General features: G+C 35.9%; 1 protein-coding gene across 5 annotated transcripts; it reads left to right on the forward strand.

The window, feature by feature from the left end:
- Positions 1-2423: 2423 nt before the first annotated feature.
- Positions 2424-120183, forward strand: ATG4C (autophagy related 4C cysteine peptidase). 5 transcript variants are annotated; one of them, XM_036911282.2, is made up of 12 exons: positions 2424-2555; positions 2821-2876; positions 39957-40096; positions 47603-47686; positions 59223-59456; positions 61351-61681; positions 63590-63669; positions 77690-77826; positions 88014-88092; positions 88745-88821; positions 94560-94679; positions 119797-120183. In XM_036911282.2, exons 3-12 carry the CDS (start codon positions 40021-40023, stop codon positions 119962-119964), a joined length of 1386 nt encoding a protein of 461 aa, XP_036767177.2. In that variant the 5' UTR covers positions 2424-2555; positions 2821-2876; positions 39957-40020; the 3' UTR covers positions 119965-120183. The 5 variants fall into 5 exon arrangements, with proteins under 5 accessions (XP_036767177.2, XP_057356255.1, XP_036767175.2 ...); XM_057500272.1 differs by lacking the exon at positions 2821-2876 and having other exon boundaries at positions 2532-2555; XM_036911280.2 differs by lacking the exons at positions 2424-2555; positions 2821-2876 and adding an exon at positions 2644-2781.
- The last annotated feature ends 23996 nt before the right edge of the window (positions 120184-144179 follow it).

Genomic DNA, 144179 nt, shown 5'->3' on the forward strand with positions numbered 1-144179 from the left:
ATTACACAGAACCTTCATCGTTCCCTGAATCTGGGAGAGAAATGGACCAGAAATATACTTGGCACAAATTAAGGACTAAAAGTTTACTAACAAAAATCTGGAGCTGTATCACAGTCAGTGCTATTAAAATGGCAGGTATACTTTCAAAGCCTGGTATATGCTACATTTTAGAAATGGCTTGATACTTAAGATGTTATTTTATTTTTCTCTTTATCTCTCTAACTATATACATACACTAAGCAGTAAATTGCTGTCTTGCATGATTTTTGAATGTAGCATTCTGATTAATCATATATTCTGGTTTATTAGCTATTTTATTATAAAATCTGAATTACTAATTTAAAAAATAAAGTACAGGTATTAAAAACAGCTTATGTTAAAACTACATAGTATGAATAAGAAAGGAGTTTCAAGGTGTCAGTAATCACTGTGAACTTCCACAAACACTCATGGAGAGGCAGTTACTCTGTACAAAGTACTGTGCTTACAGCAGAGAGGAACATCTGTTTGAGACACATCACCTGCCTTTTAGACAGTATATTAGTTATTAAAGAGTTACAAAACCCAAATGCATAAGTGATTATTAAAAGTTAATGTTATACTACTTAACTTTGTTTTCCATTCTTATACTTTCTTATCTTCTTTCCATTTCCCTTTAAATCTTCCCTAATTATCAAAACTGTGTTTCAGAAATAGACTATAGTGCCTAGGCCGAGTGCTTTGTTCCTAGCAGCATTTATCATATATTTGTTGAACTGAAACGAACATCTTATCCAATTTTAACTTTTGTGTGATTGGCAACTGGGTGAATTGGAAAGTCAAAGACTTAGAGGAGAAAACACTGCTGAGTATGCAGCTGTAAGAATCTCTTAAAAACTTTGTCACGTAAATTATGTACTCAAACTCTTTTACACACATTCATTTACACAATTGATCATTGAAAGTGCTTTAGAAATATGTGTGTCAAATATTTAGCATATTTTTAAAGCTTCCTTAATAAATCCCTAATAAGTGGATGCAATTACGTATTTACTACAGACACCTATGAATAGCAGATGAACTAATTATAAGTTTATCATTACCTCTAATCACTCCAATGGAAATGTTTCACTGCATTCATATTGTTTTGATGCATGAATATGGAAAGTAGCATATTGTTTTCCATGATCACAGATTTTAAATATTTACTTGCTAGTGCTACATAATTTAGCATACTGGAGTTGGAAAGCAGTTTGTATGGTGGCTGATGCCATGTCAGTGTTACAAAATATAATTTCCCTCTGTGATTTCTAAGTGAAGTGGCAAAAATGGAAAGAATTCTAGTATATTTTTTAACCAATTAACAATTTTTTCCTGTAAATCCACAGCAATATCAGTGTTTGTGGTATAAACACAATTTTATTTTGTATAATTATCATGTAGCTTAAAGAATAAAAGCCTTGTTTTTCATTGGTTCTTTATGCCCAATATCAAAAATAAAATAAATTCATTCTTGTAAACCAAGTCTTTATGAAAGTAAAAAAAGGGCATCCAGAGAGTTTGTTAGATGCATATTATCTGTCCTAAGAAATCAAAACAAAGTTTTGTATTTTAAAATATGGAACCACAGGCCATCTAATCAGAAAATAACTTATTTTGTTTGCTTACTCTTGTTACAATTGTGAACTTGCTATATCTTTGATTACTTGGTTGCCCTACCACAAAATAGAAACCATAATAATAGAAAAAGAAAAAAAGTTACCTGTTTTTGTGAGAATAAAAATAAAAACAGGATAAATCAAACAAACATATTAAAAATTGGAAAAATATTTTTAAATTTAATTTTTAACTTTTCAACTCTGCATTCTGAAAGGTTTTTTCCCACATGGTTCATAGGCCGGTAACACAGACTGTTAATTTTTTACTTCTAGCTCTTAATTTCGTATGCAATTCAGGAGCATGTCTGGTAGACCCTGTTCCAACACAATTTTGCAATACTGCAAAACGACATAGGATTACACTTCGCAATAATTTAATATTTCTCTCATTATGAATGATAAAAATTTCCATTTCATAAGAACCTTTGCAGACTGTCTTGTTATTATCCTTTAAAATAAAGGCATAAATGTGCTGAGTGTACACGTTCCTTGATATTTTTAAATATTTACCACAGTCCCAACTATAAGCTTAGCTTACAGTACCTCCACAACAGGACAGGAGGGAATACTGGCATTATTTTTAGCAAAATGGAGCTTGGTAGGAAGGTTTATTTTCCTCTAAGGGATTTAATGAATCCTCCAAAATCACATTTCAGGTCTGCGCGTGTCAGTGGCAGAGTGGAGAATGAAGGTGCAGTGCAAGCTGGGTCTTGTAGTTCCTGCACCAGAGGAGAGAGCGTGGTGTTGCATAGCATGCTGGGAGCTGAAGTCCGACTGTTCATCAGGGACTCAAGGCTGGTGTAGTGTCTGCCTATCAGAGACACCGCTTACAGATGGATACTTTCCCTTGGCTCTGCGCTTGCCTTACGGTGACTTGGGAGCTGGAGTGGCAAACGCGGGAAAGAAGACATGGATGAAGTAAGCAGAGCAGGGGCCTGTAAGGCTGCAGTTATTGCTACCACCGATGGAAAGAATTTAGTGCCCCGGAAGTGGTTTACCTACTAGGTCTGAAGGGGAGGCCGTTCCTCTTACTACGGTGGCCGGGAAACTCGCCGTGTCGGTCTGTGCAGAGCTAGGTCCGAGTGTCTGCGTGTGTGCGGGTTGTCTTTGTGGAGGCTGCTGCTGGAGCTGGAGCGTTTTCCCGGTTGGTGGCTCCTGTACATTTTTTTTTTTTTTTTTACAGTTCTCCAGTTCTGTTTCGATGAGGAGTCGACTTGAGACTAGTGGAGTCAGGAGAAGGTTGGGACTTACTGTTTCTTGTCCCCAAAGGACGGGGTTTCTTCGGGGGCCCTGCCCTCCGTGGAGACCTTGTGGCCAACCGGTTGGGCTGTCGAAGGGTTTGGCGCCTCCCTCCTCTCTCCTTCCTAGTGTAATTTGTCTTACTCCATGCCCTTTCTGAGCTCCAGAGCTAACAAACCTAAAACTCTCTGGGGGCAGCTGTTTCTCCTCTCCCCCTGGCTTTTCTTGGGTGTTCCAGGCACAACCTCTTGTCCCCTAAGCTGTCGCATTGATTTCCCTCCCTATTTCTCCCCATCTAAAAAAAAAAGAAAGAAAGAAGTAAAGAAGAAAGTCGGATTCTACGAATCTGAATCTTCTCATTTCTAACTCCTTTCCCGGCACTTTTATTTAGCTTTTGTTAATGCTTCAGACCTTAAAACCCTTGCCTGAGTGTATTAGTGCTTTTCTTCCAGACATTAACGTTCAATCACTTTATTTGATTCTCACCCTCAACTCTTCCACATCCAAGAGCTTTTTAGATTGGACTTTCGAAGACATTCTTATGACGACTGATGTATAGGAGAGACGTCAGTGGTCGGTTCAGCATGATTATGCTTACTGAGTTTACATTTCTTAAAATATCTTTGGCTTATATTTTCTTTCTGTATTGGCTATTAAAGGGGAATATCTTGTCCCACAACTCTGTATATCGAATTAAATGGAGTTCCCCTCACCTTTTCAGACTTGGAACCTATGTCCCAGTTAAATTTTTGCAATGATTTTGTGTCAGTTAATAGCAGATAGACACAAGGAAATGCTCTCTCCTTGGTTGCTTGTAATTTGTAATTAGGTTATGAGTCACTGAAAGTACCCAGAGGGATTAGAAAAGCTTTGAAAGGTAAACTTTGTCTATATAACAATTTACAAATTAGTAAGCTTCTTTGAACAAGGAAGAGTTTCTGATTAGTCCAATAATCTGATGTTATATTGAATTAATTATCAACCTGCTGTAAAAGTTTGGTAACTGTTTAAAGTTAAAATGTAGCCAATATAAGGAACGCTGCAGTTTAGTAAAAAAGAGCTTAAAAACCATTTAGCTGATGTTCTGTTTCTGCAAAATGGAATGCAAATATAAATGGAAAAATGTATTTGTTGTAATTGTTGATGAGGTATTTCTATATATTTTGGTAGATCTGGTAAAACAGTATTACATACTATTCACTAATGTTTTGTAGACAGAAATTTTTGTACTTCCTTGCTTTCTGGGGACATAGTAACTCAAGTTGGCACCTTAAAAAAATCATTGAAAGTTTGTATCTCTTTATCCCTTTTATTTGTTTCGCCCCCTTCCCACCCTCTCCCATGGCAACCATCAATTTGTTCTCTGTATTTCCGTTTTGTATCTATTTCTGTTTTGTTCACTTGTTTTGTTTTCTGGATCCCACAAATAAGTGAAATCATATGGTATTTGTTTATCCCTACCTGGCTTATTTCATTAAGTATAATACCCTCTAGGTCCAACCATGTTGCCACATTGTTGCAAGTGGCAGGATTTCTTTTTTTAATGGCTGAGTAATATTCCATTGTGTATATGTACTATTACTTCTTTAACCATTCATCTACTAGTAGACACTTTGGTTGCTTCCATATCTTGGCTGTTGTAAATAATGTGGTGGTAACATAGGGGTGCATGTATATTTTTGAGTTAGGGATTTTGTTTTCTTTGTGTAAATTCCTAGAAGTGGAATTACTGGGTCAAATGGTATTTCTGTTTTTAGTTTTTTGAGGAACCTTCATATTGCTTTCCACCAGTGGCAGCACCAATATACATTCTCACCAACAGTATAGGCTTCCCATTTCTCCACATCCTTGCCAACACTTATTGATTTCTTGTCTTTTGGATAGTGGTGATTTTAACTGGTGAGAGGTGATATCTCATGGTAGTTTTGATTTACATTTCCCTGATGATTAGTGATGTAGAGCATCTTTTCATGTGCCTGTTGGCCATCTGTATCTCTTTGGAGAAGTGTCTGTTTAGGTCCTCCATCCATTTTTTTAGTTGGATTATTTGTTTTTTTTTGGTGTTGAGGCATATGACTTCTTTATACATTTTGAATGTTAACCACTTATTGGGTAAATTGTTTATGAATATATTCTCCCTTACTGAGGTTGCCTTTTTGTTCTGCTAATGGTGTCCTTTGCTGTACAGAAGCTTTTTAGTTTGATGTAGTTCCTCTTGTTCATTATTTTATTTTGTTTCCCTTGCCTGAGATATATCCAGGAAAAAAATTGCTCATGTTTATGTTCAAGAGAGTTTTGCCTATGTTTTCTTCTAAGAGTTTAATGATTTCATGTCTTACATTTAGGACTTTAATCCATTTTGGGTTTACTTTTGTGTATGGAGTTAGACAGTAATCCAGTTTCCTTCTCTTACATGTAGTTGTCCAGTTTTCCCAACACCAGTTATTCAAGAGGCTGTCTTTTCCCCATTGTATATTCTTGGCTCCTTTATCATGTATTAGTTGACTATGTATGCATGGGTTTATATCTGGGCTCTCTATTCTGTTTCATTGATCTATCCAGTTTCAATCTTTTGCATGTGCCTGTCCAGTTTTCCCAACTCCATTTATTGAATAGAATGTCTTTTCCTCATTGTATATTCTTGCCTACTTTGTCATAGATTAATTGGTCATAAAGCATGGATTTACTTCTGGACTCTCTATTCTGTTCCATTTATCTGTGTATATGTTCTTGTGCCAGTACCGTGTTGTTTTGATTACTATAGCTTTGTAGTATAGTATAGTTAGTATAGTATAGTGTAGTGTAGTATAGGTTATAGTTTTTCTTCTGATTATTGAACTATAGAACTTCTAATAGTAAAATGATTCTTTAAATACATATAATCTATATGTGTCAGTAAAATGCAAATATAGTACCGTCAAATTGTTATTATTCCTAATTTATCGGAAATGTTTTCATCCATACTTAAGGTTTGGCACTAAATGTAAAATAGTTCAAAATAATATAGTCATAGAATTTTTTATTGGGTAAATGATAAGAGGCTAGCTAGATACTACTCAAACTTTATATTTTCCCTGAGATTTTATTAATTTGGTAAGCATTTATTGAATACTTTTTACTATTAACTATTGTCACAAAATCTTCAAAACATTTATTGAACACGTCCTCTTGTCCTCACCTGTGCACTAGATGCTATTAAAGCATTGTTGCATTTAATCATTAAACAACTCAGTGAGCTATTGAATATTATTTACCTTTAGTAGATGAAGAAACTGAAGATCAGAGACTTTAAATCACTGAGTCCAGTTCTTTTTGACTCTCCCCACTGTAGCACAATTGCAGATTTGTTCTTTACCCTGGAATAGATAAAAAACATTAATTCAATAAATGTTTGCTAAGCAGCTATTATGTACGAGCTACTCTTCGAGGTGCTGGGCATATAACAGTAAATAAAAGCAAAAATAGCCCTTGATCTTAAGGAGCTTACACTCTGATGGAATGTATGAGATATAAGCCTTGCTTTCAAAGAAGCAGATAATATAGACAATATGCATTAGATTTTGTGTGTTTTAGAACGTTAAGTTTGAAGAGAGACTAACTAGAGGTGACTTAATGAAGATGAGATTTGATACAGACCTTAAGTAGTGAGTGAGGATTTGGTAGGTAGAAACTGGAAGGAAAGTAATTTCAGCTTGAAACATAAATGAACAAAATTCTGAATTGTAGAGAGATTAGAGGTAGGGACAAGTAACTGGAGTGCTTCTTATCATCAGTTTTGTGCACATAGTAGGTGCACAGTGTTGGTTGAATTTGAAACAAATGTTTGAATGAAGCTATGAGAGCTCAGGTATGAGGCAATGATGAATTAGATAAATCTAGGGTTATAGTGGGAAATGGAAGAAAGGAATGGATTTGGTAACTGTTGATGGAAGAGCCAGTAGGCTCTGTTAACTAGTGAATGTTGAGAGTAAGGTGGTGGCCAAGGAAGGGAGGCTGGATTACTAAGTTTGAACTGAGTGGACCAGGTGTATTGTAGATTTACCTGTTTCAACAAATCATGAATTTATTTGTTTATTACTCCAAGATGCATGATTATTTTATGAACCACTATGAGAACAAAAAATACTGCCACTCTAACAAAGATTGTCAATTGTAAGATGTATTCAGTTTCAAAGTTAAAAATATAAAAATATGCAGTCTGGAAATGATAAAATTAGGTACTCCTTATGATGGCGAGTCTTCTAACCACTTTTTTTGGACTATTTATACATAATTTTGTGATTTTGACAGTAATTCAATCATTTAGCATTAATTTAATAACTGGGCACTCTTCTAGTCCATAGTGAAATAGTGGTGAGTCTCTATCCTCATAGAACTTACTGTGTAATGGAAGGCAGACATAAATCAGCTATTCCATGAAAGAAATGTAAAGTTGCAGCTATTTTAAGTGCTGTGGAAAAGTACTTGATGTTATACAGAGGAAAAACTGATTATAGAAAAACTGATAAGAGTGTGGATGGGGAGAGATCAAATGAGAAATAATATCTTAGAAAAGGTGGTGGTGAAGATAGAGGTGGTTGGATTTAGTGGCATTTAACAAGTGGAACTGGATGATGGATTAGGTATGGGGTATGAGAGAAGGGAAGATGCCATCAGCCAGCAGTAGCTTTTTAAGGCTTATGTAACTGATAGATTGTGGTACAGTTCAGTAAGATAGAGAATGTTTGTAAGATGACTAGGTTTGGGGGGGATGCTTTGTTTGTTAATTTCTTATCCTTTTATTCCTTTTATGTCATTGTTTCATTTAACTATTTTTGAGGAATGGTGTGCCTGAAATAAGTTTTTTCAGTAGTTTTTTTTTTCTTGAGTGATCAGGGATAAATTTCTAGCTGAAAACATTTGAGAATACATCGGTATGTTTTGAATTTATAACATATTAAACCATATATTTGAAAAGGCAGCTGAGTAATACAGTTGAATTATGTATCATCTTTAGCTTCAGTTGGGATTTGGCAGTAAATTGGACATCTGGTTAAATTCTAATTTCATTCAGTTGGTGTATGTATGTCTATTAGGGAAAAAACATACTTTTGATTTTTCTTTGAAATGTCTTTGTAATTTTTTATTTTGAATCAGTATAATAAGTTTATTTAAAATTTTACATTTTATAATATAGTAGTAAATAGAGCAGTGAGCATGGGCTTTGGAAGGTGTGTTTTGCTATATACTACCAGTATGACCATGCAGAAAGTATTTAGTCTAAGACTTTGTTGTTGTTTTTTTAATCTCTAAAATGAGGATAATAATATTATCTGCTTTATAGAGTTGTTCTGAGGATTAAATGCGATAATGAAAAGTTCCTGGTACAGAGTTTGTGTTTATTATTGTAACAGTGATATGTAGTCTGAGATCATCTGGACTTCTGTGACCACATTTAAAATTTTATAGTTCCTTATAACTAATAGATCTTAATTGGAGAAAAATTTGAAGTCATATTTGGATTTGGAGACAATATTAGATAAGATAGCCTTGTTAATTTGTCCTAGATGAGTCAACACATGTCATCTTTTACACAATTTTCATCAAAGATTTTGTTTAGTCTACAGCTATAATAGGAAATTAATGGTGGATTAGACTGTAATTATTATTTGTTAGGATTATTTTATTTTTATGAAATCTTGCTGAACTTTATACTTGCTTTTAACTCTATGGATAAGCTGAATAAGTAGGTAGACTTTATGAAGTCTGACCAGCTGTTCTAAAGTCTTAATTTCCATCCTACTATTTTTTCCCCCAACATTTTTTCTTTTGAAAGTTTCAAACCTATAAAATAGTTGAAAGGGAAGTACAATAAGTACCTGTATATTCTTCACCTAGATTCACTAGTTACTAACATTATGCCTCATTTGATTTCTTTCTCTCTGAATACGCACACATGTACATATGCATGCACACTTTTTCTTTTGCTGAACCATTTGAAACTAATGTGGAGATATGGCATTTCACCCCTAAATATGTCATCATATATCTCCTAAGAACTGAGACACTCTCCTATATAACTATTCTGCCATTAGCATACCAAAATAATTTAACCTTGCTATGATAATATTATCTAATGTGTAGGCCACATTCAAAATTCAGATTTCCCCAAATGTTCCGGTTATGTCCCTTATAGTATTTTTTTTTCAATACTGAATCCAGTTAGAGGCTATGAGTTGTATTTAGTTGTAATGTCTCTGTTTTCTTTTACGTAGAACAGTCCTCACCTTTTCTTTTCCTTCCATCCTTTTTCTTTTTCGATCTTTCAAGATAAATGACATTTTTGAAGAGACCAGGCCAATTGTTTTGTAGGATGAATTTATCTGATTTTTTTTATCTCACGGAAATGAATTTATCTGATTGTTTTCTCACAGTTTCAGGTTAAGTAGTTTTTTCAAGACAGTTGCATAGAAGATATTGTAGACTTTCCACTTCTTCACATCAGGAGTAATGTGATAGTTTGTCTTATTATTGGTGATGTTAAGATTGATCAGTTAGGTTAGCCAGCTTTCTGCATTCTAAAAGTAGCCTTTCCTTTTTGTACTTAATAATGAATCTGCGAGTGATACTCTGAGATCACTAGTCTGTTTTCCCACAATTTTTCTTTCTCTATCCAGTGGTTTTAGTAGGCATTGATGAGCTTTACCTGAATCAATGATTGCATTGGTGGTTGCCAAATAGTGGTTTTCCAGTTTTCAGTTCTTTTACATATGTTTACTGACTGGCTTCTCTAAAAAAGGACTATTCCTCCTCTCTTTATTTCATTATCTCTGTGTGCCCAAGGATTCCTTTTAAAAAATGTATCCATGTGTTATAACCTGCCACTATTTTTCTTTTTGATGATTAAATTATATTAGATTTGGTTAGTTCTTTAGGCTGGTTCCTGTGGCCTTTGTGTATGTCCACATTGGTATTTGGGCACAGTCTTACTTTTATGGTACAATAAGATGTTCCACTCTCACCTAGTATATCCTTGCTCAAGACATGGAATCAGCCATTTGCCATGGAATCCTGGTTCATTTTAGTGGGAAATGCTACTTAGAAACCAAGATTTGGGCATTGAATATGCTCATTGCTATTGGAGTATCATTGCTTCAAGGCCCTTTAAAAGGATAGACACACATTTTTTTAAAGGAAATCATGAGTTTATAGGATACTTCCAATTCAAATTGAAAACCACGGAGTTCATTTTCACCTTCCCTCAGTTCATACTAGTGTCTCCTTTTTTCTTAAGGGAGAATTCTGATTCTCAACTATATCACTATATTTACTCAACTAATTTGTCCTACAACATGTTTAAGATAGTTTTGGAATTACTATACTGATACTCCCTCCAATAATATATTTACCAAGTAAAGATTTCTGTGCCATTTTATATCCTTAGACTATATCCCACTAGAGATGTGTAGTCAAAATATGTGTTCAAAGTCGTTTAAATTATTTTTTCTGTGTGGTTATGTTTTCAATTTAAAATATAGTTAAGTTCCTACTAAACTACTTTTTAATAGACTGTTAAATCAGTTATCTGTAAAACTACTAAAGTAGACAATAATTTCAACTTTATCATAATATTTAGTTACAGGGAACTCTAGAACAGTTATATCAGAAAATATGCAGTTTTTATCTTCATAAGGATTTAAACTTGTAGCTCTATTTTCAAAATGATATAATATTATTTAAAATTAGAAACAAAGAGAAAAATGATATCAGACAATTCGATTTGTAAGCCAAAACAATTGTGTTTGTGAACATTTTAAACAGTACTTTTGACTGATGATACAATTAAAACATTAATGTTTAACAATAGACAATTGTTGAGTGTATGTTGACTCATTCCTAAGAAATATGGCTAGTGTTTTCCTGTATTTATACCCAGAATAGAAAGATTTATATTAATTGTATGTCCGTGTTCTTTGTATTTGAAGAATCCCAGTTGTGACTGTGTGTTACCCTGTAATATTTCTCAAATGTGAATATTCTCAATGGAAAGGGGAAAAATGTATTTTTTAATAATTATAGTACTTTATAGTCTGTTATGAGACCTAACCACATTGAGTTTTGAGTTCTGGGTAGTTATTAACATCTGGCTTATTAGAACATTGGGGACAAGACCTGGGTTTCATGGCTCAGTGTATCTCCCATAGTGCTTTACAGAAGTAACCACCCACATACTTGAATGATGAATAAATGTGATATTTTATGTTTAAATGACATAATTACCAGGCTCCATAATATGGATGCAGTTTTTTCTTGACAAAAGTAACAAATGGAATGGGACGTGGAAAGATCTTAGCCATATTTGCTAGTTGCAGACCTCACAATCACTGTGCCACAAATGGAATTCTGCCTCTTCCCCTTAGCCTTTTCCTTTTGGGTTCCCTGTTTCAGTGGCATTATCCTTCTAGACATCAGATCTGAAATCTCAGGTACTTTAGCCTCTCTCCTGTATGTGGGCATATAAACGTTTATGTATTTGTATGATGTTACTGGTTCTGTCTCTCTTGTTGCTTGTATCTCCTTATTTCTTATCCCCTCACCAGTCTCCCGATTGAGGCCCTCATTATCACTCATATAAGAGTCTTCTGACTAATTAAAGAAATGAGGATATTTAATGTGGAAAAGAGATGATGGAGGGTGGGGAAGAGTAGGAGATCTTTAAATATCCGATGGGCTATCAAACGGAAGAAAGATTAGTTTCAGAGGGCACAACCAGGACCAGTTAGTGGAAATTATAAGAGCACAGACTTTTGGTTCCATATGTCTTTCAAGCAAGTGTAGTTGTTTAAAATTAGCTCATATCATGTAGTTGTGTGGATACTCTAGAACAGTTATATTAACAGAGAAAAAATATTTTAAAACATTTTCTGCTTTTAAACTTACAGCTGTTATTTTCAGCACAGCACAAAGCTCATTAAGTCCTGAGCTCCCTGTTCAGAGCTTGAACACACTGGACCTGAATGTCAAGGAGATGCATGGATGGTTGTCCTGATTGGTGGCCAGTGAGTCTGAACCAGAGAGAGCACACTCATCAGATGATGGGAGTGATATTTTTTTCAGTCCTGTAAATTGTACATTTTCTTCCATCGCTCCTCCCCACCCCAAGCACTGTAGGTTAGGAGAGATTACTGATAGATGGGAATGTATTGTGAGGGAAAATGGTCAAGAACTATTTTTAATATTACTACTTACTAGTTACTGAATGCTTTTCAATCCTGCAATTCTGACATCCTTCAATTCTTGTAGAGGTTGTTTATTTTGTTGGTTATATAATTTGACCCCGTATTTTACTTATATGTAGACTGCATATTTAACAGTTTGCAAAGTTTCATTTTAAAGTGTGGAAGCTCATAGTTGCCATGGACTCATTAGAGGTTACCTGACATAATTAAAATTTGTCAAAGTATAGCAAATATTATGTTCTTCTTAGAGGTAAGATCAAAGAATGCTTAAGACACCCCAGACATCATTAATAATTCTTATGGGAGTCTCCAAGTAAATGATTGAGGTCATTTAAACTCCTTATATCCCATTTAGGTTGGTTATGATGATAACTTTTACAGTCTGAACATGTAATATGCATGATACACAAGTAGAGATTTTTGCCTGTAGGGATTTGATACAGTCATGTATAAGGGTAAATGAATGCCTCTGCTAAGTAGTTTCTTTCATATATGTTTTACTTTATAGATTTCAGTTCAAGAATGCACAAGTAGTACATTTTATTTACTTCATTATTATAAAGTAGCTGTGTATTGATTTAGTGTTTTTAACTGGAAGATGTGATCTTGAGGAGTCCTAAGAATGTTTATAAGATGTATCCTAGAGGCAGAACTACCTTATTAGTCTTTTTGCTATCAGCTCTTTATTACTCTTCTAAAAGCCAATTTCTGAATATGCATGTTCTGCCCTTATTATGTTGCTCTTCCTCTTCTCAATCTTCTTGGCTTTCTTAGGGCCATCTACTTTGCCTATCCGTTAGCTCTGAAAGAAAATAATCCTAATAAATATTACTAGTAGTCTCCTTTTCTTTATTTTTGCCACTTCTTTAAAAAAAGTAAGCATGCCAGGTCTACAAACAACATTTTTATGCTACCAGTTCAGTGCATGAAGATAGAAGATTGGCAAGTACAGGAAAATAGAGGGAACAGAAATGGATACAATAATTGGTGTTTCTATAAACAACTGAGATTGAGAGAAGAAATGAGAGCAGAGATGTCAGACTAACATATTGAGAGACATTCAGGGTCAGAAAAGGGATTGATATTTGTTACTAAGAATGCGAGCAGTTAGAAAAGGTTACAGTAAATGAAAAACTTAGAGAGGACCTCACAGTTCATTTTATTTGATGATATTGCCAAAAGCACATTAAAAATTCTAAATCAATATCTGTATTTCATCTTACTGAAGAACACCATTTGGGGAAGATGCCCAAGCATACGCAAATCCTGGAAATCTGCAGTGTTTTTTTCATCGGTTGTACTATGTGACTGAGATACTTTCTGTAGAATCAGTCCCTAAAGTTCTTTCTGTCAGGAGCATTTACTTGGCTTTAAATCTCAGTGGATAAAATATTCTATCTATTGCCATATGGGGGAGGCTGATTACCTTCATCTGCCCTTCAAGGACACTGATTTGAGTATCCTTTAGATTTGTCAGTTTATAATTTATTGACTGTCTTAATGCGTGGTTATGGTTAGAAAAGTGGCTCTCTAAAAATGACATCTGGATCTCAGTCGATGATTTTCATATCAAATGGTGTAACTGCCTTTCAAAAGAACCCTGCTTAGTCTTCACCTGCTTTTCACATCATTAACAAAGTTTAGGAATAAACCTCATCTGATAGTTATATCTTTGTTTACTGAGATAAAGTAGAGTTTTCTCTAATGCTGTGTGCTTTTGATTAAAAGCAGATTTTTCAGAATGTAAACAGCAAACAAATATGGGTATGCTGGATGATAAGATTAGTGTTCATATGCATTAGTAAAGAAAGCCTACTTGAAAAAAGTTATTTCTCTAAAGTTTTAAGGAAGAAACCATAAATCCCTTCTAAAAAGTATTGTGGAAATTATGAACAGTGTCATTTTGATGATTTTTCCAGATGCTCAGGTAGCATTACATAAAGTAAATAAGAATTTTGGCCTATTAGTTTGATAACTGAGGCAGTGAAACCTGATTAGGTATCCTAGAAGATGGAAATATACTACATAATAGGTAAGTCGTCACTTTACTTTATACTTGATAGACAATTAATTTTAATTCATTTTTTTATTAAATCAGGAAAGCTTTTGAAAAGAGAATTTGTGGGTGAGAATAGTTTAGAATTTTGTAATGTGACTACTACTCTTAAAGTTCATTGTGGTTTCTTCGTTTGTGCTTTTTGCTTACTTATAGTCAAAGTAAAAGTACTGTTTTTACCTTTCCTTATCTCACACAAATATAAGAAAATGTTTTAATAGATTGAATGTACTCAAGTACTAATTAATTTTTTTTCCTTTTTCCAAATCTCACTGCACTTACTTTAAAGAGAAACAAAAATTATGAATTCACAACAGATATCCTCCAAGTCATTTTTTTCAGCCAAAGCTGCCATGGGGAATTACATTGAGGAAGTTAAATTTTTCACATAACTAAATAGCTGAATCTGATATCTTTAAGAACCACAAGAATAAAGTTGTTTATCTTAAAAAAGGAAAACACTTTGTCTCAGCATTTTCATCCTTCTTATGGGCTTTTTAAGAATTTTTAATAGACTGTTTTCTCTATAGATTTTTTTAGTCAAGCAGCTTCTGTTGTTTTGTTAGAATTTAATATAATGTGGGCACATTTAAAATTTTGTGTCTTAAATTTTCATTTGAGCAATTTATTTATTTTTTATTAAGGTATTATTGATATACACTCTTATGAAGGTTTCACATGAAAAAACAATGTGATTACTACATTTACCCATGTTATCAAGTCCCCACCATACCCCAGTGCACTCACTGTCCATCAGTGTAGTAAGATGCCACAGATTAACTATTTACCTTCTTTGTACTACACTGTTTTCCCCATGATCCCCCACACCATGTGTTCTAAACATAATACCCCTCAATCCCCTTCTCCCTTCCTCCCCACCCGCCCTCCCACACCCCTCCCCCTTTGGTAACCACTAGTTCCTTCTTGGAGTCTCTGAGTCTGCTGCTATTTTGTTCCTTCAGTTTTGCTTTGTTGTTATACTCCACAAATGAGGGAAATCATTTGGCACTTGTCTTTCTCCACCTGGCTTATTTCACTGAGCATAATGTCCTCCAGCTCCATCCATGTTGTTGCAAATGGTAGGATTTGTTTTTCTTATGGCTGAATAGTATTCCATTGGGTATATGTACCACATCTTTATCCATTCATCTACTGATAGACACTTAGGTTGCTTCCATATCTTGGCTATTGTAAAAAGTGCTGCAAAAAACATAGGGGTGCATATGAGCAATTTATTTTTGAATAACATTATTTTAAAAAGCTCAATGTAAATAATTTAAATAATAAAGAGAAGTACAAAAAATAAAGTAAAAAATGTTATTTCATCTCTTAGAGATTTCCACTTTTAACATGGACTTCTAGGCATAGTTTTATACATATGTATGTATATGTGTGTGGGGGGGCATCATATACATACATGATATATGTGCCTGTAGATACATAAATCTCATTCTGTTCTTTTTTTAAAAATTTTTTTATTTTGATATCATTAATGTACAATTACTTGAACAACATTATGGTTGCGAGACTCCCCCCATTATCAAGTCCCCCCCACATACCCCATTACAGTCACTGTCCATCAGCATAGTAAGATGCCACAGAATCATTACTTGTCTTCTCTGTATATACTGCCTTTTCCATGTCCCCCCCCTACATTATGTGTGCTAATTGTAATGCCCCATTTTCCCCCTTATCCCTCCCTTTCCCCCCACCCTCTGCAGCCCCTTTCCCCTTGGTAACTGTTGGTCCATTCTTGGGTTCTGTGGGTCTGCTGCTGTTTTGTTCCTTCAGTTTTTTCTTTGTTCTTATACTCCACAGATGAGTGAAATCATTTGATACTTGTCTTTCTCTGCTTGGCTTAGTTCACTGAGCATAATACCCTCTAGCTCCATCCATGTTGCAAATGGTAGGATTTGTTTTCTTCTTATGGCTGAATAATATTCTATTGTGTATATGTACCACATCTTCTTTACTGGATAGGTCTCTTTTTAAAACATACTTAATAAACTTCATTTTTAAAGCAGATTTATGTTCACAGCAAAAATTGAGCAGAAATTATACAGAGTTTCCATATTTTCCCTGCCCCCCAACACACAACTTCCTCAGCTGCACAAGAGTGGTAGATTTGTTACCATCAGTGAACCTACAGTGAAACATCATTGTCACTCAAAATACAGAGTTTACATTAGTATTCGCTTTTGGTGTTGTACCATTTTATGGGTTTGGATAAATATATAATGACAGTATTCACAATTATAGTACCATATAGATTAATTTCACTGTCCTAAAAATCCTGTGTTCTGCCTACTCATCCTTTTCCCGTATCTCCCCAGTCCCTCACAACTGCCAATCTTTTTATGTCTTCATAGTTTTTTGCCTTTTCCACATGTCATACAGGTAGAATCATATATTATGTAGCCTCTCAGATTGGCTTCTCTAGTAATAATATATTTAGTTTTCCTTAGTATCTTTTCATGTCTTGATAGCTCATTTCTTTTTATTGCTAAGAAATACTCCATTGTTGATGTACCACAGCTTATCCATTCACCTACTGACATCTGGATATCTTGGTTGCTTCCAAGATCTGGCATTTGTGAATAAACTGCTGTAAATACCTGAGTGCAGGTTTTGTGTAGATGTAAGTTTTCCTTTCATTTGGGTAAATAACGAGGAGCACAATTGCCAGGTCATATGGTAGGAGTATATTTAGTTTGGTAAGAAACTGCCAAACTCTTCTAAAGTAGCTATGCCATTTTGCATTCCCACCAGCAGTAAATAAGAATACCTGTTGCTTGATATCCTTGTCAGCATTTGCTGTGTCAGTGTTTTGGATTTGGCTGTCCTTATAGGTATGTGATGGTATCTCATTGTTTTAATTTGATTTCCCTGACGACATATGTGGAGCATATATTTATATGCTTACTTGCCATCTGTATATTTTCTCTGGTGAGGTGTCTGTTAAGGTCTTTGGCCCATTTTAAAATTGGGTTGTTTGTTTTCTTATTGTTGAATTTTAAAAATTCCTTGTGTATTTTAGATAACAGCCCTTATCAGATGTTTTTTTGCATATATTTTCTCCTTGTCTTTTCATTCTCTTGATGTAGAGAGTGGGATTCCTGGGTCAAATGGTATTTCTATTTTTAGTTTTTTGAGGAACCTCCATACTGCTTCCCACAATGGTTGGACTAATTTACATTCCCACCAGCAGTGTAGGAGGGTTCCCCTTTTGCCACAACCTCACCAACCTTTGTTGTTGTTTGCCTTTTGGATGGGGGCCATCCAAACTGGTGTGAGGTGATATCTCATTGTGGTTTCAATTTGCATTTCTCTGATGATTAGCGATGTGGAGCATCTTTTCATGTGTCTGTTGGCCATCTGAATTTCTTCTTTGGAGAAGTGTCTGTTCAGCTCCTCTCCCCATTTTTTAATTGGATTATTTGCTTTTTGTTTGTTGAGGTACGTGAGCTCTTTATATATTTTGGATGTCAACCCTTATTGAATATGTCATTTATGAATTTATTCTCCCATATTGTAGGATGCCTTTTTGTTCTACTGATGGTGTCCTTTGCTGTACAGAAGCTTTTTAGTTTGATATAGTCCCACTTGTTCATTTTTGCTTTTGTTTCCCTTGCCCAGGGAGTTATGTTCATGAAGAAGTTGCTCATGTTTATGCCCAAGAGATTTTTGCCTATATTTTTTCCTAAGAGTTTTATGGTTTCATGACTTAATTCAGGTCTTTGATCCATTTTGAGTTTACTTTTGTATACAGGGTTAGACAATAATCCAGTTTCATTTTCTTACATGTATCTGTCCAGTTTTGCCAACACCAGTTGTTGAAGAGGCTGTCATTTCCCCACTGTATATCCATGGCTTCTTTATCATATATTAATTGACCATATATGCTTGGATTAATATCTGGACTCTCTATTCTGTTCCGCTGGTCTATGGGTCTGTTCTTGTGCCAGTACCAAATTGTCTTGATTACTGTGACTTTGTAGTAGAGCTTGAAGTTAGGAAGCGAGATCCCCCCCACTTTATTCTTCCTTCACAGGATTGCTTTCACTATTCGGGGTCTTTTGTGGTTCCATATGAATTTTAGAACTGTTTGTTCCAGTTTGTTGAAGAATGCTGTTGGTATTTTGATACGGATTGCATTGAATCTGTAGATTGCTTTAGGCAGGATGGCCATTTTGACAATATTAATTCTTCCTACCCAGGAAGATGGGATGAATTTCCATTTGTTAGTGTCCTCTTTAATTTCTCTTAAGAGTGTCTTGTAGTTTTCAGGGTATAGGTCTTTCACTTCCTTGGTTAGGTTTATTCCTAGGTTTTTTATTCTTTTTGATGCAATTGTGAATGGAATTGTTTTTTTGATTACTCTTTCTGCTAGTTCATCATTAGTGTATAGGAATGCAGCAGATTTCTGTGTATTAATTTTGTATCCTGCAACTTTGCTGAATTCAGATATTAGTTCTAGTAGGTTTGGAGTGGATTCTTTAGGGTTTTTTATATACAATATCATGTCATCTGCAAACAGTGACAGTTTGACTTCTTCCTTACCAATCTGGATGCCTTTTATTTTTTTGTTTTATCTGCCATGGTTAGGACCTCCAGAACTATGTTGAATAAAAGTGGGGGGAGTGGGCATCCTTGTCTTGTTCCTGATCTTAAAATAAAATCTTTCAGCTTCTCATGGTGAACTATGATGTTGCCTGTGGGTTTGTCATATATGGCCATTATTATGTTGAGGTACTTGCCTTCTATACACATTTTGTGAGAGTTTTTATCATGAATGGATGTTGAATTTTGTCGAATGCTTTTTTGGCATCTATGGAGATGATCGTGTGGTTTTTGTCCTCTTTTTGATGATGTGGTGGATGATGTTGATGGATTTTCGAATGTTGTACGATCCTTGCATCCCTGAGATGATCCCACTTGATCATGGTGCATGATCCTCTTGAAGTATTTTTGAATTCGGTTTGCTAATATTTTGCTGAGTATTTTTGCGTCTATGTTTATCAGGGATATTTGTCTGTAGTTTTCTTTTTTTGTGGCATATTTGCCTGGTTTTGGTATTAGAGTGATGCTGACTTCATAGAATGAGTTTGGAAGTATTCCCTCCTCTTCTATTTTTTGGAAACCTTAAGGAGAATGGGTATAATGTCTTCTCTAATAAATTCAGCAATGAATCCATCTGGTCCAGAGATTTTGTTCTTGGGTAGTTTTTTTGATTACGTATTCAATTTTGTTGCTCGTAATTGGTCTGTTTAGATTTTCTGTTTCTTCCTTGGTCAGTCTTGGAAGGTTATATTTTTCTAGAAAGCTGTCCATTTCTTCTAGGTTATCCAGTTTGTGAGCATATAGATTTTCATAGTATTCTCTTATAATTCTTTGTATTTCTGTTGTGTCTGTTGTGATTTTTCCTTTCTCATTTCTGATTCTGTTTATGTGTGTAGATTCTCTTTTTTCTCTTAATTAGTCTGGCTAGGGTTTATTTATTTTGTTTATTTTCTTAATGAGCCAGCTCTTGGTTTCATTGATTTTTTTCTATTTTTTTATTCTTCTCAATTTTATTTATTTCTTCTCTGATCTTTATTATGTCCCTCCTTCTGCTAACTTTGGGCCTCATTTGTTCTCTTTATCCAGTTTCAATAGTTGTGACTGTAGACTATTCGTTTGGGATTGTTCTTCCTTCTTTAAATAGGCCTGGATTGCTATATACTTTCCTCTTAGAACTGCTTTGGCTGTATCCCACAGAAGTTGGGGCTTTGTGTTGTTGTTTTCATTTGTTTCCATATATTGCTTGATCTCTATTTTAATTTGGTCATTTTTCCATTGAATAATTAGGAGCATGTTGTTAAGCCTCCATGTGTTCATAAGCCTTTTTGTTTTCTTTGTACAATTTTTAGTTTTATACCTTTGTTATCTGATCTGAGAAGTTGTTTGGTAGAATTTCAATCTTTTTTAATTTACTGAGGCTCTTCTGTGCCCTAGTATGTGGTCTGTTCTGGCAGATGTTCCATTTGCACTTGAGAAGAATGTGTGTCTTGCTGCTCTTGGGTGTAGAGTTCTGTAGATGTCTGTTAGGTCCACCTGTTCTAGTGTGTTGTTCAGTGCCTCTGTGTCCTTACTTATTTTATGTCTGGTTGATCTGTCCTTTGGAGTGAGTGGAGTGTTGAGGTCTCCTAAAATGAATGCACTGCATTCTGTTTTCTCCTTTAATTCTGTTAGTATTTGTTTCACATATGGAGGTGCTTCTGTGTTGGGTGCATAGATATTTAAAATGGTTATATCCTCTTGTTGGACTACCCCCTTTATGATTATGTAATATCCTTCTTCGTCTTGTTACTTTCTTTGTTTTGAAGTCTTTTGTCTGATACAAGTACTGCAACACTTGCTTTTTTCTCACGGTTGTTTGCATGAATTATCTTTTTCCATCCCTTCACTTTTAGTCTGTGTATGTCTTTGGGTTTGAAGTGAGTCTCTTGTAGGCTGCATATAAATGAGTCTTGCTTTTTTATCCATTCTATTACTCTGTGTCTTTTGATTGGTGCATTCAGTTCATTTTCATTTAGGGTGATTTTTGATAGATATGTACTTATTGCCATTGCAGGCTTTGGATTCTTGGGTACCAAAGGTTCAAGAGTAGCTTCTTTACTATCTAACCGTCTAACTTAACTCACTTATTACACTATTATAAACACAGTCTGATGAGTCTTTATTTCTCTCCCTCCTTATTCGTCCTCCTCCACTCTTATACATTCGGTATTTTATTCTGTACTCTTTTGTGTTTCTCTTGACTGATTTCGTGGGTAGCTGGTTTTATTTTGCATTTAGTTAATGTTTGTTTGTTCTACTTCTTTGCTGTGGTTTTATTTTTTCTGGTGACATCTACTTTGCCTTAGGAGCACTTCCATCTAGAGGAGCCCCTTTAAAATCCCCTGTAGAGATGGCTTGTGGCAGGTAAATTCTCTCAACTTTTGCTTATCTTAAAATTGTTTAATCCCTCCTTCAAATTTAAATGATAATCTTGCTGGATATAGTATTGTTGGCTCAAGGCCCTTCTGTTTCATTGCATTGAATGTATCTTGCATTCTCTTCAGGCATGTAAGGTTTCTGCTGAGAAATCTGATGATAGCCTGATGGGTTTTCCTTTGGAGGTGATCTTTTTTCTCTCTCTGGCTGCTTTTAATGCTCTGTCCTTGTCTTTGATCTTTACCATTTTAATTATTATATGTCTTCATGTTGTCCTCCTTGGGTCCCTTGTGTTGGGAGATATGTGGGCTTCCATGGTCTGAGAGACTATTTCCTTCCCCAGCTTGGGGAAGTTTTCAGGACACTTTCTATCCCTTTTTCTGTCTCTTTTTCCTCTGGTACCCCTATAATGCGAATATTATTCCACTTGGATTGGTCACACAGCTCTCTTAATATTCTTTCATTCCTAGAGATCGTTTTATCTCTCTCTACCTCAGCTTCTCTGTATTCCTGTTCTCTGATTTCTATTCCATTAAGTCTCCTGCACCTCATCCAGTCTGCTCTTAAATCCTACCATTGTTTGTTTCATTTCTGTTATCTCCCTCCAGAATTCATCCCTTATCTCTTGTGTATTTCTGTGTAGCTCCATCAACATGCTTTTTTTTTTTTTTTTTTTTTATTTTTATTTTTTATTGAAGGGTAGTTGACAACAGCATTGCATTACATTAGTTTCAGGTGTACAACACAGCGACTCAACATTTATATACATGATATTTCTAGGTACCAGGTATCACCATACCAAGTTGTTACAATATTTTGACTATATTCCTTATGCTATACATTACATCCCGGTTACTTATTTATTTTACAATTGGAAGTGTGTTTATATATATATATATATATTGTGAGGGCATCTCTCATATTTATTGATCAAATAGTTGTTAACCACAACAAATCTCTGTATAGGGGGGTCAATACTCAATGCACAATCATTAATCCACCCCAAGCCCATTTTTCGTCAGTCTCCAATCTTCTGATGCATAACGAACAAATTCTTACATGGAGTACAAATTCTTACATAGTGAATAAGTTACATGGTGAACAGTGCAAGGGCAGTCATCACAGAAGCTTTCGGTTTTGTTAATGCATTATGAACTATACACAGTCAGTTCAAATATGAAGACTCATTTGATTTTTAAACCTGATTTATATGTGGATACCACATTTCTCTATTATTATTATTTTTAATAAAATGCTGAAGTGGTAGGTAGATACAAGATAAAGGTAGAAAACAGAGTTTAGTGTTGTAAGAGAGCAAATGTAGATGATCAGGTGTGTGCCTGTAGACTATGTGTTAATCCGCGCTAGACGAGGGCAATAAACATCCATGTATGCAGAAGATTTCTCTCAGAACATGAGGGGGGAGGTTCTAAGCCTCACCTCTGCTGCTCCCCATTTTCTCACCAGATGGCCCCCATCAACATGCTTATGACTTTTATTTTGAATTCTTCTTCAAGAAGATTGGTGATTTCGGTCTCACTAGGCCCTCTCTCTGGTGTTTGAGGGATTTTGGATTGAACAGGGTACTTCTGCCTTCTCATGGTGATAGAACTGATCGCCAGTGAGCGGTGCGTGTGTCAGCTGGGCAAACAAAGTCCTTTCTTTTTTTTTTTTTTTTTTTTTTTTTTTTTTTTTTTAATAATTATTTTTTATTGAAGGGTAGTTGACACACAGTATTACATTACATGAGTTTCAAGTGTACAACACAGTGGTAGAACATTTATATACATAATTCTAGGTTCCAGCTATCACCCTACCAGGCTGTTACAATATCTTGACTATATTCCTTATGCTATACATTACATCCTGGTTACTAATTTATTTTACCATTGGAAGTCTGTCCTTTTTTTTTTTTTTTTTTTTTTTTGTGAGGGCATCTCTCATATTTATTGATCAAATGGTTGTTAACGACAATAAAATTCTGTATAGGGGAGTCAATGCTCAATGCACAATCATTATTCCACCCCAAGCCTAATTTTTGTCAGTCTCCAATCTTCTGAGGCATAACAAACAAGTTCTTACATGGAGAACAAATTCTTACATAATGAATAAGTTACATAGTGAACAGTACAAGGGCAGTCATCACAGAAACTTTCGGTTTTGCTCATGCATTATGAACTCTAAACAGTCAGTTCAAATATGAATACTCATTTGGTTTTTATACTTGATTTATATGTGGATACCACATTTCTCTCTTTATTATTATTATTTTTAATAAAATGCTGAAGTGGTAGGTAGATACAAGATAAAGGTAGAAAACATAGTTTAGTGTTGTAAGGAAGCACATGTAGATGATCAGGTGTGTGCCTGTAGACTATGTGTTAATCCAAGCTAGACCAGGGCAATAAAACATCCACGTATGCAGAAGATTTCTCTCAGAACAGGGGGGGTGAGGTTCTAAGCCTCACCTCTGTTGATCCCCAATTTCTCACCTGATGGCCCCCCTGCGACTGTGCCTGTCTTAGGTTGTTCCTCCCTTGAGGAATCTTACCCGTCTCTGGCTAACCAGTCATCTTCCGGGGCCATACAGGGAAATGTGAAGTTGGTAAGTGAGAGAGAAGCCTTATTGTTTGAAAAGGTTAGCTTTTTACTTCTTTGCATATTTATGCCCTGTGGCTTCTATGCCCAGCATTTGTCTTGAGGTATCTTTACCACTTGGAAGAATTATGATACTCGGTAAATTTGATATGAGGCACGAATTCTATTTAAGGGTTGTAATTAGGAAGGAAGAAGAAAAGCTATAGAAGTAGCAGGCGGAAGAAAACATGGGAAGATTGATTATTTCTTTGATATATCTTCTTGTAGAGTAACTTCAGCATGTATAGGTTTTAAGCTACTACTTAAATTGCACACACACATTAACATAATAGGAGTATAGTTACATAACCAAAGCATATCTGTAATTACCAGCCATCTGCAGTGAAACCAAGAAAACCAGTTAGGCACCTTAGGCATTTGTGAAAACTTATCTATGATATGGTGGATATTGTCCAAATGAACTTGAACAGTCTGAGAGAAATCAGACAAATTAAAACAACCCATTCCTGGGGACTGTTCACATGGCATATGTTCTTTTAACAATAAATAGTTTGTAGTTGTAAGACTTTGGAGCGCTACAATTTGCACTTCTCCAAATTCTTGGTTGAGTTCCAACAGTATAGATCCAGTCCAATTTTGTTGTTTTACTGCATGCACAGGCCAGCTTAGATATCTCCTTCCTCATTCCCATGGCAAGTCCAGGAACTGGTGGGATGAGTGCATCTACACCTGTAGCAGTGCGTGGATCTTTGTTGGGGTTTTTTGATGATCATCTTCTGGCATGAGTCTTCCAGAGAGTGCAGATGTTGGAAGTTCTTTTTCATATCGTATCTTAGTTCATTTTCGGGGTAGCCCAATTAGGCTTTGATCCTCTGTATAAACACAAACAGACCCTTTGCCTACACTTTTATATGCCCTTTATACCCTTGTGTAGAACTCATTGGAGGTTACCACACAGGAACTGTCCTTTTTTTTTTTTTTTTTTTTTTTGCTATCACTAATCTACACTTACATGACGAATATTATGTTTACTAGGCTCTCCCCTATACCAGGTCTCCCCTATAAACCCCTTTACAGTCACTGTCCATCAGCATAGCAAAATGTTGTAGAATCACTACTTGCCTTCTCTGTGTTGTACAGCCCTCCCTTTTCTCCAACCTCCCCATGCATGTTAATCTTAATACCCCCCTACTTCTCCCCCCCTTATCCCTCCCTACCCACCCATCCTCCCCAGTCCCTTTCCCTTTGGTACCTGTTAGTCCATTGTTGAGTTCTGTGATTCTGCTGCTGTTTTGTTCCTTCCGTTTTTCCTTTGTTCTTATATTCCACAGATAAGTGAAATCATTTGGTATTTCTCTTTCTCCGCTTGGCTTGTTTCACTGAGCATAATACCCTCCAGCTCCATCCATGTTGCTGCAAATGATTGGATTTGCCCTTTTCTTATAGCTGAGTAGTATTCCATTGTGTATATGTACCACATCTTCTTTATCCATTCATCTATTGATGGACATTTAGGTTGCTTCCAATTCTTGGCTATTGTAAATAGTGCTGCAATAAACATAGGGGTGCATCTGTCTTTCTCAAACTTGATTGCTGCATTCTTAGGGTAAATTCCTAGGAGTGGAATTCCTGGGTCAAATGGTAAGTCTGTTTTGAGCATTTTGATGTACCTCCATACTGCTTTCCACAATGGTTGAACTAACTTACATTCCCACCAGCAGTGTAGGAGGGTTCCCCTTTCTCCACAGCCTCGCCAACATTTGTTGTTGTTTGTCTTTTGGATGGCAGCCATCCTTACTGGTGTGAGGTGATACCTCATTGTAGTTTTAATTTGCATTTCTCTGATAATTAGCGATGTGGAGCATCTTTTCATGTGTCTGTTGGCCATCTGTATTTCTTTTTTGGAGAACTGTCTGTTCAGTTCCTCTGCCCATTTTTTAATTGGGTTATTTATTTTTTGTTTGTTGAGGTGTGAGAGCTCCTTATATATTCTGGATGTCAAGCCTTTATCGGATGTGTCATTTTCAAATATATTCTCCCATACTGTAGGGATCCTTCTTGTTCTATTGATGGTGTCTTTTGCTGTACAGAAGCTTTTCAGCTTAATATAGTCCCACTTACTCATTTTTGCTGTTGTTTTCCTTGCCCGGGGAGATATGTTCAAGAAGAGGTCACTCATGTTTATGTCTAAGAGGTTTTCGCCTATGTTTTCTTCCAAGAGTTTAATGGTTTCATGGCTTACATTCAGGTCTTTGATCCATTTTGAGTTTACTTTTGTATATGGGGTTAGACAATGGTCCAGTTTCATTCTCCTACATGTAGCTGTCCAGTTTTGCCAGCACCACCTGTTGAAGAGACTGTCATTTCGCCATTGTATGTCCATGGCTCCTTTATCAAATATTAATTGACCATATATGTCTGGGTTAATGTCTGGATTCTCTAGTCTGTTCCATTGGTCTGTGGCTCTGCTCTTGTGCCAGTACCAAATTGTCTTGATTACTATGGCTTTATAGTAGAGCTTGAAGTTGGGGAGTGAGATCCCCCCTACTTTATTCTTCTTTCTCAGGATTGCTTTGGCTATTCGGGGTCTTTGGTGTTTCCATATGAATTTTTGAATTGTTTGTTCCAGTTCATTGAAGAATGTTGCTGGTAGTTTCATAGGGATTGCATCAAATCTGTATATTGCTTTGGGCAGGATGGCCATTTTAACGATATTAATTCTTCCTAGCCACGAGCATGGGATGAGTTTCCATCTGTTAGTGTCCCCTTTAATTTCTCTTAAGAGTGACTTGTAGTTTTCAGAGTATAAGTCTTTCACTTCTTTGGTTAGGTTTATTCCTAGGTATTTTATTTTTTTTGATGCAATTGTGAATGGAGTTGTTTTCCTGATTTCTCTTTCTGTTGGTTCATTGTTAGTATATAGGAAAGCCACAGATTTCTGTGTGTTGATTTTGTATCCTGCAACTTTGCTGTATTCCGATATCAGTTCTAGTAGTTTTGGGGTGGAGTCTTTAGGGTTTTTTATGTACAGTATCATGTCATCTGCAAATAGTGACAGTTTAACTTCTTCTTTACCAATCTGGATTCCTTGTATTTCTTTATTTTGTCTGATTGCCGTGGCTAGGACCTCCAGTACTATGTTAAATAACAGTGGGGAGAGTGGGCATCCCTGTCTAGTTCCCGATCTCAGCGGAAATGCTTTCAGCTTCTCGCTGTTCAATATAATGTTGGCTGTGGGTTTATCATAGATGGCCTTTATTATGTTGAGGTACTTGCGCTCTATTCCCATTTTGCTGAGAGTTTTTAACATGAATGGATGTTGAACTTTGTCAAATGCTTTTTCAGCATCTATGGAGATGATCATGTGGTTTTTGTCTTTCTTTTTGTTGATGTGGTGTATGATGTTGATGGACTTTCGAATGTTGTACCATCCTTGCATCCCTGGGATGAATCCCACTTGGTCATGGTGTATGATCCTTTTGATGTATTTTTGAATTCGGTTTGCTAATATTTTGTTGAGTATTTTTGCATCTACGTTCATCAGGGATATTGGTCTGTAGTTTTCTTTTTTGGTGGGGTCTTTGCCTGGTTTTGGTATTAGGGTGATGTTAGCTTCATAGAATGAGTTTGGGAGTATCCCCTCCTCCTCTACTTTTTGGAAAACTTTAAGGAGAATGGGTATTATGTCTTCCCTGTATGTCTGATAAAATTCCGAGGTAAATCCATCTGGCCCGGGGGTTTTGTTCTTTGGTAGTTTTTTGATTACCTCTTCAATTTCGTTGCTGGTAATTGGTCTGTTTAGATTTTCTGTTTCTTCCTGGGTCAATCTTGGAAGGTTATATTTTTCTAGGAAGTTGTCCATTTCTCCTAGGTTTCCCAGCTTGTTAGCATATAGGTTTTCATAGTATTCTCCAATAATTCTTTGGATTTCCGTGGGGTCCGTCGTGATTTTTCCTTTCTCGTTTCTGATACTGTTGATTTGTGTTGATTCTCTTTTCTTCTTAATAAGTCTGGCTAGAGACTTATCTATTTTGTTTATTTTCTCGAAGAACCAGCTCTTGGTTTCATTGATTTTTGCTATTGTTTTATTCTTCTCAATTTTATTTATTTCTTCTCTGATCTTTATTATGTCCCTCCTTCTGCTGACCTTAGGCCTCATCTGTTCTTCTTTTTCCAATTTCGATAATTGTGACATTAGACCATTCATTTGGGATTGCTCTTCCTTTTTTAAATATGCTTGGATTGCTATATACTTTCCTCTTAAGACTGCTTTTGCTGTGTCCCACAGAAGTTGGGGCTTAGTGTTGTTGTTGTCATTTGTTTCCATATATTGCTGGATCTCCATTTTGATTTGGTCATTGATCCATTGATTATTTACGAGCGTGTTGTTAAGCCTCCATGTGTTTGTGAGCCTCTTTGCTTTCTTTGTACAGTTTATTTCTAGTTTTATGCCTTTGTGGTCTGAAAAGTTGGTTGGTAGGATTTCAATCTTTTGGAATTTTCTGAGGCTCTTTTTGTGGCCTAGTATGTGGTCTATTCTGGAGAATGTTCCATGTGCACTTGAGAAGAATGTATATCCCGCTGCTTTTGGATGTAGAGTTCTATAGATGTCTATTAGGTCCATCTGCTCTACTGTGTTGTTCAGTGCTTCCGTGTCCTTACTTATTTTCTGCCCAGTGGATCTATCCTTTGGGGTGAGTGGTGTGTTGAAGTCTCCTAGAATGAATGTATTGCAGTCTATATCCCCCTTTAGTTCTGTTAGTATTTGTTTCACATATGCTGCTGCTCCTGTGTTGGGTGCATATATATTTAGAATGGTTATATCCTCTTGTTTGACTGAGCCCTTTATCATTATGTAGTGTCCTTCTTTATCTCTTGTTACTTTCTTTGTTTTGAAGTCTATTTTGTCTGATATTAGTACTGCAACCCCTGCTTTCTTCTCACTGTTGTTTGCTTGAAATATGTTTTTCCATCCCTTGACTTTTAGTCTGTACATGTCTTTGGGTTTGAGGTGAGTTTCTTGTAAGCAGCATATAGATGGGTCTTTCTTTTTTATCCATTCTGTTACTCTGTGTCTTTTGATTGGTGCATTCAACCCATTAACATTTAGGGTGACTATTGAAAGATATGTACTTATTGCCATTGCAGGCTTTAAATTCGTGGTTACCAAAGGTTCAAGGTTAGCCTCTTTAGTATCTTACTGCCTAACTTAGCTCGCTTATTGAGCTGTTATATACACTGTCTGGAGATTCTTTTCTTCTCTCCCTTCTTGTTCCTCCTCCTCGATTCTTCATATGTTGGGTGTTTTGTGCTGTGCTCTTTCTAGGAGTGCTCCCATCTAGAGCAGTCCCTGTAAGATGTTCTGTAGAGGTGGTTTGTGGGAAGCAAATTCCCTCAGCTTTTGTTTGTCTGGGAATTGTTTAATCCCACCGTCATATTTGAATGATAGTCGTGCTGGATACAGTATCCTTGGTTCAAGGCCCTTCTGTTTCATTGTATTAAATATATCATGCCATTCTCTTCTGGCCTGTAGGGTTTCTGTTGAGAAATCTGACGTTAGCCTGATGGGTTTCCCTTTATAGGTGACCTTTTTCTCTCTAGCTGCCTTTAACACTCTTTCCTTGTCCTTGATCTTTGCCATTTTAATTATTATGTGTCTTGGTGTTGCCCTTCTTGGATCCTTTCTGTTGGGGGTTCTGTGTATTTCCGTGGTCTGTTTGATTACTTCCTCCCCCAGTGTGGGGAAGTTTTCAGCAATTATTTCTTCTAAGATACTTTCCATCTCTTTGCCTCTCTCTTCTTCTTCTGGGACCCCTATAATACGGATATTGCTCCTTTTAGATTGGTCACACAGTTCTCTTAATATTGTTTCATTCCTGGAGATCCTTTTGTCTCTCTCTATGTCAGCTTCTATGCGTTCCTGTTCTCTGATTTCAATTCCATCAATGGCCTCTTGCATTCTATCCATTCTGCTTATAAACCCTTCCAGAGTTTGTTTCATTTCTGCGATCTCCTTTCTGGCATCTGTGATCTCCTTCCGGACTTCATCCCATTTTTCTTGCGTATTTCTCTGCATCTCTGTCAGCATGTTTATGATTCTTATTTTGAATTCTTTGTCAGGAAGACTGGTTAGGTCTGTCTCCTTCTCTGGTGTTGTCTCTGTGATCTTTGTCTGCCTGTAGCTTTGCCTTTTCATGGTGATAGGAATAGTCTGCAGAACTGGGACGAGTGACGGCTGGAAGGACTTCCTTTCTTGTTGGTTTGTGGCCCTCCTCTCCTGGGAGAACAGCGGCCTCTAGTGGCTTGTGCTGCGCAGCTGTGCGCAGACAGGGTTTCTGCTTCCTGCCTGGCTGCTATGGAGTTAATCTCCGCTGTTGCTGTGGGCGTGGCCTGGCTCGGGCAGCTACTCCAAAATGGTGGAGTCGCGTTGGAGCAGGAGCTGCTGGGAGGCTATTTATCTCCGTAAGGGGCCTCCCTGCTCCCTGCAGCCCAGGGGTTAGGGTGCCCAGAGATCCCGGATTCCCTACCTCTGGATTAAGTGACCCGCCCTGCCCCTTTAAGACTTCCAAAAAGCACCCGCCAAAACAAAACAACGACCACAAAAAAAAACAAGAAAAAAAATTTTTTTAATTAAAAAAAAAAAAAAATAATTTTTAATTAAAAAAAAAAAAAAGGTGGTCGTTCGTTTTCCTTTATTCTCCGGTGCCAGCCTCAGGCCTCTGCTCACCAGTCTTTCTGCCCGTTTCCCTAATATTGGGGTCCCTATCCCTTTAAGACTTCCAAAAAGCGCTCGCCAAAACAAAGCAGCAAAAAAGCAAAAAAACCAAAAATGGTCGCGCGCTTTTCTTATGTCCTCTGTCGCCCAGCCTTCAGTGCCTGCTCACTGTTCTTGCTGCCCTGTTTTCCCAGTATCGAGGGCCCTGCACTCTGGCCTGGATGGCGGGGGCTGGGTGCTCGGCAGTCCTGGGCTCCGTCTTCCTCCCGCTCTGCCTGCTCTTCTCCCGCCGGGAGCTGGGGGGAGGGGCGCTCGGCTCCCGCGGGGCCGGGGCTTGTATCTTACCCCCTTCGCGAGGCGCTGGGTTCTCTCAGGTGTGGATGTGGTCTGGATATTGTCCTGTGTCCTCTGGTCTTTATTCTAGGAAGGGTTGTCTTTGTTATATTTTCATAGATATATGTTGTTTTGGGAGGAGATTTCCGCTGCTCTACTCACGCCGCCATCTTCCGCCCCCCACAAAGTCCTTTCATGCTTGCTGGTCACCTTGCCCTTCTCTTCTGCCTGTGGTGGTCAACTGCACACCAGGAGCAGCCTCTGGGTTAATCCCCTGAGCTGCTGTGGGCGAGGCGGCCCTTGGGATGGCCTAGGGCACTGGTGGGGGGTGAAGGCTGGCAGCACTTGTTCGCCTTGAGAATAAGCCCCTTTTTGCTTTTTGGACTCTGCTGTAGTCTCCACTGTCTGTGCCAGTGAACTGTGGGCAGGGGGGCACCCTGTGGTTCTGGCCTGGTTAGCCATGCTCTGGGAGAAGCCTCTGTGTGGTTGCTGTGGGTGGGTCTGTTCCCCAGCTCCTCCACAGCAATGGCAGGTCAGCCAGTTTGCTTACAGTGCTGGCAGGGGGGAATGAATGGTAACCTTTTTATTGCCATGAGGGGCTTCGGAGCTGAGTTACCACCCGGGGGATTAGGGTGTCTGAAGCTTCTTAAAGTTCCCAGCCTGCTTGGCTCAGTGTGCCAGGACGATTTTGTCCACCTGTTAAACCCATGTCCCTTTAAGGCTTTTAAAGCGCCTGCTTTTCTTTTGTTCCAGGGCAGCTGGCTGTGGGAACCTGTTTGCAGTCTTATTCTCAGATTTTGCTTTTCTGTTCCTCTAATATCCAGTACACCATGCAGTGTGTGTCTGTGTTCCCACTGCAGATTACTAGGTCTGGTTATTTAGCAGTCCTGTACTTCCACTCCCTCACCACTCTGATTCTTTTCCTCCCACCGGTGAGCTGGGGTTGGGGGAGTGCTCGGATCCCTCTGGGTCATGGCTTTGTATCTTACCCTTTTCATGAGATGTTGAGTTCTTGCAGAAGTAGATGTCGCCTGGCTGGTGTACTGTATCTTCTGGTCACTCTTTTAGGAATAGTTGTATTTGCTGTATTTTCAAAATATATATGGTTTTGGGAGAAGATTTCCATCTCCCTACTCATGCTGCCATCTTGAGAGTCCTCCTCTATTTGCTTTTTCTGTTGTGGGTACTGAACATGCATCCCTATCATAATAATGACTGAAGAGCAGGGTCCAAATACTGAACTCCCATCTTGTGCATCTCAACATTTTCATATTAACAGAAACTAGACAATAGGTCAGACAAACTAATGCACATTCATCTATGCAGCCTGTACAGATGCTGCTGCATACTTAAGGACAGTATCACCCTGAATCCCAGGCAACCCCAGTATGTGTTCATGGGGCAAGGCAGGAGAAGCATCTTACTGAAATGGTCTAAATCCCTCTATGGTACCTGGCAGCCGTGCTGAACATCCTGAGCCAAGACAGTGTTGGCCTGCATACCTTTTCTCGCGTTCAGGACACTTTCCAATCAGACATCCCCCTTCCCCGCCCTGTGTGGGGTCCGGATGGCCGGAGGAGTTCTGGGACCATCCCTTCTGGGTCACACATGGACCCAGTGACCTGACCAGATCCCAGGAGGGACTCGTGGATCGGGGATGTCTCCTGTTGGCCAGCGTGGTGTTTTTTTCAAGCCATTGCTTGAGGTCGAGCCAGCAGAGTGGTGCTGGTAAGCTAAGCAGATTTGGGGCTACTCAAATAGTTTATATAGACAGTCTTGCTGTCACCCTGCAAACACGTACAGAAACCACACACACATGTACAGACACATATTAACACGAACCCCCCCCCCCCCACACACACACTCATAGAGGCCCAGGTGAGGTCGGGGAATTCTCAGCATTGACTCAGGTGACCAGAGGCACTTGGAGCACAGCCTCCTGCTTGCCGCCAAATGGAGCTACATTGGTGGGCTCCAGAAAGATGAGAGTCACATGACCCCGAGCTCACCAATCAGGAGCAACAGGGCCCGCCCACCATCCATGCTTCTCCAGTCCCGGCTTCACTTACGCAGCATCTGCCGTGGTGTTCCCCAGTCTTGGAGTGAGATCCTGTCTGATGGCCTTGGAGTCCCCCTGGAAGAAGGGGCCGAAGAACAAGGTGAACAAGGTTGCCCCTGTCCTGTTGCCTGCGGGACCCTCATCCTTGATCCGGGGTCCTCGGCCCCCACCGTCTTGAGTGACGCATCTCTGCAGGTGGTGGTGCCACAGCAGGTCCACCGGCGCCATTTCAGCTGTGGGGCTGCCGTCCACGGGCTGGGTGCTGTCCAAGGGGTGTCCCAAGCTCTGGGGTGGCGGATGTGCCTGTGTAGAGCCATACTGCCTGGTGCCCATGCCGGGCCGAGGGATCCAGATGGCGCATGCGGGCAGCGTGGCCGCCATGGGCAGCCCTCGAGGGACATGGGCTGGGCCAGCGGGCATCCGAGCCAGACCACGAGGCCAGGAAACAGCCATGGGAGGAAGCAGCCCCGCTGCAAGCATCCTGCCCAGCCTCAGAAGCCTGCGGAGCGCTGCCCGTTTCCTGGGCCTCCCAGGCCACTGGGCTGCGTGCCTTTGCCACCATCTTCTCCAATGTCTCAGCCCAGCGGCAGCGACTGTTCTCGGACTTCTCCGTGGAGTCATGTCATCCGAAGCCAGGACAAAGCAACGGGCCCAGCTCTCCGTGGTCAGTCAGCCTGGCCACACCCTGCCCTGAGAAGCCAGCCCAAGGCACCAGGCCCTGCTCTCCGTGGTCAAGCAGCTTGGCCACACCCTCCTCTGAGAAGCCAGCGCAAGGCACCAGGCCCTGCTCTCCATGATCAAGCAACCCAGCTAGACCCTGCCCTGAGAAGCCAGGACAAAGCAACCGGCCGTGATTTCCATGGTAAATCAGCCAGGCCGAGGCATCAGGCCCTGCCTCCGTGGCCAAGCAGCCTGGCCATGCCCTGCCCCCACCGTGGCTGCCCCACCACACCTGGCCCTGTGTCCTGGTGCTACACCACCCTGCCAGGCCCTGTGCTCCGCAGCTATGCATCCGGTTCGGGTGCTGCCCTTCAGAGCAGTGTGTCGGAAGCAGGCTCTTTTAACCTCCACAACTGTGCATCCACTTCAGTACCTGCCCTCCGCTGCGGTGCGCCTGCACCAGGCTCTGCTCTCCCATCACCGGGATACCGCACCAGGCCCTGCTTTTCACCATCGTCGTGGATACGAGCCAGGTCTTGCTCACTGCAACTATGCATCTGCAGAAGTTCCTGCCCTCCTTGGTTGTGCCATGCCACCAGGTTCCATTTTCCGCACTCAAACTTCCAGGCCAAGCCCTCCTGCCATCCTAAGCTGCACTTCTCTGCCAGGTGCTGCTCTCCATAGCCACGCATCCCTGTGGAGGTCTGCTATCCGCTGCGGTGCCCCGCACCAGGGCCGTTCATCCTCCTCCGTGGTGCACTGGTGCCAGACCTGTGCCCTGGTCTCAGTCACCACGTGCTACCACCTGTTTAATGTAAATTTTTATTAAGTATAATATACATACAGAAAAGTGCACAAATAATAAGCGGACAGCTCTCTTATCACAAAGTGATCACACCCATATAATTACCACCCAGATGGTAATAGAACATTAGCAGCACCCCATAGCCCACCCTTGTGTCTCTTCTCAGTCACTACTCTGCATCTTTCCTTGAATGTAATCTCTAACCTGTCCTCTAATATCATAGATCAGTTTTGCCTATTTTTGAACTTTTAGAAGGGACTCATATATATGTTTTGGTGCAATTGGCTTCTTTAGTTCAACATTGTGTTTGTAGGAGTTACTCACATTTGATATTGTTCTAATTCATTTATTCTCATTGCTGTGTAACATTCCATTAAAAAAATATACCGTGATACATCTTTTTTGGTATTTTGGGGCTATTAAGAGCAGTAGCGCTATGAACACGTTTGTATATGTGCTTTGTTGAACATATATATGCATTTCTCCTGGGTATATTCTGAGCAGTGCAATTTCTGGGTCAGAGGCAATGCATATGTTTAGCTTTAATTAGATATTGCCAAACGTTTTTGCAAATTGGTTATGTTTTTAGTCACACTAGCAGTGTCTGAGAATACCTGTTGTTTACCATCTCTCTAATACTTTTTTTCTTTATTGACTTTTTGAGATTTAGCCAGCCTGGTGCATTTGTAACACAATCTCCTCATTGTGGTTTCACTATTTATTGCCCCTCTTGAGGACCTTTCCTTAGGCATATTGGCCATTTATTTGTTCATCTACTTTTGTAAAATTCCTGTTCAAGACTTTCGTGTATTGTTCTTTTGTTTTTTCTGATATTTTCTTATTGACTTGTAGGAGGTCTTTGAATATTCTGTTTCTTTTATTGAAGTATTATTGACATTTGACATTATATTAGTTTAAGGTATACAACATTTTGATTTGATATTTGTAATGCACTGTGAAATAACAGTAAGTCTAGTTACCATCTGTCACCACACAAAGTTACAATTTTTTTCTTGTGATAAGAACTTTTAAGATTTACTTTCTTAGCATCTTTCAAATATGCAGTACAATATTGTTGACTTAGTCACCATGGTATACATTAAATCCCCATGATTTATTTATTTTATAATTTAAAGTGTGTACTTTTTTATCCCTTTTACCCATTTCATTTCCCCCCAACTACCTTTCCCTCTAACCACCAGTCTGTTTTCTGTACCTATGATTTTTTTGTTTTGTTCTTTTTCTCAGATTCCACATATAAGTGAAATTATATGGTATTTCTCTTTTCCTGACTTATTTCACTTAGCATGATACCTTCAAGGTCCATCTATATTGTTGCAAATAGCAAGATTTCATTATTTTTTTATGGCTGAGTAGTATTCTTTTGTGTATACACACACACACACACACACACACACACACACACACCCACACCCATGTCTTTATCCATTCATCCATCCATGGACATTTAGGTTGCTTCCATATCTTGGCTATTACAAATAATTCTGCAATGAACATAGGGGTGCACATATATTGTCAAGTTAGTGTTTTCATTTTCTTTGGATATAGACACATAAGTGGAATTGTTGGATTGTATGGCATTTCTGTTTTTAATTTCTTGAGGAACCTGAATACTGTTGTCCTGCATCAATTTACATTCCCACAAACAATTCATGAAGGTTCCCTTTTCTCGATATCCTGACTGACACTTGTTATTTTGCCTTTTTGATAATACCCATTCTGATAGGTCTGGAGTGATATCTTACTGTGTTTTTGATTTGCATTTCCCTGATGATTAGTGATGTTGAACATCTTTTCATCATCTAATGGCCATCTCTATGTCTTCTTTGGAAAAATGTCTATTCAGATTCTTTGTCCATTTTTTAATCAAATTGTTTGCTTTTTTGTTATTGAGTTGCATGAGTTCTTTATGTATTTTGGATATTGGCCCCTTATTGGATAATATGATTTATGAATTCTGTAGGTTGCTTTTTATTTTGTTGATGGTTTCCTTCATTCTGAAGAAGCTTTTTATTTTGATGTAGTTCCATTTTTTTACTTTTGCTTTTATTACCCTTGCCTTTGGAGTCAGATCTGGTTATTCCTTTTTAAAGTGTTTTGCTTTATAATACTTTCCAATATGGTTCAAGGGATCACCTTCAAAGTTGTTGATTCCCTAAATAAAGTGGGGATTTTTAGAAACAACATTTAAGTTTTTGTTGTGTAAGTGGGTTTCTGTCTCTTATAGAAGATTGGAATACAATTTTAGTTATAACTCCTAAAATTCAGAAAAGTAACTACACTAATTTATTAAACTAGCAACAGCTTAACTGGTTGGACCTTTTGGTAATTACTTTATTGTTCTCATCTACTCAATATAACAATGAGAGTAAAAGTATTCTTACTCGAATAGTCAACAATATGTTCCGAAAACATTTCAAATGCTTCAAATTTAGGGGTTAAGTTATTCTGACTAAGTAGTCTATAAGTAGCAGGAATTTTGAGTAAAAATAACAATAAAAGAACAACTTACCAATTTATTTCACTCTAAGTTCCTTGAGGTTAGAATATTTCTCTCTTCAATTTCTTTATCTGTCAGAACATCTTACCTTGGTTATTTATTTATTTAGGAGTCATTATCTAAGATATAGTCTTCCCCTATTAAATAATTTCTCACTTTCTCTTCATTTCCCCTGCATCCACTTTAAGGCATCTTGACTTTCACACTGTTGTTAAAGACGGTCCAGAGTGTTCCTGGTAGCTGGTGTTGGAAACTGTTTGAACCAAAGTCTTTCTTGTGGCTTTCTTTATTTCTAACTTGGGAAGAAAATACACGCATGTATATTCTCTTAAAACATTTTGAATTTAGAATTTTCATGGTTGGTGGCTTTTAAAAAATAAACATAAATTCTAAAAATTGCACATGGTCTTTGTATAAGGTTTGGAAAAGGTAGACAACAGAGATATAAAAATAAATACATACTCTTTTATATCCAGGGAAACTACTGTCAGTTTTTGGTGTACTTCTTTCTAACCCTCACCCCTTCTGCCCTCCCCAGCCAATATCATATGATACGTAAAGTTTTAGAGTATGCAGAGTGCTTCCCATTTTCACAAAGTCTTTGGAGACGTCTTTAGTGGATATATAACCCATTATGTGGAGGCACTATGTAATTCACACATTTTTTTAAACTTCTCCTTGCTTTTCCAAATTTTATTAAATTGTGCAGCTTTTGGGTGGAAAACTTTTTCCTTTATTTTAGTTGTCAGTTATAACAACTCTACCGCTGGTGAAAGTGCTATGAGTGATACCAATATTCCATTAATTTTATTAGTTCACTGATTCATTTAATACACATATTTTGAAAACCAGTTGTGTGTCAGGCAGAATTGAAGGATACTCAGAAAGTTTACCATCTAGTGTAAGAGACACATAGGAAACGTAATTAAAACACAGTGTCATGAGTGCTGTGATAGAGGAAGACATAGGAACCTATGAGAGCTAAGAGGAAGGACATCTGCCCAGTTTGAGGTTTGGAGAAGGGTAGAAATCTTACCAATCTTACCAGAGTAGTTGAGACGTAAGTTGGGGCTTAGGAACTCCTGATAATAAGGTAGTCAAAAAGGGTGAGCAGGAAAGCATTCTAGTCAGAGAATTCCCATCACATGCAAAGTCATGGAGGTGTTAGATAATGAAAGGAAAGGAGCAACACACAGCAGCAATTCACTGGAGAATTCCGCTTTATTAGGGAAAGGTGCTGGGTTATATAGGAAGGGGCATGAGCTGATTGAGGTGTCACTTCTACGGGGCTGGTGGCATTTGGCTAGGTGCTGGGATTGGGAGGGGGGCGAGGGGTGATTGAGCTTCAGGTTGCGCCGGCGGGAACCAAGGACCCAGAAGAGAAGCAGGAAGTTCACCATCTTATGGGTGGGGGCCCTTCAGATAACATGTCAAGTTTAGGAAGCTTTAATATTAATATTAAAAATGGCTTCAGTATATGGTGTGTGTGAGGGAGTGGCATGAGAGGAAATAGGAAGTGGGCAGACAGAATTTCATGCAGGGCCTTGAATATCATTCGCAAGGCTGGGGGCACAAACATGAACAAGGCAAAGTCCTTGGGGAACATATTTGTAGCTATAATGTTATATCAGCAATTCTCAAACTAGTACCTCTAGCCCAGACCTCTGAGCTTCAGATTTATATATCTAACTGTGTAGTTGGCCTCCCTAGAATATATCTAGAATGTAAGCTCCATTATAACAAGTATTTCACTATTCTAAACTGTATCTTCATTGCCTAGAACAGTCTGGCAGTAATTTATCAAATGGCTAAATAAATTCATGATTCTGTCTTTCAGAGGCATCTCAAATGCCATATAAATCAAATTCGTGGTCCTCTAATTTGCCTCTTTCCTAATGTTCCCTATTTTAGTGATTGACACCATCTATTTAGTTTCAGAAGCCAGGAATCCGGGTGTATCTTTGATATATCCCTCTTTCTCACCTTCCACATCCATTTTGTCACCAAGACTTAATTGAATTTTCAACACATTTCCTCATAAGTCCTTCTCTCCCCATCTCCAGTGCTCTAGTCCAAGCAAGCTGTTACCATTTCTTTCTTAGTCCTGTATAATAGTAGTAAACTCACCATCTATTCTTGTCCCTTTTCAACCTATTCTCTGTGCTGCTCTTGGAATCAGACCCACAGAATCTGATTTTGATATTCTGTTTAAAACCAGTTGTTCTTAGGATAAAGAACAAAATTCTTAACATGGTCTACAAGGCCCTATGTGCTCTGTCCCTGTCTAACCGTATACCCACATCTTGTGCCACTTCTTTGGACTTTGTATGCTCTAGTCACATGGTTTTTAAAATTCTTTCAGTGGACCATGCTCTCTCTCGCACCAGCTATGCTCTGTAGCTTTTAATATATATTATAAAATGAAATGTTTATTTTTAGAGAATTGAATATATACTTATATTGATTAGATACTTACAACCCTAAAAGGGTAAGGTTCTATGCAGCATTCTTTTCTTGAAAAGTAAGCTATGAATTATTGCAAATAAGCTTAAGCATTTTCAATTAATTTGTTCCTCTTCCAGATCATATCACACACCTCAATTTTCCCTCATCAGTTATAATACAAACACGAGCTACACTTATTTTAAAGTAAGAAAATATTTTCTGTTGTAAATTTAAGCCATTCTATTTTTTAAAAACTGCTGCATTTTTGAGATAGGAAATAAATGTAGGATATGAGTTAATTAAAAAAATTTAACAGTTAGGCTATATGAAAGTAGTGACTTTATTTAAACCTGCACTCTGAAGACAGTCATTTTTAAAAACATATCTTGGATAGTCTCATGAGCACCAAAGCTAAAGTGTGTTACTGAGATAATTTATTCTTAATTATGAGTACCTGGGGGAGATTATTGTTTGGTTCTGTGTGATAATTCTTACTGTTGTATATCTGATATTAAATGTTTTTTGTAATTAAAATATTTATAGAATATGTTGTATTCTGTTCTGTAAAATGAGAAATTGGTTTCCTCATTTCCAGTTCAAATTGTATTCAATCACTTGAGTAACTTTGATAGATACTGCACTGTATAATATGTACTCATTACTTATTTTTCTTTATTTTTTTTTCTTTAAATAAGTACAAAAGATTAAACTCTACAGAAGAATGCAATCAAGTGATGGCTTTTTCTTTAGAATTTGAATATGGAGGCCACAGGAACAGATGAAGTTGATAAGCTAAAAACTAAATTTGCATCTGCTTGGAACAACATGAAATACAGTAAGTATCATGATTTAAAGATTGTATAAATTCAAAGAAATATTTGAGGATATGTTTCATCTCCCTTATTAAATTACTGACAATTTGCTTGAGGTTCTCTTGAAATGAAGTGTTTCTGTAAGGAATGTAAGTAAGAGTATCTCCTGAAGAAAGAGCCAAATATTATCACAAACATTGCTTAGAAACTCAAGCATACTATTGGTCCTTTTTAAAAAAACATTCCAAAGCAGATAGAATTTATTCAGGTGATGATAATATCTCAGTTTTTTAGACTCAGTTTCAGGTGACCTATGTACAAACCAGGAAACAAGCAAAATAGACCTCTGAATACACAAAGTAGAAATAGTTCACATACCAATACCTATGACTATCCTGCAAGTACCCTCAGACCCTTATTTTTTTTTGACTATTTTTTTAATTGAAGTATCTTTGATATGCAATTTTATATTGGTTTCATATATACAACACAGTGGTTCAAGTTATCCATGTTATTAAATCCTTACTCCCGCTAGTGCAGTTATGGAAAATGTTACAGAATCATGGCTGTATTCTCCATGCTGTACTACCATCCCTGTGACACTTATATTGACTGAGAATTTTTGTGCCCCTTTATTTCCCTCACCCTCCCTACCCGCCCACTCTTCCCCCATGATAACTACCAGTCACTTCTCAGTGTCTATGAGTCTACTGCTATTTTGCTCATTTTGTTTTGCTTTGTTTTTGTATTACAGAAATAAGTGAAATCATCTGGTAAAATTTGTCTTTCTCCACCCGTAGGCTTTATTTTTAACCTAATTACTCTTGATTTGAAAATAGATCCAATAAGGTGGTTTTGAAGCCCACCTCAGACTAGAAACAAATTAGAAATGAAGAAGCCTTCAAAGATGGAGAAATCCTCAGCAGAATGAGTTTCAACAGGAAAACATTCATATCCATAAAATAGAAATGATACAATTAGTAAAACTCTTTGGTAATGCAGATTTATGTGAAACACAATTGGCAGTTGGCTCCTGGTTCACTGGAAGTCAGTGCCAGCTGGTTAGACAGTTATAACTTGATAATAACACGGCATTGCCTTTTCAAAACATTAGTTTTGTAAAAAACAGATATAATCCACATATTATAAAATTCATCCTTTTAAAGTGTATGGGTCAGTGGTTTTTAGTATATTCATAAGATTGTTCAACAACCGTCATCACTATCTAATTCCAGAATATTTTCATCCTCCCAAAGAGCAACCTCATACCAATTAGCAGCTATTCCCTATTCCTTCCCATGTCCCTCCAGCCCCTGGCAACCACTATTTTACTTTCTGTCTCTATGGATTTGCCTGTTTGGGACACTTCATATAAATGGGATCATTCGACTTGTGACCTTTTGTGTCTGACTCCCTTCATTTAGCAAAGTTCATCCATGTTGTAATGTCTGTATTCTTCATTTCCCTTATATGGTTGAATAATATTTAATTATGTGACTATACCACATTTTTTTACCATATATCAGTTGACAGACATTTGGGTTGTTTCCACTTTTTGGCTAATATAGGTAGTGCTGCTGCAAATATTGTTACAAGTTTTTGTGTGAACACGCTTTCAATTCTCTTGGGTATATACCTTTGAGTGGAATTGCTGGATCATCTGTTAACTCTAACTTTTTAAGGAACTGCCAAACTATTTCCCAAAGTGGTTACACAATTTTACATTCCCACCAGCACTGTTTGAGAGTTTGAATTTCTCTACATCCTCACAAACCCTTGTTATTGTCCATTTTTTTATTAAAGCCATTCCAGTGGCTTTAAAGTATCTCACTGTGAGTTGATTTGCATTTCCCTGATAAATAATGATGTTAAACATCCTTTCATATACTTTTAGCCATTTGTATATATTCTTTGGAGAAATGTCTATTCAAATCCTTTGTACATTTTTAAATTGGGTTGTATTTTATTATTGAATTGTAAGGGTTCTTTATGTATTCTAGATACAAATCCCTTAGCAAATAGATGATTTGCAGATATTGTTTCCCATTCTTGGGTTGTCTTTTCACTTTCTTGATAGTGTTCATTGAAGCACATAACTTTTTAAAAAAAATTTTATCAAATGTGCATCACAGTAATGCAACAGTCCCCCTCCCCCTTCCCTCCCTCCCCCCACTACCCTCCCCCTTGGTAACCACTAGTGATTTCTCAGTGTCTATGAGTCTAATGCTCTTTTGTTCCATCTGTTTTGCTTTGTATTTATATTCCACAAATAAGCGAAATCATATGGTTTCTGTCTTTCTCCACTTGGCTTAGTTCACTAAACATAATACCCTCTAGATCCATCCCTGTTGTTGCAAATAGCAGGATTTCTTTTCTTCTTATGGCTGAATAATATTCCATTGTGTATATGTACCACATCTTCTTTATCCATTCATCTATTGATGGACGCTTTGGTTGCTTCCATATCTTGGCTATTGTAAACTAGAAGTACATAACTTTTTAATTTTGATGAAGTCCAACCTACCTATTTTTTCATTGGTTGCTTGTGCTTTTGATGTGATATTTAAGAAACTTGCCTAAATCAAGATCATGAAGACTTATACCTGCTTCTTTTATTTAAGAATTTTATTGTTTTAGCTTTTATATTTAAATCTTTGATCCATTTTCAGTTAATTTTTGCATATGATATGAGGTAGAGTTACAACTTCATTCTTTGTATGTGGCTATCTATTTGTCCCACACGATTTTTTGAAGACTGTTATTTCTCCATTGAATGGTCTTGACACCCATCTCTAAAATCAGTTGACCACAGATGTAAGGGTTTATTTCTGGACTCTGAATTCTATTCCACTTTTCTATATGTCTGTCCTTAGGCTATTACCACACTCTCTTGATTACTTCAGTATTTTGTAAAATTTGAAATTGAAAAGTGTGATTCCTCCAACTTAATCTTCTTTTCAAGGTTGTCTTGGCTATTCTGGATCCCTTGCATTTCCATATGAATTTTTAATCATCTTACCAATTTCTGCAAGCAATCCAGCTGGGATTTTGAAACAGATTTCACTGAATCTGCAGATCAATTTACAAAGTATTGCCATCTTAAGTCTTCCAATCCATTGACATGGGATACTGTTCTATTTACTTAGGTCTTTACTTTTTTTCAGTAATGTTTTGTTGTTTTCTGCGTGTAAGTCTTGTACTTTTGTTAAGGTTACTCCCAAGTATTTTCTTTTCAGTGCTATTTTAAAATAAATTGTCCTTTTAAATTTCATTTTAGATTTTCATTGCTAGTATATAGAAATACAATTGATTTTTGCAATTTGATCTTGTATCTTTAAACTTGATGTTTTCCTTTTAACTCTAATAGTTTTTAAACCATTTAATCTGGTGAATAGGTTATGTAATAAATACTTCATTTGTAAGGTCTGAAAATCCTCCTACAGGTACTCAATAACACATTTCAGCAGTACCTTAGGAATTGTGTTTAACCTTATTTATATATGTGTAACTTCCCTTATCTAGATATTTCAGTGGGCATAGATCTCTGATCTCTGAAGAACAGATTGTTCAGGGTAACTAAGTGCTCTAGATAGCTTCAAGTTACGGAGTAGTATTTTAGTTTGATTTTTATTGGTGAAAATTGTTCTAAAATGTTTTATGTATTTCTGTTGCTTAGAAATTGTAGTATGGGTGGTGTAGGAAGGACTAAGATTGATTGAGCATATTGTAGATAATTTACTTACATTCTCTTAAATCTTGTATCTTCTTGAAATAGATATCTGAAATTTAAATCTAGGTTTCTGAAATATGCTTTTTTGTATAGTAGAAAGCTGAGATTAAGTGACATAATCAAGGTTACATCTAAGTAAGACTTGAAACTGGTATCCAAATTCAGCCTTGCTTGCTCCCCAGTCTTGCTGTTCTCTGAATACAGTGAACATAATTTAGGATTATCTTTTACCAATGTCAATATTATGATATGATGAAGGTGGTACTTAAAATGGCATATCACAGATTTAAAAGACACTGAAGCTTACTTTCTTGAGAGTGTTTCATTTTTGCTCCCCCCCCTTTGTTTACATGACTTTATGAGGTATATAAACTTGACTTTGTTTTAAAAATGTTAATAGGTAAATCATCTTTCTTCTGGTGTTTCTAATCCTCCAGAAAGTCATCATTGTCTGTATTATTTCTTTACTCTTTGGCTTGTTTGCATCTTTCAAAGCCTTATTTATGATTCTCAAGTTTCTGACTTAATGCACTAGGTTTTTTGTAACATTCTGTTTATGGTAGATAGTCTCTAAAGATGGTCCTCAGTAAATCACATCTTGTGTTGTCTCTTTTCTCATTGAACCTGGGCTGGCCTGTGCTTCATGTTAACCAATAGAATTAAGAAATGAGGCTGTGTCAATTCAAGGCCTAGCCTTTAAAAGGCAACATCTGCTTGCTCTGTTTTGGAGCTCTGAAGTATTATGCAACCAAATTAGATACTCTACAGGAGAAATAACATGGAGAGGCCATATAAAGAAGGCCCTGAGACTCTATAAGAGAAGAAACGAGCCAACTCAGTGTCTCAATTGAACCTCTCCATTCACTTTCCACTGCATTAATGACTCCGGCAGGACCAGCAGGAGAACTGCTCAAGGGAGCCCAGTCAACTCATAGAGCTGTGTGATATAAGACCCAAAAATTGTTTTTTCAAAGTACTAAGTTTGGGAGTGGTTTGCTAAACAGGAATAAATAACTGAAATACTGCCCTAGTTTATCTCTTAAAATTATTTTTTTGTAATTGAGGGAAAACTAACAAAGTGAAATGAACATAAAGCAAAAATTTACAGAATATGACTTGTGTACATCTGTGAAACTAACAATCTAATCAATATATAGAAAATTTCCTGTACCCCAGAGTGTTTTTTCATGCTTCCTTCTGGTTAATTCTCAGCCCTCGTAGACAGTCAACTTATTGACTGGTTAAGTCACTGTGTCAACTTATTGAATGGTTGGTTTGCCAAATGTACTTGCTTTTCTTAACTTGCTCAGTTTTATTTAATTAGTTTTCATTTAGAAATCAAATAACCTAGTTTGTCTCTGTTCCACCTCCCTGCTGTTACAGATTGAAGTTTAGAGGGCAAATAGGGAGAGACTGAGGAACAGAAAAATATTCTTGAATATGAAGAATTCTGATGAATATATTCTTTTCAATGTGTATAAGAACAACTTACTCATAATAATAGTTCTTATTCATGGCTCTTTCCTATGCTCCAGGCTCTATTATTCCATGCCTGTATTGATTTTGCAACTTCTATTTTTCTCTTTTTCTGCACCATAGTGTCCTGTTTCAGCATCAGCAAGCTGGGGCAGAGATAGTAAACTTATTATAATGTTTTTATAGAATGAAATGAAAACTGGTCAACTAAAATGAAATAATTAAAAAAAGAATATTCTGTAAATTAGTATTTGGCATATTTATCTGATTTAGCTTTAATGTAACTGTGGAAAAAGAGAGAAAAATGGGTGGACCTTATGAGAAGTCTTGAATCCTCTTATGCACCTAGTTTCCTGGAGGATTAAAGGAAGTCAGTCTGAGAGGTTAGTCTCTGCCAGGATCTGCACAGGAAATAGAGAGAGAGAGCATATGTGCCACATGAATGATGGTTGAACTAAAAAGCACTATAAATCTGGGCTCATGTAAAATGTGGGCTGTTGCAGTTTCTCAGGCTCTGACCAATAAGATTCACAACTTTTCTAGAGAAAAGACTGGTGAATGGTAAGAGGGGGTAGGCAGAGGGTAACGTGTAGGGAGAAAGAGTGAATTTCCTACTTAAAGGTTGTTTCTTTTTATTTGAGATTGTTTTTATGTAGTTCTTAGGATTAACTTTGGAAGTACTACCTTTTTTAGCAGGGAGGGGTTATTGTTTTGGGGATTAGAATCATTCTAGTATGGTACTAATAATATTTCTAAGAGGTAATGTCTGTAAAGTGCCTAGCTCAGTTCCTTGTATATAATAGGTGATCAGTAAATATTAACTTCCCATTCGAGTTCAGAGAAGAGAATCAGAGCCAGATGGGAAAAGGAAAAAAATGTCTTAGAGGTGCATGTTTAAGCCAGAAGAGGTAGGATTTAGATGGGTTGATACTGGGAAGTTTTTGTCATGGGAGAGTATGAGCCAAATACCAAAGCCCACTTTGAAAATAGGTGAAAAGTAGTGGAAAAGAAGACTGTAAAGGTAACTTGACTCATATTGTGGAAATTACTCAGTATTACTGAGAAGTTCATAATAGATCTGTTAAGTAATGAATCATCGAGGATGATTTTGAGGCTAAGAGTTACGTAATCGAAGCTGGGCCCCAGGGAGGTGAGTTTGGCAGCGAGATGGGCATATGCTACCGTGGGGAAAGACTGATGGCTCAGAAACCATTTCAGAGAGTATGGCACCCATCCAAGTAAAGTTTAATGAAAGTCTGAGTTAGTGTATTTATTTGACTCTCCATTCTTTCTTTCACCACCAAATTCAGATCCTTGAATCTTTACTACAAATATGTATTTTTATGTATTTGTTCTTTATATTTATTTGTATAGTGCTTTAGGAAGTATATTAATAAAAAATCACTCATTTAAAATTTTGTAACAACTCTGTTAAGTGTAAGTGGCAGATAGTCTACTTAAGACTAGACATAAGTCTGTTGATGCCCAGTTTCAGATTCTTTCTATTTATGTGCTTTTGCATTTTACGAGCTGCTTTTAAACTTACCATTAGCAATCAGGAATTTCATATACTTGGAAATATTCAGGAATGTAATGGGCAAGTACTTTTCTCAGGAAATTGACAACTATTAATGGCCTCATAAAAAACCAAAAAGATACTACTACCTGTTAGATACAGACAGTTTAGTAGGAAATAAATTGGAAGGATTAGAGTTTGCAACTTCAGTTGGAGATTGGGGATTCGCAGCTTGAAAACAGATGAGGATGTCTGAAAGATTTATATAGTAATTTCAGAGGTCTTCATCTGGCTGAAATGATGGGGTTATAACAGATTTCCCTAGGAAACTTCAGGTGTCCACTTTTACCGTAAGCACTAGTGTACTGTGTGATCCTTTCTCTAAATTACTTCTTTGGAATATTCAAATACTTTAAATCTTTTAATTATTTAAGATGGGAGGCAGTACAGGAAATTAGTAACATTTGTTGCCTTTGGGAAAGAGGTCCATGTCAGGGAAATTGGAGTAGAATTTTTATCTTTAAAATGTTATTCTGTAAGAACATTGGAACCTCTTTGAAAATAAATTCAAATTAGAATTTTTTCTTAGTCATATCCTTTAAGTTAGAATGTGTTTAAAATACTTAAGTTTATTTGAAAGTTGTGTAAAGTGGCCTGTATTTTCAGTTTGTTTTCCACATATTTTGCTGCTCTTGCAAACAAATGCACATCCTGAGTTGTGAATTGATTATTTGAAATTAAAGAAAATGCTGCTAGACTTTTAGTCTGAAATAATTGAAAAACTGTCTTTTCTCTCTTCTCATTTAGGTTGGGTGTTGAAAACAAAGACATATTTTAGTAGAAATTCCCCTGTATTATTGCTTGGAAAGTGTTACCATTTTAAATATGAAGGTAAGTGCTAAATTTGTAACCCATTTACAAATCTTTGTAAAAGTTCAATGTATAACTGTTTTCATTATTTCCAGATTAATCTGCTTTAGACATATCTTTTTTTTTGTCTGATTTTTTTTGTCATGGTACAGTACACATAACATACCTATGATGTAATTTTCATTATTTCCAGATTAATCTACACTGGACATCTTGTTTTTACTTTCAATTTTTTTATTTTGGTGAAGTACACATAACATATACATAACATAAAATTACCATCTTAATCATTTTTAAGTGTATAATTCAGTGGTGTCGAATACATTCATAATTATGGTAACATTACCACCACTCATCTCCAGTACTCTTCATCTTATAAAACTAAAACTCAGTACCCATTAAACAATAACTCTTTTTCCTCCATTCCCCTCAGCCCCTGGCAACCACTATTCTTTTTATGCCTATGTTTTGGCATATTTCTTTTAAGAACCTGTATTTTATATAACATATACAGCCATATGGTTTGGGTTTCTTGTGAACTCCTTGAAGATAAGGATCATGACATCTTTTGTTATATTCCTCATAGTTTTGGACTTAAAGTATGAATGCTAAGTAAATATTACTTGAATTGATATCTTAATATCTTTATTGAGTTCTCTGATGATAAGTTAAAATATATGATATAATAAAAGTATCACTTTAGGTAACCTAAAAATGATAAATTTCTCAGTTCTTAAGCATGTTCATTTCTGAAATTACTGACTTTATTTGATGTTTATGAATTTCCCAATATGCTCATCCTTTTAGTAATGATCATACATTTTTTTTTGTAATAATTTATGCTACTTATTCAGTGCCTACTATGTGTCAGGCATCATTCTAAGTTCTTTAGGATATGTGTTTAATTCTCAGAATGAGCTTGCAAGGTAGAAGATTTAAGTATTCCTGTCTAATGAGTATGAAAGCAGGAGCTTATAGAAGTTAAATATTTATCCAAAGTCACACAGGTATTAAATGGCAGAGCTGAACCGAAAACCAAGACTATGTTTCACTTTAATACTGGCATTCTTTCTACTATATGTCTTTGCTTTTGTGTGTATTAGTGTGTGGTGTGTGTATGTGAAAGCGATGACAGAGAGATTGAAAGGGAGAGGATGTGTGGGAGGGTATCTGATTATCAAGACTTTTATTCATTTTTGGTTTACCTAATTTGATGTATCATTTATCAGCAATTTTCTAAAATCTTGTGAATGGCTTGTAATAATAACCTCTAGCATTGATTATTTATAATGTGACAGGAAGTATTTTAAGTAATGTATATGATACTCCTTTAGAATGAGTATTAACTCATTGAGTCCTCATGACATTCTTTAAGGGTGAGTCGGACATTGATGGATAAAGAAGGGATGCATTATAGGTAAACAGAATGGCACAAGATACTAGTATATTTAGAAACTGATGTCTAGTGTAGCTATGGTGGGAGGATCACATTATGGAGGGGCATCTTGAGTGCTTTGTTGAAGAGAACATTTGTTTACAGGCAAAAGAGAATATGAGCTTTGGGATCAGACATATACAGATTTGAAGTTTGGGTCTTTTTGCTTTTTAGTTGTTACTTTAGGCAGGTTATTTAATCTCCTTATGTATTAGTGACCCCTGGTACATATAAGCATTCTAAAGGCTATTATTACTCATCATATAGGGAGTTTGAGAAAAAGTGATTAGAACTCCTTTTAAGGATAGCATCATTCATAAACACATGTACACGCACACACACACTTTTTGTTTTGAAAGAAACACTTTGAACAGATCCTTGTAATAGGCTCTTGGGAATCCTCAACTCAAGATATGAAAAGTAAATGATACAGGAGATAGGAATGAGACAAATAGAAGATTGTTTTGGACTAGGAGTGAGGACACAGGGAAGGAGAAGAATGGTGGGGGTTGGGAGGGAGAAAGGAGAGAGCCAGAGAGGTAGTGGGGAGGCTGCATGTCCAATAGAGGTTTCCTTGTTGCTGTCCCCTGATCTTCAGTATAGTCAGTTAACTCATGGAATGCTTGATGTAAGAGGAGTTCTTTTGGAAAGGGGATGAACTTGGAATCTGGAATGAAGAAGGCAACTCCTATCATTGCAGAAGCTAAAGACAGGGAGGACCATGAACACTTAAGCTGAAGAATTAGCAGAAACCTTGGGGCTAGCTTTGGACTTCCGCATGGGGGCTAGAATTTTTGGTTATCGTAGATTTTTGTGTAATGAAATGCCAAATTTCATTTAATTATTTTCATTGATCATATATTGAGAACATGCTGGCTAGGACAATGATCTTGCCCGGAAGGAGCACATGCTAATCATAACTAAATACATGCTTTAGAAAAACAACTGATGGCAATGTAGAAGAACAATAGGAAGTCATTTAGCAGGTAAGATATGATGACTCTGGTATAGGACATTGGAAATGGAAAGGAGTGGATGGAATTGAGATGTTTTAAGGTACAATCAACAGCATCTGACAAGTGATTTGGGGTTATGAGAGACAGAGAGGAGACAAAGAATACTTAAAGATTACTGTCTTGGATGATAGGTATGTTCATAACCAAATATGGTATACTAGAGGAAGCATGAGTTTTGAGAGGTTATGTAGTGTTTGAAGTAGGCTGTTCAGCCTGAGTGAAGTAGGCTATTTAGAAGTGATTTGTTATTTTCAGACAAGTGGCATTTGAGGCCAATGGATAAGGGTACATTGATTGAAAGTATAGGTGGAGAATGTCCATCTTTAAGGATATATTGACAAAGAAGAATCAGTGAATGAAACTGAGAAGGAATAGGCAATATTTGGACAAAATCCACAATTAGTATATTATCATACAGACCAGAGGAAAGAGGTTTTCAGGAAGAAAGGGTTGGACAAAGTGCCTAATGTCCAAAAGAGGTTGAACAGGGAATAACCTGAGTAGAGGCTGTAGGATTTGTCAAAGTTGCCAATGACTCGAGAGAGCAGTTTCTCTAAAGCGCTAAGGATAGAAAAGTAAAAGCAGTAAAATGAATAGCAGCTAACTTATATTTACTGAGTGTGGGTCTGTGTTATGTATGCAGGCCATATTGTATTGTTTTAAATAGTTAGTAGTTATGATATTGGGGTAGAGAAGAACTTATATAAAACATAAAAATACAGCCTCTACAGCAAAATATTGATCATTTGACCAAATGAAAACTAAAAGTATCTACATGACAAATGACACCATAAACAAAGTTTAAAAGCAAGCCAGAGAGAGAAGATATTTACACACACTCTCATTGTATGTGTAGATATATATAGCTGTGTGTATGTGTGTACATGTACATATGTGAAGATCTATCTGTCCATCTATCATCTGTATCTTAGGCAAAATATTAATCTCCAAAAATAATAAAGAACTACAGATTAATATGAAACACATAGACAACCAGAGAAAAAAAGCCAAGAAAATGAACAGGGGCTTTTTAAGTAGAAATTTGAATGACCAGTCAAATATAAAAGAAAAAGATGCCCACCCTAGTAATAAAGGGAGTGCAAATTAAGATGAGATACTATTTCTTAGTCGTCAAATTTCCAAAAATTTAAAGTTTCAATATCAAATGTTAGTGAAGATGTGAAGAAATAAGAATGCAATCGCTGCTGATGGGAGGGTAAATTGGTACAACCTCTCTTCATGAGAAATTTGAGAATACTTAAAAAAATTGAAAATATATACAACCTAGGACACAGCAATCTGACCTTTAAGTATTTACCCTAGGGAATTTCTCTGTATGTTTGGAGAATGTGTATAAGGATGTTTACCATAGCTTTGTTGAAATAAAGAATTGGAAACAACTTAAGTATTTACTACAAGAGGATTAGAGGAGTAAGGTTATTTATTCATTCCACAAATATTTGTTGAGACTTAATATTAAGTGTCAGGCATGGGTGTGCTGAAAGTGTGACACAGTCCTTACTCTCAAGAAGCTTACAGTTCAGCAGATGAGAGACATTAAATAAATAATTACAAAAGTTATTATTGATATTTATGATGAAGCAGAAGTACAGGCTGTTTTAAAACCATAGAAGACCAAATGAGAAAGGATGCTATTGGATACAAATAAGCAGAAAACCCATTTCAAAACAGCTTAAACCATAGGGGGATTTATTATCACACACTAGCAGAAGTTCTGATGTACAGATGGCTCTAGGTTGGTTAATTCATTGCTTCTGTGACATCATCAAGGACTCACGGTCTGCCCATCTTTCCACTCTGCTAATCTCAGCATATTGGCCTTATCTTCACATACCTTTCCTTATAGTATCAAGTGTCTGTCTCAGTACCAAGACAGGAGATATGACAGAATCCATTGGAAGAAGGACTTTTTCTTCTGTGTCATTTTTTATTAGAAATACTGAATTTTAAATTATTTCAATAATTTTATATTATTTTAAATCTCTAAGAATTTGAAATTATGAATTACACATAGAGAAGATAAACCTTGTGTATACACTTTCAAGAATAGTAATAAAAACTGTACTCAACAAGAGAAATACAGCATTATGAGTAGTTTTTAGTCTCTGTGTACTTCTTTACCCAATTGTAGTCCTCCTATGCCAAAAACCACTATCCCAGTGTCCCTGCTGATTTAGTATTTCCTGTTCTTGCCTTTTTGAAAATGGAATTAAACTATATTCTGCTTTTGTGACTTGATTATGGCTTTCAAAGTTGTTCCAGCCCACTTTGTACTTTTCAGCCTTAGATTTGAAATCAGCCATTGCCCAATGAAGCCTGGTTTCCTTTGCAGAAAAACAGTGTTAGAGACTAACCTGAGCACAGGTCTTCATTGTGCGGATGATTGCCCCTAGGCCATTTCAATGGACAAAGCCAGAACAGATAAATACATATTTTCCCTTTTTTTTCCCTGCTAAAGGCATGAGTTTGATATATTGGTATTTCCAATCTAGTTATAACTGGATCACATTTGTATTTAAATTTCTTGATTCATTAGTTATCCCTTTTTCTGTTATGTAGAAAATGTCTAGTAGTTCATTTTGTTCTGCTAAGGATTTTAGTCAAGTTTGGCGAGGGTCACATTTCTCATTCTTTGTGCCATTTATCTAATGAATAGTTTTGTTCAATTGCTTCAGTTCCCTTGTAGTTTGAGGGCATTGGTGTTCTGCTATATCACTGATCTAAGTGCTTGGGAAGTGGTGGCTTTCAACCACAATGTTTTATTTTAATATCCTTTGAATAATCAACAATGAATTAATTCATAATAATAAATAAGTATAAGATTCTTAAACTTGATAGTCGGTGTCCTATTATTTAATTTCTAGTTATATATTATATGTTTGCAAAAAATTAGATTACTTTAACTATGCTAAATCTGTCTTGATCTTTCAAGGTTTTAAGTTTATCTTGTTACTTTTCCTGAGCTACAAACTCTAATCCTTATATTATTCAGTTTTTCCTTCTCAGTGTAAGATACCATGCTATGCATTGTCATGTCAAGGTTTATAGTATTTAAATCCAAATGGTCCTCCCAGTTAATATTCTCTTGACTGAATACCAAAATTTTAAAAATGTTTACAGGTTATCTGTGACAGAAACAATTAGAGATTTTATCTGATTTTAAGTAACCTCATCTTTCTGTAGATACCATGCCCCCAGCTGACTAGGATTTTTCTAGGTTTTCTCTTAGATGACTCATAATAAGCCTCGAGGCCATTAAAGAAAAATTGTAAATTTTGAGTTAATCTGTATTATATACCAGCTCTATCTTAGGGACCAAAATCATTTAACAAATTGAACAAAGGTAAGGCTTTCTCCTTCCTAATTTTGGGGCTGGAGGGCATCTATAGACAATCAGAATAGTCTAGGGACAAAAGTAGTACATGGAAAAAAGGTATGAAAGAAACTTTTTAAGTAGAGAGGGTAGCACAGTGGCTAGAAAATAGTAAAAGCTTTTTTCTGAACTGAAACCAGCCCAAGTGTGGAGCTTTGTCTAGAGATCTTTTTATAGGATATAAGAAAGGGGATGAAAGTAAGATATCAAGAGGTCTTACTATGTGTACTCTTGATTCTTATGCTATCTCTGCTGTTTTCAGGGTTTATCTTGCTCCAGATCTTGCCAAATTATGCCCAAATGTGGAAATAAGATAACAGAATTTAGAACTTTTTGAAACATGACTTTTGTCATTTACTGAAAAACGGCCTGCAGGAAGAAATGAGGAGTTAGTTAGAGGTACATTACTTAATTTCCAAAAATTTGGACATTTTCCAGATCTCATTCTATTATTGATTTTTTATTTAAATCCTTTGTGGTTAGAGAAAATACTTTTTTGACTCTAATCTCTTTGAAGTTATTGAAACTTGCTTTAGGTCTAAATATGGTATAACTCTTTATATGCTTGAAAAGAATATGTATTCTATTGCTGAGTGCTCTTTCAGGACAGTTAGGTCCAGTTGGCTGATACTCATGTCTTCTCTATTCTTGGTCTAGCCTACTTGTAACAATTATTGTGAGAGGAAGATTGAAATCTCTGACTGTAATTGTGCATTTATCTCTTTCTCCTTGCAATTCTATTAGTTTTTGATTCATTGATTTTGGAAGTCATTGGGTACGTAAACATTTACAGTTGTTATGGTCCTTTGTAATGATAAAATCCTTTTTTATTCCTGGTGATATTCTTTGGTCTGAAGTCTACTGATCTGATATTAATATTGCCACTCTAGCTTTCTTTTGCTTAGGGTTATGTGGTGTATCCTTTTCTATTCTTTTACACTTAAACTATTTGTGTCTTTATACTTAAAGTATGTTTCTTATAGGAAGTAGATAGCTGGGTCTTGTTTCTTCTTTTATCCAATCTGACAATCTCTATTTTTTTATTTTATTTTTCAGACTATTCACATTTAGTATGATTGTTGATATGGTTAGGTTTATGTATGTCATCTCACTATTTGCTTTCCATTTGTTAATCTGCTCTTTGTTCTCTTTTCCTCTTTTTCTATTCTTGCAGATCATTTTATTTTATTTTATCTCTTTATTGACATATTAGCTATAACTTTTTATTGTGTTACTTTAGTGGTTACTTTAAGGTTTTAATATATATCTTTAACTTATTTTAGTTAAGCGATATTGTACCAATTCACATATAGTATAAGAACGTTACAGTATTACAGTTCACTTCCTCCTTCCTGGTCTCTATTCTATTGGTGTCATTTTACTTATTTGTATGTTATACACCCACAATACATTGTTATTATTATTATTTTTTTGGTAAACAAGTTTTCTAAACAAGTATCTTTTAAAGAGATTTAAATTATAAGAAAAACGTTATATATTTGCTAATGTAGTTACCATTTCTAATATTCTTCATTCCTCTGTGTAATTCCATATTTCTATCTGGTATTCTTTTTTTCTGTCCAAAGACTTCCTTTAACATTTCTTGTATTTCAGGTGTGCTTTTGATGTATTCTTTCAGATTTTGTGTCTCTCAAAAAGTCTCTATTTTGCTTTCTTTTTTGAAAGATATTTTTGGTGGGTATAGATTCTGGGTTGACTTACTCCTCAACCTTTCTGTATCTATCCCTCTTCAAGCTCATTCTGAAAAAATTAGTAATCCAAACTTTATAATATTCAGCTTAATGTAACTAAAGTTGTAACATATATTGGTATGATAATAAAGAGAATGAATATCAAGTTCCCATTAACAGTTAATTTCTCTCAGTATTTCTGTTTGAAGTTAGTCACAAATAAAACTGCCTGGAAATGAAATACGGCACTAAAAATATGTCCAAAATTTCCACTTTAGAGTCATTTAAATTTGTTTGTAATTTGATACAACAGTGCATAAATCTGACACATCCTATGGCTTGTCGAACATATAATTCCTAACCTCCTACCTTGATAAAATTTAATGAAAAGGATAAATTCCTTATCCTCTTAAAATCTTGTCTCCTTTTACTATTTACTCTAAATATTATTGGAAAACTGCTAGTACTACATGAAGTTTGTTACCCTGTTGACTTTCCACTATACTCCTACCCCTGCTATTTCACTGTAATTAACTTTCCTCTTCAATAATCTTAATTGTATCTATAATGTTTATGTATATCTGCCTTCCCTCCAAATTTCAAGTATGCTAGAAAAGAAATAATTATATTTCTCTTCTGTACCCCTGAATCTTCAAAACTTAGCACAGAATTCAGTCCATAGTAAATATGCAATAAACATTTGTCAGGTGAATATAAGATAAATAGAAACAAAAGAGGAGGATTTTAACATTTTGTTTTGCTTTGCTTTTGTTTTTATTTAGAAGCAACCAAAGTGTCCATCAATAGGTGAACAGATAAAGAAGGAGTGGTACATATACATAATGGAATATTACTCAGCCATAAAAGAGAGAAATCTTGCCATTTAAGACAACATGGATAAGCCTAGAGGTTATTATGATAAGTGAAATAAACCAGGCAGGGAAAGACAAATACCATATGATTTCACTTACTTGCAGAATATAAAACAAAACAAAAAAATGAACAAAACAGTAATAGACTCATGGACACTGAGAAGTGGCTGGTGGCTACCATGAGGGAAGGGTTGGGGTGGATGGGTAGGGAAGGTAAGGGGGATAAAGGAGCACAAAAGTCTCAATCATAATATAAGTTGGTTACATGGATGGAAGTACAGCATGGAGAATACAGTCAATGATTCTGTAACATCTTTCTTTCTATGTTGACAGTAACTGCAGTAGTGGGGGTGAGGATTTAATAATGTGTGTAACTGTTGTACCACTTTGTTTTACACTTGAAACCAATATAATATTGTGTATCAACTATGCTTCAAAAAGAAGAGTACACTTTAAAAAATAGAAGGTTATTGAAAGTTGTGCAAACAAAAAATAACTGTTAAAACCGACTAGGCACATATGAAAGAAAACTAAATGGAACTACTAGAAATGAAAAGTATAATAACTGAAAATGGGAATTTGGCTGAGGATGACACAGAGAATCAAACATAGCTCAGGAGACAGTTAAGGAACCAGAAAAAAGAACTAAAGAAATTATTCAGAACACAGTACAGAGAGAAACTAAGTAATAGAATATATGGAAAACCAAAGAATTTCAGAGATGTGAAGAAAAAGCTCACAGAAAGTTTTATCAGGATGCAGAAGGGGAGGAGAGGAAGAGTGGGAGCAGCTGTAATTAAAAGCAGCTGAAACTTTTTCAGATTCTAAGATATGAATAAAATGAAATTCATACCAAAGAAAAAGTGATCTTGAAGACAACCAGAGAGAGAGAAAAAAGAGAGAGAACACCTTCTTGTCCTAAAGCAAGCAGTGATTTATGATACAGAACACAAAACGCACTGACCATTTAAGGAGGTAAAAAAGTTAACCAGACAATATTAAAATTAAGAACTATGTTCTTCAAAAAATTACATTGAGTGTTAAAGTAACAGACTGAGAAGATAATTCCTATAGATATATCTAAAAAAGTAATCATATCTAGAATATATAAAGAAAACACAGAAATCAGTAAGAAAAAGACATAATCTAATAAAAGACATATCCAAATGGAAAAAATATATATGAAAATAAGCTGAATTTCATTAGCTATCAGAGAAATGCCAATTAAAATCAAAATGTGGCTCAAATAAAATGGAAAAAAATGAGTATTGGTGAGGTAAGAGGAAGCAGAATTCTCACACTTACCTGACAGTAATACAAATTGGCCCAACTATTTTGAGGACTGAATATATGAATACTCTATGACCCAGCAATTATGTTCCCTAGCATACATACTGAACAAAAATCCAGATACACATTAGTCCACCAAAGCACATGTACTAGAATAGTCACAGCCAGGGCCTTAACAATTGCCCAAAATTTAAAACTATCCTAATACCCACGAAAAATAAAATGGATAAATTGTGGCATAGTCATACAAAGCAACACTCACAGGAATACAAAAATATCCAGCACCCAACAAGGTAAATAACAAAATATCTGGCAGTCAATTAAGGCAACTAATCAATGCTTAGTAATAAGCATGCAAAGAGGCAGGAAAACACAAGCCAAAATAAGAATACTCAATTAAACAAAACTGAACCAGACTGACACAAATGCTCAAATTAGCAAACAAGGGTGTTAAAATGGTTATTACAACTATAGTACATATGCTCAAAAAGGTAAGAAACAACAGTTTTTTAAAAGAAATGGAGCTCCTAGATATATAAACTACAACATTCAAGATGAAAAATATACTGACTGGGATCTATAGAAGATTAGACGTTGCTGTGGAAAAGACTGTAAGACTGGCAAATTTGAGGACATAGCAATAGGACCTATCCAAAATAAAACATAGAAAGGAAAAAGAGTTTAAAAATAAGAATAAAAGAGCATCAGTGGACTGTGCACAATTTCATCCATGTAACATATGTGTAATTGGAGACTCAGAAGGAGAGAAAAGAGAGGGGGTGGACAGAAAAATATTTGAAGACAAAATGTCTGAGAAAATTCAAATGTAATGAAATCTATGAACCAACAGGTCCAAGAAGCTCAACAAAACCCAGGCACAAGAAACATGAAGAAATTTACACAAATGCATATCATAACTATATTGTTCCACACTAATGTAAAGAAAAAAATCTTAAGAGCAGTCAAGAAAAAGATGACACATTATATACAAAGATAGGATGACATAAAATTTCTCACTCGAAGCAAAACCAGCTAGAAGTTGGTGGGACAGCATCCATTCACCCAAACCAACCAACATTTATTAGGATCTACCTGTGTAGGCACTGTGCTGCATGAGATTGTAATTATGAACAAGACACTCTCTCTGGGAGTAGTCAAGGAATGTTAGTTCATTTTGAGCACTTGTAAGTGCTGAGCACTGAGTGTTTTGTAAATTATTTGGCAAACAGTGACCACAGTTTTCATATAGAAATTGTGTTAGAGATAATCAAATTTGGAAAAACCTTTAAAAATGATATATATGAGTAGCAACAATTTATTAAAATTATATTTCACCATGAAGGGATAATTACCTATTTAAGAATTTTATATTCTCACTCTAAGCTTATTAGGTTTGTTTTTGTAATTTGGGTATAAATATTCATGATAGCAAATACAATGTGCACAGTGTATTTGATTTTAAGAACTAGTTTATGTGTTATATTCATTTTCATATATTGACAAATTGTGATATTTTCTTTGCAAATCTCATTTCAGAGAGTACTAATATCTATATCCTGAGCCAAATGAGGCAAAGGACGTTTTTATCTTATCCCCTTATAAGAGTTCATTATATTTGGAGTATAGGATATTATTATTAATTACAGTATTACTGATAATACCATATATTAGTGTTATAATGTACAAAACATTTAAGCATTCATTCTGAGTTTCACAGTAGCCTGATTAGGCAGAGTAAATTTATTTTCCTTTAAATTGAAAAAAATCCTCCATATTTTAGGGACAGTAGTGGCAATATAATACATTATTGACATTTCTTTGCATATATTTAGATTATAGTTTATATTTTTGTTTTGTAGATGAAAATAAACTGTTACCTGCAAGATCAGGGTGTACAATAGAAGATCATGTAATTGCGGGAAATGTAGAAGAATTTCGTAAAGATTTCATTTCAAGAATATGGCTGACCTACAGGGAAGGATTTCCTCAAATAGAAGGCTCAGCTTTGACAACAGACTGTGGTTGGGGCTGTACATTAAGAACTGGCCAGATGCTATTGGCTCAAGGACTGATACTATACTTTCTTGGTAGAGGTAAATCAAGTCTGTTTTTCATGTGTTTGTTTTTAATTTGAAGTCCAGCTTGCAAACTGCACATAATTCCAAGGTTAAATTGTTTACTCCTTCACATCTTCTAAAGTCATAAGAAATCCAGCATATTATATCTTTATTGAACTGGGCCAGTTACAACTTACATGTAAATTTTCATCATGATTCCCCTTTAAAAAATAAAGGTTAAAGGTACCTTGTATTCTTGACTACCACTATGAGTTAAGTAAGTTCAATTTTTAGTAGGCTTTGGATTTTTGTTGTTGTTATTTAGTTGTTTTTGATTGAACTCTGTTTTATATCCAGTTCAATTGACTGGGCAGGTCAGTTGAGCAGTGACTAAGCAGATAGTTAATATTTTACATTATTTAAATCTTAAGACATTTTACACTGGTTTCTCTCTGCATATCAGTAATGCTTTAAAATTGTTTTTATCTTTATAAGTATCATTGATACTTAACATATATATCTAATTTTTTTCTGTTGTGTACCTTTCTAAACATTTCTATTAGTTCAGTTTTTATAATATGTACATTTGTAGGAGGATTTTAGTTTGCCATTTTAGGCCATCTATCTGTTTATTACCGAGTATTATAATAGTTTTTAAAGTGTTAGACAATATCCCTGCAATATAGTGTGATAATATTTAGTAACTTTTCTTTAGAGATTATTGATGAGATCATTTATAGAGAATGTTTCTTCAAGAGTGATGTGGATAATGCAAGGAAAAATAATTAAAAATTTTTCTGGGATGATTTATTTATAGTCCTGTGCAATCCTGGGCAAGGATTGGAATATTTTTCACAGTCCTGACTAGGTCTCTGAGGGTGTGACTCCTTTTGTTAACTTAAAATTATATATATATGTTTAGGGACTGTCTTGTTATTAAAATCAGTGAAGTAGTGGATATAGTTGATTTTTTGGGGATCTTTGATCATTACCGGGGCTTCATGTATTAGGTTTACATTTACTAGAGAATTGATATTACTCCATAAACAATGATTAAATTATTCTGAAAGGACTATATGAGAAAAACATATTTGAAAAGAATTTTAAGATTTACATGGTTAGACTTCTATTATAAGACATAACCAAAACAAAATCTATTTATGAAGTTATTCTCTCATAAATACTATGGATGTTAGTGAATATGTTTATTGTGCCTCTGCATAGTCAAGACTGGATATCTGACAAACTGTACTGGTAATGGAATACAGAAGTCTTTATTCCATCCCAGCACTGTCAAAGAAAAGAAAAAAAAGAAAGAAAAACATAATCTAGAATTGTCCATTTGTAAAAAAAAAGAAAGAAAGAAAAACATAATCTAGAATTGTCCATTTGTAACTGAGTTTGCTATTTTTTCTCTTTTTGTCTTTCATTTTGGTAATTTTTTCCTGATTATATGTAAGGTATTCTCATTTTAGAAATTTTAGAAACTACAGAAACGTCCAGAGAGTAGTATTACTACTCAAAAGTAAATATCATTGATGTATTGGTGTATTTCTTCTGATTGTATGTTTTTTTTAAGCAGTGTTATTGAGATACAGTCTACATACCATACATTCACTCATTTGAAGCGAACAATTCAGTGGTTTTTAGTATATTTACAGAATTCTGCAGCCATCACCATAATCTAATTTTAGGACATTTTCATCACCCTCAAAAGAAACCTCATAGCTATAGTATTCATTCCCAATATCCCTTCTCATTCTGTGTACACATTAGTCTACTTTCTGTCTCTATAAATTTGTTTATTTCTGAGTTCACCGTTTTAGTTCAGTGACCCATATGACTTTAAATGCTGCATACTCATTTTAGTAGAAGTGTTAAAGTCTAACTATTTAAAAGATCTGAACACCTTGCTTTGCAACTACTATAGCTTGGACCTGGCCTGATGCTTTGAACATTGAAAATTCGGACTCTGAATCATGGACTTCCAACACTGTAAAAAAATTTACTGCATCATTTGAAGCATCACTTTCAGGAGAAAGAGAACTCAAAATCTCAACAATTTCTCAGAAGGAAACAGTCGGGAGATACGTTGATGATCATGAAGTGAGAAATGAAATTTATCACAGGAAAATCGTCTCTTGGTTTGGTGATTCCCCCTCGGCTCTCTTTGGTTTACATCAACTAATAGAATATGGAAAGACGTCTGGGAAAAAAGCTGGAGATTGGTATGGACCAGCTGTGGTTGCTCACATTTTAAGGTAAAATTGTTTTAAAATCTTTCACCTTATGGCAGAGGTCATCAGGCTTATATACAGATTTTTGCAGTGCACATATATGTAATTGAAACTAACTGTATGAGAATATTCTTAAAGGAGCTTTCATTTGCTAATAGGGAAAAAATAAGACATTGTGACTGTAGTTGCATTTAATTTATCTACTGACAAATATTTCTTCTTTTGTTTGTAGGTATAGATATTCAAGATCTCTCTCCAACCAGGTTTTCATTAGACCACCTTATTGAAATGTTCTAAAAACTAACAACTCTTCAACCTTGGAACATGCATAACATTATAGTTTTTTTTTTGATAGTGTAACCTGGGGGCTGTAACGTACTGATAGTGTAATGAAATGTCAAGAGCTAAAATTGATGTTTTCAGCATTTCTTTGCACACATCAAATTCTGTGAATTGTAAATGTATGGGACTATTAATATTATAATTATATCATAGTAAAAGAAAAGGGTCTGTGACATTCAGAGTAGTTAGAAAAAAAGTCAAAAGTCAGATTTCACTATGCCTCACCTTTTTGTGTGCCATGTATTTGGATATTACTTAAGTTTTTAAAAATGTTGTCTTATTTGTTGTGTGTCCCATATTATATACCAAATATTTAATATGTTATCCAAGTATAGTATATTATAGTAAATTTGTATAAATATTGAAGTTATTACAAAATATTTTGCATATTAAATTTATTAAGAATCGTATATATTGAAGTTACTACAAAATATTTTGCATATTAACAGGCTTTTATATTTTATAGACAAGATGCTTACATTTGAAAAGTATTTTTCTAATGTTATCAAACAGATTGTTAATAATAATATTAAGTCCAGCTTATATGATATTTATAAAATTATAATCACAAAAGGCTAGTTTCTTTTCTTCAGAATGTTATGTTCTCTACTCCAGGGATCAGAGCACAGTGTTTTATAAAAGGACTGATAGTAAATATTTTAGGCTTTGCAGGGCATGTAAGGCTCTGTTATCCATTTTTCTTTTCTTTTTTGGTTTTACAACCCTAGAAAGCTATAAAAACCATTCTTAGCCTGTAGGCTGTACAAAAACAGGCCAGAGGTCATATTTGGTCTATGGGTTATAGTTTGCTGATCCTTCTTCTATATTAACACATACAAACATGCATAATAAGATATGTTGTTAAAAAATTATAAAGATACAGTTAAGTAAAAATATTGATATTTGTCTAATTTGTATTATACAATTTGTATATCAGTAGTTTGCATAATTTCCTTTTACAGATTGTTGTGATGTTTTTCATATCATGTTCTCAATGATATGAAAACATTACACTCACTTAGAAGTGTTTTTCAAGTAAAAAAAAGCAGTTTTACTTATGCAATTCTAAGACTTTAGATTAGAAAATCCATTTGTTCAGGTTATATAGGTTTTTGAATGAAGGAAAATAGGTCATGCTATTGTTTAAAGAAATGAAAAAAAGTGTGAAAGTTTCATATGTACCAGAGGACAATAATGCAGTAATTCACTGCTAGTTAGTAATGTAAGTTAATATGAAGCAAACCTTGAAGCATATTGTTATACCACTGGTTGGAAAACATTTAATATAGCCAGGTGAGTGAGTGAGAGAAATCCTTTTTTTGGGGGGTGGGATTTACAGCTTTATACCCTAGAATTTTTCACATATTTTGTAGCTTATATTTTAATGTTCTTTGAGTAATTTCGTGTAGCATTCTAGTTGGAAGAAATTGACCTGAGTTTTGATACCATTCAAGTAGTTTTGAAAAGATTATAGGTTAAAGAGGAAAGTTAAGAAAATGATGACTTTCTTTTCCCTTAAGTTAAATCGTTAGTTATTAACTGGAAATGTTAGTTAGGATTTTAAAGGATGATGCTTGTTATTTTTCTTAGAAAAGCAGTTGAAGAAGCAAGACACCCTGATTTACAAGGAATAACTATTTATGTTGCGCAAGATTGTACAGGTGAGGAAAGTATGTAATTCTAATTTTTATCTGTTTATTTGGTCAGACTTTAAAAAATTTAGATATAATTAACATGTAACACTGTTATTTTCAGGTGTACAACATAATATTTGATATTTGTGTATATTGAAAAATAGTCACAATAAGTCTAGTTAACATCTGTCACCATACATATTTAAAAAAACTTTTTCATTACATTTTCTATATCCATTCATACATCACTGGACACTTAAATTTCTTCCATATATTGGCTATTGTAAGTAATGCTGCAGTGAACATGGGGGTGCATATATCTTTTTGAGTTAGTGTTTTTGTTTTCTTCAGGTAAATATCCAGAAATGGAATTGCTGGATCATTTAGTAGCTCTATTTTTAATTTTATATGGAACATCCATACTGTTTTCCATAGTGGCTGTACCAATTTACATTCCTACCCACAGTAACTGTTCCCTTTTCTCCACATCCTTGCTAACACTTGTTATTTTTTTTTTTTTTGTCTTTTTGTTATAGCTATTCTAAAAGTGTGAGGTGATGTCTCATTGTGGTTTTGATTTGCATTTCCTTGATGATTAGTGATGTTGAGCATCTTTTCATGTGTCTGTTGTCCAGCTTTGGAAAATGTCTTCTTTGGAAAAATGTGTATTCATATCTTTTGCCCAATTTTAAATAAGATTTTGTTGTTGTTGTTACTGTGTTATATGAGTTTTTTATATATTTTGAATACCGATCTCTTATGAGACACATGATTTGCAAGTATTTTCTTGTGTTTGGTAGGGTGCCGTTTTATTTTGTTGGTGATTTACTTTGCTGTGTGGAAGCTTTTTAGTTTGATGTATTCCCACTTGTTTATTTTTGCTTTTGTTGATTTGCTTTTGGTTTCAAGTCCAAAAAATCATCTCTGAGACCAATGTCAAGAAGCTTGCCACCTGTGTTCTCTTTTAGGAGTTTTATGGTTTCAGGTCTTATGTTCAAATCTTTGATCGATTTTGAGTTAATTTTTTTTGTGTATGGTGTGAGATAGTCCAATTTTATTCTTTTACATACGATTGTCTATAGTTTTCCCATCCCCATTTATGTTCGGACTTTTCATATGTATTTAGTTTATCTTAATTATTCTGTGAATGATTATGGAGGTAGGGACTATGTCTTACACATTTTTGTTCCTACTTCGCACCTTACATGTAGTAGGCACTTGTTAAATATTTCTTGATTGAATATACACTAAGAATTATTAGTTCAAATATTAAAATAAGTTCTTAAGAAAAATTTCAGTTGGGTAGGGGGATGGGGAGATGGGTGAGATGGGTGAAGGGGATAAAGAGGAATAAACCTCAAATTACAATGTAAATAGTCACAGGAATGGAAATACAGCACAGAGCATAAAACTGATAATATTGTAATACCTTGGTATAGTAATAGGGATTAACTACAATTACTGTGGTAAGTATATTATTACCAGTTTACTATGGTGTACAACTGAAACCAATATTCTGTATCAACTATATTCTAATAAAAAAAGTTCAAATAAAAAAAGAGATTCTAGGTTCATTAGAACAAGCTACTTGGAAAAAAATAAAAAACATTCTAATATTTAAATGACAACTTGGGAAAACTTAACATAAGTATATACTTGGGCTGCATGTCTGCCAGATACTATCTCATTGGTGGATGTGTTTCAAGGAAGGAAAATTCTCAGCTTTGTATGTTTCTCACTAGTACTTAAGCAAATCATCTGATAAAGATTCAACTGTTGTGCAGAATTTTGCTTTGTTTTATTGTTTCAGGTCTTCTGTTGAAAGACTAGTATCTATAGTGATTTTGAAACTTAGTTGGGGATAAAATAAAGACATTGAGCTCCTAATAAAATAAAAGTACCTTCAAAATAATGCAACTTATGTGATTAAATTTACTTTTTACAGAAATTCTGTTAACAGGATAAAATATGTTAATGTTTTGGGAAAATTAAGTATCTTTTCAATCATGTTTCATATAAGGGTATTTACAAAATGCTTGAGGTTATCCTTCCCTAACTGACTAGTGTTCCTAGTTTGGAAATAATGGTTACCAAATATACATACATTTTGTTTGGCCTTTTGTTAAGGTTAATTAGTTTTTAAGAAAGACTAATAGCCATGATTACAGCCATATGAACATGAAAATTGTACATCTTCAGATGAATGTGTGAGTTTTACAGGTTCTATGTTTCTCAAATAGGAAATCTTGCAAATAAAATTTGCTGTGTTAAGAGTTCTAATTAAGCCAAAGGATGTACTTAAACAATTAGTCTTTAAATAAATTCATGAATTTGCCTTTTGTGCTTTTATTGATATCAGTCAGCTTTGGTCTTTAAGTGTTACATGTTGTTAGTTAACACAAAGTTAGTCATTATATAAATGGTTTGTGTAATTTAAAGTAGATCTTATATTTAACATTGACGTTAAGAGTCCTCAAGGGAGAGTTTATATTAATATAATATATTTCGGTACATTGTAGGGTCAGGAGTTATGTGAAGCCAGATTTTATTAATTTCTGTCCATCTACTCATTAGTGTTTTTTTTTTTTTTAAGTTATAAAGTCTTTATTTTCTTTTTTTTTTTTTTTTTTTTTTTAATAATTATTTTTTATTGAAGGGTAGTTGACACACAGTATTACATTACATGAGTTTCAAGTGTACAACACAGTGGTAGAACATTTATATACATAATTCTAGGTTCCAGCTATCACCCTACCAGGCTGTTACAATATCTTGACTATATTCCTTATGCTATACATTACATCCCGGTTACTAATTTATTTTACCATTGGAAGTCTGTCCTTTTTTTTTTTTTTTTTGTGAGGGCATCTCTCATATTTATTGATCAAATGGTTGTTAACGACAATAAAATTCTGTATAGGGGAGTCAATGCTCAATGCACAATCATTATTCCACCCCAAGCCTAATTTTTGTCAGTCTCCAATCTTCTGAGGCATAACAAACAAGTTTTTACATGTAGAACAAATTCTTACATAATGAATAAGTTACATAGTGAACAGTACAAGGGCAGTCATCACAGAAACTTTCGGTTTTGCTCATGCATTATGAACTATAAACAGTCAGTTCAAATATGAATACTCATTTGGTTTTTATACTTGATTTATATGTGGATACCACATTTCTCTCTTTATTATTATTATTTTTAATAAAATGCTGAAGTGGTAGGTAGATACAAGATAAAGGTAGAAAACATAGTTTAGTGTTGTAAGAGAGCACATGTAGATGATCAGGTGTGTGCCTGTAGACTATGTGTTAATCCAAGCTAGACCAGGGCAATAAAACATCCACGTATGCAGAAGATTTCTCTCAGAACGGGGGGGTGAGGTTCTAAGCCTCACCTCTGTTGATCCCCAATTTCTCACCTGATGGCCCCCCTGCGACTGTGCCTGTCTTAGGTTGTTCCTCCCTTGAGGAATCTTACCCGTCTCTGGCTAACCAGTCATCTTCCGGGGCCATACAGGGAAATGTGAAGTTGGTAAGTGAGAGAGAAGCCTTATTGTTTGAAAAAGTTAGCTTTTTACTTCTTTGCATATTTATGCCCTGTGGCTTCTATGCCCAGCATTTGTCTTGAGGTATCTTTACCACTTGGAAGAATTATGATACTCGGTAAATTTGATATGAGGCACGAATTCTATTTAAGGGTTGTAATTAGGAGGGAAGAAGAAAAGCTATAGAAGTAGCAGGCGGAAGAAAACATGGGAAGATTGATTATTTCTTTGATATATCTTCTTGTAGAGTAACTTCAGCATGTATAGGTTTTAAGCTACTACTTAAATTGCACACACACATTAACATAATAGGAGTATAGTTACATAACCAAAGCATATCTGTAATTACCAGCCATCTGCAGTGAAACCAAGAAAACCAGTTAGGCACCTTAGGCATTTGTGAAAACTTATCTATGATATGGTGGATATTGTCCAAATGAACTTGAACAGTCTGAGAGAAATCAGACAAATTAAAACAACCCATTCCTGGGGACTGTTCACATTCCATATGTTCTTTTAACAATAAATAGTTTGTAGTTGTAAGACTTTGGAGCGCTACAATTTGCACTTCTCCAAATTCTTGGTTGAGTTCCAACAGTATAGATCCAGTCCAATTTTGTTGTTTTACTGTATGCACAGGCCAGCTTAGATATCTCCTTCCTCATTCCCATGGCAGGTCCAGGAACTGGTGGGATGAGTGCATCTACAGCTGTAGCAGTGCGTGGATCTTTGTTGGGGTTTTTTGATGATCATCTTCTGGCATGAGTCTTCCAGAGGGTGCAGATGTTGGAAGTTCTTTTTCATATCGTATCTTAGTTAATTTTCGGGGTAGCCCAATTAGGCTTTGATCCTCTGTATAAACACAAACAGACCCTTTGCCTACACTTTTATATGCCCTTTATACCCTTGTGTAGAACTCGTTGGAGGTTACCACACAGGAACTGCCCTTTTTTTTTTTTTTTTTTTGCTATCACTAATCTACACTTACATGACGAATATTATGTTTACTAGGCTCTCCCCTATACCAGGTCTCCCCTATAAACCCCTTTACAGTAACTGTCCATCAGCATAGCAAAATGTTGTAGAATCACTACTTGCCTTCTCTGTGTTGTACAGCCCTCCCTTTTCTCCTACCCCCCCATGCATGTTAATCTTAATACCCCCCTACTTCTCCCCCCCTTATCCCTCCCTACCCACCCATCCTCCCCAGTCCCTTTCCCTTTGGTACCTGTTAGTCCATTCTTGAGTTCTGTGATTCTGCTGCTGTTTTGTTCCTTCAGTTTTTCCTTTGTTCTTATATTCCACAGATAAGTGAAATCATTTGGTATTTCTCTTTCTCCGCTTGGCTTGTTTCACTGAGCATAATACCCTCCAGCTCCATCCATGTTGCTGCAAATGATTGGATTTGCCCTTTTCTTATAGCTGAGTAGTATTCCATTGTGTATATGTACCACATCTTCTTTATCCATTCATCTATTGATGGACATTTAGGTTGCTTCCAATTCTTGGCTATTGTGAATAGTGCTGCAATAAACATAGGGGTGCATCTGTCTTTCTCAAACTTGATTGCTGCATTCTTAGGGTAAATTCCTAGGAGTGGAATTCCTGGGTCAAATGGTAAGTCTGTTTTGAGCATTTTGATGTACCTCCATACTGCTTTCCACAATGGTTGAACTAACTTACATTCCCACCAGCAGTGTAGGAGGGTTCCCCTTTCTCCACAGCCTCGCCAACATTTGTTGTTGTTTGTCTTTTGGATGGCAGCCATCCTTACTGGTGTGAGGTGATACCTCATTGTAGTTTTAATTTGCATTTCTCTGATAATTAGCGATGTGGAGCATCTTTTCATGTGTCTGTTGGCCATCTGTATTTCTTTTTTGGAGAACTGTCTGTTCAGTTCCTCTGCCCATTTTTTAATTGGGTTATTTGTTTTTTGTTTGTTGAGGCGTGAGAGCTCCTTATATATTCTGGACGTCAAGCCTTTATCGGATGTGTCATTTTCAAATATATTCTCCCATACTGTAGGGATCCTTCTTGTTCTATTGATGGTGTCTTTTGCTGTACAGAAGCTTTTCAGCTTAATATAGTCCCACTTACTCATTTTTGCTGTTGTTTTCCTTGCCCGGGGAGATATGTTCAAGAAGAGGTCACTCATGTTTATGTCTAAGAGGTTTTCGCCTATGTTTTCTTCCAGGAGTTTAATGGTTTCCTGGCTTACATTCAGGTCTTTGATCCATTTTGAGTTTACTTTTGTATATGGGGTTAGACAATGGTCCAGTTTCATTCTCCTACATGTAGCTGTCCAGTTTTGCCAGCACCACCTGTTGAAGAGACTGTCATTTCGCCATTGTATGTCCATGGCTCCTTTATCAAATATTAATTGACCATATATGTCTGGGTTAATGTCTGGATTCTCTAGTCTGTTCCATTGGTCTGTGGCTCTGCTCTTGTGCCAGTACCAAATTGTCTTGATTACTATGGCTTTATAGTAGAGCTTGAAGTTGGGGAGTGAGATCCCCCCTACTTTATTCTTCTTTCTCAGGATTGCTTTGGCTATTCGGGGTCTTTGGTGTTTCCATATGAATTTTTGAATTATTTGTTCCAGTTCATTGAAGAATGTTGCTGGTAGTTTCATAGGGATTGCATCAAATCTGTATATTGCTTTGGGCAGGATGGCCATTTTAACGATATTAATTCTTCCTAGCCACGAGCGTGGGATGAGTTTCCATCTGTTAGTGTCCCCTTTAATTTCTCTTAAGAGTGACTTGTAGTTTTCAGAGTATAAGTCTTTCACTTCTTTGGTTAGGTTTATTCCTAGGTATTTTATTTTTTTTGATGCAATTGTGAATGGAGTTGTTTTCCTGATTTCTCTCTCTGTTGGTTCATTGTTAGTGTATAGGAAAGCCACAGATTTCTGTGTGTTGATTTTGTATCCTGCGACTTTGCTGTATTCCGATATCAGTTCTAGTAGTTTTGGGGTGGAGTCTTTAGGGTTTTTTATGTACAGTATCATGTCATCTGCAAATAGTGACAGTTTAACTTCTTCTTTACCAATCTGGATTCCTTGTATTTCTTTATTTTGTCTGATTGCCGTGGCTAGGACCTCCAGTACTATGTTAAATAACAGTGGAGAGAGTGGGCATCCCTGTCTAGTTCCCGATCTCAGAGGAAATGCTTTCAGCTTCTCGCTGTTCAATATAATGTTGGCTGTGGGTTTATCATAGATGGCCTTTATTATGTTGAGGTACTTGCCCTCTATTCCCATTTTGCTGAGAGTTTTTAACATGAATGGATGTTGAACTTTGTCAAATGCTTTTTCAGCATCTATGGAGATGATCATGTGGTTTTTGTCTTTCTTTTTGTTGATGTGGTGGATGATGTTGATGGACTTTCGAATGTTGTACCATCCTTGCATCCCTGGAATGAATCCCACTTGGTCATGGTGTATGATCCTTTTGATGTATTTTTGAATTCGGTTTGCTAATATTTTGTTGAGTATTTTTGCATCTACGTTCATCAGGGATATTGGTCTGTAGTTTTCTTTTTTGGTGGGGTCTTTGCCTGGTTTTGGTATTAGGGTGATGTTAGCTTCATAGAATGAGTTTGGGAGTATCCCCTCCTCCTCTATTTTTTGGAAGACTTTAAGGAGAATGGGTATTATGTCTTCCCTGTATGTCTGATAAAATTCCGAGGTAAATCCATCTGGCCCGGGGGTTTTGTTCTTTGGTAGTTTTTTGATTACCTCTTCAATTTCATTGCTGGTAATTGGTCTGTTTAGATTTTCTGTTTCTTCCTGGGTCAATCTTGGAAGGTTATATTTTTCTAGGAAGTTGTCCATTTCTCCTAGGTTTCCCAGCTTGTTAGCATATAGGTTTTCATAGTATTCTCCAATAATTCTTTGCATTTCCGTGGGGTCCGTCGTGATTTTTCCTTTCTCGTTTCTGATACTGTTGATTTGTGTTGACTCTCTTTTCTTCTTAATAAGTCTGGCTAGAGGCTTATCTATTTTGTTTATTTTCTCGAAGAACCAGCTCTTGGTTTCATTGATTTTTGCTATTGTTTTATTCTTCTCAATTTTATTTATTTCTTCTCTGGTCTTTATTATGTCCCTCCTTCTCCTGACCTTAGGCCTCATCTGTTCTTCTTTTTCCAATTTTGATAATTGTGACATTAGACCATTCATTTGGGATTGCTCTTCCTTTTTTAAATATGCTTGGATTGCTATATACTTTCCTCTTAAGACTGCTTTTGCTGTGTCCCACAGAAGTTGGGGCTTAGTGTTGTTGTTGTCATTTGTTTCCATATATTGCTGGATCTCCATTTTGATTTGGTCATTGATCCATTGATTATTTAGGAGCGTGTTGTTAAGCCTCCATGTGTTTGTGAGCCTCTTTGCTTTCTTTGTACAGTTTATTTCTAGTTTTATGCCTTTGTGGTCTGAAAAGTTGGTTGGTAGGATTTCAATCTTTTGGAATTTTCTGAGGCTCTTTTTGTGGCCTAGTATGTGGTCTATTCTGGAGAATGTTCCATGTGCACTTGAGAAGAATGTATATCCCGCTGCTTTTGGATGTAGAGTTCTATAGATGTCTATTAGGTCCATCTGCTCTACTGTGTTGTTCAGTGCTTCCGTGTCCTTACTTATTTTCTGCCCAGTGGATCTATCCTTTGGGGTGAGTGGTGTGTTGAAGTCTCCTAGAATGAATGCATTGCAGTCTATATCCCCCTTTAGTTCTGTTAGTATTTGTTTCACATATGCTGGTGCTCCTGTGTTGGGTGCATATATATTTAGAATGGTTATATCCTCTTGTTTGACTGAGCCCTTTATCATTATGTAGTGTCCTTCTTTATCTCTTGTTACTTTCTTTGTTTTGAAGTCTATTTTGTCTGATATTAGTACTGCAACCCCTGCTTTCTTCTCACTGTTGTTTGCTTGAAATATGTTTTTCCATCCCTTGACTTTTAGTCTGTACATGTCTTTGGGTTTGAGGTGAGTTTCTTGTAAGCAGCATATAGATGGGTCTTGCTTTTTTATCCATTCTGTTACTCTGTGTCTTTTGATTGGTGCATTCAACCCATTAACATTTAGGGTGACTATTGAAAGATATGTACTTATTGCCATTGCAGGCTTTAAATTCGTGGTTACCAAAGGTTCAAGGTTAGCCTCTTTAGTATCTTACTGCCTAACTTAGCTCGCTTATTGAGCTGTTATATACACTGTCTGGAGATTCTTTTCTTCTCTCCCTTCTTGTTCCTCCTCCTCGATTCTTCATATGTTGGGTGTTTTGTGCTGTGCTCTTTCTAGGAGTGCTCCCATCTAGAGCAGTCCCTGTAAGATGTTCTGTAGAGGTGGTTTGTGGAAAGCAAATTCCCTCAGCTTTTGTTTGTCTGGGACTTGTTTAATCCCACCGTCATATTTGAATGATAGTCGTGCTGGATACAGTATCCTTGGTTCAAGGCCCTTCTGTTTCATTGTATTAAATATATCATGCCATTCTCTTCTGGCCTGTAGGGTTTCTGTTGAGAAATCTGACGTTAGCCTGATGGGTTTCCCTTTATAGGTGACCTTTTTCTCTCTAGCTGCCTTTAACACTCTTTCCTTGTCCTTGATCTTTGCCATTTTAATTATTATGTGTCTTGGTGTTGCCCTTCTTGGATCCTTTCTGTTGGGGGTTCTGTGTATTTCCATGGTCTGTTTGATTACTTCCTCCCCCAGTGTGGGGAAGTTTTCAGCAATTATTTCTTCTAAGATACTTTCCATCTCTTTGCCTCTCTCTTCTTCTTCTGGGACCCCTATAATACGGATATTGCTCCTTTTAGATTGGTCACACAGTTCTCTTAATATTGTTTCATTCCTGGAGATCCTTTTGTCTCTCTCTATGTCAGCTTCCATGCGTTCCTGTTCTCTGATTTCAATTCCATCAATGGCCTCTTGCATTCTATCCATTCTGCTTATAAACCCTTCCAGAGTTTGTTTCATTTCTGCGATCTCCTTTCTGGCATCTGTGATCTCTTTCCGGACTTCATCCCATTTTTCTTGCGTATTTCTCTGCATCTCTGTCAGCATGTTTATGATTCTTATTTTGAATTCTTTGTCAGGAAGACTGGTTAGGTCTGTCTCCTTCTCTGGTGTTGTCTCTGTGATCTTTGTCTGCCTGTAGCTTTGCCTTTTCATGGTGATAGGAATAGTCTGCAGAACTGGGACGAGTGACGGCTGGAAGGACTTCCTTTCTTGTTGGTTTGTGGCCCTCCTCTCCTGGGAGAACAGCGGCCTCTAGTGGCTTGTGCTGCGCAGCTGCGCGCAGACAGAGTTTCTGCTTCCTGCCCGGCTGCTATGGAGTTAATCTCCGCTGTTGCTGTGGGCGTGGCCTGGCTCGGGCAGCTACTCCAAAATGGTGGAGTCGCGTTGGAGCAGGAGCTGCTGGGAGGCTATTTATCTCCGTAAGGGGCCTCCCTGCTCCCTGCAGCCCAGGGGTTAGGGTGCCCAGAGGTCCCGGATTCCCTACCTCTGGATTAAGTGGCCCGCCCTGCCCCTTTAAGACTTCCAAAAAGCACCCGCCAAAACAAAACAACGACCACAAAAAAAAACAAGAAAAAAAATTTTTTTAATTAAAAAAAAAAAAATTTTTAATTAAAAAAAAAAAGGTGGTTGTTCGTTTTTCTTTATTCTCCGGTGCCAGCCTCAGGCCTCTGCTCACCGGTCTTTCTGCCCTGTTTCCCTAATATTGGGGTCCCTGTCCCTTTAAGACTTCCAAACAGCGCTCGCCAAAACAAAGCAGCAAAAAAGCAAAAAAAAAAAAAATGGTCGCGCGCTTTTCTTATGTCCTCTGTCGCCCAGCCTCCAGTGCCTGCTCACTGTTCTTGCTGCCCTGTTTTCCCAGTATCGAGGGCCCTACACTCTGGCCCGGATGGCTGGGGCTGGGTGTTCGGCAGCCCTGGGCTCCGTCTCCCTCCCGCTCTGCCTGCTCTTCTCCCGCCGGGAGCTGGGGGGAGGGGCGCTCGGCTCCCGCGGGGCCGGGGCTTGTATCTTACCCCCTTCGCGAGGCGGTGGGTTCTCTCAGGTGCGGATGTGGTCTGGATATTGTCCTGTGTCCTCTGGTCTTTATTCTAGGAAGGGTTGTCTTTGTTATATTTTCATAGATATATGTTGTTTTGGGAGGAGATTTCCGCTGCTCTACTCACGCCGCCATCTTCCGCCCCCTCCCTCATTAGTGTTTTTAAGCCTCACTTTCCATTCATTTTCTTATCCTTTCATTCTACATCTATTCCTTTATAATCTCATCTGTTTTCCATGGCTTTAAATAGTTAGGACTATGCACTATACAACTAGGATTTTAGGGCTACATTTCTAGTGCTACTTACACTAAGTGAGATAATTTGTATTTTCTCCTTCCCTTCAGGTATTTCCATTTACATGTCCACAAACACTTCAAATACAGCATAGTTAAAACTAAACTTATCATTTCCCTCTACCTTCCCCTTTCTTGCTATTTTCTCTTCACTAATAGTATCATGTCCAAATGTCCATATAGTCATTCTTGACTCTTTTGTTGTTTCTTATATCTAGCCAGTCAACCAAAGCTTAACAATTATACTTTAAAAAAGCCCCTGAATTCTGTTCTCTCTTCTCTAGTCTCATTGATTTAGATCAGACATTTATCTCTAACTGGACTTTAACTTGACTTTCCTATCTTTTCTCTTTTTGATCCACTTGATCAAAAGAAATTGATCATGCTCCTTAATTTAAAAATCTGTGACTGTTTAATAACTCTAGTCTAAAATTTTATTAGCATCTAAAGCATATAAAGTAGTTTACAGTTTGACCTGTCCTACATTTCCAGCATCTGCTCCCAGTACTATCTTCCATGCTGATACACCAAAGTACTGTCAACCCTCAGACCATTCCTTGGACATATATTAAATTTTTACCATACCATATATTATTGCCTTTGCTTAGAATGCCCTTTATTGTTAAAATGCTGCTTGTTAACTTTTACTCATTCTTTAAGAACATGCTCAAAGGTTACACCTTTTGTGAAGCCTTTGCCAACTCCCATCAGGCAGAATTAGCTTATTTTTCTGTGCTCTGTAATATTTTAGAAATACCTCTATTAAATATTAGGCTTACAATTCACTAATATGACCTTTTGATTATCTGTTATCTCCTCATAGATCAATGATTAAGGTAGCAGGTGGAGGGGGAAGCTATGAATCACTGTTATGAAATTAAGACTATTCCATAGCCTTTACCTATATTGGAAATGGAGGAAAAACACCAGAATGATTGAGCCAGATCCTTTGAAATCATTTGCATTTATAACCTCCCAGGACAGAAAACTTAAATAAATATCAAGCCCTCAATAAATGTTGAATGAAGGTGAAGAGTAAGAAGCATTTGAAAAGAAGAAATTGTATATGACAGTGGTAATATTATTATTTTGTCTTACTTGTGGTAGTATTTGTCTCTGAAGGGAAAGCTCCTTTGATTGGAGTGTGTGATAGTTGAGAAAAGTCAAAGATAAGGGTTGGACATGTGTGCACTGCCTCAGAAAAATGAGAGAATTTAAATGTTTATAATTGTAAGCCACTACTGAGTGATTTGGAAAAAGTAAAATGATAGAACTGAAACATGGAAAGAACTATTGTATTTTGTAGCTTTGGTTTAGACAGAGAGATAGGGAAACTGGTGAACAGAAGAATTTGATAGCTCATAATCTAAATTTGGAATTTAAAGGGAAGAGCTGGGGCACAAGTGGCAGAATTTGTTCGTCAGCTAACTGTGGCAAGCAGAAGAGTTTGATTAAACTGCCAGGGAGTGTGGGTGTAAAGTAAGTTTCGAATAAAATTTTCTTGTTGAACAAAAATAAAGTTTTGTCTATATCTGTTTCTACAAAATCCTCACTTTTTCTCTTGAACTATTCCACTTAGGCTTTCACATCCATCACTCTTGAAGAAAACTGCTCATAACAACAGTTCAGTGTTGCTAAATCCAGTGATCACTGATCAGTCTTTACATCGCACTATCTGTCAGCATCATTTGACTCAGTGGACCACTTCCTCCTCCTCATAGCATTTTGTTTACTTATTAATTTTCAAAACACTGCTCTTCAAGTTTCCCTTATATCTTCTTCTCCACTCCTTCAGTCTCCTTTGCTGGTTTTTCCTTACCTTCCTGATTTCTAAAATTGATGTGTTGTGTTCACCTTTGCACCTCATCTCTTTTCCTGTGTACAAGGATTTGAATTCACCCAGTCTTACTGCTTTACGGTATCATCTGTATGCTGTCAACACCCAAATTTATAGGTCTATCCCAGATTTCCCCTCAAATCCAGGCTTTTATATACTTAACTGCCTACTCATCTTCCATGCTTTCATGTCTAACAGATACCTCAAGCTTAGTATGTCAACTAAATTTCCGATCCTCCCTCTTATATTTTCTCTTTCTGCAGTTTATTGTCTTTGTAAATGACAGTTTTCTTGTTCTCTTTTCTTAAACTAGAATCATTCAAGTCACCTATGACTCCTTTTTCTCTCTCACATTTTACGTGTACTTTATTATTGAATTCTTTATCTTCAAACTGATTACTTTCACCACATCCACATGACCATCTCATAACCATTCTCTGTCTTCACATTACTGCTTTTGTTCAAGCTACCGTCCTCCCTTGCTGGATTACTACAGTGACTTTCTAACTGTTCTCTGTGCTTTAGACCTTACACCCTACAGCTTATCAACGCTGGAACCAGACTGGTAAAGTATAAGTCAGGTCGGGATGTTGCTTTCTTTAAAAGCTTTTCAGTGGCTTCCCATGTCACTCAAAGTAAAAACTGAAGTCTTTACAATGGCATTGAAGAGTTTACACCATCTGTCTTCATTCTCCCCTAATGTGTAACTTTATCTCCTAACAGCATTTCTTACTATTGTTCCCTTGCTCACTTCTCCCCAGAGGCAATGGGCCTCTTGTTCCTGGAACATGTTACTTATGCTTTTGTCTTAAGGCATTTGCTGATCTTTCTACCTGGAATGCTCTTTCCCCAGATACCTGTATTTCTTGATTTCTTACTTTAAATCTTGACTTAAATGTTGGTTTTCATAAGGCCTTCCCTACCCTCTTATTTTAAATTGCCCTCACCCCTCAGCATTTCTTTCTCCCTGTTTTTCTTCAAAGCACCTGTCGCCATTTGACATAACTTATATTTTACTTCTATGTTCTCTATTTCCTCATATTTGAGTGTATACTCTATGAGGGCAGGGATTTTTCTCTGTTTTGCTCACTCCCTGAAGCCTCTTTGCTGTATAGTAGTAGCTACTCAATAAATATCTGTTGAAAGCCTGAATGCAGTAGGTACTTTTAAACTTGAAACCTTGATAATGATATCAGAGATCAGATGACTGTCTAGTGTAGGGGTAAATGTACATTAGGCCAATTTAGCCAATGTGCATTAGGCTAAAAATGTTTCTGAAAATCATTTTTGTAAAATTTAATACATATTCATTATGTTTTTCTCAGTTTACAGTTCTGATGTAATTGATAAACAGTGTGATTCCATGGCCTCTGATAATACAGATAACAAAGCTGTTATTATTCTAATTCCTGTTAGACTTGGTGGAGAAAAAACCAACATGGACTACTTAGATTTTGTAAAGGTATGAAATAAGAACTAATTTTTCTTTTAAGGCAGCTCTTGCTAATACGAAAAACATAGAATGTTTGCAGTTTTTTTTGTATTAAATGGGTAGTTATGATTTTACAGTTGTAGATTGTAAAGCTTAATATTAGAGATGTGATTTGAAGTGTACAGTGTTCTATGACAAAAGCCTTTAATCTTTGTAGCTAATCAAAGAGACACAAATGCAGCAATGATCATAATGTGTAGTATGTCTACAATTCTCATTATCCTTATTCGTGATTTTTAAAAGTATGTACCTTTGCTAATTCATAAAACCCACATCAAACTCTATCAAGGTAATTACTGAAACAAACTGTGTGTTCTATTACTGCTGCATTATCTCCTAATTTGTTTCCTGTGCCACCATAAGGTCAGTAAATAGAATGGCTATTTATATAGACAGCAATGCTGAAGATTGTGTTGGGGGAGGTTCCAACTTTGTTTTCTTCATGTTAACCAGTTAAAAGTCTGTTCTATTTCAGTATACATAATTCTTTTTTCCAAAAGAAGATGTCTAATTATGTTTTCTTGTTTTGGGCACCACGATACTCAGTTGTTACAAAACTTTAACTTTTGAAATACTTAATTTCTGGTTAATGTTGTAGTATTTATATTATTTTCACAGTTTTAATAAAATTCCTCATATTTTAAAGGCCATAGATGTAATTTCTCTTTGAATGCAGTGTTATAGCATCTAGTAATCTTGAAATAAAGTCTGGATTTATATTTTATGACTTAGGTGAAGCCTCATGGACCCTATATATTTAGGTGACACATCTATTCTTACTCTAGATTATGCTGATTCTAAAAATCTAGAAAAGTTTTCAATATGTGGTATATGGAAGTCTACTAGCTGGTATATTGGCTTTTCCTAGTAGTTACTAAAATTTTGCAGGCATACTTGTTACTGATAATACCAATACTATAATACTGATAATGTGTGAATCCCCTAAATAAAACTGGGGTTTTTGATTTCTAACATGTGGGCTCTTTAGTAGAATTATTGTTGGAATGTGAGAAGTTAGGAACCATTTCATCTAGAGAATCCATTGGGGTTTTGGGACTTCTAGCATGTTGTCATGTCTCAGTAAGTAGTAACCAAATCTGGATTTCCTCTACTTTTTGTACTACCATGAAAAGGTGAGAGATCTTGGGCAATCATGGAACTGACTCTTTGGCCAAACCCCCATTCCTGGTGGAATGGACTGCAGATGGTTTTGAGGCATGTTTTACCTGGCCTAGGGCTTTACTATTTGGTGGTATTGATAGTATTTATTAAGTGGCAGGACAGCCTAATTCTCTTGAATGAGTCATTGGAGCCTGATTCATAGTGAAACGAACCATGGTTAGCTGTTAAAGTGAGCCTCAATACCTAATATATTGGAGGTGCTCAAATATTTAACTCTCATATTTTGTATAACATTTTCAAGACTTTCATACTTGTATAATATATTTTGCTCTCACAATAACTAGACACAGGATCGTCTTTATAAAACAGAAAAGGAAAAGAGGTTAAGTGGTATGTTCAAGTTCAAATAGGAAACTGGTAACAGAGACCAGAACTTTTATCATTTTTCATGTTTTTCCCTAAAATATAGACTTTCAACATGCAACATTTCTTTGAGTTTCTAATTTAATTTACATTATAGTCCACTAAATGAGAGAGCAGTGACTATTCAGACATTTTAGTTTTTCAGTAATCAGGTAAAAAATGGCTGAAATGGATGGGTGAAGTAGTTAGAAAGAGGAATTACATCTCTGGCCTTGAAAAAATGAGGAATTTTATTAAAACTGAAAATAGTATAAATACTACAACATAAACCAGAAAATAGAATTAGGTGTTATAGCCTAGGTGTTATGCTTGGTCAGAGGGTGGTTGGGTCAAAAGCCAAAATGAGAATATGTAAAGAGGCATTCACTTAGAAGTGAAAAAGTAAGTGTATCTAACAGCCCTAAAGGAAAAATAACCTTCCTCTTCCCTTCTCCCTGGTCCGTTTCTGCTTCCTCTCCATGTCTTCTTCCTCCATCTCCTCCCCTCCTTCACCTCTCCCTTTCCTCTCTATCCGTCACCACTCTGTACCTCTCCCTCTCTTGCCCCATCTTCCTAGGCTTCCTTCTCCTCCATCTTTGTCAACTGTTGTATGTTTTCCTGCCAAACCATTGTGCATACATTATACTAACTAAAATTCACCACTCGGTTCTGTTTTTCAATTTTATTAATCAAGGTAATTCCACAGTATTTCAGAGATGGTACCATCTCTTGCTATGTTCTGTAAGGAGACAGAAGTTTGGTGTGGTGCTTTATCAGCCCTTAGTTCAGGAAGTTTATTTATTTATTTATTTATATTTTAAAGGATCTGGAATGAGGAAAATCTAATATGGTCTCTTCAGCAAGACAAATTAGGACTTTCCTTTTTGACTGATTACTGAAATCTTATTTATTGCTTCATGGTTACAGCTCAATAAATTCTCACCACTAGATAACTGTAAAGAAGCTTTTTTAGAAACTGAAAAGTTTTCAAGTTTCCAAAGATACGACTTCTTATACGTAATGGCATTCTAGCTCTTAATCTGCTCCTAAATGTTTATTGCTAAATCCGCTCTAGTCTGTTGCAAAGGAAATACAGTCAAGAACCAAGTCTTTCTTCCATCATTTTGAATCATTCCTTTTCTGGGGAGAGTCCATGATGACTCCTGCTATGTATATTCTCTTCTTTTCCATCTCTGGAGGGCTTAGAGCTTTAACTTCTTCATGGGTCCCTATGTCAGAAACATTGTGTGTCAGCTGATCAGATTGCCTCAAGCTAAATTAAGGCCCTCTCTAATTGTGTTAAGGATTTTTTGTTTGGGGAAAAGCTGTTGAATAATAGAACTAATAATACAATAACTATAACAATAGAATAATAACTGATATTACCAGGTATTTTTTTGTATAATGTCACCTTAATTTATTTTTTAATTAGCTCCAAAATTTTAACCTAATATGCCTTCTGTTTTATTAATTTTTTTAGTTCTCCTTTCTAAAAAACCCTCTGATATTTTCACAAGATTGAAAATATACAAGGTTGTTCTTAGAGGGTTATTTATGACAGTGAGAACCTAGAAAGAAATACTCAAAATGGAGATTTTAAAGCACATTTTGTTAATCTTCATAAACTAGAATATTTTACAGCCATTAAGTATTATAACAGATATCTATCTTTATTGATAAGAAAAGCTGGTTATGATATAATAAGTAACAAAAGTTACACTACCAAGTGCTTGTGGTGCTACATATGTAAAATTGTATTTATAAATCTGTGTGTGAATATATGTAATGTAGACAGATTTCAAGAAGGTATCCACCAAATGTTAATAATGATGAGCTCTGAATTTTGGGGTCTGGGGAAATTTTTATTTATTTATTTATTATTATTATTTTTTATTTTGTTATCATTAATCTACAATTACATGAAGAACATTATGTTTACTAGGCTCCCCCTTCACCAAGTCCCCCCCACAAACCCCATTACAGTCAGTGTCCATCAGTGTAGTAAGATGCTGTAGAATCACCACTTGTCTTCTCTGTGTTGCACAGCCCTCCCCGTGCCCCGCTACATGGTAATTATACATGCTAATTATAATACCCCCTTTCATTTCCCCCACCTTTATCCCTCCCTTCCCACCCATCCTCCCCAGTCCCTTTCCCTTTGGTAAATGTTAGTCCTTTCTTGGGTTCTGTGATTCTGCTGCTGTTTTGTTCCTTCAGTTTTTCTTTGTTTTTATACTCCACATATAAGTGAAATCATTTGGTACTTGTCTTTCTCCCCCTGGCTTATTTCACTGAGCATAATACCTACCCTCTAGCTCCATCCATGTTGTTGCAAATGGTAGGATTTGTTTTCTTCTTATGGCTGAATAATATTCCATTGTTTATATGTACCACATCTACTTTATCCATTCATCTACTGATGGACACTTAGGTTGCTTCCATTTCTTGGCTATTGTAAATAGTGCTGCGATAAACATAGAGGTGCATCTGTCTTTTTCAAACTTGGCTGCTGCATTCTTAGGGTAAATTCCTAAAAGTGGAATTCCTGGGTCAAATAGTATTTCTATTTTGAGCTTTTTGAGGAACCTCCATACTGCTTTCCACAATGGTTGAACTGATATACATTCCCACCAGCAGTACAGGAGGGTTCCCCTTTCTCCACAACCTTGCCAACATTTATTGTTGTTTGTCTTTTGGATGGTGGAGATCCTTACTGGTGTGAGGTGATATCTCATTGTGGTTTTAATTTGCATTTCTCTGATGATTAGTGATGTGGAGCATCTTTTCATGTGCCTGTTGGCTATCTGAATTTCTTCTTTGGAGAAGTGTCTATTCAGTTCCTCTGCCCATTTTTTAATTGGATTATTTGCTTTTTGTTTATTGAGGTGCATGAGCTCTTTATATATTTCAGATGTCAACCCTTTATTGGATCTGTCATTTATGAATATATTCTCCCATACTATAGGGTACCTTTTTGTTCTATTGATGGTGTCCTTTGCTGTACAGAAGCTTTTCAGCTTGATATAGTCTCACTTGTTCATTTTTGCTTTTGTTTTCCTTGCCTGGGGAGATATGTTCACAAAGAAGTCACTCATGTTTATGTCCAAGAGATTTTTGATGATGTTTTTTTCTAAGAGTTTTATGGTTTCATGACTTACATTCAGGTCTTTGATCCATTTTGAATTTACTTTTGTGTATGGGGTTAGACAGTGATCCAGTTTCATTCTCTTACATGTAGCTGTCCAGTTTTGCCAGCACCATCTGTTGAAGAGACTGTCATTTCCCCACTGTATGTCCTTGGCTCCTTTATCACATATTAATTGACCATATATGTTTGGGTTAATGTTTGGAGTCTCTATTCTGTTCCACTGGTCTCTGGCTCTATTCTTGTGCCAGTACCAAACTGTCTTGATTACTGTGGCTTTGTAGTAGAGCTTGAAGTTGGGAAGAGAGATCCCCCCAACTTTATTCTTCTTCTCAAGATTGCTTTGGCTGTTTGGGGTCTTTGGTGTTTCCATATGAGTTTTTGAACTATTTGTTCCAGTTCATTGAACAATGTTATTGGTAATTTGATAGGGATTGCATCAAATCTGTATATTGCTTTGGGCAGGATGGCCATTTTGACGATATTAATTCTTCCTAGCCAAGAGCATGGGATGAGTTTCCATTTGCTAGTGTCCTCTTTAATTTCTCTTAAGAGTTTCTTATAGGTTTCAGGGTATAGGTCTTTTACTTCCTTGGTTAGGTTTATTCCTAGGTATTTTATTCTTTTTGATGCAGTTGTGAATGGAATTGTTTTCCTGATTTCTCTTTCTATTGGTTCATTGTTAGTGTGTAGGAAAGCCACAGATTTCTGTGTGTTAATTTTGTATCCCGCAACTTTGCTGTATTCCGATATCAGTTCTAGTAGTTTTGGAGTGGAGTCTTTAGGGTTTTTTATGTACAATATCATGTCATCTGCAAATAGTGACAGTTGAACTTCTTCTTTACCAATCTGGATTCCTTGTATTTCTTTGTTTTGTCTAATTGCCATGTCTAGGACCTCCAGTACTATGTTGAATAACACTGTGGGCATCCCTGTCTTGTTCCTAATGTCAGTGGTAAAGCTTTCAGCTTCTCGCTGTTCAGTGTGATGTTGGCTATGGGTTTTTCATATATGGCCTTTATTATGTTGAGGCACTTGCCCTCTATACCCATTTTGTGGAGAGTTTTTATCATGAATGGATGTTGAATTTTATCGAATGCTTTTTCGGCATCTATGGAAATAATCATGTGGTTTTTCTCCTTTTTGTTTATGTGGTGGATGATGTTGATGGATTTTTGAATGTTGTACCATCCTTGCATCCCTGGGATGAATCCCACTTGGTCATGGTATATGATCCTTTTGATGTATTTTTGAATTCAGTTTTCTAATATTTTATTGAGTATTTTTGCATCTGCATTCATCAGGGATATTGGTCTATAATTTTCTTTTTTGGTGGGGTCTTTGCCTGCTTTTGGTATTAGAGTGATGTTGGCTTCATAGAATGAGTTTGGGAGTATTCCCTCCTCTTCTATATTTTGGAAAACTTTAAGAAGAATGGGTATTATGTCTTCTCTGTATGTCTGATGAAATCCCGAGGTAAATCCATCTGGCCTGGGTGTTTTGTTCTTGGGTAGTTTTTTGATTACCACTTCAATTTCTTTGCTGGTAATTGGTTTGTTTCGATTTTCTGTTTCTTCCTTGGTCTGTCTTGGAAGGTTGTATTTTTCTAGGAAATTATCCATTTCTTCTGGGTTTTCCAGCTTGTTAGCATATAGGTTTTCATAGTATACTCTAATAATTCTTTGTATTTCTGTGGGGTCCGTCGTGTTTTTTCCTTTCTCCTTTCTGATTCTATTGATGTGTGTTGATTCTCTTTTTCTCTTAACAGGTCTGGCTAGATACATCTATTTTGTTTATTTTCTCAAAGAAGCAGCTCTTGGTTTCATTGATTTTTTTCTGTTGTTTTATTCTTTTTATTTATTTCTTCTCTGATCTTTATTATGTCCCTCCTTCTGCTGACTTTAGGCCTCATTTGTTCTTCTTTTCCAATTTCAATAATTGTGATATTAGACTATTCATTTGGGATTGTTCTTCCTTCTTTAAATATGCCTGGATTTCTATATACTTGCATCTTAACACTGCTTTCGCTGCGTCCCACAGAAGTTGGGGCTTTGTGTTGTTGTTGTCATTTATTTCCATATATTGCTTGATCTCTATTTTAATTTGGTCATTGATCCATTGATTATTTAGGAGCATGTTGTTAAGCCTCTATGTGTTTGTGAGCCTTTTTGCTTTCTTTGTACAATTGAGTTCTAGTTTTATACCTTTGTCATCTGAAAAGTTGGTTGGTAGGATTTCAATCTTTTGGAATTTACTGAGGCTCTTTTTGTGGCCTAATATGTGGTCTATTCTGGAGAATGTTTCACGTGCACTTGAGAAGAATATGTAACCTGTTGCTTTTGGATGTAGAGTTCTATAGATGTCTATTAGGTCCATCTGTTCTAGTGTGTTGTTCAGTGCCTCTGTGTCCTTACTTATTTTCTGTCTGCTGGATCTATCCTTTGGAGTGAGTGGTGTGTTGAAGTCTCCTAAAATGGATGCATTGCATTTTATTTCCTCCTTTCGTTCTGTTAGTATTTGTTTCACATATGCTGGTGCTCCTGTGTTGGGTGCATATATATTTAGAATGGTTATATCCTCTTGTTGGACTGAGCCCTTTATCATTATGTAAAGTCCTTCTTTATCTCTTGTTACTTTCTTTGTTTTGAAGTCTATTTTGTCTGGTACTAGTACTGCAACACCTGCTTTTTTGTTCCTGTTGTTTGCATGAAATATCTTTTTCCATCCCTTGACTTTTAGTCTGTGCATGTCTTTGGGTTTGAGGTGAGTCTCTTATAAGCAGCATATAGATGGGTCTTGCTTTTTTATCCATTCTATTATTCTGCATTTTTTGATTGGTGCATTCAGTCCATTTACATTTAGGGTGATTATTGAAAGATATGTACTTATTGCCATGGCAGGCTTTAGGTTCGTGGTTATGAAGGTTCAAGGGTAGCTTCTTTACTATTTAACTGTCTAACTTAACTCACTTATTAAGCTATTATAAACACAGTCTGATGATTCTGTATTTCTCTCCCTTCTTATTCCTCCTCCTCCATTCTTTATATGTTAGGTGTTTTATTCTGTACTCTTGTGTTTCCTTTGACTGCTTTTGTGAGTAGCTGATTTTATTTTTTACCTTTAGTTAGTATTTGGCTGGTCTGCTTTCTTTGCTGTGATTTTATTTTCTCTGGTGACATCTATTTCACCTTAGGAGTGATCCCATCTAGAGCAGTCCCTTTAAAATATCCTGTAGAGGTGGTTTATGGGAGGCAAATTCCCTCAATGTTTGCTTGTCTGGGAATTGTTTAGTCCCTCCTTCATATTTAAATGATAGTCGTGCTCGATACAGTATTCTTGGTTCGAGGCCCTTCTGTTTCATTGCATTAAATATATCATGCCATTCTCTTCTGGCCTGTAAGGTTTCTGTTGAGAAGTCTGATGATAGCCTGATCAGTTTTCCTTTGTCGGTGACCTTTTTTCTCTCTCTAGCTGCCTTTAAAACTCTGTCCTTGTCCTTGATCTTTGCCATTTTAATTATTATGTGTCTTGGTGTTGTCCTCCTTGGGTCCCTTTTGTTGGGAGTTGTGTGGACTTCCGTGGTCTGAGCGATTATTTCCCTCCCACTTTGGCGAAGTTCTCAGCAATTATTTCTTCACATACACTTCCTATCCCTTTTTCTCTCTCTTCTTCTTCTGGTACCCCTATAATGCAGATATTGTTCCTTTTGGATTGATCATACAGTTCTCTTAATATTGTTTCATTCCTGGAAATCCTTTTATCTCTCTCTCTGTCAGCCTCTATGTGTTCTTGTTCTCTGGTTTCTATTCCTTTGATGGCCTCTTGCATCTCATCCATTCTGCTTTTAAATTCTTCCAGAGGTTGTTTTATTTTTGTAGTCTCCCTCCTTAGCTCTTGTATATTTCTCTGCAAGTCCATCAACATGGTTATGACCTTTATTTTGAGTTCTTTTTCTGGAAGATTGGTTAGGTCTATCTCTCCAAGCTCCTTCTCAGAGGTTGTCTCTGTGATTTTGGTCTGGATTAAATTCTTCTACCTTTTCATGGCGATAGGGTTAGTTGTTGGGAGCTGGCGCGTGTGTTGGCTGGGAGAATGTCCCTTCTTGCTAGTTTGTGGCCTTCCTCTCCTGGGAGAACAGCAACCCCTTGCGGCTTGTGCTGGGCAGCTGCGCACAGATGGGATCTCTGATTCTTGCCCAGCCGCTGTGGAAGAAGCTCTGCCCTGCTGCTGTGGGCGTGGCCGGCCTCAGGCTGCTGCTCTGCCATGGCGGAGCCACGTTGGAGGTGGAATCAGGAGGTGTTTATCGCTGCGAGGGGCTTCAGAGCTGTGCTGCCGCCATGGGGGTTAGTGCGCTCTGAGTTCCCTGGGATTCCCAGCTGCTGGGCTGAGTGTGCCAGGGTGCTTCCGTCCAGCTGTGAGAAATTTTAATCTTTTAATACATATTTTCTGCGAGTGTGGTTTTTACAATGACCGCATACTACTTTTAATAAAATAATTAAGCTTTGCAAAAACTCTGTGATTTGATTATTGTTAAACGAGCAAAAGCATTTGTTTATATATTCTTTATTTTTTTATTTTCTAGAAATAAAAAAACCCTGTCATCTAAGAGAAGGAAAGTTTTAACTATGTTTTAATACTTCTGGGGTTTTATATGGTACACTTTGTCATTATTTGTGTTTTCTAACATAGTACATACTAAAATTAATGCAGGAACCATTGACAAGTCATTACTGATTCCACTGCCGTGTTTCTAATTGACTCCACTGGACGTGTTTTCTCTAAAAGGTGTAGAATTATTTCTCTAAAAGGTGTAGAATTATTTGGCCCAGCTTCAATAGAGTTCTGCTTAGAATAGATGCTGAGGGGTCATACTAAATATTTTATTGAGGTATCTCTGACATTTTGCAGTTAGCAAAATAAATTAGCTTTAGACATAATAGTTATTATTTTCCTTAGATTAAGTTGCTTTCAATCATCTTTATATTTATTCCAAATGAAGTACCATAAAAATGTTTTCAAGTGAATGCCATTGATTACAAATGGTTTTTAGTTTGGGATTCTAAGACTCAGTGAGGTAACAAGGTGTAAGAGCTATTTGTAGCATTTTTAAAAACCTGAAGGAAATATTACATTGATCATGATAGGGCTGTGCTAGCCAACCGAAAGTTCAAGGGCTTTGGCTTTCACAGGAATTTCATTGCTTCTATGTGGTAATGTTTCTCTCTATATCTGGCATTTAGTAGATGTCTAATGTTGTTGAATGATATGCTGATCAGAATATTTGATTTAGTCATGTTAATGTTGAGTGATTTTTTAAAAATGGAAAATAGGTAGACAAAAGGATTTCAGAACATAAGGACAAATGTAATAAAAATATAACTAGGGGTGAATGTTTAGGAACTGCTAATATTGGTAATACAAATTTGGTTGCTTTGAATAATTACCATTTATTTCTTGACTCTAAATCTGTATTAATTTTTTTCGGCAGGGTATTTTAAGCCTTGAATATTGTGTGGGTATTATTGGTGGCAAACCTAAACAGTCATATTACTTTGCTGGATTTCAAGGTTAGTGATTTAATAAAATGTGTTTCTTCATTATTTTCTTTTAAAAGTCAGAAAGTTAATATGAGATCATTTGGAAACAGGATGATTAACAGAACAAAATGAATACCTTATAAATTCATCAGTCCTACCATAGCCACTCATTTGTCATTTGGTCCACAACATAATTGGATTCTGTAAAATGTATGTTTAATTTCTGTTATTGAATAAACAAGGCATAATTTATTGGCTTCACTAAACTTCAGAAGACATTGCTGCCACATTCTGGCAGTTGCTATTTACATATTTACTTTTTACCAGTTATAGTGGTGCTAGTTGATGATAAAATGACAAGCAATATGTTCTTCTTGTCAGGATAAAGTAGTGCAATACATTTTTCATATGCAAACTGTAAAATATAATTGTATGTTTGTGAAAGTAATTTTATCACCAAAAATTAAATGACAGTCTCATCACTTAAAAAATTCTGCTTATACAATTTGATTATGCAGAAGTTAATCTGTCCTGTGCAAACCTATGTTTCAGTCAATGAATATCAGTCTGGCAAGCTGTTACTCCCAGATTTTTTTCAGCTGTTCTACATAGAAATTGGATTGTAAGCAGTGTAATAATAAGGTGTTTTTTGAATTACTTGTCTCCTGTTTTGTCCTTGTAGATGACAGTTTGATTTACATGGATCCTCATTACTGCCAGTCTTTTGTAGATGTCAGCATAAAGGATTTCCCTCTTGAGGTACTAAAGATAAAGAGCTGGTACTGTTTTCTTACCATATGAAGCAAACTCTAATTTTGAGATGTGCCAAGCTGCTATGCTTTTCTGGTATTACAGTTACAAGTTAATAATCAATATCTTGATGATTTAATAAAACCATAACCCACACAATGATTTAAGGTTAAATGATTTGTTGCTGAATTTTAATTTATGATATACTTTTTTCTTCATTTGTCTTTGTCTCTAACTTGTTAGGTACCCTAGCCCTACCAAAATAAATGATCAGGCCTCCAAATAATTTTGTAGATATATAGCTGAACAGTACTGAAGAATTTAAAATGTTAGGCATGTTTAAAAAAAGAAATAAAGGAGGGGGGAGAAAAACAAGGTTATGGGATTGAGTTAGATGACAAAGTGACTTAAATTTCTGCTAAATTATTTTGCTTTATGTAGAATAATTAAGTCTTTGTCTCTAAGTTTTCAAGAGGTTAGTTGGGTTTCTAATATTTGGTTAGCTTTGGTTTCCTGACATCTTCCCTTCCTTTATGTTGATTATTTTGTGATCCAGTATTTTAATTCAGAAGATTTTCAGAGTATGTAAGTGAGACCTGTAATTATTATGTGGTTTTGGTTTTTATTTTCCCAGTTGTTTTTACAGACTTTTAAAATAATTTTAATCACTTAAATGCCATGGATCACTAATTCTCAAGGGCTTGACAAGTTCGAATTGTGGTTTTGTTCTTTGTTTTAGTAAGAGCTTGCTAGCTAATATTAATACCTAATAGCATTTCAGGGGTAGATTATGAAAATAGATAAACTGCAAGATTAAAATCTAGTTCTGAAAGATACATTATAAAACATCCTAGCATCCTTTGTGAACTGTTATATCAACTAAAGTACAAGCATCTTGAGGCCAGAGATAAGGTTTGCTTTCTACTTTCTTCCTTCATAGTATCTTGCTTGTAAACCTTAATAAATATTTCTGGTTGACTGATTGTTACTATGGAAGGCACTATAGAATTGGGCTGCATGAACTACATTTAATTCTCTATCTGCTGCATTGTGGTCTTGTCGCACTGATTCCTGTGTCTAAGTTCCAGTGTATCTGTGCTAAACTGACTCCTTAGAAAGTAGATACTTGAAATTTAGATGGAAAATTGTTCATAGTGTTCTAGTATTATCTAAAATTGGCAAATTAGAAGATTATTAAGGTTGATTATTTTGGCCAGTGGAGAGAGAGAGACTATTCATTTGATACTTTGAGAGATTCTACAAAGATGCCAGGTGAATGAATATCCTGGTTATGTCTACAACAACCAATATTAGAAAGGTTATACCTCGTTATTGGGACACTGTTGCAACACTTCATGAGTGAGTCAGTGAAAGTTTGTAAGATGGTAGCAGTGAAAATGGAAAAGAACTGATTTTCTTTCTTTCTCTACTTTGTAAAGTAAAACTTGTGAAATTAACTTCTTAAAAGCACACAAGCATTTATTTCTTACACATTGGGCCACCAAGAGAGTGGGAATAGATGTTATATTTTTAAGATGCAGGTAGGGTATCTCGAATTGTCTGTATTATTCCCCTGGACAGTTTTTAAATTTTTTTCAATGCAGAAATTTATTTAAGATTATTTAGTGAATAGTATCATTTATTTTTGTATGAGAGTATAATACAGAAATTACAGTATCTATTTTTGTACAGAAGTAGTATTTCACTTTTTGTTCTTTATCATTTCTTAAGCTTAAAATGCTCCAAATGGAGGTATTTTAACTACCCTATATTACTAACCATCCTTTCCTATGCTCTCTCTCTCTCTCTCTCTCTCTATACACACACACACACACACACACACTTCTAGAGTTGAACTTTAAAAATTTTGAAACCAAACCAGACCAAGTTATTTCTTCCTTTTTAAGCTATAGTTTATTGAGCTCTTTCTATGGGCAAGGCAGTTTCCTAAGCACTTGAGAGTCCTCTGTTGAACTCTTTTCTTCTCTGTAGTTCCAAATGCTTTGATTAGGTATATTTGTGTTTATTTTTAATTCTTGTGACATTTTCTTTTACATTATACGGATATATACTATTGAATTTCTATACCAACTTTTAAGAGTCTTCCTCATCTTTTGTTATCTTGACTGAGTTTTTAACATTGTGAAGTGAACCTAAGTAGTCATATTTAGATCCTCAGTTTAATAGTGGGTATATGCCAGGGCAATCCTTGGTCAGGACTGAGGAATGGAGCACATAGTTTAGTGAGGACATATTATAATGTGTAAACTCATGCTCTATAATTTTCATATAGGGAATGGGGTTCAAACGAGCAGCCTGAACAACCTAAAGGAAAAGTCATGATAGGACAATTTCAGATTAGAAGAGATTGAGAAGAACTCAAATGGGCTTTAGCAGTGAGGGTATGTTGAATTGTGGATTCCCATTGTCAGTGGTGTAGGATAGGCAAAGTTTCAATTGTTGGGATGAAAAGCCTAGCTTAAAATGCATTTATGTGCTTGTGTGTGTATATATTTAATAAATTAAGACTTCCCAAACCATAAACTATTGTTTCATGTTATTTATGATACACTTTTAAAAAAATTAAGATATCATTGATACACAGTCTTATGAAGGTTTCACATGAGCAACGTTGTGGTTACTGCATTCAACCCATATTATCAAGTGACCCCCCCACCTCATTGTAGTCACTGTCCATGTTTATGATACACTTTTGTGATGACAGGTTCTAACCTTTACAAGTAACAAATTCTGTTCCACTATTAAGGTAATGTTCTATTACCTTAATATTTATAGAATATTAATAAGGTAAGAAAAGCCTCATTTATACACATGTTAGTCTGTTCTGGTTCCTGGGTTTCAGGTTTTAGAAGGTTCATGACAGTCGTGACTATTTTAATCTATCTTAATAAATTCAGAGAATAGTGGCATTAAAGCTATAAGAATGATGTGATTAAACAGATGGATGAGTGAATTCATCAGTGAAAGATGTACCCTTTATGAATTACACATGTGAATTGCAGTTAGTAGGAGGGGCTTTTTAGTAAGCATATTCTCTCTCAGGAAGCCTCATCTAAGTCACCACAATAACATAGCTGTAATAAAACTCCTTGTTTCAGTGTTGTTTGTGTCATCAGGTGATAGGACCCACTTTTCCGAATAATAAGCCAAGAATAGTGCCTGGCACTTAGTAGGTGCCTGATCACTATCTGTTGAAGCAATGAATAAATAATGTATTGAAAATGAAATAAATGGGAATTGACTCACCCTGGGAAGTTTTTTCAGAAACATGTTTCATTGTCACAGAGGTGTACTTAGTGAATACTCCCTAAAATATTTCTGTGAAGTGCAAGTTGCTACTCTTATCAATCATTAGAATTTTAAAAGTTAAAAAAGAAATCATAAGTGCATAGCTGAAGGAATTATCACAATGAACATAGCTTTGTAATGCCTCTTGGGAAAATATTTTAAAATCTAACTTGTTCTGCAATAAATAGAGGTGATTCTGCATTCTAAATTAATGTTGATTTGACTTAAAAATATTCTTGGGTTAACAAAAGAATGTAATTTTAAATTTAAATGATATATAATGCCTCTCTATGTTTCCTATTATTCATGTAGTAACATCCAATAGCAATTTCAGTCAATGATCAGAGATTTATATCTGTGTTTTTGTGAATAATTAAAAAGTTCTTTGTAGATACCAAAACAACCATGAATAGCAATTTAGTATTTGCCATTACTATCTATGATGATTAAAGCAATACAATGATAGAGCCCTAAGCCTATTCAGCTTACTCTTATTGGTTCTTACCTGAAAACTTTAATCATTGCTTTAGTATAATGTGTAAACACCATTGTAAATGAATTAAAAAAATACTTTGTTGGACCTTGCACAAACTTTTGGTCCTTCCTCCTTATCCCCAAGTAGTAAAAGCTAATAAACATTCCTTATTATTGTGTTTGGAAGGACATGGGCAAATGATCATTTTTACCTACCTTGAATGTAATTTTTCGTAAATATGGCGTAGAACTGTCTGTACCTTATACAGTAAAATACTCCTGTGTATTATTAACTGAAAAGTTTCTTAGGTCTTAAATGCCTTTCCAGATCAGTTTTTAATATCTCTTCATAAATAAACAGGTGAAGTATTGTTAGAAAAAGCCCAACTAAGACAATACTTACGTTGACTACTGCTCTGGAGGGTTCTAGTTAGGTTGGATTTCTCTATATGAAGAAGGTGTTAAATGTTTTATGGAAGTCATAGTTTTGAAAATACATTTGTTTGGTCTATATTTACTGCTCTGATGTTGGATTTAAATCTAATACTACGACTGAACTATTCAGAAGGAAAAAAAAGCAGCTTGCATGTATATGTTTCATATATCCTCTGGTGATAATATGGGATACTAATTGGATGACCAAGATGTAGGGGGAGAAAAGAGAGTGATTTTAATTGATTCACCATGAATATAATGAATATGAAAGCCTGACTTTTTCTGCATTTTAATAGTTTCAAATTAAAAACCTTCAGTTTTATGCATTACATGTAGGGAAATGTTAAGTTCATGAGTTCAAATCCAGCCTAGATTATTTCTTAATTGAGATTGTTCTTTAAATCAAAAATATAAAATATACAACAATTTCCCATACTTGTCTCCCTCCCATCTGCCCAGTTTTCTCTCTCCTTTAAACTTGTGAATTTTTGTATATCCCGGTAGAGTGTATTTATGAAACAAGCAAATATGAATATATGTGACCCTCCTTTTTTACATAAACATGATTTTTTATACATGCAAAAAAAGACTTGGTAGCAACAGTGATATTTAAAGATATATAAGCATCAAACAGTATTACAAAAAAATGTATTTTAAACAAAGCACCAAAATGTGGTGGTGAATAAAAAACAAAATGGCATGATTAGCTTTATATTCTGCCCCTTTTCTGCTTTTGTGGTAAAGACACTGAACTCTGCTAATAGGTACATCCCATTGGCAAAAATAGAGAGGCTTGAGCAGCCTCCCCAGCCCATTTATATCTTTGGCACTGTGACCACTTGTGAAAAGTGAACTAAAGGGACAGAAGGATTGGTAAGGAGGAGTGCAAAGACCATAATAGAACAATTTTCACCTGTATCCTGTATGGGAATAAACAAGAACTAAAAGTAAAGCACAGTAGAATAATAGGTTGGGAGAATATGCAATTACATAGTAATTGTGTCAATTGCTATAACTCTTAATTGACCTCTTCATATCATTACAGAACATTTACATGAATATGTGTATTTGTTTACAAAGTCTTGATATCCTTATTTAAAGGTTTATAAATATTTAGACTATCCAACAAAGCAGACTTAGTTGCACTTTCATAGAAATAGCTAACTTAATTCTAAACCTGGTACCAGCTTTTTGATATGTTTTTCAGGGGTACATTTTCCTCCCTTCTGCAAGTGTTAGAAATAAATGCATACCACTTTAACACACTTCCTTTCTTTAGTAGAATGGCACTAATGTCATATAAGGCGGAGATTTGGTGAATTGGATATACAATACACAATATAGGCTTTTATGTTTCACACCTTTGGAAAGTGGGAAGAACCCTCTGTATAGGATAGACTAAAACACTATTTGAAAGTGTTATAGTTTTGAGAAAGCTAAATAGCAAATTTTAAATTAAATAATATTCTTGCATACACTTAAATCCATCGAATAAAACTAATCCTAAGGAACTTTTTTTAAAATTATAGACATTCCACTGCTCTTCACCCAAAAAGATGTCATTTCAAAAAATGGATCCTAGCTGTACAATAGGATTTTACTGTCGAAATGTTCAGGACTTCAAACGAGCCTCTGAAGAAATCACTAAGGTACTTTAATTTAAAATATTATAATTATATTTGCCAATGACCTAATTTTTATTAGAGATAGTCTATCAGAAGACAGAAGTCAATAACTTATGATCATTTTCCCCTTGAATGTTAATACTATTAGAAATATTGTGAACCAGAAAATAATTTGGTGACTTCTAGCCTTTGAGACTAACGAAACCAACTAGTGACCAGTTCAAAGTATTAACTGCTCCACTAGGTGGCACTGTTGAAATAAAAATCCCTTTGCAAACTGTAGCCATGTGCAAGCAATTAGGTTATATTTTATTTGAAGAGGATTTTAAAAGGGCAATACCTTAAGGGGCAGAAAAAAATTAATGAAGTATTTGATTAAGCCAAATTGTATATTATTTCTTGTTAGTCCAAGTGCTGCTTTGATTTTTTTTGAAAGAGAAATGGTATTTTCACATTTCTCAGAACTGCTTTATCAAATGAGCTGTGTTGTTACCTTCTAATAAGCTTGTCTAATCTGATGTATTCTACTTATAGGATCTTTGAAATAGGTTTATTTTACTCCTTCTCATTACCTTTAAACCTCTGTATTTTTCTGGTTGTTGAGTACTGCTAAAACATTTATAGAGCCTTAGAGTCCATCTATATTTAGTACTTCAGAAAATCTGAAAGATTACTTATTTAGGAAGTAAGCATTACTGGATATCTATTGTTCAATAGTTAGAAGTTATCATTTTATGTTAAGTAAAACCAATACTAGAATTATTTTGAGGAATTCTTAACTTGAGCTCAGATATAATAGTACCTTTTATTGCTTTACTTCCAGTAAATTTTATTCCAGAAAATGGACATATAGTGAGTTGAAATTTTATTTCTTCAATGTAAAAGTAGTATGAAAAAGTTAAATAAAAAGTTTCACATAAGCTAGGTTTAGTTTACTTGACCTGCCATGTAAGAGAGGAAATTTAACAGGAACATGACAGAAAAATGAATGAAGAGAGGAGAAAATGAGATATGTGAGAACCTTTCCTTATCCTTCATTTCTCACAGTTGTCGCCTTTTCATTCTCCTTTTCAACCTGGAAGGCCAAGTGAACACAACAAAATATGTATTCTCCATTTTTTCCTTTATTTTATTACTGGAAATTAGTATATACATTTGTATATTTTAGTTTGATAATTCTGTTTTATAAAGAATTATATATTTGTTTATACAAGATATACAAATCCAGATGATAATTGTAATATAGATTGATGTTGAACATTTCCCATTTAGAAGTCCAGTTTCTGTTTCCATTAGTTTATTTTCAAACTGGATTAAAATAAATATGTTTAGAGTAAAGTAGTCTACTTCCTGGAATAGAAACAAACTAAATTATTCTTACCAAGTTGAAAAGCCAGATTCACAAATCAGTTACATTTTGATATTTTCTGATTAAAAACAGTTTTTGTGGTTTTTATGCTGATAGTTACTATGGTTTTTATGTTGGAAAATACTTAGAAATTATTGGTCTTGATGCATCAGAGTAATGTGATATTAAAGCAAAGATAAATGATATTGAAATACTATTTGGAAGTACTGAGAATTTTGCCAGAGTCAATTAACTTTTTTTTTTAGTAAAAGTGTTGTTTTCAAGTTAATCACTTTTTAGCCGTATCAAAAACTTGCTTTGTCAATTAATAACTTGATCATTTACTTTTGCTTAATTCTCATGTTCAGTTTGTAATGCTATATGAATGAATATTCTGCTGCCTTATGATACATGATTTTTAAAGTGTTAATAAATATTGTTTAGCAGAGCTCAGACCAGCAAGTATCTGAGTAACTATCATGTTGAAAGCACAAAATGACAAAGCTATGATCCCTACTTTTGACAAGGTATAAGGCTTCTGCCCTCAAGTAGCATTTATAGTCCAGGAGGAGGAATAAGGCAAATATATAAGTGTTATGTTAAATATGATAAGCACCTATACAGAAATAGAAATAAATTGATAGGGGAAGGAAGAGTATTGAAATGAGAGAGATGTCACATCCAAGTCCAAGTTCTTCATTGTGATGGTGATATTTAATATGGGCCTTAAGTGTAGGCTTACTTTTTGTTTGCTTAGGGAGAAGGAGGGCTACTTCAAGCAGAGGAAATAACAAGGGTAAAGGTATTGGAAAAGGAAAATGTAGAGCTTGTCTACAGAATGGCAAATAGTCCAGTATGTTAGGGGCCAAGGATACGTATAGGGTAGGATTTCTGTCTTCCGACTGCCTGAGTCAGTACCTAGAGGTATGGCTTGGGAGTCTCCATTTCTAACAAACCTCTGAAGTAATCTTGTACACCAAATTTGAGAACCACTGTTGTTAGACAGTGCAACCCAAAGTGGGATACTTGGTATTTTTAGGTGGCAGTAGGATTGACGTTTTAATATATTTATTTATGTTCATATCAGAAAAATACAACTGGCATATTAGAGATGTGATTTCCTATTATTTCTTGATCTATACAGGCTATTTAAGTCTAAGGTGAAAAGAAAATTTTCATTATTCATAAGAGGTGGCATACATAGAAATAATGAAAGCAGTATATAAATCAAAAGCTTGGCAAACAGTGCCATAGGATGAGCCTAGAACAGAAAGTTGGAATAATAGTTTAGGGAGCCTTTACTGCTAGGCTAAAGGAGTTTGTACTTAGTAATATGTTGATTTTATTATATTAGCTTTTTAATCTCAAGCATACAGAAAAATAGAGAATAACATAATAAAAACCCTTGTGCTACTGTTGAGTTTAAGAAAAAATACAAATAATTGAAGTGTTGCCTCCTCCAATCTTACTCCTTTCCTTCCTTCCTAATGGTAACTACTACCCTAAATTACTATATAATACCCATACTTTATACATCTATAAACAACATATATTGCCTTGCATGTTATTAAACTATTCATTAATGATGCTATTAAACTGTTCACCAATGATCTTTTGGTTTGCTTGATACTGTGAAATGCTCTCCACAGTGATTGTACCAAGTAGTATATGAGAATCTCCAATGCTTCACATCCTTATCAACATTTGATACTGTCAGACTTTTACATTTTTGACCAATCTGATAAATGTAAATAGTATCTCTTTGTACCTTTAATGTATTTCCCTCACTGCTAGTGAAATTGAACATCTTAATAAGGTTTATTAGCCCATTTGAAAATCAAATCAAGTTTATAATCTGGATGTTACCATTTATTTGCTCTAGTGTTTTAAGTATATTCTCCTAGGCTACCATTTTCACTTGTTAATGTTGTCTTTAGTTTTAGTCAGATTAATCTTTTTCTTTATGGACTTTGAATTTTGTATCAAAAGAAATCAGTAATAACCAAAGTCATATATATATGACCTACATTCTTAACATGGATAACTGGTCATTCTAGCATCATTTATTAAAAGGTCAACCTTTCTTCTTTGATTTGTAATGCCTTCTTCAAAGACTTGGATTAGGACAGAGCTATGGGACGGGAAAGGAAGGAACTGTTTTGAGAGAGTTTGTGAAAGCAGAATCAGTAAGACTAGGCAATCAGTTAGATTTGGGGGCACGTGAAAGGGAGAGCCCAAAGACAAGTCTGTTTTACATCTAAGTGTCTAGGAGAAAAAGTTAATAGTTCATTCATGTGGGGATTCATTTAGTCAACAAGAGATTTGAAAGCTCTCCCCACACCACTCTACCAAAGCACCTATTCAGGGTCACTGATGACCCCCACATTGCTAAGTCCATTGGTGGCATCATCTTACTTGTCTTGACCCTAGTACTTGCAGAGCCTGAGCATGCACTGTTCCTTCATACACTCTCTTCCTTTGGCTTCCGTAACCAAACTCTTGGCTTTCCTCATTCTTCACTAGTTTTCCCCTCTCCTTTGCAAGCTATTCTTCCCAGCCTCTTAATGTTGGAGTACCTTAAGGCTTTATCTTCAGTTCTCATGTATTTTCTTTATCTTGGTGATTTCATCCAGTCATACATCTTTAAATATCAATTATAAGTCAAATAAAAATAAAACCAAGATCATATCTTTAGCTCAAACCTCTCTTTCAAATTACAGATTATATTTTGCCAACTACCATTCAACATCCCTTGTATGTCTGATGTGCATATCCAAAATCAAATTCCTAATCTTCCTTTTCAAGCCTGTTCTCCTCGTTGTTTTCCTCATCTCATTTGAAGGCAAACCTATCCTTCTGTCTGCTCAGGCCAAAAGCCTTAGAGTTATCTCTACCTCCTTTCTATTTCTCATATCCCATAACCAGTTATACATTCAGAGTATATATAGAAGTAGACCACTTTTCACATCTCCGCTGGTACTATACTGTCTGAGTCACCATCATTATGATAGTAGCCTCTTAATTCGTTTCCAAGTCCCCTCCCCACAACCTATCCTCAATTCAGCAGCCTGGGTGATCACCCTTCTCCTCAAAACCTGCATTGACTTCCCAGTTAATTTAAAAGTAAAACAAGTCCTTACTATATCCTCCAAGGTCCTAGATGATCTGTTTCCATGCCTCACCTTCTTAGCCTCAACCCCTCATCTTGTATTGTCCTCCTCTTTCACTCCTTTAGCCGTGTTGGCCTCTATGCAGATCTCTGACTTAATAGGCAGATGCCTGTCTGAGAGCCTTTGCACTGGACTGAAATGCTTTTTTTTTCTCTCAAATATCTGCATGGCTGATTCTCTTGTCTCTTTAAGTTTTCGCTCTGCTGTCTCCTTCTCAGTGAGACCTAATCAGACCACCTTATATAAAAGTGCACTGTTCCCCACCATTCCCTCTTACCTTATCTTTGTTTTTTCTTAGCACTTATAACTTTCTAATACACTATATAATTTACTTAATCAATTGTATTTATTACTATCTGTCTTCTCCAGTGGAATATAAACTACACAAGGGCAGGACTATTTTGTCTGTTTGTGTCGTTTATGTATCCCAAAGCATCTAGAATAGTGCCTGGCCTGTTGTAAGTGCTCAGTATATTTGTCAAATGACTGTCTGGATCTGGGTAGGCAATGGTGAACAAGAGAGTTATGACTCCTGACTTTATGAACTTGTAGTCCAGTGGACAACATGGACATTAAATAGACAAATAAATGCAAACAAAAATTTAAAATTGCATGAAGAAAATAATACAGTGGTAGGGAAAAGAAAAATAGGAAAGACGTAATTTAATTTGGGGAATACAAACACATTTTATAAGATAGAGTCACTGCATTTTCCTTAAGGTCCAACAAAGTCTTAACTGGTCCATGAAACCTCTCCTATTTAAACCTACCACACAATTAGTAAAAATCAACAAGAACACAGTGAGCATTCTCTTAATTATAATAAACTTAGCATAGTTTCATGACTTGTTTAAGAATGCTTGGAAAACATTAAATTGGGAACATGTGAAGCGAACGATAGAGTTTGGCCCAATAGGGATAGCAAAATTTCAGGTAGAGTTAGGAGTATATTTTATTTCACTGAAATGGTCAGTTGTGAAATTCCTGTGGGTAGGGAGGCAAGCAGTCCCAGAGAATTGAGACAGGTGGAAATTTGAAAATGAGGTGAATATGATGAAGTCAGGTTTCTGGTAGTGTATCCAAAACAACTACTCTTCTATCTACCATGTCTTCAGACTTTATCATCTGTATGTAATAGTCCTATTTAATCTTGTCTCTGATCTTTCTGTTAACAGTGTCCTCCCTTTCTTTTCTCTGTCCCTCCTATCTCTAAGATAATTAAGCAGGTGAAAACTTTTGATGTCCTGCATGGTGTATAAGATACATAATAAAAGTTTCCAGTTGTGATTGTGGGCTTGTCCATTTCTCCTTTAAGTTTTCTTTTTGTTTTATATATTTTGAGGCTATGTTGTTAGTTACATACAAATTTAGGATTGTTCATTCTTCCTATTGCATTGACTCTTTTATAATTGTATGACCATCTAGCTCTAGTAATATGTTTTTTTCTTAAAGTCTATTTTGTGCTTTGTTATTATATATCCTGCATGGATTTTATTTTTTATTTTTTATTGAAGTATAGTTTATATACAATCTTATGTTGGTTTCAGATGTACAACACAGTAATTCAACAGTTACCTACATTATTAAATCCCCCTCATACTAGTGCCCTTACTATCTGTCAACATAAAAAGATGTTACAGAATCATTGGCTATATTCTCCATGCTGAACTAACATCCCTGTGACCAACTTGTATAATGATTGAAAACTTTGTGCTGCTTTATTCCCCTCATCCTCCCCAAACATCCACCACAACCCCTCCCCCATGGTAACCACCAGCCAGTTCTCAGTGTCTGTGCATCTACTGCTGTTTTGTTCATTTTGTTTTGTTTTGCTTTTAAATTCCACAAATAAGTGAAATCATATAGTATTTATCTTTCTCCACCTGGCTTATTTCACTGAGCATAATACCTTCTAGATCCATTCATGTTGTTGCAAATGGCAGGATTTCTTTCCTATTTATGGCTGAATAATATTCCATTGTGTATATGTACATCTTCTTTTCTATTCATTTGTTGATGGACATTTAGATTGCTTCCATATATTGGCTATTGTAAATAATCCAGCAATAAACATAGGGGTGCATATATCTTTTTGAATCAGGGATTTTGTTTTCTTTGGGTAAATTCCTTGAAGTGGAATTACTGGGTCGTGTGGTATTTCTATTTTTAGTTTTTTGAGGAACCTCCATACTACTTTCCACAGTGGCTGCGCCAATTTATATTCCCACCAACAGTGTAGGAGGGTTCCCTTTTCTCCACATCCTCACCAACACTTGATACTTCTTGTCTTTTGTATAGGGGCCATTTTAACTGGTGTGAGCTGGTAACTCGTTGTTTTGATTTGCATTTCCCTGATGATTAGTGATGTGGAGCATCTTTTCATGTGCCTCTATTTTCATGCCGTCTGTATTTCTTCTTTGGAAAAGTGTCTGTTCAGCCTCTCTGCCCATTTTTAAATCATGTTACTTATTTTTTTGGTGTCGAGTCATATTAGTTCTTTATATATTTTGGATGTTAACCCCTTGTTGGATATGTCCTTTACAAATATATTCTCCCATACTGTAGGATGCCTTTTCTGCTGATGGTGTCCTTTGCTGTACAGAAGCTTTTTAGCATGATGTAGTCCCATTTGTTCATTTTTTATTTTGCTCCCCTTGCCCAGGGAGATGCATTCAGGAAAACGTTGCTCATGTTTATATTCAAGATATTTTTGCCTATGTTTTCTTCTAAGAGTTTTATGGTTTCATCACTTACATTCAGGTCTTTGATCCATTTTGAGTTTACTTTTGTGTATGGGGTTAGACAATAACCCAGTTTCATTCTCTTGCATGTAGCTGTCCAGTTTTGCCAACACCAGTTGTTGAAGTTGTTGAAGAGGCCCCATTGTATATCCATGGCTCCTTTATCATATATTAATTGACCATATATGCTTGGGTTTATATCAGGGCTCGCTAGTCTGTTCTATTGATCTATGGGTCTGTTCTTGTGCCAATACCAAATTGTCTTGATTACTGTGGCTTTGTAGTAGAGCTTAAAGTCAGGGAGCTAAATCTGCACCCTCCTCCATTTCTATATGAATTTTAGGCTTATTTGCTCTAGGTCATTGAAAAATGCCATTGGTATTTTGATAGGGATTGCATTAAATCTGTAAATTGCTTTGGGCAGGATAACCATTTTGACAATATTAATTCTTCCTATCCATGAGCATGGGATAGATTTCCATTTATTTGTATCTTGAAATTCTCTCATGAGTGTCCTACAGTTTTCTGAGTCCAGGTCTTTCACCTCCTTGGTTAGGTTTATTCCTAGGTATTTTATTCTTTTTGATGCATTTATAGATGGAATTGTTTTCCTGATTTCTCTTTCTGCTAGTTTGTTGTTAGTATATAGGAATGCAACAGATTTCAGTATATTAATTTTATATCCTGCAACTTTGCTGAATTCAGTTATTAGTTCTAAAGGTTTTTTGGTGGAGTCTTTAGGGTTTTCTATATGTAGGTATGTCGTCTGCAAAAAGTGACCTGTATGGATTTTAAATTCCACAAGACATTGTGTTTTAAACAGTCAATATTACCCTTTCTGATGCCCTTCATTCCTTCTCTTTATTACTCTGTTTCCAACTGGGATCATTTTGCTTCTCTTAAAGAACTTCCTTTACTATTTCTTTTAGTGCTCTTTGCTGGTGATAAATTCTCTGTTTTTGTTTGTTTGAATACATCTTTGTTTTGTGTTCATTGAAAATTTGAAATAATTTCAGTCTTACAGAATAATTTTAAGTATAGCACCCTGTTGGCTGAAGTGACTTCCCCTATCCTTACAAGGATACCTTTTTTGCCCAGTCTCATCTAGTGGCTTTACAAATAAATTGGGGAGGGGAGAGAAGAGGAAGAACCTGCCTTTATTATTGAAGGATATTTTACTGGATAGAATTCTATGTTAGTAGTGTTTCATTCAGTGCCTTAGGGATACTTTACCATTGCCTTATGGCTTCTATCATTCTTGATGTACATCCCCCTCTCTAAGATTTTTACATCTCAAGATGTACTTTTCTTGGTTGCTTTCAGATGTTTTCCAACAGTTGCTTTATCTACATTATCCATTTCTTATGATTGCTTTTGGTTGCAGGATTAATCTCATTGTAGCCCTCCAAATATTTATATTTATAAAAATAAGCTATTTTTTAAAGTTTTAAGATGTGACTATAAAATAAAAAGATCCATTAAAAAATCCTAACATAAAAATTAATTTCTGTATTTCATTGGAATTTTTCCACATGAATACTATTTATAAAAAGGAACATGGGGTTATAATTTTATCATAAATTCATCCAAAGAAATTTTTTTACTAAATTTTAAAAGTAAAGTAAAATAAACCAAATGAAAACAATTTTGGCCCACCATCATATTTTACTTGGGATTATTGCAGTAGCTTCCTAACTGATCTCCTTTTGTTCTGTCTATGGTCTTAATAAATAGCAGCCAGACTGATTTTGTTAAAATGTAACTAAAATTGTGTTACTTTTTATTCAAGACCCTACATTAGCTTTCCAACTCAGAGGGAAAGGCTCTTATAGTGTCCCTTAAGACCTTATGTAAATAGTCTCCCTCCACCACCATGACCTCTCTGACCTCATCTCCTACCCCTCTCCTAGCTCTCTCAAGTCCATGAATCTCCTTGAAAATGCTAGGTCCCCTTCTCTTTAAGGTATTCTGTTTGTTTTCTTGTGCCTGCATTTCTCTCTCTGAAGATATGCTCATGGTTCCCTCCCTCATTTTAATCAGGTCTTTACTCAAGTGTCACCTTCTTAGGCCTTCCCTGGCCACCCTTTATGCATTTATTATTTCCCTCTTTCCTTGTTTCACTTTTTTCTTTTACACGTTCCTTTAAATACACAAACATACACATGCACATATATATTCTTCTGTGTCATATGCAGACACATTATGCTTATTTATTACCTTTCTACTTCATTGGAATGTAATATGGACAAGGGCAGGGGTATTTGTTGGTTTTGTATATTATTATGCCCCAGTGTCTAGAACTGCCTGATGCATTGTAGGAGTTCAATAAATATTTGTTGAATGAAGGAATGAATTAAAGAGATTTTGTTACTAGTTTTTCTTATACATGAGCAAGGAGCTCAGTGATTAAATTACAGGAAATCCAGTGTATTTTCACCTATTTTTTCTGTTATATTTACCTTACATTGCTGTGTCTTTATCTTGTATTATAATAGTCCATTATAATTGCAATAATTAGCTTATGCTGAAACATAGGAGTCCCTTTCCTTGTTACTCCTCATTCCACAGAGTACCTCCTCAGAGATAGTCAGTTCAACTCTTTCAGCTATTACTTTACCCTCTACATTTCTAAGTAATATGCTTTTTCTTGATTATTCTGTCATTTCTTGATTATTTTCATTTTAGACATTATCTATTAGTTTCCTGTTTTAGTCCTTGAGGATTTAGCTTTCCTCTCATACCCCTTCACCCCATTTCTCCTTCTCCCAGCCACACTCCCACAGATTTTTGTCAAACCACTCTCCAGTGTTCATGTTATCATACCTCCAAAATGTTGTTCACTGATGATACAGTGTGCTAGATTACATTTCTTTTTTCTCTAACCTTTTTTTTTTCTTGGAGCTAATATTATATACCCTCTCTTTTCATTACTTCAGTTTTCTTTGTACCAATCAATACTTTTTCTAAAGGTTCACTCATAATCTGTCAAATACCTAGCAGCAAATTTTTCTTGAGTACGAATGTGAAAATCTATCGGTTTTTTTCTCCTTTCTTTTCTGGAGACTTTCCTCTCTGTTTTCTGTTTGCTCCAGTCTTAACTGTTCTCTAGACCTGAGGCAGAGTTGTCTGTCTGGAACTTCCTAATGCTACTTTCCTGAATTGGATCCCCTGTCTTATGAATCTCTCCTGAATTTGCTCCCTTGTTTTGCTGAAACATAGTTTCTAGTACCTTCCTAAGGAAAAGATGCATAGATGGTAAAGTTTTTTAATTCTTGCATGTCTGACCATCTTTATTCTATTTTTGAATTTATTGATAATTTGATTTGTTACAGAATTCTAGAAAGAAAATAATTTCTCCCCTGAGCTATAGAGACATTGTTCTACTCCCTTCTAGCATCCATTGTTGCTGCTGAGAAGTTTAATGTCATTCTGAATTCTTTTCCTCTAAATGCAAACTTTTTGTCTCTTCGAAAGTTTTCAGGTTTAAATACCAGCTCCACCACCTGATTGTTTTCTACCCTGGCCATATTACTTAATCTTCCTGTGCCTCAGTTTTCTCATGAAATGAAAATAATAATTGCTACCTCTTTCTGTAGCATAATTATGAGGATTAAATGACTGAATGGGTTAGTGCCTGATTTATGGTAGACACTGTATAAAATGTTAGGTATTATTATTTGTTCCTAGTATTCTGAAATTTCATTATGTGTCTTGGTTTGCATTCTTTTTCATTGATTGTCCTGTTTCCTTCCATTCTGGGAAACTTTCTTGAAATTAAAAAAAAAAAGACATTATTTCCTCTCTTGTTTTCTTTATTTTTTCTTCCTGGAACTCTTAATATACAGTTGTTGGACCTTCTGAGTTGCTCCTCTAATTTTTCTATCCTTTTTGCTTCTGTTTCCCTTGTCTTCATCTTTTTTGTATTGGAAGATTTCCTTTATGTTCTAACTCTTCTGTTGTTCTTAAATTTCAATTATGATATTTAAATTTCTAGGAATTATTTATATTTTTCCATCATTGCTTTTTCATAGTATTCTTTTTTAATGAATGGATTATCTCCTCTTCTCCTTGAGGAAATTAATTATAGTAATTTTGAAATTTTCTTCTACTTTTTTTGCTGTTTATAATTCCTTTTGGATCCTTTTTCTGTTTTTGTAAATTTGTTTTAATCTTTCAGTTTTCCGTTGGATGCTTTCCCCCAAACAACTGGTGATCTATTTGTTCTATTTATACTTAAGAGTAAGGCAGTATAGAGCTGAGTAGAAGTTCTGTATGTTTGAACATGGCTTCTTAACTGGGGACCTTCCTTTTAGGTGATCAGGTGATAAGCTTGCCTTTTCATTGGGTGATACCCAAATGTTAGTAAGTGGTAATCTTTTCTCTGGAGTTGTTTCATTTTTTTCAGAGAAAAATTCTGCCATCTTCATGTGTAATGTATGTCGCCTGCTGGGGCCCCAGGAGCAGGAAGTAAAGGATGCTGAGGGCTCTACAGTTCAGTATTTTAGACTGTCCCTTACTTTCTTAGCTTTTGTAGTCTCACTGTGCCTTTTGTACTAGAGTTGATATCTTTATTTGGTTTTTCCAAAGCATAAATCTTCATTTTCCTGTGTGAGGCATGATAGTGGGGAGCAAAGAAGGGTATTCAGTTGCAAAGAGAGACCTGAGAATTAAATCAATATACAGGCTTTTAATCAGTTTCTTTGTTTTTAGTTTTGTGTCTCACCCCTGTTTTTCTGCCTTTATACACTGTTCCTCTCCCAAGTTCTGCAGGGTGACTACCCTGCCAAAACATCCTCCCAGTCCCTGAATTTAGATTGTATCTTCTCTGCTGTCTTGTAAAGGGCCTGATGTTTATTTTTATCTTAACTCACGTTTCCATTTTCTTCTTTTTTTTCACTTGTCCTTAGCCTGATGATTATCATCAAATAATATACTCTTGTTCAATGATAAACTTAGTACTTAAGAGTGCTGATGTTTGAGGCCAGAAAATCTCAAATAAAAAATGTGAGTATTAGGAAGTAAATCATTTGATTATGGAATGGATGGCAGCAGAGGAAAAATTATATATCGTGGCCAGTTGTCCTCTAGCTACAGAACAAAATTTATATTATAGCCATTGAATCCTAGAGATCCACGAGAACTTAGAGAATTTTCACTCCAAAGCTAACGTTTGTTGAATCCTTGCCATATGTGAGATATTGTGCTAGGTACTTTATATACATTATTTCATATTAATCTACACAAACCTGCTGAGGTGGGTACTGTTATCTTCATTGTACAGATGAGGAATCTTGTATATACAAAGGTTCAGTAATTTCACAAAGGTCTCAGCTGATCGATGATAGTGTTGAAGTTTGCATCCTCAGACAGTTTAAATCATAAACACTATGCTATAAGGTTTCCTATTTATATATTAATTCATGATCCAGATAGTTGGCTATCTAATCTTTACTTCAGGTAATTGTGAGCTAATTATTTTCTTTGGACGTCTTTTCAGGTTTTGGGCAGACCCTTATTGTCAAAAAGCTTTTCTTACATTGAGTTGGAATCAGCCTCCTTGTAACTTTTACTCCTTCATCTCATAGAGTAAGAGAGTAAGTTTGCTTCTTCTTTTAGAACAAACATTACCATATTCTTCACTGGTACGCAATGTCCCATACTCATTGCTATTTTGGTGAATGTCTTTTTGTAAATACCTCAGTGTTTCAGGTTTATGTTCATGATTATATTTCCGCTCCTTCTATTTCTATATTCTCCAAGTAAAATCTGAGAGATATTTTTCTTTCAAAGGTCTTCTTCATTTCTGGGATTTAATAATAAGAACTTTGATTTCTTTTAAAATTCTATGGGGCTTGTTATTTAGTTGGGAAGACATGAAATGGATATTAAAATAAATGACTCTAAAGTAGTATATTTAATAAATGCCAGAAAAATAATGTAATAATAGCATATAATAATAATAATAGTCAACATGTTAGATGCCAGGTAATCTTCTGAGTACCTTACATATTAACTGGTTTAATGATCATAACTGTGAGATAAATGCTATTAATACTAACATATTACAGCTGAGGAAAAAGAAACAGTCTGGTTAAATAACTTGCCCAGGGTCACATAGTTTGTAAGTATCAGCCAGGTTTGGAATTGAGGTACAGTTCCATAATTCACTGATGTAATCCCTAATTCTATACTAGACAAATCTATAGGACTTTGAGAAAGGTGTAATCACTACAGACTGAGGTACTTGTCAGCAAAACTTGGGCTGAAACTGAAGGGGCTGATAGAGTTTATAACAGAGAGGAAGTATGAAGGGTGACTTGATGATAAGAACATCATGAGCAGAAATGCTGAGGTAGAATGTTACGGGGTGTTGATGGTAGCATGTTTGTGGGGTAGAATGTTTAGGGAAACAGTGAAACTTAAACACTTGTTCATGTGGGTGGTCTGGCTTTTGTGTATCATTCCTCCTCTTTCCTCTACCCTTGAGCCACATGGGCCTTCTTTCTGTTCTTTGAACATGCTGAGTGTGCTGGGCTTTATAGCAGCTGATTTTTCTTGAGAGTGCTTTTCTCCTAGAGCTTCTGTGTCTGACTCCTTATTGTCATTTAAGTCTCAGCTTGGCCTTTTTTGACCATACAACCTACAGAAGCCTCTCATACCTTCCTTACCACATTACCCTGTTTTATTTTTATCATGGTTCTCCTCTCTGAGCAGTGTGCAAGCACCATTAGTCACATGTTCACTATCCACCTCTCTTTCTTTTTTGATAAAAGAATCCTGCTTTTATTTGGGGAAAGAATGTACTCACACAAATACTCATGTTTCTTGGGCTCTCGTGTATTTAGGTACAGTTTAGCCAATGAAATACAGGTGGATGTGTGCTGGGAGTTCCTGGGAGAGCTTTTGCTGCCCTGATGAGGTGCGTGAAGATGCAGCACTCTCATCCGCCTCCCCCCACCATGAGTGCAAACTCAACACCTGGGGGTTCAGCAGGCCTTTTTGATCCTGCAGGAATGGCCAAGAGAATTGTAGAAACTGTTGGACGTCAGTTAACCAAAGCTGGCAATATCAGACTTTTTATTATGTAATTAAAAACAATTCCTGTTTCTTAAAGCCATTGTTGTTTTTGTTTGTTTGTCACTAGCAACAAAACTCATTCCTAATTAATATAAATGATGTTACTAGCAATAGAAATAGGAAGTCTGGAAGGGAGCTAATTTGGGAGGAAGGAACAGATCATTTTGAGTTGAAATTGCAACATGCCTCCACTTACTGCAGGAGGTGGTATAATATAGTGGTTATAACAGAATCAAGCTGTTTAAGCTTGGATCCTGGCTCTGTCAGTGGCTAACTGTGTGAACTTATACAGGTCACCTAACTCCGCAGTATTTCAGTTCCCTCATCTGTAACACATGGATGATAATAAAGTCTAACAGAGAATAAGGGGAGTTAATGAAGGAGATAGGGATGAAATAGTTCAGAAAACATAAGGAGAACCAGGAAAGCAAAATATTACAGAAATCAAGGGAAGTGAATATTTTAAGAAATGCTCTGAACTGTCAGTTGCTATAGAAATATCAAAAGAATAGAAACTAACAAAAGGCCTTATTTGAGAACCAGAAGAAGGTATTTTCAGTACATTGAGGAGTAAAATTTGAGTTACAGTGATTTAAAATTGGTTAGTGAACAGACAGTGGGATTGACATCACACACATTTAACTTCAGTTCGACTACATGAACTCTTACAGTAAAATAAGAATATATGTTTCCGTGTGTACACTTTACTATATACTGTACATGTCTATAGTATACTGTATTACTTAATACATGTTACTGAATAGAGTTGTATACAAAGTAAGGTGTAACACCCTTTGAACAATTTAAAGGCTTTTTGAAGGTAATTTTGACTATATTTAATTTTCACATTATGGGCTGACTTTTAGAACCTACCCCTACACATAAAATGCCATTCCACTGTGGTGAACGTAGACTACATATGCATAGACTGCTCTGTACGTGGTGTGATTTTACATGTGTGGTGGCAGAGACTAGTGGAAAAGATTTTGGCCTGGGGAGAAGAGGTCATCTCCTGGTTCTATTTCTGTTCTTATTTACAACTACTAGCTTTATGATGGAAGAAATTGCTTAACTTCTGTCCTCCAGCTTTTTACTTTGTAAATTTTGTAATCTGTCACCTTAGTACATAGGAAAAATGTGATAAAATATTTGACCTCCTGAAAAGAAATCTATGACTGCTACTTCAGTGTATCTTTGGCTATGTTAATAAAATAGAACAGAGGAATTGCCTATTGTAAAGTTATTGTTGAGTATAACTAGTAAATTCAGTTATCTAAAATTTTTCTTAAAAAATGGTTTTCTCCTAACTGTATAAGAAATACATAATAGAAAGTTTGGAAGTTAGAAGTATTAAAAAAAGACCCACTAATTCTTTTATTCAGAGGTAACTTAATATTTTGTTGTATTTCCTTTTAGTCTTTTTGAAAATACATATTCAAAATTATTTTAACATAATTGAGGTTAAATTTTATATATAGCATTCTATCCTTTTTTCTTTTAACATTATATAATAAATATTTTCCCAAGTTACTAAATAACTTTCATTATCTTTTATTTTGTATAGTATCTCAATTGGTAATAACCCACATCATATAGATAACCTAATTTGGAATTTTTGTTTATGTGTATTTTGAATTCTCCATTATGGAGGGTCTTTAAGATTTTTATGATATGTCCTTTCTTATAATATAAATATAAAAAAGAGAACTGAAGTTTTCACTTTTGATAAAGGTTTTCAGAATCACATTTTCCAACTGATGGTTGGATGTTCTTTTTCAAAAAGCAGTCTGAAAAAACATTCTTGGTAATGGTGCTTAGAGCTATAGAAAATGTTTGAAAGTTATGTTGATAATTCTTTGTCAATTTTTCTCTTTTTGTTGCTGCTGTTATTACAAAGTCATCTTGGGAAAGTACTTAAAATCCCTTGTGAAATGAGAGTGATCTCAATAATTTCTAAAGTCCCCTTTGGCATTTCCATTTTTATTTGTACTAAAATTATTTCTTCCCAGCCATGCCCTGTTTCTGTGCTGATAGGTCATCACGTACCTACTATTGTTCAACTCAATTATCCTTTAATATATACTTTTAATAGACTATTTTTTAAGAGCAGTTATAGGTACGTAGCAAAATTGAATGGAAAATGCACAAAGTTTCCATATACTCCCTTCCCCCCACTGTCAACATCCCCCACCAGACATTTGTTACAGTTGATGAACCTACACTGACACATCATTATCACCCAAAGCCTCTAATTTATATGGGGGTTCACTCTTGGCATTATACATTCTATGGGTTTTAACATATGTATAATGACATGTATCCACTATGGTGTCATGCAGAATAGTTTCCCTGCCCTGAAAATTCTGTGTCCCACCTATTTATCTCTTCCTCCCTTCTAATCCCTGGCAACCACTGGTCTTTTATTGTCTCCATAGTTTTGCCTTTCTAGAATGTCGTATCATTGGAATCATACAGTATATAGCCTTTTCAGATGGGCTTCTTTCACTTATGAATATGCACTTCAGGGTCTTCCATGTAATTTTATGGCTTGATGAGTTCATTTTTTTTTTTCATTCTGAGTCATATTCTGTTGTTTGGATATAGCAGTTTATCCATTCACCTACTGACAGATATCTTTGTTGCTTCCATAGGTGTCTTATAATTAAAGGGAAGAGGTTTCCTTTCTGATGCACAGATCTGAATCTTAGTTGATGAGCAACTAATATATCTAAATGGTTTTTTTCCTTCATCTTGAAAGAAAGGATGAAGAGATGATAATGCTAGCTCTGCTGTGTTGATATGAAAGCAGTACAATGGTACCTGCACATTAGATAGTGGACTATTCTAAAAGTGACAGTAAATGAATAGAAAAATGACAACAGTTCTGTACTGTGTTCTAGTCATTGAAAGATGACTGCCCAGTACCTGTCCCATCTCTATTTTCATTTTCCTTATTTTTTCCTTCTTTCTTCCCCCTCCTTTTTTTTTATAGAATGTAAATGAAATAAATTTGAGCAGTGTATATATTAGCACAATATAAACTATAGGATGTGATATTTCAAGTTTAAGTGCTTGATTCTTTTTAAATGATTCAATTCTATTCTGTTAAAAAATGTATTTCATAGTAATTGTCTCATTGAAATATTTTTAATTTAACACTTTATGCTAGGACTATATTTATTTTAGCCTTGTTTCAAAAGAATCTGTAAATGCATTATATAAGAATTTGATGATCCTCTGTGGCATCTTGCTGCACTGATGGACAGTGACTGCATTGAGATATGTGTGGGGACTTGATAATAGGGGTAAAAGTAGTAACCACATTGTTCTTTCATGTGAAACCTTTGTAAGAGTGTATATCAATGATAACTTAATAAAAAAATAAAATAATAAAATAAAAAAAAAGAATTTGATGATCCTTCATTTGAATATAGACATTTGAGAGAATTTAGTTTTTACCCGTAAATTATCCTTTAAAAACAAATTATAATTAATTGATCATGATTCATGATGTATAAGCACTGTGTATTTTCTTCAGCATTCCCTGTAAATCACAAAAACTTTTCAGAATTCTTTTTTGGATTATAATAGACTTTATTTTATTTGTTTATTATTAATATATCACTAATATACACTCTTATAAAGGTTTGATATGAAAAACACTGTGGTTACTACATTCACCCATAATATCAAGTCCCCCCGACACACCTCTTTGCAGTCACAGTCCATCAATGTAGTAAGATGCCACAGAGTCACTACTTGTCTTCTCTGCGCTACACTGTCTTCCCTGTGACTCCCCCACACCATGTGTACCAATCATAATACCACTCAATCCCTTTCTTTTCAGAATTCTTATAGGTCCTGGTTATCTATTGAAAAATTTTTCTCTTTAAAAACAGGCTTCATTCAAAACTTTATTTTTTTTTTCATTGAAAATTATTTCAATTTTTTATTTTGGACGTCAAGCCTTTATCGGATCTGTCATTTACAAATATATTCTCCCATACTGTAGGGTACCTTTTTGTTCTATTGATGGTGTCTTTTGCTGTACAGAAGCTTTTCAGCTTAATATAGTCCCACTTGTTCATTTTTGCTAATGTTTTCCTTGCCAGGGAGATATGTTCAAGAAGAGGTCACTCATGTTTATGTCTAAGAGATTTTTGCCTATGTTTTTCCTAAGTTTTATGGTTTCATGACTTACATTCAGGTCTTTGTTCCATTTTGAACTTACTTTTGTGTATGGGGTTAGACAATGGTCCAGTTTCATTCTCCTACATGTAGCTGTCCAGTTTTGCCAGCACCATCTGTTGAAGAGACTGTCATTTCGCCATTGTATGTCCATGGCTCCTTTATCAAATATTAATTGACCATATATGTTTCAGTTAATGTCTGGAGTCTCTAATCTGTTCCACTGGTCTGTGGCTCTTTTCTTGTGCCAGTACCAAATTGTCTTGATTACTATGGCTTTGTAGTAGAGCTTGAAGTTGGGGAGTGAGAACCCCCTACTTTATTCTTCTTTCTCAGGATTGCTTTGGCTATTCGGGGTCTTTGGTGTTTCCATATGAATTTTTGAACTATTTGTTCCAGTTCGTTGAAGAATATTAAGAATATTGCTGGTAATTTGATAGGGATTGCATCAAATCTGTATATTGCTTTGGGCAGGATGGCCATTTTGACGATATTAATTCTTCCTAGCCATGAGCATGGGATGAGTTTCCATTTGTTAGTGTCCCCTTTAATTTCTCTTAAGAGTGACTTGTAGTTTTCAGGGTATAGGTCTTTCCCTGCTTTGGTTAGGTTTATTCCTAGGTATTTTATTCTTTTTGATGCAATTGTGAATGGAGTTGTTTTCCTGATTTCTCCTTCTATTGGTTCATTGTTAGTGTATAGGAAAGCCACAGATTTCTGTGTGTTAATTTTGTATCCTGCAACTTTGCTGTATTCCGATATCAGTTCTAGTAGTTTTGGAGTGGAGTCTTTAGGGTTTTTTATGTACAATATCATGTCATCTGCAAATAGTGACAGTTTAACTTCTTCTTTACCAATCTGGATTCCTTGTATTTCTTTGTTTTGTCTGATTGCCGTGGCTAGGACCTCCAGTACTATGTTAAATAACAGTGGGGAGAGTGGGCATCCCTGTCTTGTTCCCGATCTCAGAGGAAAAGCTTTCAGCTTCTCGCTGTTCAGTATGATGTTTGCTGTGGGTTTATCATATACGGCCTTTATTATGTTGAGGTACTTGCCCTCTATACCCATTCTGCTGAGAGTTTTTATCATGAATGGATGTTGAATTTTGTCAAGTGCTTTTTCAGCATCTATGGAGATGATCATGAGGTTTTTGTCTTTCTTTTTGTTGATGTGGTGGATAATGTTGATGGATTTTTGAATATTGTACCATCCTTGCATCCCTGGGATGAATCCCACTTTGTCGTGGTGTATGATCCTTTTGATATATTTTTGAATTCGGTTTGCTAATATTTTATTGAGTATTTTTGCATCTACATTCATCAGGGATATTGGTCTGTAATTTTCTTTTTTGGTGGGGTCTTTGCCTGGTTTTGGTATTAGGGTGATGTTGGCTTCATTGAATGAGTTTGGGAGTATTCCCTCCTCTTCTATTTTTTGGAAAACTTTAAGGAGAATGGATATTATGTCTTCTCTGTGTGTCTGATAAAATTCCGAGGTAAATCCGTCTGGCCCGGGGGTTTTGTTCTTGGGTAGTTTTTTGATTACCATTTCAATTTCTTTGCTCGTAATTAGTTTGTTTAACTTTTGTGTTTCTTCCTTGGTCAGTCTTGGAAGGTTGTATTTTTCTAGGAAGTTGTCCATTTCTTTTAGGTTTTCCAACTTGTTGGCATATAGGTTTTCATAGTAGTCTTTAATAATTCTTTGTATTTCTGTGGAGTCTGTCGTGATTTTTCCGTTCTCATTTCTGATTCTGTTGATTTGTGTTGATTCTCTTTTTCTCTTAATAAGTTTGGCTAGAGGCTTATCTGTTTTGTTTATTTTCTCAAAGAACCAGCTTTTGGTTTCATTGATTTTTGCTATTGTTTTATTCTTCTCAATTTTGCTTATTTCTTCTCTGATCTTTATTATGTCCCTCCTTCTGCTGACTTTAGGCCTCATTTGTTCTTCTTTTTCCAGTTTCAATAATTGTGATGTTAGACTATTCATTTGGGATTGTTCTTCCTTCTTCAAGTGTGCCTGGATTGCTATATACTTTCCTCTTAAGATTGCTTTCTCTGCGTCCCACAGAAGATTGGGCTTTGTGGTGGTGTTGTCATTTGTTTCCATATATTCCTTGATCTCTATTTTAATTTGTTCGTTGATCCAGTGATTATTTAGGAGCATGTTATTAAGCCTCCATGTGTTTGTGAGCCTTTTTGTTTTCTTTGTAGAATTTATTTCTAGTTTTATACCTTTGTGGTCTGAAAAGTTGGTTGGTAGAATTTCAATATTTTGGAATTTACTGAGGCTTTTTTTGTGAGCTAGTATGTGGTCTATTCTGGAGAATGTTCCATGTGCACTTGAGAAGAATGTATATCCTGTTGCTTTTGGATGTAGAGTTCTATAGATGTCTTTTAGGTCCATCTGCTCTACTGTGTTGTTCAGTGCCTCCGTGTCCTTACTTATTTTCTGCCCAGTGGATCTATCCTTTGGAGTGAGTGGTGTGTTGAAGTCTCCTAAAATGAATGCATTGCATTCTATTTCCTGCTTTAGTTCTGTTAGTATTTGTTTCACATATACTGGTGCTCCTGTGTTGGGTGCATATATATTTAGAATGGTTATATCCTCTTGTTGGACTGAGCCCTTTATCATTATGTAATGTCCTTCTTTATCTCTTGTTACTTTCTTTGTTTTGAAGTCTATTTTGTCTGATATTAGTACTGCAACCCCTGCTTTCTTCTCTCTGTTGTTTGCATGAAATATGTTTTTCCATCCCTTGACTTTTAGTCTGTGCACGTCTTTGGGTTTGAGGTGAGTTTCTTGTAAGCAGCATATAGATGGGTCTTGCTTTTTTATCCATTCTATTACTCTGTGTCTTTTGATCGGTGCCTTCAGTCCATTTACATTTAGGGTGACTATTGAAAGATATGTACTTATTGCCATTGCAGGCTTTAAATTCGTGGTTACCAAAGGTTCAAGGTTAGCCTCTTTAGTATCTTACTGCCTAACTTAGCTCGCTTATTGAGATGTTATATACACTGTCTGGAGATTCTTTTCTTCTCTCCCTTCTTATTCCTCCTCCTCCATTCTTTATATGTTGGTTGTTTTATTCTGTGCTCTTTCTTGTTTCCTTTAACTGCTTTTAGTGGGTAGTTGATTTTATTTTTTTGCCTTTAGTTATTATTTAGTTGGTCTGCTTTCTTTGCTGTACTTTTTCTCTGGTGACATCTGTTTAGTTTTAGGAGTGCTCCGATCTAGAACAGTCCCTCTAAAATACCCTCTAGAAGTGGTTTGTGGAAATATGAATTTTTGTTTGATTTTTATACTTGATTTATAAATCAAATTCCCTCAACTTTTGCTTGTCTGGGAATTGTTTAATCTCTCCATCATATTTAAATGATAATCGTGATGAATACAGTATCCTTGGTTCAAGGCCCTTCTGTTTCATTGCATTAAATATGTCATGCCATTCTCTTCTGGCCTGTAAGGTTTCTGTTGAGAAGTCTGATGATAGCCTGATGGGTTTTCCTTTATAGGTGACCTTTTTCTCTCTAGCTGCTTTTAAAACTCTTTCCTTGTCCTTGATCTTTGCCATTTTAATTATTATGTGTCTTGGTGTTGTCTTCCTTGGGTCCTTTCTGTTGGGAGTTCTGTGTATTTCCGTGGTCTGTTCGATTATTTCCTCCCCCAGTTGGGGAAGTTTTCAGCAATTATTTCTTCAAAGACACTTTCTATCCCTTTTTCTCTCTTCTTCTTCTTCTGGTACCCCTATAATACGGATATTGTTCCTTTTGGATTGGTCCCACAGTTCTCTTAATATTGTTTCATTCCTGTAGATCCTTTTATCTCTCTCTCTATGTCAGCTTCTATGCGTTCCTGTTCTCTGGTTTGTATTCCATCAATGGCCTCTTGCATCTTGTCCATTCTGCTTATAAATCCTTCCAGAGTTTGTTTCACTTCTGTAATTTCTTTCCGGACATCTGTAATCTCCCTCCGGACTTCATCCCTTAGCTCTTGTATATTTCTCTGCATCTCCGTAAGCATGTTTATGATTTTTATTTTGAATTCTTTTTCAGGAAGACTGGTTAGGTCTGTCTCCTTCTCAGGTGTTGATTCTGTGATCTTTGTCTGCCTGTAATTTTGCCTTTTCATGGTGATAGAGATAGTTTGCAGAGCTGGCAGAATGACGGCTAGAAGAACTTTCCTTCTTGTTGGTTTGTGGCCTTCCTCTCCTGGGAGAACAGCAACCTCTAGTGGCTTGTGCTGGGCAGCTGGGCGCAGACAGGGCTTCTGATTCCTGCCCAGCTATTACGGAGTTTATCTCCGATGTTGCTGTGGGTGTGGCTTGCCTCGGGCTACGCTCTGATATGGTGGAGCCCCGTTGGAGGGGGAGCGGCCGGGAGGCTATTTATCTCCGTGAGGAGCCTCCATGCTCCCTGCTGCCCAGGGTGTTAGAGTGCCCAGAGTGTCCCAGGACACTTCCATCCGGTTTTGGGGTCCCTGTCCCTTTAAGACTTCCAAAAAGCCCTCGCAAAAAAAAAAAAGAAAAAAGCCACTCGCTTTTCTTTGTCCCTGGGCGCTGGCCTCAGGGACCCGCTCACAGGTCTTGTTGTCCTGTTTCCCTAGTATCCAGGACCCCACACATGCACTGTTTCTGCGCTCTGGTGCGGATGGCTAGGGCTGGGTATTTAGCAGTCCTGGGCCCCCTCTGCCTCCCCGCTCACGACTCCTCTCCTCCCACCAGGAGCTGGGGGGAGGGGCGCTTGGGTCCCGCCGGACCACGGCTTGTATCTTACCCCCTTCGCAAGGCGCTGGGTTCTCGCAGGTGTGGATGTGGTCTGGATGTTGTCCTGTGTCCTCTGGTCTCTATTCTAGGAAGAGTTGTCTTTGTTATGTTTTGATAAATATATGTGGTTTTGGGAGGAGATTTCCACTGCTCTACTCACGCCACCATCTTGGCTCCACCTCTGCCTCAATTTTTTTTTTTTTTGAGAGGGCCTCTCTCATATTCATTGATCAAATGGTTGTTAACAACAGTAAAATCCTGTATAGGGGACTCACTGAACAATCATTAATCAACCCAAGCCTAATTCTCAACAGTCTCCAATCTTCTGAAGCATAACGAACAAGTTCTTACATGGTGAATAAATTCTTACATAGTGAATAAGTTCTTACATGGTGAGCAGTGCAAGGGCAGTCATCACAGAAACTTTTGGTTTTGATCACGCATTATGAACTATAAACAATCAGGTCAAATATGAATATTCGTTTGATTTTTATACTTGATTTATATGTGAATCCCACATTTCTCCCTTATTATTATTATTATTATTATTATTTTTAATAAAATGCTGAAGTGGTAGGTAGATGCAAGATAAAGGTAGAAAACATAGTTTAGTGCTGTAAGAGGGCAAATGTAGATGATCAGGTGTGTGCCTCTAGACTAAGTATTAATCCAAGCTAGACAAGGGCAACAAAACATCCACGGATGCAGAAGATTTCTCTCAAAACAGGGGGGTTGAGGTTCTAAGCCTCACCTCTGTTGATCCCCAATTTCTCACCTGATGGCACCCTTGCAACTGTGCCTGTCTTAGGTTGTTCCTCCCTTGAGGAATCTTACCCGTCTCTGGCTAACCAGTCATCTTCCGGGGCCATACAGGGAAATGTAAAGTTGGTAAGTGAGAGAGAAGCAATGTTGTTTGAAAAGGTTAGCTTTTTACTTCTTTGCAGATTTATGCCCTGTGGCTTCTATGCCCAGCATTTGTCTGCCTCAATTTTTTAATAGAACTTGTTTAATGGAAAGATTTTAAATCGTTTAGAATGGGTTGTTGGCTTGTCAGTAAATCCCAAATTGACAGATTATAAAGGTTGTCGGTGTCTCCACAAATGCCAGGTACTGCTTTTTTCAAAACACCTAAATATATACTGTAACTTTAGAAGGTAGTATGTAAAGAGGGGATTATTACTATGTATAAGAACACTATTTTCATGTTGACTAAATTATTGCAGAAATACTTTGTCAAATATAGGAATCTTTGAAAGAACCAAACTTAATTTTTAAAAATAACTTTTTATTATTGCCTTTGGTCAATTTAACAATTCCTTAAGTTAAAGAGATTGAGTATTGTTTGCTAATTTTATAGATGATAATCAGGGAGAGTGATCTGTCCAAGGTCACATCAAGGTAAGTCGTAAGAACTGCAATTAGAATGGGTTTTCTGACTTTTTTTTCTGTTATGTTACCAAACAGTTTTTCACAATATTTTACTGTAGTCAGTGATAATGTTTTGCTTCATTGCCTTTTACTACCAAAAGAAGATAAATCTTAACTCTGTAGTAAGCCTTTAAAGTAGTATGACCAGAAGACTTACTTTGGGGTGGGGTGGGATAGAAATGATAATATACTTAATTTTTGATGGTCTGGTCCTGATGGAGAAGCAGATATTTAGTTATAAATAAACTCTACAGTCTTGATGAGCTTTTGTTTTTTTAGCCAGAATGGTAATGCAGGGGCACTGGATAAATGTACACGAGAGAAGCTAACAAGAGATTCAACACTAAAACAACAGATTTCTTCATGTGGTCCTACTGTGCACTATTGCATCCAGTAAAGGATTCTTCTGTACTTTTTGTTGCAGATGCTGAGAATTTCTTCTAAGGAGAAATATCCCTTATTTACTTTTGTAAATGGGCATTCCAGAGACTATGATTTTACATCTGCTATAACCAATGAGGAAGACCTTTTCTCAGAGGAGGAAAAGAAAAGATTGAAAAGATTTAGCACAGAAGAGTTTGTCTTGCTTTAAAGATGAGCACATTTGTGCTTGGTGAAAAGAATGCTTCTGAAAAGGGGAAAATGAAGAGAAACAAGTATACTTGAAGCTGGTGTATCTTCACAAATATCTTAATTTTGTATGTTCTTTAAAAAAAGAACATTTGTAAATATACAAGTTTTAAAGATATTTTTCTGAAAGAGAAATGATTTAATCTTGATTTTTAATAAACACCAAGTGATTCTGACTGCATTCCTATTTCCCTAAGATCTGCTAATGATAACTTTACCTCAATTGCAAGCCTGCCAGTCTTCAAATTCTTTTACCTAAGGTCACTAGTTTCCTGAAGGTTTTGTGACATCAGCTCCAAAATTGGGATCATCAAATACTTTGAAAAGCTTCACATTATAGTAATTACCTGATGACCAGAGAATATCTTCAGTGCTGCCTAGCCTCCTGACATTAATACAACCAAAGGATACATTTGGATGTATCTTGATATATTGAATAGTAATTGTTAGCTGTGGCATACATACAATTATATAAGCAGAATCATGAATTAAAGTAATACTTAGCAATGTGCTTTTATAATGTCTCATTTTGCTTGCTGCTGAGCTTTCTCCAAGGAGTGAATATAAAGTACTGGTTTCCCCCACAAATTTAAAGGCTGACTTATTAATAACTGCATCCAATCAAATCAGATAAAGGCAATTGTAAGATAGCAGTTGTGTTTTTTTCCTATCTCAAAAATTAAATTTTATGGAACTCTTCTTTTTATGCAGTTTTTGCATATAAAGATAAGGACCAAGAAAGATATCAGTAGAAGCTCCTCTATGTGATTTTTGCTATGTGTATAAATCAGTGTAGTGGTTTTCAGAAGCCGAGACTGTAAGGTAAATCTGCCTTAAGTGTATTAGGTGTTACCAAAAGGCAAATCTGTGATATGAAAGTGTAACAGTTATTGAGCCAAGATTATATACTTTAATAAAGATGTGAGAACATAAAATGCCTTTGTTTTGGTTTTAATGGGATTCTTTTAATCCTTTTATTTGAAAAATCATTGTCTCAAGTGAATTCTATTTATAATGAAGGCAAATAATATTGTTTCTCTGAAAACAAAATATTAACTTATTTTATGGAGCTTTCAGGTTTCAATGTGGAAAGGTGACATATAAAAACATAAAATTGTGTGTCATTTAAAGTCATTGATCTCTTCCCTCAGAAAGCCTATTTCTTAGGGTTAAAGTCATATGCAAAACTGAATCAGAGGTTGGGCTAATGAGAGAGATCAGGTTTGGCATTTCCCAATGAGGATAGTATAGTGAATGAAATAAGTAGTCTGAAATAGAAAATTTTCCTTTACCCTAGTTAAAATCTGGACAAATTGAGTCCATTACTATTTTTCCTAGAATGTCAAAGCAGTACAGGAATAAGAAACCAGTAGTATGCCTGACTTCATATACACTGCAGTTGTCTCATCTTAATTACTGCAATTTGTTCTTTGTACACACATGTGGTATTCTCAGGGTTCTGCAACAAACACATCAAAGGAGAGCCCTCATACCTTCAATGAACTGGACCTGATTGTAAGTGTTCTAAGGATTATATAAAAGCTTACAGTTATAGAATAGCATTCTGTTATTTTCTCAGTATGTTTGGGAATCATTTTTATGTAGGATTTTGGAGTGAGACAAAATTACACCTGGGCAAAAAGTTCAGGTGACAGGAGGCAGAAACTTCCTTTACATTGAATTATATCAAAAATTCTCAGAATATTGTTCAGACACAACACATTTTACAATAAATGACAGAATAAATGTTTAGAATCAGAAATTGCCAGCATAATATGCACATGACAAGTACTCAGTTGTGTGTATGAACGAATGTGTGCATTCATGAAGATTTAGAGGTAGGCTGATGGATTTTTCTTGCTTGTTAGTTCACCTTCTGTTGAGGACCATGAGTTCAGAATTTGTTTTGAACACAGATTTCATTTCAAGTTCTGACAGCCAGTAAACTTGCAATAAAGCTTATGGATGATGTCTTTCAGCTTGAAGTAAAGGAAAGTAAGAAAGGACAAGATTTTAAGATCAGTGTTCTGTTGGAATTATGACACGAAGATCTTCCATTTTTACATCAGTATTGAGAAACTAGATTTTATCATTAACATTTCAGAAGTGAATTTTTAATATTCTTGGTGTGACTTTTTGATGGTGAAGATTTCTTTTCTCTCTTCTTCATAACATTTGACTCTTTGAATCCCTTTTTGTCAGTGTATTAACCACTAGCAGGCAGTTTGAGAGTCATCACTTGCTGATTGAGTGAATGAAAAGATCCTTTATAGTGTAAGTACACCGAAAGAATTTCCCCGAGGTATCCATTTTTCTGTTTTTACATGAAACTAACCTCATTAAATCTGTAATAGAAGACAACTTTACAGGTTAAAAATTTAGGTCACTTCTGCGTTCTGTTAACCTTAGGATTTAACATTGTCTAAGGACAAACATATCTAAACTAATGTATGTTAATTTAATCTTGTTTTTAGAAGAATTAAAGAACCAAAACAACAAAAATGACTTATCTGTATAATCTTTACAATTTTGGGTCAGAAATCTGTTTTTTCTTTTAGAGATCTCTAGTAACTTTATATTATTTCATGCCAGAAAGTATTGTATTTCTTGTCAAGTTATACTAACCCATCTTTTCTTTTTCCTTTTCTCTGCTAATTCCTTTGCGACTAGGATAAAGTTTCATTTTCATGATTTATCATAGATCACCTTTAGTAGCTTGTGTTGTACATCTAAGTCTTTTTGATTATATGTTCATGTACAAACATAAAACTCTGTAAAGGACTTTCTACAAACAGGAAGTAAGAGGAAAAACATAATGAAAAAACATTTTGAATTAAATAACATGAATTTCTATTGAAACAGATGAGGAAACAATTTAAAATAATTGTGGAATAGGGGCATTTCTTGGAAAGGATAAGGGATTATTATTTTCTATAAAAGAAGTGCTAATCTTTAAAAATTTCTCAGGAGAATAAATATTTATCATATGATATATATTACAGCCTCAGTGTTGTCAGTCAACCAAAATTCAGTAGAACTATATTCAGTTGAGCATTTAGACCAAATATCTTGAGAGATTGAATTGAAAAGGTGAAACATCAGACCAGGAAAAATTGGAAATATCCTATTGATTGTAAAATAGAAATTTTATATCATTTATAGTTTGAATCTTAACTCAGTTTAGAAATCTTAAGCATTTTTGTGAGATTTTCATGGTTATATAAAGACTTTCTCCTTACCTATAAACTTTGAAAAATATTTTATTTAGAATCAGTATTGCAGGAACATTTTTGAATTAGCATTTTACTCTCTTTTTTACAGTCCTCCTCAACATTATTGGTGGCAAGCAATGGCCCAAAACATTCACAACTAGAGTTATAACATTTCGCTTATTCTCTCATAGTAAGAAAACTATATTAAAAGTGGAGAATATATGTTTGTTATTAAGTAGAAAAATTACTGTGCTGCCCTCAACCCCAATCCCTCCAGAAATTTAGAAATTCAGTCTTGCCCTGTTTTAAGCTTTGCAGTCCAGAGAGTGGATGTCAGCCAAGATAATAAAAAATTCTGCAGAGAATTATCTTCCATTTCAATTATTGAAAAGTAATAATTACAAATATAACATATTATATTTTATACTAAGAGACCGTAAATAAGATTTGGGAATTCATGGGCTTCAAGAAAAGTTACAATTTTATAAGCAAGAAAGCTAAAGGAAAGTTAGAAATCCAAGAGAGGTTTGGTAACAAAAGAATGTGAGAATTATTGACAGCAAGTTTTGAGTGTGTCCAGGCAAATACACCATAGTAAACTGACACAGATAAAAATACATTAGCTAAAAAGGTTTGTAGGCTGGGGTGATTTAAAATTTGATTTAGGCACTGGAAGGAAGTAAATACCGAATGATACCAGAAGATGGATATGGGGCTGTCATGTTGCACAACTCCAGGGGGCACTACCTTTGGTGTAATGTGAACAGCACTCCCTAGAGTTGTGTAGAGTGGCATCCCTGTAGCTAATATTTACATACTACTTGCTATTTACTCAGCAGTGTTCTGATTAATTCACTTGTATTAAATTACAGCTAATGAAGCTAAGATGGGGAATTAGAACTGGGATTAAGGGGACAATTAACATGAGTCCTGGGTCTTGGATGATCATACAATGGAACAGATCAGGAAAGTCCATGGTCAGGACTGTAGTTAATAATCAGAGGGTTTTAATGGAAAGATACACATATATTTTAAAGTTATTTCCAAAGTATTTTAAATAGATGTAGGAAATAATCCCACCTTGCACTTCTACCTGAACATATTATCTTCAGTTGTCTATATTCCATCTATTTTGTGTTTATGTTCACATTAAGCATATTCAATAGGTTTAATTTTAATTTTAATTTTAAAATTCTATTTGGTGGAGAGATCTACCACTTGTTCAGTCTTTGATACTTTGATTTGTATGTTGACATTGTCTTAAACCTCTGACTTGCACAGTGGTCTTCCCTGTGTCTTGTGACTAGTTTCTTACCTGACCCACTGTGCTGGCTGGCTTTGTGGCTACCAGCCCATGTCTGTGAGAAAGAGATTCTTATTTTTGTACTTAATATGTTCCTGTAAACACTTAAAACAGGTGGATCTGAAGCATAGATGTTTTCAAACAATATTTTAAGAAAGGTTCTGTCCCACAGAGTATAAAATATAAAAATACGAAAAACATGAAACTACTTTTAATCATAGGCTTGACATGATCTTGGATGACATAGTTTCAGCTTCTCATAGATACTCTTTGTTCTTTTATAGTTGAACATATAGTTGATTGACTTAAAGTCAAGTGAGCATTTCATTGAAGCTAGTAATTGTTTCTATCTTTATATTAAATTTATGAGACTTTTTATTGAAGTATCATTGATATACGATCTTATATTGGTTTCAAATATACAACACAGTGGTTCGACAGTTATCCATATTATTAAATCCTCACCCCCACTAGTGCAATGAGAACTGAGAACTTTATTTCTAACCATGAGTTTTAGCACTTTAATTTTTTGACTTCCTGTTATGTTTACAAATTAAGGTGAAGTGAAATATAAAATCCAGAATTGTATAAGATGTTGTACAAAGATTGCAATGTTAGCTGGCAGGCAGCATCAACTCAGAGCTCTAAGTGCTTCTTTGTCAGCTGATGTTTGAAAGTCCAAATTTTTATTTAAGGTGATTTAGGGGTATCAGATTACATATGAAAGTCTAACGTCTTTTTTATAGCCATCCTAGTGGGTGTGAAGTGGTATCTTATGTTTTTTGTTTTAAGTAACAGCTTTATTGAGATGTAATTCACCTTTAAACTGTACAGTTCAGTGGTTTTTAATATATTCAAAGTTGTGCAGTGAGCACCACTACCAAATTCCAGAACATTTTTATTACTCCAAAAAGTCCTGTACCTATTAACTAATCTATTTTCTGTTTGCATGGATTGGCCTATTCCAAATATTTCATATAAATGGGGTCATACAAATGTGGCCTTTTTTGCGTCCAACTCCTTTCACTTAGTATAATATTCTCAAGGTATGTAGCATATATCAGCACTTCATTCTTTTTTGTGACTGAATAATATTCCAGTGGGTGTACTACATTTTGTTCATCAGTTGATGGACTTTTGGGTTATTCCCACTTACTGTGACTAATGCTGCTATAAGCATTATGGTACATAATTTTGTGTGGATGTTTGTTTTCATTTCTCCTGGGTTTATGCCTAAGAGTGGAATTTCTGGTTATATGGCTGCTCTATGTTTAACTATTTAAGGAACTGCCAAACTGTTTTCGAAATTAGCTATACCATTTTGCAATCCCACCAGCAATGTGTGAGGGTTCCAATTTTCTACTTCCTCACCAACCCTTGTTACTGTCTATCTTTTCTAATTTAGCTACTTAGTGTGTAAAGTGGTACCTTATTGTGGTGTTGATTTGCATTTTCCTGGTAACTAATGGTGTTGTGCATCTTTTTGTGTGTGTTAGCCATTTATATATTTTCTTTGGAGAAATGTGTATTCACATTCTTTGAGCATTTTAAATTGGGTTGTCTTTATATTATTGAGTTGTAAGAGTTGTGGATACAAGTCCTTTATGATATACATGGTTTACAAACATTTTCTCCCATTCTGTGCATTGTCTTTTTTCTTTCTTGATGATGTCCTTTGAAACACAAGTGGTTTTTTTAAAAAATCGAATTTGTTGTTGTTGTTGTTGCTTGTGCTTCTGGTGTCATATTTTAGAAACCAAGGTCACAAAGATTTATACCTGTACTTTCTCAGAGTTTTGTAGTTTTAATTCTTACTTTTTTTTTTTTAATCCATTTTGAGTTGGTTTTTGTATATGCTGTAAGATAGGTGTCCACATTCCTTTTTTGCATGTGGATATTCAGCTGTCCAGCAACATTTTTTGAAAAGACTATTATTTCCCCCATTGAGTGGTCTTGGAATTCTTGTCAAAAATCAATTGATCATAAACGTAAGGGTTTATATGTGGATTCCCCATTCTAGTCCATTTATTTGTAAGTTTATCCCTGTACCACACTATCTTTTTTTTTTTTAAGTATCACTGATACACAATTTTATGAAGGTTTCACATGAACAACAATGTGTTTTCAGTATTCACCCATTTTATCCAGTCCTTCCCCTACCATTGCAGTCACTGTCCATCAGTGTAGTAACATACTATTGTCATTACTTGTCTTCTCCGTGCTGCAGTACCACATGATCTTAGTTATTATAGCTTTGTAATAAATTTTGAAATTGGAAAGTATGAATCATCCAACTTTGTTCTTTCTCCAAATAATTTTAGCAATTCTGAATCCCTTGTGTTTTTGTATGAATTTTAGAATCAGCTTATCAATTTCTGCAAAATTTTCCTTCCATTTTTTAGTCTTCATTTTTAAAACATGAAGTGTTACTGAATTTTTACATAGGGTAAAGTTGGGCCCAAACACCAAAGATACATGTTTGAAAAAGAATAAAACATGTAAAACATAGGTCTGATAGCTGTGGTCATATTGTATAAGAACATAATCAAATCACAGTAGATTACATTATACCTTAGCATCAGCCAACATAAGTGCTTCAAGAGTAATACTTTACATATTCACTTACTACCACTGGTTTGGAGAAAATTGTAACTCCTTATGTTTAGGGAAAAACATATTTAATTTCTCTGTCACGCTCCAGTGTTACACAATGAAGAAGGCATTAATGGCCTGGTTAAACTGTAGAGTCAGACCGACTCTGCTCAACTTGTGACTTAAACACTTACTGGCTACATGGCCTTGAGCAAGTTACTTAACCTCATCCATATAATATGGGTAATAGTAACTATCATATCGGGCTGTTATGAGGATTAAGTGAGGAAATAAAAACACTTAAAAAATGGCTGGCACATAGTGAGTACTCAGTAAGTGTTGGCTTTTGAAACTGTTGTAAAGATTTTACTCATTTCTGCCTCAAGATTTGAAAAAGCTTCAAAAGAAGAGAAAAGAAAAAAACAAAACTCCTAAAACCCCTTCTTCATTCCACTCGAATGCTAAATATCTATAAGCCACTATGGAATACACTGAGATTAAAAAGTGATTAATTTCTTCTGTCAGGGAGCTTAGAAATTTCCTTAAGGGTGGAGAAAATACACAAAAAACTGTCACACTTGGTAGGGGAAGAGTTATATAATAGAAGTTCTACAAAAGAAAATTTGGTTTCAAATCAGCTCTCATCTTGTTATGGGGATTAGGAAAGTTCATGGAGGAGGTGGCATTTGAGATGAATCCTAAAAGTTCCTATGATATATATACAGGCAGGGATGTAGTATGTATGTGGGCTGATAAGAAGGATACAGCACAAAGACCCAGAGACAGGGTCTGTGAACATATTCTCTAAATCACATTGGGGCTGGAGTGGATGGCTCTCCCCGTAGGGCACATTTGAAGTGCACGTGTCTGGTTTATTCTACTTCTGAGGGAGCACGATCGGCATTTAGTAAGGAAACAATGACAAACGTCGTGCAGTGATGTGGATAGAAGAATGAGTGATAAGAATGAAACGCATATTGAAGCTGTATTGCTGACAGCCTTGAGCATCAGGTTGAAATCTGTACTTCTCTGGGTAGATGCCTGGGAGGAGACATAAGAGAAAGGATGCTGTGAAGGGAGAAACGAAGGGTACAGATGTCAGAAAACCGGGGTTTAGTTCAAATACTTCAAAATACAAAGATTTAAAATTGGGAGATGACTTCTCAAGCCCTACTGTTAGTGTGTGTTTTATCTAGATACAACTGTATGGTGTCTATGGATGAATTTAGTGAATTTAGATGGTGCTAAGGAATAGTAGGTCATTTAATGCAGAGGTTCTTAACCTGACGAGCCCATGCATGCAGTTCAAGGGTCTGTGAACTTGGATGTGAAAAATACTACATTTTATTTTCACTAAAATTTAACAGAAACATAGTATTTCCTTCCACTAAGAGTGTAGGCAGCAAAGTACAGTAGTGTCAGGAGCACCTACAACTCTGTCACTAATAGAATCGTAAAAATTTTCATTTCATAGTTTGATGCAGTTATCTTGAAATATTTACACTGCTTTGAAATTATGGTGGGACTTGCTGGTAGGGCTTATTAATGTGTTGATAAAGAAGCAAATGTATTACTATATATCACAAATTTAAAAATATTTCAATAACTCTTCCCTTTATAACCATATATGTAATTTATTTGCATTTAAAAATATTTTACTGAGAATGGCTCCATGGACTTGACCAGACTACAGAAGGATTTTAAGTGTGGAAGTGGGAGGCATAGGATGACAGAGGTTACGAGACTGATGGGCAAGACAGACGTTCAGGCTGAAATCAGGAGTTGGAACATTTTGAGAGTTTGAAGTAGATGGGTTAGGCATCAGTAGGAGAGGGTGTGAAATGATAATAGAGCCAGCACTTGGAAGTGGGCCTGCAAAGCTACCCTCTGGATCAGACGCATTTCAATAGAAGGGGGGTCTCTTTGCTGGTTGAGTTTAGAAAGGAATTAGTATTGTCAGGAAAAGCAAAGTTTTACTCAGTGTGAAGAGTTAGAAGATTAACGACTGCAGTGATGATACCAATGGCAACAACTTTCACTTCCTGGGCACTTATGAAATATTTTTTATAAAACACTTACCCTTTAGTTTAATCTTTACAGAAATCCTGGGAAATTAGGCATTTTTATCATCTCCATTTTAGAGATGAAGAAACTGAGGGTCAGATATGGTAAGGTAGCTTGCCAGGTTTGCAATTAATAATTTGCAGATTTGGAGTTTAAACTTTGCCTGATTCCAAAGCTTGTTCTAGTTTTCTCAACACCGAATTGAGAGAGAGATTTCAGAGGACCTAAGGAAAGGCATTAGTGAAGATAGCACGAGGGTGGAGGAGGACTGAGCTGGAAGGGGGTAAAAGCAGGGCAACTGTGGAAGGGAAGTCTTTGACTTAATGTGACCAGAATTTTTTAAAACCAGGATTAAAGACATCGGCAGTTTGGTTAGTAGAGAGGAAAGGTTGAAGAGAGCTGAGCTGGCACCAGACAGACTTGCTTATATTTTACTGGCATTGAGAATCATGTTCTTAGTTTCAGAAACTGCTAAATTGTTGGGAAGCTTATAATAAGATGTCCCTGTTCTCTCTTTCTCCCAACAGTACATCCTGCCCACCCTGAGGTAAAGGGTCTGTCTTAGGAGCCTTATGAGTTGACATTTTGAGGCTTCTCTTCTTTGCCTGGCCTTCAGACCCCAATTTTCCAGAGACCGCAATTGTAAAAGCGCTTTTGTCCCTGTGCGATAGGGGGGAAACTCCCAGTGGTATAAAACAGACTGAGGACTTTGCAAAATATAGCAAGTTCATGTCTGCTAATATGTTAAGTTATTTGGCCTCCCTAGTTTAAGTAGTGATTTGTTGTTTTCATGCTAATACAAATTCTTGTATTAATAGGAGCATGGCCCTGGGTTTCTTCATCCGCTTGGGAAAAAATTACTTGTTTGATGGTAAACAAAGAACAGAAGAATTGATTCACTGTCCTCATTTTTAAAAAAGATGGTATGAAGCAATAGTGGAATAATTTTAATTGTAACCCTCTAACACTTGCCATCAGTAAGAGCATTTGTGTTCTGTTTTTAGGAAATGGAGTATTAAAGAGTACATAGTGCATTAGAAATGCAAAACATGACCGCATGTTCTCAGGATTTTGTCAGTGTTACATGAAAGAACACTTGTGTTGGGATGCTCAGCTCTAAGGGTATTCTCTGTTCAGTGTGTATTTACAGAGATGTATGAATATTTGATTAATGAGTCATGGTCTCTGGAGAAATTTAATAACTGTATTGCTGTACAAAGCCAGTCCCTTAACTGTTAACACAGCTGCCGATAGTGTCATTGACACTGTAACCCTTTCTAAATCTAATATATTCTGTGGAGTAAATTCCATGGTCAGAAAGGGATCTGTGAGAGACATTCAGTTATCTGTTTTGAACTTCACTCAATTTACAGGCTCTGATTTGTAAAGATTGTTCCAATGAAAATAAGCAGTGATACAGAAACTTCAAAATGACCTTTTTTAAAGAATTATTTTTTCCTCAGAAATTACTTGAACATCATTGATAAATAAGCAGTTGATTATCTTCCTCAAGATTATCTATTAGGGGTTCAGTGATAATTTTTATTTTGCTTATCATATAAGAAATATCCATGAGAAGTAGAAATGTGAGATATATTTGTGATTTTAGAGACCTCACACCTATTTGAATGTCATAATTTAAATCCATACTTAGATGTAATTTCATGCTTTTCCAGGAATTATAAGAGGCTAGTTTATACCTTTTTAATCTTTTTTTTTTTTTTTAGTATCTATGGAGAAATCGATTCTAACTTTCAAAGTTAGGTAGGTATTTCAGTAATGTTACCTCATCTAACTGCTTGAGTAACAGGGAGAAATGTCAAAAAAAGATAAATTTAGTGCAGGCGCCTTTGCTGGAAGCTGTAACTGCAGGTTAGAATTATCCATGCTATGCAGAATTTCCTGCAACACTTCTCCTTAGGGCCACAATGCATTACAGCAGACATATAATGAAGCTGCTATAAAATCTGTGGTAATTAAGGGGGATTTGACAGTAATTGCAACAGTGAATCAACTTAATTATTACCTGCTTCAAAGAGAGCTAACCTGATGTTATAATCTAACCTTTTCTACTTTTAAAATGGGAGATTAAACAAGTATATGTAGCATTTAAGAGTTAAATCTGTTGAGATAGAATTGTATTAATATACTTCTAATATACATTTTATGCACATGTACACATCGACTTCTCAAGAAGAGCTGGCATAGGCTCTCTGTGATCCATTAAAGTTACTTGGTATGCTCTGGAAATTGAACCAGACCTACGTTTCTGATTCAAATCAGTTTCTCCTCAACCACAGACAGACCTTGACTGTGGTTTACCTGACTCGCACAACATGAAGGAGGAAACTTTCTTAATATCAGCATGTAAAAAAACAAAACAAAGCACTAAAGTTATTATCATTGTTTACATTTAGATAGACTAGCTCTTAGAATCTAAAGATCTCATCCAAAACTACAAAGCAAGCTGATATGAAGGTGAAGATTTGGACTCATCTGAGGGCTCTTACATAATTTGGTATATCCAACCGTGAGTACAATGAACAAGACACCCAAGTTCTTCCCAAATTCACCCCGGATTCTGTCTGTGGTACTACTACTTCTCACAAGCTGTCTCCTTCCGTTTCCTATTGCTTCCTACTGTCTTCCTTCTCAGGGGGGTGGGAGTGGAGAAAGAGGAAGTGGTCAGGATGGTTTTCACGAGTTCGTGCTATGTATTATCAGGGACCTAGAACATTTCATGCCGAGTTCCATATTCATGATTTGGCCCCCTCTCTGGCAGATTACCCTCTTTTTTCGTGCTTGTAAGCCTTACACTTGTATCTTCAGTGGCTTTAGCTTTACCAATAGCCCTATTAACTCTCTGTAATTAGAAAGATTTGACTGCAGTAGTTTCATTTGGGAATGTGAATCTTTTTGTATGGTTTTGTGCTTGTCATATACAGAGACCCAATGGAACTGGCTAATTTCACAGATTAGGTGTAGATTTGGGTATAGTTTGGGGATGGACCAATTTCATTCTCAACCAGTATTCACCACACTAACAGTATGTCCAAATGAAAGTGAACCAGAATTGATTATCCAACCAGGGCAGCAGAACCCCTGGGCAAGTTAGATCAGGGATCTTTATAAGATTTCTTCTGGTGTGTTGCAAATTCAGCCTGGATTCCCTTAAGGGAGATTGAGAACACACATTATATACCTTGTTTACTTATGTTTCCTCATATCACTAACCAAATTATCTCTCAACATAGGACCCAAATAAATATGATCAATAATTGAATAATGATTAGGAAATTAAGTAATGTGAATCCTAATTTCGATTTGGCCACTGACTGACTGACCTAGGGCAAATTTTCTAGAACCTCTTTCTGCTTTGTTCCTCTACAGACTAAATCACAACTACTCCATGAGGATTCCTAAGATCCAATTTGTTTGTTTGTCTAGTAGTCACCAAAGCAGAAACTTCCCAAAGTAGTGACCTTTGTAATGGTACTTACCTATTTTGTGGTCAGGGACTCTCCTATTCCATGTGAGCCTTAGTTGTCTTTAGTTCATGTTCATAACCTTTAATTTACCAGGGATCACTGGTCTATGTAGGGTTTATCCCTCTAATTTTTGTCTTTTAGATGGTTCATTCCTTATTAGTAATGAACAGAGATGGCTCAAGGGCATGAAACTCAAACCAAGTGTTTGCTATTTGATAAAGAATGTAACAAGACTATGGAAAGAAGCTGGAACTGTTGGCCAGAGTAACAATCTTTTCCTTTTACAGCTTTTGGTGCACTTGAGATAGAAAGGTGAACAAAACGGCAAGATCTCTGCTCTTGTGGCACTCACATTAATTGTGACTTCTAATTACTGAGTGCTTACTATTCTAGGCACTTATATGCATTATCTCATTTTTATGCCATGAACAGAAATCTGTGCTTTATAGGGAAGAAAATTGAGATTCAGAGATTAATCAAACTGCCCAAGTCTACCCAGCTGGTAAATGATTCATTCAGGATTCCACCCCAGATCTATTTGATTCCACAAATGGTTGAAACCACTAGGTTTTGGAATTATCTGTGAAATTAATGAACCATATTGTTCCTTTTCAGCCATATTGAACCATTTGTTCCTATTATAACTGAAAACAAATTTTACCATATCAAATATTTATCATGTTTTACTATAATAATCCAATAAGGTAGAGAGACCCAAATTTTGACTTTTGCTTATTTGTTTTTTAATTAGACTTATATGACACATTAATATCCTGATTCTGAAGGATACAAGTTTGTCTTTGTTAGCAAGTTTCATAAAGTTAGCAAGTTTCATGAAGACCCCCTGAAATACAAGTTTTCAGTGTCAGCATTTTCAATGTCAGAAATAACACAAGAACCAATGAATTTTGAAGCTGTTGCCTTCCATGCTGAAGTTATTACCCTATCTCAGTTCCTCTTAGATCTTTTCCACAAGCAAAACATGTACTAACTTCTTATGAACTTTATGAAGAATAGATATCCATCTGTTCTGAGATCTGCATGGTAAAGATATATTGCCATACTTCTTTGTTCTTATAGAATAATGGAGTAAAAAAAATTAGGATTATGCTTTCTGAGAGAAAGTTAATTATACAATCACCTCAATTATTCAGGGTAGAATATTAGATTAAGGATATATTCATTCCTGCCTTGGGCAATAGAGAAAGACTTTCTAATGGACACTAACATGATCACAATAAAGGGAGCTGGCATCACCTGAAAAATGATGTATGTCTAACAGTATGTCATTCTTCAGGGATTCACCTAGTAAGGATCTGTTATTCCTGATGATTCTGTGGGCTGACTGAGCTCAGCTGCAAGGTTCTTCTGTTCCACATGGTAAAGCTGCTGTCACTTTGGTAGCTGCTTTCAGCTGGGAGTTCACCCAAGGCAGGAGGATCCAAGATGTCTCTCCTCTTCCAGGACCACTCTCCAAGTGACCCGTCACCATTTGGCGGTGTAACCCAAACTTTTTTACAGCATGACAGCTAAGTCCTAAGAGAGTAGTAGCTTCCAGGCCTTCTCAAGGCATGTCTTGGGTCTCACACAGTGTCACTTATCCTAAGTTCTATTGAGCAAAACAAGTCATATGCCCAGTCTAGACTTAGGGGTTGTGGAAACACACTCCATTAACTGATGGGAGAAATGGCAAATAATTTTGTGGCTGTCTTCCATCCACTGCAAACGCAAATTTTGTTTCTTGAATTTCCCGCCTCCTTAATGCCCACTTCGGATATCCAACAAATGTCAGTATTTCCCTAGCCCACGCACTAACCTATATCTTTCTTCAGTTTCACCTGAAGAAATTCACAGACTCAGAAAAATTCTAGGATTATAATTTTGTGAAATCCTAGATTTCAGAGATTACAAAAAGATCCCTAATTTTATACATTAGAGCTGAGGTGGATTTTCCAGCCCCTTCTACTTTTTAGGGGTATAAAAACAAGGTCTCAAGTCCTAGGAAATCAAAATTTTGGAATGAAAAGAAATATGAACATGTGAGAGTGAGCCAGAGAGAGAATTTTGGCTAGAAATGTAGATGTGTGATTTGGTTCAGCAAGAAAACCCAATCCATTTTCCCTTTGGCTACTTAATTCTAATTTCTATGATAGAGTCTGAATTTAGAGAATCATCTTCTCTGACCAGATACTTCTCTGCCAGAACAGCAGAAAGTGCCAAACGGCCTCAGCAGGGCTGGCCAATTTGATGTGGAGACATTGCAAAAATAGGAATGAGGGATCAGCTTTGATTTCCCTAAACTTTTTTTTTTTTAATCCTTACAAAGGCACCACACACAGGCACTCAGATCTGCTCTTCTACTGAAAATGCAGTAATTGCACAGCCAGCAGAGCCCTCCTACTGAAGCATTTAGACAATGGTGAGAATGGGCGTTACGGAGTGGATCACACTATACAGACAGCGATGTGATTTCGAATCCCTTTTTCCCTGAAGGCTCCAGCAGAATCACCACGAGGCAGCCTGTCCCCCTCAAATGAGACACAGCAGTTTATCATGTCAGACTGTGCCACGGAGGCTTAAGGCTATAGGGCTTCTGGCTGTCAGAAGCAGGATTTCATCTTGGGGCCCTGCAGGCCATACGGAAGAAGCTTAAAAAGTTCATTCTGCTCTTTCCATTGTCTGGAGTCTTGTTTCCTTTCCCCATCCCAGCCTCTTGACCAACCTTACATCCCAAATCCAAGTCATGCGTGAAATAAGCATCATCAGGTTTTCCTCCCAGCCGTTCACAGAGAAGCCTCCTGAGTGTACCCAACTACATTTATTAAAAATAAAATAAGTAAATGAAAGAATAATATTTTTGTTTTATTTTTTAAGTTTTCATATGCTTCCACAGAACTATCTTTCAACATTTGAAGCAATTCTGTGAAAAGAATTTGAAATGATTTCTGTGTAATAAGGGACATAGTCTGTGGAGGCAGGATGGTGAGAGAAAAATATACAAATGTAATTCTTTTGCTGAGCTACAATATTATGATTCTGTTCGCAGCTCCTACTGGAGCTCATCACCACCTAGTTCAGATTTTGCACACAGTGATGGTTTCATTGTAAAAATCTTTTGTGTCTATTTTCAGAATTGCTGTGTTGTCTATAAATATTTAGTGATAATTCATGATCGCGTTGTATTTGCCCCTGTAGTCATGTATTACAAATGGAATGACAGTGTCTGCTGAAATTAAAAGTGGCCACATTTTCACTGGAGCTTAATTAAATGCCAAAATTTATCTACATTAACAACAAAGTAGTGAAATTTATTGATCAATTCACATGATATAAGTTGACAAATAGCTTCAGCAATTTCCATAATTTTCTACACGTGTTAAAATTTGTAATGAAAAAGAACACTATATTAACATTAAATGAGAAATGAAAGGGAGGTTTTGTACTGGGGCCAGTGCCCTGGAGCAGTGTACTTTGTTTTCCGGGTCCTGTCCAGGCTTGCTGTTTGAGCTGGGTACAGATGGGTCTCTGACAGTCCTACAGCTGTTCTCCTAATTGTCCATTAAGTGTTCTATTGATTCTCTGATTCAAAGTACATGTCTTTCAGCTCAAGCTATCGTGTGAAGTGGCAGATACATTCCTTGTAGAATGACAGAGCTGCTTGAAACCTAAAAATGTGCTCTGCCAGTTTCAATTGAGGATCCTGCTTTCAAAGGAGAAGGCTTGGTTAAAGGCACTTTGTAATAGCTGGTTAGGTTTTATTTTCTAAACTTTTAGCATCAATCAATTAAAGCAGCAGCAGCATGAAGAGTTTTAATTCCTGCCTAGCATGTACAGATTGCACCTGGCTGATTCAGGGCAGGGCGAAGGGGTCAGTATTGGTAATAGAAGATCAGCCTTGTTTAGCTGTATGCAGATTTTCTTCCTTGGGCACCCGACATGCACAAAGTCATTTCCATTTGACTTGCAAGTTCACTTTTAGCATTTTCTAAAAAATTGAGATCATCTGCAATTCCAGATTATGCCAGTCAAAAGCCTGTTTAAAATCATCTCTCTTTAATCTGGAAAGTGAAAGATAAAATGCTTCTCTGTTGTGAGGACCATAAATCTTCAGAGAAACAAATAACCGTAGATAAAACTGTAAAAGTTATTTAGTTCTATACTATAACAGGTTTATTAATCTAAAATTTCCAGTCTGTTGTGCCATGATTTGGTTAGTACTCTGTATCTCATTTTGTGCAGTTGTACTTCAGGCAAAGAGCTGTTGGCTTCAGAGTTTGAACTTCACCAGTTGTGTAGTTCTGTTGTAAACTAAATGCAAGGATAAAACAAAAGTTGATAACCAAAAAAGTCCAGGAGTATAGACTAGGTCATTCCAAATAGTATGTGCTTTTTCTTAATGAGATGACACATCTTAATGTTTTTACCCATTTAGGTTAACTCTCAATTACTTTATAATATTGCAGTAAAAAGCAATCTTATTATCTAGTAATCCTTCAAGTATAAATGAAATGAACGAGTAATGTTTGTTGCCTCCTGTGTATCAATTTAATTAAGAGCGACCCCAAATGGCCCTAATCACAGTTGAGGTTCTCTAGTGTGATTTTTTTTAACTATGAAGTAAGTCTTGAGATTCATCTAGATTTTCAAAAGAAAAAAAGACTAGCAAACACACACATAGGTAAATGTATTAAATGTACATATTTAAATGTGTAAAAATGAAAAATACAGATTATATTAAGGAAACTCACTTTATGGGAAGGAGTAATTAAAAAGTGCTGTTTCCCACAATGAGCTGTTCGTTCTTCTTTAATGTCTCCTTTATATCTTCTCACAATAGCCTCTCTTGAAGAATACTCTTTTTTTTCCCCTCTCATTATTGTTGGGAAAAGGAGCATGGCCATTGAACGAGTGTTCCTTTTGTCAAGATGAAGTGATTTGTATCCTGATGCTCTGTCTGAAGTGTGACCCTCTTTACTCTGACCCTCCCAGTCCATAAGCCTCCATGGTGCAGGGTCCTAAGTAGGAAGTGAGTTGCTTGTGGTAAGCGTTGCTAAAACAGGGAGGCAGAATTTGTATATATTTAATTTTTTTCTAGTGTAATGTATTTGGGATTTGGAGACATTAGGAATTGTATAATCTGCCTTTTAAAATATTTGTTTTGAAATTGCATAACTAAGTAAATGAGTGAAATGGATGGTATGCTGACAGAACCTAACCTGGATTTAGAGATTTATGTTTTTTCAGCATATGGAACCCTGAACCAAAATGTCTTCTTACCAAAGAATGATAAATCCTCCCTATCTGCTTTTTCTTGGGAAACAAGAGAAAAACATTTCTCACATAGTAATATAGTCCATATCGATGCCTGCAAAACATTACGTGAATCTACTTAGACACCAGCACTTTCAATTATACTGTTAGCCAGTTTTTGAAAAAGATTTTTAGAAGCTTTCAACTGTAGACTTTTGTCTTGTTGAATGAACTTCAGCTACACTAAATTTTAAGTAAATTTGTGATGACTGAGCAATATACATTGGCTGAGCTAGAATCCAATAACCCACAGGACAAATTAATTTTCAACAAAAAGGGCAGAAACCTCAAGTGCCATGAGTATATGGAGTCTCATTCTATCTCTCTGGAGCCATTTTTGCAAATCACTACAGCTATTCATAATCTAAATCAGTCTCCTTTAGCAGCAGAAAGATCTTTTTTCATGACAACACAGAAGATGACATTCATTAGTGCCTAACTTGCATAAGCTACCTTAAATTTATTGGTGCTCTTCTACTTATCTGAGTAAGAATTCCTTTGTCTACAGCTATAGGAAAATTCCAGTTGTACTACTTAAAAATATAAATTGTCACTTTTATCAGAACTTTTGGCAGTTTACTTTATTTTAGAAGTAAAACTGGTGGTTAAGGTTTTAAGACTTCCAATGGGCGTTGTTTCAATCATATTTAATAGGTGCCTAGGATAGTAATAGGATTATGTATAAACTTCTCTGCTGAAAAAAAAAATCCATATTTCCATCCGTGTACTGCTGGAGAGGTTTGTGAGGGAACCAACCTCTGTGTTGGTGGCTGTGGCCAAATGCACCATGTTTCTAGCCAGATGCCGATGGATTTAAAACCACCCAGCCTGTTTGCTCATAATATTCAAGGACTATGTGTAATTTTTTAAAAGGGACAAAATGCTTATGACATCATTTTGAAATATTCCATAAGCTGTTGTAAGCCTTTCTACCAAAAAAAAAACCCAAAAAAATCCAGAGTCCAATCAGTGGGAGTCTTATGTTCACAATCTTCTGATTAGAACCCTTCTTTTGTTGGGCAAAATTTATTTCCAGTTTAAGAACCAGCCTTGGATCCATCTGGAAAAATTAAGCTGTTGCTACATCATTAGGATCATGCTTTTTGCTTAGTCTCTCCCTGCTACCACCCAGGCTGGTTAAAAAAAAAAAGGAAAAACTGAGTGTACATAAGTGTTGCAATAATAACTTTTGTTTATTGGTATTTTTTTCTCTGACAGTCAGATGGCTGGCCTGGTGAAACAGTGAGGAGAATGGCCCAGCAAGGATTGTTTGGGCAGGCCAAACGGCCCTGTAGTGTATCCAGAGCAGGAAGAGAAGAATGTGAGGGTGACTTTGGATTGACCCTGACTTGGCTATGGGTTGACAGTAGTTATAAGGTAGCCAGATCCTGAAAGAATCTTTTTTTTCTGTGTCTACATAGCTTCTCTAAAGCCTGAGTTCACACTTCTCTCTGTTGGTAGTTATTACTTATCATAGATGGCAACACTGAGGCGAGCCTCACATATGACCTAGAAAGAAGGGAGATTTGAATAGTACCACAGTGGTGTGGTCCACGAATTGGGAGGAGTCTTGTACTATGATCACAGCAAAGATAAACAAATAATTATTTAAACCGTGAGAGTAGTGAGAGATTTGGGATTTAAGGGAGAGGAAAAGCGAGCTACAGATACTTTCTAGCTATATATCAGCATGGGGATTTCTGAGTACTGATCAGCATTATCTCAACTGTAACCAGCTTTGATAAAGATTGCCAAGTGATCAAAACTCTGTATCTTAGGCAGTGAGTCAACTTGGAGAATGAAAGTTAAAAGAGACTACCTGCAATTATATCAAATATAAAGTTGACTATAAATTTCTCATTACCTCCAAAAATGTGGATACAATAAGTCTGTGTGGACATAAATGAGTTTGGCCATTAGATTTAATAAACAGAGCAGATGCCAGGGCATGATTACCTGAGCAATGAATACACTGGGTGAAGACCACAAAGTTTAAATCATGATTGACACCTGGACGTTTTTATCAACCAGTATGAGCCTCCCAAAGCTGTGGATTACTAACTAGGTAATGCTCCCTCAAAAAGTGCAGTTAATTTTTTAAATTACATAAAACACTCAGTTGAAATTTCCCTTCCCCAGATTTATTCAAAGATATCCCTGAGTAGTGGACTCTAATCCTCATTAAGGCTTTATTCAGGTTTGGTTTCCATCTGGCTAGTTCCACAATATAGTCTATCCCATTTTTATAAAAAACAGCTTTTGGTCTCCAAAACACAGACATATTAATTTAGAAATCTGAATTGCTGAGGATGTTATTATATTGTGAAGATGTGAGCATAGTCAACTACCCCTCTTCTCAGCACTAAAGAAGAAAATAACATGCCCTTTGAACAGGAAAGAGGTTCTACTAATACCTTGGCAATAGAACACATACTACAATGATGTTTCTGGGAGATGAACACCACCCTGAACCTGCATACAAGATACTTATCCAGGGCAAAAAATTTAGTCCATGTCCAAGAGACATAGTTGTTCTAATAAACCTGACTGTTCATGTCATTTGCACCCTTGGTGCCAATCACTGAGATCTAACCAATTGAGCTAACCAGGCTAGTCATGATTATTAAATAAACAACAAGAAAGCCTCCACAAAGATGGGCTTTTAAAGTCAATCAACAAGTTTTTTCTTGACTTGTAACAAAAAGCTCTATTATTTAATTTTACTTGATATTCCTGTGCCTCAGTTTCCATCTGTGAGAAATAATAGTAATTCCTATCATATAGAGTTGAGATGAATCAATACTGCTGGTGTCCACCTACTTCTTTTATGTCCATGGTGTTAAATGCAATGACCATTTCATAGTTTTCTTTCTCTTTAACCAGCAGCACTATTCAGCACAGGTCATCACTTTCTCTTCCTTGAAACACTCTTCACTTGACTTGCAGGGTAACTACTTACTATGTAATAATGCTGCCCTTGTTTTTCTTCTCCTTCACTGCTCCTCCTAAAGCCCTCCCACCTCTCTAGTCTGTAAATGCTGGAGTGCCCTAAAGGTCTTAGACCTTTTCTCTCCTTTTCTGTATTTACACTCCTTGTGATATCCTCCAGCCTCATGACTTCAAATATCTACCTGGCGGCTATTCCCAGATTTGTAATGCCGGCTGAATCTCTCCCTTTAACTAACTGCTTTATGTCTCCATTTAGATATCTAGTAGGCATCTCAGATTCAACACAGTCAACCCCTTGATCTCTCCTCTGCACCCCACCCACAAAAAGCTGCTTCTTCCAGTCTTCTGTCTCAATAAACAGCAATTCTATCTGTTCAGGTGACCAGGCCGAAAACCTTAAAGCATCCTTGACTCCTCTCTATCTCTCAGGCCTTGTTCCATCCACAAATCCTGTCATCTCTACTCAAATATGTATCTAGAAACCAACCTCTTCTCAACACTCTGCTGCTACCATCCTGCTCCAAACCTTGTCCCTTCTCACTTAGATTATTGCAACAGCTTCTGTATTTCTGTCCTTGCCTCCTACAGTCTATTCTCAACACAGCAAACAGAGTGGTCTTTTAAAACTCATGTCAGAACCCTCACATGATGCCCCACGTCACTCAGTATACAAGCTGAAGTCCCTCCATTGGCTCACAAGGCCCGTGGTGCTCTGGTCCCCGGCTGTCCCACTGATTTCATCTCTTCCATCTGCCCATCGCTCACTCTTCCTCAGCCACGCTGGCCTCCTCGTTCCTCAGACATGCCAGGCAGGCTCCTGTCTTAGGTCTATTCACATGCTTTGCCCTCTGTGCAGCTCTGCCTTCCCCAGGATACTCTTATGGCTTGTTCCCTTGCCTTCTTCAGGTATTTGTTTACACGTCACCTTCTCCTTGATGTCTTCTCTGACCACCTCATTGAAAAGCACCATCCTTACCCCCCAACCTCCTCCCAACCAACTCTTCTTCATCTGTTTTACATTCTCCATAGCACTAAGCACCATGTGGCATTCTATATGTTCAGTCTGTTTGTTTGTTGTGTCTTCCCTGACAGAATGTAAACTTCCAGAGAGCAGGGTTTTTGTGTGTTTTGTTTATCATTGGACTCATAGCCCCCAGAACAATGCCTACAACATATTAGATCCCAATAAATACTTTTGAATGAGTGAATGAAATGCTTAGAGCAGTTCCTAGCACATAATGAGAACACAATAAATGTAAACTATTATTTTATTCTAATTGTAAAGTTATTGTGCATAGTATAGGATAACTAAGCAAAGAGCCTCCTTATGCATATTTACAGTCCTATAACTCTATATAGTAAAGCTCTTTTATTACTTCACTTTAGTCTCAAAATGTCCCTTTTGGATTACCCCAGTGCTTAGCACTATGCTTTGTACCCCCTCAGTAAATGACTGTTGAATAAAATGAGTGGTTCAGTTTCTGAACTGAGAATCTCCCTTTCGGAATGCCAGACTAGAAACCCAATGTTCTTTGGGACCCACTCCCTGATTAATGCTTTTCACAACAAAACCAACAAGTGCTGTAGAAATGTATAGGCTAAAATTTCCCCTTCTTCCATTCTAAGGCTTTGTTGTTAGTCCTGGGTCCTTTTTATGGAACTTAAAATTGCTGTGCAATTTCAAAAGCTTGACTGTATTTTCCACCATAGAACTTGTTGGTGTTCATGTGTACTGTAATACAAAGTCAGTATCACAGTGAATGATAGACATGCTCATAAAGATACCTTTGTCAGTTCAACAAACAGACCTACTACGTGCTAAGCACTGGGCCAAGGACTAGGGATTTGTAAATGTATATTTCTTGGTTCTGCCTTAGAAGCCCAAGAACAGTGGAGAAGACAGACATGTAAATAATTGCATTTCAGTACAGTGTAATAAATGCTGTAATATAACTGTACAAAGGTAGCAAATAGGAAAGAATGATTAACTCTGGGGGATGGGGTGAGTTGGGAAGAGGTTAAAAGAAGACTTCATAAAGGGTTATACCCATGCGAAGATCTTATTTATGAAAAGGTGTAATAAATAGGAGTTATTCTGGTAAGTCAGGTGGGGACTGGAGACTCTTCAGATGGAGGGAACAGCATATGCAAAGGCACAAGGATGTATAATAGTATAATATATGCAGAAAGTTATAAATAGTTTGGTATTATTGAAGCTCAAAATACGTGTGTGTGTGTGTGTGTGTGTGTGTGTGTGTGTGTGTGTGTGTAAGGGGGTGGTGGTAAGTGTGGAAAGTCAGAACATGAGGGTGTAGGGCTTTACATGCAAAATTAAGACTAGTACTATGCCATGTAGTCAGGAGGAAGCTTTCAAAAGAGAAATGTGGCTCTAAAATCTGCTCTGTGGAGGGTGTATTGATGATGGTGTGAGTGGAGGTAAGGTGTCTCTTAGGAGGCTGTTGAGAAAGTCCTGGAATAAGATGATGATGGCCTGGACTAAGATAGGCTTATTGGAGATGGGGAAGAAGAAGGGTTTTTGAGACACTTTTGGACCTAGGCAAAACCAATTTGATTGCATTAGGGGGCATGAGGAAGACAGGCATTTATATGCTTCATAAAAGTACATTTCCTATCCCCAGATTCTAAATAAATTGGAGCCTCATCATTTGCTGAGAAGGAACATTCTGAGAACAGAAGCTGTAGCAGGACTCTACACCCCACAGGGCTGTGGCAGAGCAAGGTCCCTTTGGGCTTTCACCTCCATAACTAAAAGGTTGGTTTCTTTTTTTTTTCTAACCTTTTTAACATAGCCTTTTTTTGGGGGGGGGATCATTAATCTACAGTTATATGAGGAACATTATGTTTACTAGACTCCCCCCATCACCAAGTCCCCCTGCACATGCCCCATTACAGTCACTGCTATCAGTGTAGTAAGATGCTATAGAATCACTACTTGTCTTCTCTGTGTTCTATAGCCCTCCCCGGGTCCCCCCCTACATTATGTCTGCTAATAGTAATGCCCCCACCTTTTTTTCCCCTTATCTCTCCCTTCCCACACATCCTCCCCAGTCCCTTTCCCTTTGGTACCTGTTAGTCCATTCTTGGGTTCTGTGAGTCTGCTGCTGTTTTGTTCCTTCATTTTTTTCTTTGTTCTTATACTCCACAGATGAGTGAAATCATTTGATACTTGTATTTTTCCACCTGGCTTATTTCACTGAGCATAATACCCTCTAGCTCCATCCATGTTGTTGCAAATGGT

The sequence above is a fragment of the Manis pentadactyla genome, chromosome 4 (genome assembly GCF_030020395.1).
Source record: "Manis pentadactyla isolate mManPen7 chromosome 4, mManPen7.hap1, whole genome shotgun sequence".
Taxonomy (NCBI): domain Eukaryota; kingdom Metazoa; phylum Chordata; class Mammalia; order Pholidota; family Manidae; genus Manis; species Manis pentadactyla.

What these genes read in the sequence shown, in the direction of transcription:
- ATG4C (XM_036911282.2), top strand. Translation starts at nt 40,021, where the DNA reads ATGGAGGCCACAGGAACAGATGAAGTTGATAAGCTAAAAACTAAATTT. An exon ending in ACTATACTTTCTTGGTAGAG is followed by an intron (nt 59,457 to 61,350) that starts GTAAATCAAGTC and finishes CAACTACTATAG; the next exon opens with CTTGGACCTGGCCTGATGCT. An exon ending in GTGGTTGCTCACATTTTAAG is followed by an intron (nt 61,682 to 63,589) that starts GTAAAATTGTTT and finishes TATTTTTCTTAG; the next exon opens with AAAAGCAGTTGAAGAAGCAA.